The following is a 144179-nucleotide window of genomic DNA, read 5'->3' on the forward strand; positions in this document are numbered from 1 at the left end:
ATGTTAGTCCAAGAGTTAGTCATTTATTTGTACAGCTCCATTTGCCGTAAGGGCAGCTGAGAGCAAACATGTAGGTTTACTACTGTATTTTAACATGTATGTTTTTTCAGTGGTATACCAATCGTCATGCAGGTGACAGAAAATCACGGCTTTATCCAAGTTAATCTCTACCCCTCTCTCAGCCATGATGTCTCTTTTGCACGAAACAAGGTTGGTATGCGAGAGTTGGTGAAAGAAACTCTCACGCTACACCCCTCACAATACATACAATCAGATAGTATTCTTAGAAGCAGTCATACTTTATTGGAAATCCCTCAGGTCCCCAAGTTATCCGTTGACAACATTGTTAAGGTATGCCTATGTGTGTTTTTTTACAATGGAGGCACCCCTGTAATGTTCAGATTAGATGTAATCTTCTCCATCCATCCAATGGGTCGAGTGCTCCCAGGCTGGAATCCCCTTTAGTCACTGTTTCTTTGGCCAATGAGTTAGTGTGACCCCCATCGGCCCCTTTTTTCATTCCTATTGTCCTTATTTGCATGACTGGTCCTCTTAGGACCCTCGAGGTAATCTAGGTGAGCTGTCACTAAACATTCTTTGGTCCAGAGCTGATGTTCCACATTAGATGCTAATGGTGTTCCATCTCCTGTTTGTCTCATTTTTTTCCCCTCTTATCTGCCCTGGTTTGGGCAGTCATTTTTGGGGAATTTCTGGGGATTCAAATATGAGTTCATCCGCTTGTTTTGTAAGGGTGCCAGATTTCCTTTGCATCCTCCTAAGTGGTGGTTACTTACTTTTCTTGAGGAATATCTGGTCCTAAATCTATTCTTCTTTTTGTTACTTGACTGTTTTATTCAGTTTTTTTATCTCAATTTAAAGTCTTAGATGTTTTACGAAGAGATCCCTCTGAATGATATTACTTTCATATTGTGAGGTATTTTGCTTATTATGTGCCTTGCTTTTATTGGAGTGTCCATCTGTTTCCCAGCCTTAGACATCATTCTTCACTAATTCATCCATCATGTGGGCCTTTTGTAATGTTTAAGCCACCTGGGTCGATTGAAATGCTTTATCTTATTGGCTCTGTTCTAGGGTTTTGTATATGCTTATCATTACTGGCAGTCCTCCTTTGGCTGGCCCTTTGGGGCATCACCCCACTCCTTCTCACACAGGTTACTTCTCTGCTTCAAATGTGGTGTATCACAAGATGCATACATAATAGCCAAAAGGATATCTAGTCCTATTCAAAGCTCTCCAGGTCTTCAGCCAAGTACATTTTCCTTGCCAACTGAGCTCTCATTCAGTCACAGTCGCAATTTGCGGCACCGTACTTAGCGCCTTTCCCATTCCCATTGAGCCCTATGGGGCAAAAATAGGAATGGGGAAGGGCCATGGAGGAAGGGGGAATTACCACCCTGCCAACCTTGTAATGGGGTGGTAATTCGCCCTTTCTCCATGGCAGAGTCGGTAATTTACCGGCATGGACCATGATGCTAATAGCACCATGGTCTTCCACCAGGGTCGTAATGAGGCCCATTGTCATGTAAGCTCCCATTGCGGAATAGTTTGATGTGTGTCTTCTCTTACTGTGCTCTTTAAACTGCCGCCTCCAGCCGGCTCCAGTCCGGTTGTTATCTCAGTCAAGTTCACAGATATCATCCAATTGTATTACACTATGCTGTCGACCACCATACTGCTCTACATATATTGACCTTATTCTGGTGTATGGTAAGCTATGATACCACCTGACTCGGTTCCATGTGATTATATCCCCGCTAAAATATCGCCATACAAGAATATTGCCATATTTATGCAGAGATATTAAGCCATGGAACCTGCAGGGGACACCCCCGCAACCCCTATAATTGTTTATAACCCCATATATTATCCCCACTAATAATATCGCCTATGTCCTTACCCCATGACCATATATATGGTGATATTATTGGTGGGGATAATATTACCTGATAACCCTGATTTCCTTTTTCAAAGCTTTGTGTGGAAGCTTATCTGGCCAGACTTCATTCTTGGCTCTTATCACCTAGGTACACATCATGTTTCACACTTCTCCGTCATCATTGTGAGGCATCCAGTTTGTGAATGCATTTAGTCTAGTACCCTAAACAATTTGGTGCAGCCTGGAGGAATGGACATACTCGGTAAATGTATCATCACCCGTATTTCAGACTTCTTCATCAGGTCTGTTTCGTTTTAGTCCCACAAAATCAAAAAACCTCTTCACTCTGGAAGAAGGTGCAACGGTTACACACCAGAGAACATGCACTAGATGATGGAAACGCAAGATTCTAATCAGAAATGTAAAAAATAAATAATCCATACATATTTGTATCAATGGATGTAAGTTTAGAAAACGTGCACAATTAACTTGTTATTACGCTTTTGGTTTTTATATAGCAAAATGCAAGTTATGCAAGTATCATACCTGAAGTAAAAAGTAATACATTACAAGCAATTGAAAAGAATCAGTAGGTTTCTTCACTGCTAATCAGTGTGTTCTTTTCAGGGAAGAAGATGAACTTTCGAAAAAGAATGATATTTAGAGCCACACTGCATGAGAGACCAGATATACAGCCTTAAACAATAGTTAATAAGTGAAAGAAGCTTACTAAAGAAAAATGTACATAGTGATATACTTGTTATAGTTCTTTCTAATGCTCAGAAGTGGTTACATTAATTTAAATGTGCGCCACATAAAATACTGTTATCTGTACGAGGCTAAACAAACACGTTTACAGGGTAATTCATAGAAATTCGCACAAAAGTGGCGCACACGGCTGGCGCACAGTGTTCCCGTGCGAATGTCTGCACCAGCCGCGTGCGCTAAAATCGATTTCCACGCACAGCGTATTCATGGATTTTAGCCTCCAAAGCAGCCGTGGCGCAGAGTGGCGCAGCGACCATGCAGCAGCGCCAGTTACGCCCCCAAGAACGCCCTCGCGCAAGGAAAAGCCATCAAAATCCCCAATCCAGTGCAAAGGGCTGCGCCAACCCAGGACCAGTTTACCGGACTGCCAAACAGCAAACGCCAAACGGGGAACGTGTATTACGGGTTTAGCAGTAACTTCCACACGCGAAAGGGCCTGTGCGAGTGGGGTATGTGTATAACTATTGTTCGCGTGAATTTTTACACCCGATTGGCCTGGGTACATGTATTCCAGGGGTGTGCGGGAAGTCTTACACACGATTGGGCCTGGGTACGTGTATTTCAGGGGCTTGCGGGTAGTTTCCGATGCGATTGGCCTGGGTACGTGTATTTCAGGGGTGCCCGGGAAGTCTCACACACGATTCCAGCGGGGTATGTGTGTTTCAGGGTGCGCGGGTAGTTTCACACGCGATTGGCCTGGGTACGTGTATTTCAGGGGTGCGTGGGTAGTTTCACACGCGATTGGCCTGGATACGTGTATTTCAGGGGTGCTCGGGAAGTTTCACACGTGATTTGGCCTGGGTATGTGTATTTCAGGGGTGCGTGGGAAGTTTCACACACGATTGGCCTGGGTATGTGTATTTCAGGGGTGCGTGGGTAGTTTCACACGCGATTGGCCTGGGTACGTGTATTTCAGGGGTGCGCGGGAAGTTTCACACGCGATTCCAGCAGGGTATGTGTATTTCAGGGGTGCGCGGGAAGTTTCACACGCGATTTCAGCAGGGTACGTGTATTTCAGGTGTGCGTGGGAAGTTTCACACGCGATTCCAGCAGGCTACGTGTATTTCACGGGTGCGTGGGAAGTTTTACACGCGATTTCAGCAGGGTACATGTATTTCAGGGGTGCGCGGGTAGTTTCACACGCGATTGGCCTGGGTACATGTATTTCAGGGGTGTGCGGGAAGTTTCACACGCCATTCCAGCAGGGTATGTGTATTTCAGGGGTGCGCGGGAAGTTTCACACGCGATTTCAGCAGGGTACGTGTATTTCAGGTGTGCGTGGGAAGTTTCACACGCGATTGGCCTGGGTACGTGTATTTCAGGGGTGCGCGGGAAGTTTCACACTCGATTCCAGCAGGGTATGTGTATTTCAGGGGTGCGCGGGAAGTTTCACACGCGATTTCAGCAGGGTACGTGTATTTCAGGGGTGCGCGGGTAGTTTCACACGCGATTGGCCTGGGTACGTGTATTTCAGGGGTGCGCGGGAAGTTTCACACGCGATTCCAGCAGGGTATGTGTATTTCAGGGGTGCGCGGGAAGTTTCACACGCGATTTCAGCAGGGTACGTGTATTTCAGGTGTGCGTGGGAAGTTTCACATGCGATTCCAGCAGGATACGTGTATTTCAGGGGTGCGCAGGAAGTTTCACATGCGATTTCAGCAGGGTACGTGTATTTCAGGGGTGCGCGGGAAGTTTCACACGTGATTGGTCTGGGTACGTGTATTTCAGGGGTGCGTGGGAAGTTTCACATGGGAATCCAGCAGGGAACGTGTATTTCAGGGGTGCGCGGGAAGTTTCGCAGGCAATTGGCCTGGGTATGTGTATTTCAGGGGTGCGCGGGAAGTTTCACACGCGATTCCAGCAGGGTACGTGTATTTCAGGGGTGCGCGGGAAGTTTCACATGCGATTTCAGCAGGGTACATGTATTTCAGGGGTGTGCGGGAAGTTTAACACGCGATTACGCTGTCAGAGCGGGGAACGCATATTTCGGGGGTGCGCGGGGAGTCCTACATGTGAATTCGCAGTGTGGGTCCTCCCAGGTGTCCCCTCTACCCCCTCCACGGCCCCTGCAGGCAGCACACACCACAGGGGACTACCCTGCAACCCTGGTCATGTCCCCCTGCACACCCACCCCCCAGCAGTGAGGGACACCTGCCAGCAGGCCCCCACTCATGTCCCCCTGCACCCCCACCATTGACAGGCACCTGCCAGCAGGCCCGACACATGTCCCCCTGCACCCCCACCCCCCAGCATTGACAGGCACCTGCCAGCAGGCAAGACACATGTCCCCCAGCACCCCCACTCCCCCAGCATTGACAGGCACCTGCCAGCAGGCCCAGACACATGTCCCCCAGCCAACACGTTATCACAATCTAGATCCCTGGCTCTTATGGCCACCCAAATCCCACCCCAAGCCACCCCAGTCCAAACACCCAACCAAGATTTACATTCACTCCAAATTGAAATCCCCATTACATGATAGATCACAAATAAGCAGTATGCGCATGAGTACAAGTCTGTCCGACCCACGCAATGGCAACACATGACCGAGAAAACCCACATTGTGACATGCATGAAACCAATGAGAGAAGACCACACATTGAAGTAAGAAACAAAAATGTATTCAACTCAAAATGAAGGAAATGAAATCAAAACACACAATAATGCCAATAATAATCAAAATGCAGCATGGCCCAAAAAATGATAAATAAATAAAATTCCAATCCAAAATAATCCAAATGAAAATGTGTCCAAAGTCACTGTCCAGGAAAGCAAATCCAAAGGGAAAGAAAAGCGAAATATCCATTGTTCCATGGTGAAGAAAAAAAAAATATGAAGGAGAAAAATCCACTGTAAAACAATGTACACATATCAAATCAAGGGTCCATGAGCCCAACGACATAAAGGAAACCTACAATGAAACCTACCTAATTACTAACTATATGCGAAAATGTGGGGCATAGTCCATGCGCCCCAAATGAAAGAAAAAAGAAATGAAACTTAACACTAATGAACTATATACAATGGTGGCGGGCAAGTCCAACGGCTCACTTGTTGATGTCATGGGCCAGGGCATCATCGAACTCCTATTCAATGTCTTGGAGGTGGGCCTGTTCTCTGGCCCCGAGGTCTCGCAGGGATAACCCCATGTCCACCTCCAACTCCCTGCGAATTCCCTCGAGGAACTCAGCCCGCCTCAGCGCCCTGCACATGGAGTTCTCCGCCCTGACCATTGTGAGCCGTGCCTCCTCCGCCTGCCGCCGCTCCGCACCTATCTGCTGGCCCAACCGCTGCCACACGGAAGACACTCCCGTTCCAGGGTCCTCCTGCCCCCGGCCGATGCCTGCCCCTCTGATGTAGATGGCCCCGAGCCATGATGCCTCCCACGTTGAGCCTGCCGCTGCCTCCGACGCAACTGCCTCTGCCATCATGACTGCATCCAGGCTGATGGAATCCACCGACGCCGTCGTGCACGTGCCCTGCCTGATGATGCCGGCACATCCTTCATCTGCTGGGGTCCAGTTGCTGTGGTGTCCACCCCTGCTGGACTACCGACTCCCGACTGTGGCAGGGATGGGATCCCCACCGAGATGGCTGCGTTGGTCAGGGCAGGTCCACAGGGGGCCCTGGTGGCATCTGGGCCGGAAGACGGCATGGAGAACGACTGGCACATAGTCGCCACAGAGGAGGAGAGGGCCGCCAGAGTGGCCGACACATGTACAAAACCCCCGACCATGGACACTCCCAACTGGGCCACGTCGGCACGCTGCTCTTCGTGATGACGTGCGTGCTCCCCCGGGAAGAACGCACGTCATCACGAATGTCATGCGTGCGCAACGCGACACCAATCAGGACCTTCTCCATACGGCCAGGGGTCCCCTCGTCCGCAGGTAGAGGAGTGTCAGATGACATGGACATCCCCCCTACCTGCGGACGGGCCTGGGATGGGGCATCCCTGCTGGTGCATGGTGGTGCAGTCACAGTGTCAGGGACAGTGACATGCACAGGCCCCTCCACGGCGACCTGTGCTGCCTCCTGCCCCTGCCCCTGGACTGCACCACTTGCACCAGTGGTACCACCCCCACCAGGCCCCATGTGCAGCTCAGTAGCGGCCGCCTCCTCCTCCTCTGTGGAAACCACCAACCTGGATGGCTCCACACCGTCTTCCGCCATTGCAAGCCCCTGTGGGGCCTCACCCACCCCGTCTGCTGCAGCCGTGGGGGCATCCCCGCTGCTTTGCTCCACAGCGCCGTCTCCGCCCTCTTCTTCACTTGCCGCTGTGTGGAGGGAGACATAGAACACCAGCACCAGGGTACTGTACAATGGTCCCCTAGACAGGAAGCAATGGCAGATGAGTGGCACTGTCAAACATCACTTCCATCATGTCCCTCCACAACACATGGGTCAGTGCAGGCAAAACACATACAGTAACAGGCATGGCGCATGCTATGGACATTAGCATACATGTCCAAGGGACTCTTGAAACATGCAATGTTGGTTTGAAACTCACATGCATCATGGGTCATGCCTATCACATGCACACACTTCACCGTAGTTTCATCCATCTGGCCTCGTACACACCAGACACAGTGGATACAAGGATGACTAGGCTGCATCAGTGAATCTGAACATTGTCACAGACATGTGTCATGCATCCATGGCATTCACAAGTCACAGACATGCAGGTCAGACACACAGACATGGACACTATACATGTACATGGCATCAGCACCCATCCCTCACCCCCACCCATGTCCAGGAACAGAGACTGGCATGCTTTCATGTGTCCATTCCGCATAGAGCTCCCCATGTTGCATTTAAACACATGCACCAACCATGTGGTTCACACATTACTGGTCTCATATGCATGACCATGATGTCCCTGCACACACACATACGTACATGTCCTATGTCACACGTACAGGCAAGTATCAGACAACCAGCACACTGCAACATGCCCTGTCTCACACAGCAATGCTTGGCCACTTACCGCTCAACTCCAGACGGGTCTGCCTCTCAAGGATCTGGGCGTGGAGCGCTGGTCGTACGCGTTCCAGGACCCTCAGCTGGATGGTACTCATGCAGCCCTGGCCCCCCTCCACGAGGCGCCGGGCCTTTAAGAGGGTCCTGGACCTCAAGTCCTCCCAGCGCTTCTTGACTTGCTTGATGTTGCGGGTTGCCACCCCCTCCGCGTTGATGGCAACCACAAAGTCGTCCCAGATCCTGTCCCGTCCTTCCTTGTTGGCGCGTGATGATCCAAAGAGGGCATCATAATGCCCCAGGACAAGCTCCACCAGGACACCAACTTCCTTCTGACTGAAGCTGGTGGCCCTCCGCCCCTCTGGCTGGGGGTCGCCAGTGGTCTCAGATGGTGTTTGCCCCAACATGGCGACCCCCGAGGCAGGCGTGGGTGGGCAACTGGGTCCTGAGGCTGGGCTGTGGAGCGATGGTATACCAGTCGGGAGTCTTCTGTTCCAGCAGGGGTGGACACAGTAACTGGACCCCTGCAGATGGCAGATGTGCAGGCTCAAAATAGCAGGGCACGATGGCAGCAGGCAGGCAGGCAGCAGCAGATGGCTCGTGGGAGGCTGGTCGGGGTTCTGGGGGGCAGTAATTCGGCCTTTTGGGCAGGAGCGTGGTCTTCCGTGTGTTTTCGCGTGGCCAGCTTGATACGGAGTGAATTGGCACGTGAAATTGTTGCACGTCAGCGTGTAATTTGAGGAAAGTCCCTTAGCGCGTAGGCGTGTCAGCACGCATACGCGATTTCATTGGACCAAAGGCCCTCAGCCCGTAAGCGCGTCTGTGATGTATCGCGCACGGGCTTGTACGTGCTTTTCGTGGGGTGCGGTGTGTGTGTTTTCCAGGTGTTGGGGTTCACACGCTGTTACTTCACAGCGGGTGGGTGTTGGTTACGCCAGACGGTGAGTGGTACCCCGCTCGCCCAGGCCCAATCACATGTGAAAATTCACGCCCGCCCCTGAAATACACGTACCCAGGCCAATCGCGTGTGAAACTTCACGCGCACCCCTGAAATACACATACCCAGGTCAATCGCGTGTGAAAATTCACGCGCACCCCTGAAATACACGTACGCAGGCCAATCGCGTGTGAAACTTCACGCGCACCCCTGAAATACACGTACCCAGGCCAATCGTGTGTGAAAATTCACACGCACCCCCGAAATACACGCACACGCTATCTTTCACACAGCGGGTGTCCGTGTTTGTCGCGTACCCCTTTGCACGTCATTTGTCCTAGAGGCCCACAGTATGGGACATTCTACAAAGCTGTATATACCTGCTTTTTGTGGGTGCACATTTTGGCGCACATTTTTTTCATGCGCAGGGACGCGAACGCCTGCCTTCGTGTGGCGGACGTGTTTAGGCCTGTGCACGTCTTTGCCCGTGCGCTGTTTTGCCCTATTCGATTCCATGAATACGTGTTGTAGGTGAGCGTGTGGGTGTTCCGCGCACTTGCCTCCTGTACTTCCCCTGTGACGCCCACATTTTCACGAGTTGTTCCCCATTCCGCGTGTCACGCCCCGTGTTCCGCCTACTTTTGTTATGTGCGCCGCGCTATGTGCGCTTTCGCTGTGGCTTTAGCGCACGCCGTTAGATGACCTGTGTGCCAGCATGCGCCGCACACTTTTTCAGCGCACATCCCAGATTTTACTCGCGCACGGACTTCCATGAATAGATGTGCGCTGGTTTCCCTGCGATATTCGCACTTGCACTGCGATTTTCGCTCTTTCACTGCAAATCGCACGTTTTCGCATGCTTGCGCCGATATTTTCAGCGCACATTAATTCCATGAATCGGCCTGTTAATGTTAACTGGAACAATGCATGTACAGTCAACAAATATAAATGGAGATGCCCTTCCACATTCCTCGCAAGATCCATAATTATTCTCATATATAATATAGATGATCTGAACACGCTTCTATGCATTTCTCTAACCTTGTTGTGGTAGAAAGATTGGCCCACCGACCAAGCAGCTCTTGCCAGGGTCCCATACTTCATGGCAGTGACTTGCCCCAACTCTCTCATGGCACCCCGTGCTGCCATGATGCATGAGGTTCATTAGTAAAATGGTGAAAATAGTACTCACACAGGACACATTCTTTTTCAATCCTTTAGACTTATTTTAATCTTTACACAGCCAATCCTGAACAAACACAATGTAAGCAATGCATGTTGTTTATATTCAGTTTCAATAAGCACAACTTTCTTTCCACGAGAGTTTCCTCATTACCCAACCATGATATATCTCTTTCTCCATAGATGTATATAATTTTGTTTTTCATCAGTGTCAGTTATGGAATTTATATTGTTCTTTGAATAATCAGTTCTGAAATTCTGCAGCACGTGTTGCACAGACTTTAAACATATTAAACAGAGAATACTTTGAAATTGTGCATGTTCTCTATGACTACAATGATCTATGTAGTACGATATAATGGATTTATTGTTGCTAGATAAGTATCTGGAAAGAAATATTAGACACTTATGGTGTCTGGAATTTCAGGAAACTGAGATGCACAATGTTTGAAAGTAATCTAACTGCAAATTAAATGTACTGTGTGCTTGACAAACGTATCTGGCAATAGCTGAAGGTAGAGAAATGCGTTCCTGCATTGCTGCTACTCTAATGCTGAAAAGATAAGCAGCAATGGCTTCATTTCTATACAGGCTACCGATGAGTATGATTCATGTGTAAGGCCATCACACATGCATTGGATTTTTGCAAATTGCAAATACAGCGGTAACCAGTCACTGTTCAGAGCTGGCTTAATCAGCAGCATGTCAGCAAAAACCTTGCCATTCTGTACGACACCAAAGTAAGATAGGAACTGATTCTCTGTAAAGAGCTGGGAAAACATCCTCAAATAAGTGAAATGGTAGCTCACATACATCAGAGGGTATCGAGGGCCTTAAGTGACAGCTTGCAAGCTGGTGTGAAATTTAGGCAATACAATGTGTGGAAGTGAGGGGCCAGTAGGCCCCCCGTCCCGCCTCTCTTCAGTACAAACTTCGACCATGTGCCTCCAATGGTGGGGAGTGCCCCGTTGCCCTTATGTGATGCCAGAATCGGCTGGCTCTTGCATAGATGTGACTGTTGCACAGGACGCTAGGCATCCATTTTGTGCCCCCTTGACTCCATCTTGGTAACTAGGCCTCACTGTGATAATACGAAAAGGCTTCTCTCTCTTTTTCAGCACCACGCACACAGCGCACATGGCCCCCACCTTTTCTCTCACTGTGTCTGGAAAACTCTGCAGCCCCATTATCACGCTGAAGCCAGAAGTAACTGCAACAAAGAACAAATGTAACATCTCACTCTTCCTCTGAGATCATTTTCCCGCGTGTGAACCGGCCTGAGCAAAGCGCTGTAGCTCATCCATCTTCATACATCTGTCCATGCCCACTGACCCTCGCTATTGGAAAATTAGTGCCAGTGTAACCCTGTGTCCCTCCAAGGTATTCTCTTGATGTACCAGATATGCAACCTCGCCATGGTGCCCACCTAAGCGGGCCCCCAACTAACATTAAACCTCTGTGCAGTATATTGTATCTCACCACTAACAAATGCCAACGTGCCTTAGATTCTTTACGTGTCCAGACCCTCGCTTCAATCAATGTTATCATGATGGTCAAAACCCTTAACCTGATGCTCCATATAAGCCCCAGTTATTAATGATGTAAATACATGAATGAAGTTTATAGGTTTACAATGATTTATTCAAAAGAATTGCAATGATCATTATTTAGTGCATGCTTCACAAAGATGTATTATGTTAGCTTAGTTAGTGGACATCCCGCTTCACAGCAACCTGACCTTCACCCCTTCCTGGACGCTGACAGCTGAACCACGTGATGTCCACCCTCCCGCCAAAGGAGCAACCAGTCCCGATGAAACAGTGCCTCTACAACTACATAGAGCTATAATGACTGTTCAATCCTGCGCCGATTTAGTACCCTATGTTAATTGCGTCATCTATGACGATTTTTCTCTTTATATTGTGATGTAATTGAAACATTTGCCAGAGCGCTCTCGGGCAGCAGAGTTCTTTGGATGCCAATTCTATAAAACGTTTTTTGAACTCTTGCAACCTGTTCTCTTAACCTTATTCCCCTTCAGGGGTGTGTCTTATTTATTCTTTTTACACGTCTAAGACTGGGAGGGCTCTTACAACAACTCGTACTTAGCAAGGTGTAAGGTAGGTTTACAATACAGATAACAATGGTTGCTGGTTCCCGGTCCAGCTTTCCATACAGAAATGTCAGGGCACTCTTTCTCCTGTGGTTGTTTTATCCTGTAATGACTATGGCAGGGTTCTTTTGCGGATCTTCTATGCTTTCTGCACAACCCCAAACATGGTATCTGCTTACTGCTACTCATATGTTGTGTTGTGAGCTGTGCCTTGTGCTGCACTGTTTCATCGCCATCTAGGGTCGGAGCACCAAATCCTTGTCCATGAAAAGTATTTTGATAAGTGCTTCGCTTCCGTTCTATTGTACCCCATTCTCAAACTCACTTTGACTTGTCACCTTCATGACAAGTTGCATTTATGAAGATGAATGCCTCGTTCTATTTGTTAAAGCCCTTGGTTTCTGGCACACTAAACGTGTATGAGCAGTGGTCCTCATTGCACCTTGTAGTGTTTGCTTCTGACTTTCAGTTCTACCTGAAAAGAGTGTTGATTCAGGGAGAAGGTGTTGCCATATCGGACCTGGTACTTCAAGGCACAGTGATATGCCACAACTCAGATGTGTCAATATAAATATTGTCGGTGCTGTTTCTAGGCTATGCCTAGGGTTAGACAGATTATCTACATCCATGTGATTTTTAATGCCTGCCCCAGGTTCAAGTTATCCCTGTTAACTAATGTGGCATTTCTCTTTTCTCATGCTAAATGGCTTCTGCAACTAATTATATGGAAGGTTTGTGAGCTATCACAGGATGGCAAATGTATCATATCCATTGCTGGTTTCATACTGTCTTATTAATAATAATTGTCAAGAATCACATAGGGGTGTATCCTTTCTCAATGTGTTGCTTTGATGAATAATGTCCGCCCCAAAAATGCATAAGCATTTGGTAAGTTACTCTTTCGGCTTGATTGTCCAGAAAGTGATCCCCCTCTCAATTGAGGAATTTAATTACAGCCGTGGGGGACTGGATGGCCAAGAATTGGCTGAAGTTGAACAGTTCAAAGACCAAGTTTATTGTAACAGATGCTGCTGAATCGCAGGCAGTCTGGACCACTGTGTTTTGTCCAGATTCTCTCAGCCCATGTCTGGGCCCTGTCAATTCTGTCAAATGTCTGGGTGTTAAAGTTCAACCTCAGGCTTCCTGGAGTTGCAGATTTCATCAGTATGCAACTGCGGGTTCTGAAAGCTTAACATTCTGAAGAAGACTTTGCCATTTTTGCCCTCTGAGTCTCGAGCAAAGGTGGTTGCAGCTTCAATAGCTTCAATTCTTGAGTCTATTGATTACTGCAATGGAATCTATCTTGGTCAACCAGCTTTCTTGGTTCAAAGACTGCAGCTCCTTCAGAATGCTACATCCCGGCTGTTACTTGGAGTTGGTTGAATGTCCCACTCCCAGGATCTTCTTTGTCAATTGCATTGGCTACCTGTGCATAGTCGCATCAAGTTTAAGACTCTCTATATTTCTCATTGAGCCTTCTATCAGTTGGGTGCTGAATATCTGCAGACAAACAGACAAAACCTTTCCTACACTCCCTCAAATTGGCTCCGTTCGGAATCTCAGAAACGTTTGATTTCTTCTTTTTTCTGAAAGAAACTGAATATTACCATTGTATAGAAATATTGACTGTTTCTACAGTATAAAGGGTGTGCAGGGGACGGGAGAGTTCCACAATCTTGTGGACAATCTGTTGGATTTACATAGGTTAAAACAACCCAGTGTCAAGGTTGTTATTCTCCCCGGCACCCCGTAAATTTTCAACAAATCCTGTAAGAAAACCTTAAACCTAGGTGTGCGCTAGGCAACACAAATATTGGATTCTTGCTCTCTGCCCCCCTAAAAAATGCTTAGAGAGTGACACAACAGCCATAGCAGCACCCAATAGAAACACTAACAATCACCTCTGCCTCCCTAAGGGATGTCTTTTTCAAAGATCAATGCAATTACACAAAAACACGCCACAACTTTGGCATTTAACGAAGAGGAAGCCACACGAATTTTAGGGCTTTTGAAGGAAATCGAAACAACCACACCAACAACGACTAGTCCAGAGAAACTTATTACACAATTGGAGAGGGTCATCAGAAGGGAGATATCGCAAAAACTACACGCTACTACATTAGCACAATACTACCGAGCACAAAGAATCCCAAGAGGACTAAGGGTATATTTAAGACCCACACTGTGCAAGGACAACCCAGATTTTGTGAAGAAATGGGAGCAGATCTTAAATAAATGCTCTTTGGATCTTATATTATTGACAATCGAGGAATTAGCAAAATCTGTCAGCAAACTCGACAGTGAAATCGAAGACCTGACAGAACAACTGTCGAAATTTAAAAACAAAGAGGAATTAACAACCATCATAGAGGAAGTGAACAGAACATTGGACAACTACAAAAAGGACATAGAACAACGCAAAGTCCGAAAATTCAGAAGAGATACGTTGGATTATCTTCAGGATATAGTATACTCCTGGCAAGAATACTACACACAAAACAAAACTGCACCAGGTAGAAGACCACAAAACCACAAAACACCAATACCGGGACAAGAACCAAGTGGATCCAGCAGCGAAATACCTACAAGTGGGGACGAAGTTATCAATAGGGAGAACGCGGAAAGTGGACCGATTATACATACATCACAAGAAGCGACTACCTCTAACGCACAAACCACTCCCTCGGTTTTTTTAGACAAAAGACTACGCGAAGAGGCAATAAGAAATCTAAGATCGCGGAACAAACCAAACAACTAGTTGTTAATATTTCATCAAAACCACTATCCAAAGACCAAACGGACACATTGAACCTAGGTTTAACATTTATACCAACCCAGAATTCCAATTTGCTGGAAGAAAAAATCAATCTTCACAGACTGGCACGGAAAATGAGACTCAAAGTCTTTTTTGATTCACAAATGGGAATCAACACTACACAAGAGCCACATCAATACTTAGAAATGAAACCCAAGAGTCATTTCGACCCTCAAGTCAATAACATAACCATCAGAATGTTTGAAGAACAGATGATAAAAGATCTCAAAAGGGTTAATTTCACCAGAACAAGGAACTATAATACCAGGAGAAGGCAGAATGAAATCATCAAGAACCTTGCGGATGACAGAAGCCTGACCCTAAAACCGGCAGACAAAGGAGGGGCCATAGTTATTATGGACACAACATACTATGAGGAGAAGATTTTAGAGCTCCTAACAGATGAGAACACGTACATAAAAATTGAACAAGATCCGGTCAGAGAAATATCAAGCATTATTGAAACTACGCTTGAGGAAGCTGAGGACCAAGGATGGATTTCCAACAAGACTAAATTGTTTTTGATTAATGAACATCCTATTACTCCAATCTTCTATGGACTGCCAAAAATACATAAGAACTTGACAAAACCCCCCCTCAGACCGATTGTTGCGGGAACTGATAGTATCTTCAACCCACTAGCAGTTTATGTGGACAAGGCATTACAACCCATAGTCCAAGCAACCACAACATATCTCAAAGATACCACAGATTTTCTCAATCACCTAGACACCTTAACAGATATTAACAGAAATGATCTACTGGTTTCGTTTGATGTACAGAGTCTATATACATGCATCCCACATCAAGACGGTTTGGAAGCACTCGAATGGTGTCTACTAAGAAATGAATGTGAAGCAAACAAAACTTTCCTAATGAAATTAAGCAAAATTATACTCATTAACAACTATTTCAGATACAGGACGCAGTACTATTTACAAGCATCAGGAACTTCAATGGGGTCAGCAATGGCCCCAGCCTATGCCAATCTATTCATGTACCATTTGGAGATGAAATGGATTTTGATACCAACAAAATTTAGCAAAAAAATCATCACCTGGAAAAGATACATTGACGATGTTTTCGTCATCTGGAGAGGACAACATCACAAATTAGAGGAATTCCTAAAATACATCAATTCAGGCCACGACAGAATCAAATTCACGATGGAAATTGGAACCCCTAAACTACATTTTTTGGACGTTGAACTAGAGATTGGGGAAGATGGGATAATCACCAATATTTATCACAAACCCACCGATGTTAACAACACGTTACACTTCAGGAGCCATCATCCGACGCATTTAAAGAATAATTTGCCCTACAGTCAATTCCTTAGACTAAAGAGAATTATCTCAACAACTGACACCCTGAGGAATGAAAATCTATTGATGACACAAAGATACAAGGAAAGAGGTTATCCAGAGTCTATCATCAAGAAAGCAGAAGAAAAAACACTCACATTGGAGAGGAAAGACCTCCGTATATCAAGAAATAGATCTAAGGAGATCCCATTTCTCTACGCTTTAAGATATTCAGCACAGAGTCATCACATAACAAGGATGATCAAGAAGAACTGGGGTATAATCAAATTGGATCCACAACTAAAGAGACTATTTCCTGAACCACCCATAATCGCCTACAAGAGGGGTCGGAACTTCAGGGATAGCCTAGTTAAAGCAGAAAGACCAAGAGTGGACAATCAAAGAACCCTCACCAAGAGGAAAATAGGTACGTTTGCTTGTCTCAGTTGTGGCAATTGTAACAACATAATGAAGGGAAGCTATGTAAGACACCCATCAAATGGCCAAAAAATCCCACTAAAGGATTTTGCCACTTGTGACACAAAATCAATCATTTATGGTTTAAGCTGCCCATGCGGCATCTACTATGTTGGACAGACACAAAGGAAAGCCAAGGAGCGCTGGAATGAACACAAAAGTAACATACGTACCAACAGTGTTAACTCACCTGTAGCAAGACATTTTTCCATAAAGAAACATAATATTTCTCAACTAAAGGTTGTGATTTTGGAAATTGTGAACAGAGCCCCAAGAGGTGGCAATCATGCCAGACGTATGAACCAGAGGGAAATCTTCTGGATAGAGAGACTAAACAGTCTAGCTCCCAATGGGATGAACGAAGATTACAGTTTAGCCTCATTTTTGTAACTAAATACTGTTTCCCCTGACCCAATCAGAAACCCAGTGTGGATACAATATCAATTGCTGTTAAATACATTTTTGAATTTGTTCAGTTCACTTAGGATGATTTTTTACTGACATAGGATGTATTAAGTTACAGACCATAGAATGTGAGCATGCTTCTCTTGAAATAGTAAACACACGGATGTCCAATATTCGATTAACTTTTGTCCGTGGTAAACAATAGATTTCCCAGAAGTACTCCTCACATTTATCTTTCGACTCTTTTCACCTTTATTTCATTTGACTCAAACTCCCTGCACCAGTATAGATATACACCTATATACTATTGGTTAATCACACATTGTTTTCTAAAATATGTCCGTATGACGTCTGTTTTCCCGTCACACGTTGACGTTCTAAACATAGTGACGTCGTCACGCTTCGACGTGATGACGTCATAATGTAAATAGTGGCCATCTTTAGCGAAAACCGTGTAGAACGGTTCGAGCTACAGCACCGGCCATCATCTCAGGAAGGAGGTAAGAGAATCCTTTGTAAACAGCTCCCCAATTGCACATCATGAGCCTAGAGGCCTTCACAGAATACTCTCCACAGAATGATCCCACCCCATTGTTTTCGTGTATCTAATATAGTATATATACATGTTTTTACAGACACGAGTGGAGGAATCGCCCATTACTGCACTACCTCCGTACCTGAGGACTCTCTACATACCACAGCGACCCATTCCATGGATGTAGTAGCTTTTTACAGAAATACCGAAAGGTAATATTTTTTCTTAGATATTACATGACTAGATTTTCCTTCATGAATTAAGATTCCTTTTTAATTGAGCTTTCCCTATTGTCTTTTTATCACATCTACAGGTTGAATAACCGCTATTGATAATAAATCCAGTTAGGATATTCCACATTGAACATCCAGGTGATTATTATTAAAAATTTCTCCCAAGAGTTAAATGACAGTTATCAGTGAGAAATTTAAAAACTGATCATTGTATCATACATTATAGACGAAACAAAGATTAACGGCAATGAAGAGGGCTATCAATTCCTGAAGAAGGGGACACCCCGAAACGCGTCGAGAAAATATTCATCATTACTTTCTTTGGATATACCATGTGAAAAGCCTATTGTATAGAAAGTGTGATGAGTACCTTGTATGCCCTTGTATTATAATATTGAATGTAACCTCAAAATGAACACATTTATGTTATTATGTTTACAAAGACTGGATGATGAATGAATTGAAATTCATATCTACAACAATTAATTTAAAATTCAATTAAAACCGATGGTCCCCATCATTCTGTTTTATTATAATAGTGTCATGAATTAGCTTCTCTCATTAATTTCTTCTTTTTTCTGAAAGAAACTGAATATTACCATTGTATAGAAATATTGACTGTTTCTACAGTATAAAGGGTGTGCAGGGGACGGGAGAGTTCCACAATCTTGTGGACAATCTGTTGGATTTACTCAGGGAGAAGGTGTTGCCATATCGGACCTGGTACTTCAAGGCACAGTGATATGCCACAACTCAGATGTGTCAATATAAATATTGTCGGTGCTGTTTCTAGGCTATGCCTAGGGTTAGACAGATTATCTACATCCATGTGATTTTTAATGCCTGCCCCAGGTTCAAGTTATCCCTGTTAACTAATGTGGCATTTCTCTTTTCTCATGCTAAATGGCTTCTGCAACTAATTATATGGAAGGTTTGTGAGCTATCACAGGATGGCAAATGTATCATATCCATTGCTGGTTTCATACTGTCTTATTAATAATAATTGTCAAGAATCACATAGGGGTGTATCCTTTCTCAATGTGTTGCTTTGATGAATAATGTCCGCCCCAAAAATGCATAAGCATTTGGTAAGTTACTCTTTCGGCTTCATTGTCCAGAAAGTGATCCCCCTCTCAATTGAGGAATTTAATTACAGCCGTGGGGGACTGGATGGCCAAGAATTGGCTGAAGTTGAACAGTTCAAAGACCAAGTTTATTGTAACAGATGCTGCTGAATCGCAGGCAGTCTGGACCACTGTGTTTTGTCCAGATTCTCTCAGCCCATGTCTGGGCCCTGTCAATTCTGTCAAATGTCTGGGTGTTAAAGTTCAACCTCAGGCTTCCTGGAGTTGCAGATTTCATCAGTATGCAACTGCGGGTTCTGAAAGCTTAACATTCTGAAGAAGACTTTGCCATTTTTGCCCTCTGAGTCTCGAGCAAAGGTGGTTGCAGCTTCAATAGCTTCAATTCTTGAGTCTATTGATTACTGCAATGGAATCTATCTTGGTCAACCAGCTTTCTTGGTTCAAAGACTGCAGCTCCTTCAGAATGCTACATCCCGGCTGTTACTTGGAGTTGGTTGAATGTCCCACTCCCAGGATCTTCTTTGTCAATTGCATTGGCTACCTGTGCATAGTCGCATCAAGTTTAAGACTCTCTATATTTCTCATTGAGCCTTCTATCAGTTGGGTGCTGAATATCTGCAGACAAACAGACAAAACCTTTCCTACACTCCCTCAAATTGGCTCCGTTCGGAATCTCAGAAACGTTTGATGGTCCTTCGCTTTCAAAGAGCACGGCTGGGTCATCGTGCTTTCCCCACCCTCGCACCTGGTCTGTGGAACGAACTACCAAATCATTTAAGAAGCATTCATGATCAATTATCATTTCAGAAAGCTCTCAAGATCTCAAGACATACCTTTGCTCGTTTCTGCCCATTCTCTGTAGACCTCCGTAGTGGACTCTCCCACAGGCTGTTTCTTAGCGCCTAGATGCCTTGTGGCCACAGTGTAGCACTTTGTAAATGCCATTACATTATATTACATTTCATTACATGTCAACTGCCAGGGGTAAACACTGACTTTAGGTTTTGTCTCAGAGCATCGCGTTCTCAGGTTGATGGTGTGGACGGTCCTGGACACCCATTGCTTCAATGGGCAATGCATATCATTGAATGGTATGTTATACCCCAATTATCACCAGTGAAACAGTTGATCAGTGTGTAGCTTTCCTCAGCAGCCCCTCATAAGGATATGTTGTTGCCGGCATCTACTAGATTACTTTCTACCCTTAGCATCAACCTTAAAAAGTGCTGGGTTCATTTTAAGGCAGTCTATGTTGTCATGTTTAAGGGCATTGGTTGAATTAATATCTCTTTATCATCCTAAGAGGGTTGCATCTGCAGCCATTCCACTGCACACTCGCTTGCCACATGTAGGCTACCTCCTGGGCGATGTTCATTGCTTACTTACAGACACGTCTACCAGTATGCATGGGTAAATCCACGAATATTCATACAGTAGTGGAGCTATCTCTTACGGGCTCCATCTCAAATGCTGGAGTCACTCAGTCATCGTACATACCCTTCATACGGTGCTTTCTTTTAAATATTCCTTCCTTCTAGCACTTCTGGCATGTGTATCTCTAGTTTACTCAGCAACCATATATAATATACTGATACCTATTTCGAAGGACTGTGATGAGACGAAGGTGGTAAAAAGGTAATAGCTGATCATGTATGTTAATCCATATGACTCCTAGTCCTGTCATCTCATAATTATTGTTACCTCCCTCTCACCTCTCCCTGCAGAGTTCTGCCTCCTTCTCTAGGAATAGTAAAAACCAAGGCAGAGGACAAAGGGGGCAAGTCTTTATATTCTCCTAAGTGAGTGAGGGAACATTTGAGATCATTTTTTTTTCAACCTTGTTGGTTTCTGTCCTGAAAGACAGGGAGCCTTCAAGACTGTGATGAGATGGGTGGACTAGGAGTAATCAGGGTTAGCATTTGTAATATTCCATTCTTCAGCATTGTGTTACCTTTTTTTGCAGAATTTCCCATGCTGAAAATTCAGCCTACCCATTCAGGTCTTGTAAGCTTCTGCCATACATATCTAAGCCATGGGAGTGCATGGGATCCTCCTAGACAACTGAATGCATCCCGAAACTATGGGTCAGATGTAACTGGCCATTTCTAAAAAGATGTACTCAGGGCATAAGGGGTTATAGATTTAGTCTATTTAAATGCATTGGTGTTCCCAGCTCCGTGTGCATTGTGTAAATGAGGGTGTCAGAAGTTCCCCCCAAAGCACGACGAAGAAAATAATTCTGCTGGGGCTGGAGAGATGATACGTCCACACTGAGGCAAGATTCAAAAATCTCCATGTCTCCGCATTTATCTGAGCTGTTCAGCCTACCTGAATTTTTGTAAGGGGCTTCAGAAATAAGTTGCTTTCAAAACTGATAGCTAGCTCGATGAATTCCTTCACTGATTCCAACATGGTCACTTACATCACCAGTGATCATACTTTCATGCTTTTGTAGACCAAGGTCATTACTTGAGATTTAGCCTCATTGACTATAAAAGCCTTACCTTGCATACACTCTGCAAAGATAGTGATCAGTTTCTAGAGTGCACACAGTGCCCTTTCCTGTTGCATCACAAGAGGAATGCAATAGTTTGTTACACACTGGAACTTCTCCACTATGCTGGTAATCTATAATATATAATAAGGTTGAAGATGCAAGAGATTTTTATTTCCCATTAACATATTGTAGTTTCTGGCTATTCACTTATTTCTGACTTTTTGTTCGACATATTTAAATGTTTACTTATCTGTAAGTTTGAGTTTAAGCACTGTGTCAATGCGTGTTTACGCTCCCTGAACTCATATTGGGCAATCTGTAAGATTGCCTTTATACCCTGCACAGCTGTGGAGCCATGTTCACACCAACCACCCAAATAGCTTGGCTGATGGATCAAGAAGTGATTTGGGTCCGTAGCATGCTTGGGTCACCCTATCCAATTTTTTTGTGATTGGAATAAAGATGCCCTCTTCTGGCTGTACAAGCGCCCCGTAGGCTGGAGCACAGCACACATGATGTTAGAAATCAAAGGGACACCAAGATCAGTGGGGTCTGGCTCAGCCTTTCCAGCCTCCTCCTTGTTCCGTGGAGTGGCTGAGTACCTTCTGTCTGCATGCAGTGCTCTTCCTGGTTGGGCTTCCAGTAGGCCGATGCAGCATTTCTCCTCAGGGTTCCATCCATTGTTCCTCATTTTAAAGAGCTGATGCTCCCTTCACGCTGTCTTCCGGCTGTGCTTCAGCACCGGTTCCTCTTTACTTGCTCACTCATCGCTAAGGCATTCTCCATTGCTATGGTTTCTCGTGAGCCATGCTTCTCTGGTCGTTGTCTTGGCAGGGTTGCTGAGTATTCAACAGGTTTGACCACAGTTCGACCCACCACCGTGGTCGTGCACTTGATTCTCCTCACCACACCTCTCAGGAGCCGGTCTCCCCTCCTATGCAGGTTACCTTTTTTTGCAGGTAAACATGCTGATTGGGTCTTTATCTTCCACACAACCAGGGGGTAGGTCTATTTTTTGGTTCATCATATGAGGTGTTTGGCCGGTCCCCTATAAGGGTCGGAATCCATACCAGCAATTAAAGTAGGAAGTTGCAAGTTATTAGACCATTCAACTCCCACATAAAAAACACTATTTGTTTCTTGAGACAAGGGAGAGTAACACATATCCCTGTTTAGGGATTGCCTGTCCTTAAAGGGGGTGTCACACAAAGTAGTATCCTGCTTGCCCTGTCCCCTAGTGGGTGTTAAGCTTAGCAGGCTCACCTCCTTAGTCCCAACAGGGGATGGCTCCCCCTTGGGAGGTGGGGATGAATTCCAAGGATTTGTCACATACCCCCATTGTTGGCTGCAAGTGCCCCTCTAGCCAACTAAGGGGATAGCAGCTGAGAATGTATACATCCTCTTTTCTATGTTCATCCCTCATAGCTGAGTGAAGAGGATTCTGGGGTCTTGGACAGATCTTCTATTGGGTTAAACTCATCCATAATCCTCCTCTACATGGGTAACAGGACAAAACTTGGTGTTGTGATCACTGTCCCTATAATAAACCTTAACAATGTTTTTTCACTGAATTGAAAAGATTTTTATTTGTGCAACTTAATCATAACGTCCCTTTAAGTGTTTTTCACTGAATTTCATAGGCTTTATTAGTGCAACTTCACCATAATGTCCGTTTAACAATGTTTTTTCACTGAATATTATATAAAGAAAAGACCTGGACCACACCTGTGTCTTGTAATGTTGATGTATGTATTTTGTGGTAAGTCAGAATCAGGAAACAGACAATCAAGCATTTATTTTCAAAAAAGGTCAATTTCCTTTTATGATTCAACACTGAATTAATGGACTTTCCGCAAAGCTCTAAAAACTCAACTATTTACCTTATCCTAAATTCCTGCCATCTAGCCTCTTGCTAGGAATTATTCTGTCCCACCACCCAAATGCCTGCTCTGAGGATAACTGCCACCTGGTGGTACCTACGTAATGTATGATTCTGTATTTCTATGATTACTGCCACTTGGCTTTGCCTCTTAGCATGTGCTTGTATGTAACTATGCCTGTTTCACAATAAACATGACTATTATTCTGTACCTGCAACAGCGCCTCAATGCCTACGGGTTGTATGCACGCTTTACAAGTAAGTAAATATATAAATAAATAAATACATAAATACATTCAAAAGACCTAATCTTTCCCTAAATCTGTCGTACTAAGTCCTACTTTATACAAGCATTGGCAATGCCAACAGTTTGGGCTTTTGAGTAGGGTTCGGAAAAGCACTTGCCAGCCACTGCTGTAGTGGTATTAAATGGCCATTGATGGAAACAGATGCAAAATGGTGAAAGAACCTGGGCATCTAATAGCATTGTCCGGGAAAATGCCTAATACTTATACACAAGCCAAGACGTATGACAGTAGTGTGTTTATAGCTCCAATTACGTCATTAACTCTCAGAAGACTGCTTTGAAAAAACACTGGCAGGGACTTCGAGTGCAACATTTGATGGTAGGGTTTGATTAAAGTGAGCTCAAAGAGTTCCCATGAGGAAGTGTTTTGGGTGTAGAGGGGTAGGACCTGGGTGGGAATGGCCATAGGGATTAGCATGGCCTTGCAGAAGTCAATGGGTGGGAAAATAACCAAACAACACCTACACACTAATAGTCAATTTAAAAAGAAACAAAGAACATAACACAGCACTGCCCATAACTTCAGCAAAATAGTATTGGTCCACGTTTGGGAGAAATCAGTTCACTTATGCAAAGAGTTCAGGGTGTGCAATGTGCCAGATTGAAACGTGTGGTTATGTTGTCCCTCTTCTCCCCTGTATGCCCCCTGGAATGTCTGTGCTGGAGGGTGTGATGTCACGTGTTGATCAGATATCTCATAGCATGTTCGTCACCCAGGGTTTTATGGGTGTGTGCCACTTAGAGTTGGCTACCTGGGTGCTGGGAGACAGTGTGTCTCCATCTTTCTATTAATATCTACTTGTAACAATTAATTTAAATAAGGAACTTACATTGAAGACTTACTTGAAGACTCCTACTTGCTTCCTGTGTACTGCATACCACAAACTATTGAAAAACAACTCCCTGCAGTCAGGGAGGTAAGCGAACACCACCTGAGTGCACCAGGCCCATATGCCACACAGTTTCCCTCCAGGCTACATTCCTTGTTGCTCCGACCACCACCTCCCGCCCCTCAAATTCAATTCACTTGACAGCAGCATGACATCACGCTGTGCCTCACATCCACTTAGCCATGCAAACTAGTGCTAGCATTTCACCAGAGTGTTTGTGTACGTGGGTGATGTTCCAGGTGTGCTTGTATTGCCTCTGCAGAAAGGTTGTACATTATAGCTAAAAGTTTAACATAGGACCAGCGGTAATTATCTTTACCATGATGGTAATCTGCTGCCCTTTTACAGCAATATTACTCCACTGGTTTCCTGGGTGGTAGAACGTGTTTGGCTATTTACATCCTTGTGGGATCTATGAAGTGTGACTGGATTAATGTAACTGGTCAAATCGAATTTTGAAGTTTTCTTAAACTGATTGTCGTACTGAAAACATCAGGCGGAGGACCCACCCCCTCACTTATTCCCTCACTCCTACTTTCTAAATACCTAACTTCAAACCAACATGGATTGAATTTGATGTAAAAAAAGAGGTAAACAAATGTGGCATAATGTGAGACCAGTTTGGAAGTCGAACAGAGTGGGGAATACGAACACCCTTTACTCATCTTCTTACTTAGAGGCTCATAGTTATATAGAACGATGAGGCACTACATGTCCTAGCATGCTGTTGGCTAATTTGCCAGGATGCCGTAGAGGTGTTTCTCATGGTGGTGAATGGGCAAGTTGTAAAACTACACATAATAATTCAATTTTTATATTGCACTTCACAGCGGATTGTTTGAGCATTTAACTGACAGAGTGAAAGGATTGTTTCATTTAAGAGTTTGCATTATGCAAGGTATGGGTAAACCCTGTTGGCGCACTTACCCTGAACAGCGATGGAGCAGAGCAGTGTGGCTAGGTTGAGGCACGTGGTGGGCTTCAGGGCGGACATGCCGCTCTCTATCCTTGCACCCACAGCCTACAGTCTCTGGGCTCAGCTGTCTTTACTGCAGGCTGGAGGGCAGTCTCACGGCTGTGCTCACGATTGCTGCAATCATGTAATAAGGATCATGTGTCTTACCAAGTATAAGCGGCACAATGAAAAAAGTGCAGAAAAAAAGGAAACCCTTGCGTGTTCCAAGCACGATCCAATTAATGTCAATAAACTCCTCCTAATTAAGTACCCTAAGTGAAGCGCTAGGTGTTATGAAATGAAGCAAGGCCAATATGTTGAAAAACCTTTCATGATTAGAAATCGCCCTGAAATAAATCCTAAATGTTAAGTCCAAAAGTGGCAGTTTACCAAAACTAGCCCTCATTTCATTGCAAATCAAAACAAGCTCCCATAATGCAAACTACTTTAGCTCTTTTAAAAAAGATGATACTCACATGATTCAATGTATCATTTTATTTGGAAGATGCATGGTATCTTTCCCATTCAAAGATGGCCGCTAGTTTTAGCTTGTTTCCAGAGAGCTTCCTTAGAGACAGTCATCGAAGATGGCTGCCTCCATGGAACTGCTCAGAGCTCAAAGTATTCCGAGAGGGGCAGGAATTGGTTTGACTAGCCATGGGGGTTAGCATGACTAGGGGCAGCGAATGGGAGGGGAGCCACAACCAAACAATACCAAATACACTGTGTATCCCTCCTTAAATGTCATTTCCATTCAAAAGCATTACAGACCCTCATTCAAAGCCCACATTTGAAGCTCTTATTTTAATTGCAATAGGTTTGGCTTGCAAGTGGCACTTTCAGTGCCACCTAATAGACCAAACTAACAAATAAAAGTAAAAAGGGGAGCTTGTCAGAGAGTCAAGATGGTGAAACATAAATCCTATTCTAACCTACTTTCTCTCCCTACTGCTCAAAAGAAAATATAAAGCAATAAAGACATACTTTTGGGCCTTGCCCAATGGAAAGGGATGGGTGCTGTCTTCTGACCCCACCACTCTTGCATCTCTTTATCAAAGCACCTTGCCTATGTTTACAGTCCAAAATGTATAGTTGGTGTGCAGCTGGAGTGTCATCCCAGTGTTCCAGCCGGATCTCTATGTTTCTCATTGAAACTCACAGTCCTTCTGCCCTTCAGGGAGCCTTTTGTTTATGTATTTATTTATGTATTCATACTTATATAGCACGCAAACATCCCGGGGGCATTGAGGCGTTGTATTTGTATTTCACCTTCCTCCAGGTTTAGGTTCTTTCAGTACCTTCCTCTCCCACTCTTGGGCTCACTCTTGCTCATTTCCCACTCTGGACTCCACAGTTAGTTCACATGAGCCATCTTTCTCTCTGTCTCATTTCCCCACGCTAGGGTTTCTTGCTGTTTCTCTCCCCAATATAGTGTGGGAGGCTTGGGAGGCTATGCAGCATGTGAAGGCACCTGGTACAATAGTATGAAAAATGGTGCTGCTGCGTGAGCCCACACGTAGCACACACTCGTTGTGAGTCCCTAACTGAGTTCATGAGCACTGCCACCTGTCACAGCTGTCTTTTCGCAAGCACATGAGCAAAGCCGCGTGCTGCCTGAGGAAAAAAATGACTAGGCATGGAGTGGCTCCTGTCTTTATCAAGCAGAAACACTTAAAGCCCAGCAGAGGATACAATAACACAATGCCACAATGTAATGCACAGTACATTATTAATGACATATATCATCCAAATCTGATATACTTCAGCATAAAGCTCGAACAGTAGAAAATAACTTATCTGATGCATTGTGCATCAAAGAAGAGGGATGAGGGACTAGCTGCAGAGGGTTCTATAGGGGGAGTCAGACCCTCATTGGCTGATGGATGCAGAGATACCTTCTTAGACTGGGGTCTTCCCCTACCTTTCAAATGTTTTGTTTGGAGTGTTAACATGTCTTATGATGATGGAAAACATGTTTAAATCTTTGCTGCTAATTGAGGAGTAAAGAAGTTAAATGCATAATAGGAAGCACGGTCTCGACATAGAATTGCGTATCACCTTCTAAAAATAAAAAAGTACCCCATTTCAGTACAGAGCCAGACATCAAACATAGCGTTGGGAAAATAAAGATATTATTTAAAAGTATGGAAGGGGCCTCACCCACACACATATTTTTACGTTATGTTTGTGTTTAAATTCACAAATTGACAGAATGGGAAAAGAAAGGACAGAACTGGTGTGGTTCTCGTCCTGCGTCCCCTCCCAAAAAGAAATTATAACAATAGCAACCAGAAATGATCAATTTGTACAGCTCTTCTTAAAATGAAATGAAAAATCCATCATCGGAAGTGATCATTCACATTTACAACCGGCTCAATAACTGCCACATTCACGATCACAAGAACATTTTATTTCGCTATAATTTATCCTACTGTAAATGTGTTGTTCCTGCCTCTTTTCACCCTAATTGGCCCATTTTGTTATTCACATTTTCTACTTTACCTTGGAGGAAGTAATAAAACAAAATGGTCAGAACATACCCTTTAGGTTGTATTTTTTTGGTGAGTGATATATTTGCTGGTGAGTAGAAAGGGAAATAGAGAAATGACTCTTTAGGTAACAGCACATGCTCCCTTTGCTAATGTGAACAGGGCAAGACGTTATAGAATGGACGTTTTGCAAGGGTGTCCCTTTGATTTTCTAATTCTTCCAGCTGGTTCCATTCAGGCTCTCGTGGAGTCGACAAATATAGTTGGAGATAGATGTCCTAAAAGGCACATGGAGTCCAGGTGATAATTGAATTCAGTGCATCAAGTGGTGGTATTGGTGCCAAACAGGGACCTAATTACAGAAACTTTGCTCTAGTGCAGTGCTATTTTACATGCTAATAACACTGGGAAAATGTGCCTCGGTTAAACAAATGCACTAAAATAGTACTACTTTGCATTGGGGCGCGCAAAATGGCACTTGCAGTGGAGCATTTATTTTATTAGAAGGCCCCAGGAAGAGATAATTCAGGTTTAGGAGACATATGTAACTTAACTACGATAGTGCACACATCCCAGGAGCCCTCACCTGTTCATTTAGTGGCCTGAATGGCCCACGCAAATATTGGCCATAGCACAGAACTCTTAATAAAATCCACTACAGCAAAGACGAGAGTTGGTTCTAGACATATGCACATGTTTTAGCACATGTAAATTAACATAAGCACCAGTACACCAAATGTGCAGATGGCATTTGAGCAGATGTAATGTTTGCACATGTGCATTTGTTTCATAATACATAAAGAACGTGCAGGTGTACCCGTGCTTCGCAATGCAATTCCTACTTCAGTCCTGGTTTGAAGTTCACTCAATGAACTAATATAGACGATTCATGGTTGTTTGTGTTCCCCAAATAATAACGCAATCAATTCCAGCTACTTTGAGATGGAACATACCGATTGCGCAGCAACATTACTGGTGTCCCGATCTACAGCCGAGGCAGCAGCGACCTCAACATAAATGCCATATGTGTAGGGCTGAAGCGTGGAAGCTTGAAGTGCCGTACCTGTACGTGGCTGAAGCATGTAAGCTTTGTACTGTTGCTATGGAAATACATTCATCAACTCCTGTGGGAAATGAAGGTCCTGTAATAATCATGAGAGATTTGCCACAATGTGCCGGGCAAAGTCATTGCGGACACTATTGAAGAGATATGCACCGTTTCCTGTCACCCGAATGACTACAAAAGCACAGTTTTGTGTCACCAGCATCACTTCAGAAGCGAGTGCCGGTAATGTCAGCTAGAATGCTGATAGTGTGGAAAGTTTAGGAACAAAGAACTACTGAAGTTTACGTAGAACTAAAGCAGAACTATGGCGTGGAGAGGCATATGGCAGGGGTAAACATTGCAGACTGCTTAAAAAAACAAAAGAATTTGAAAAATGTATATTTTATACATTGTACATTGTCTACAACATAAAACGATAAAACCTACCCATATGCCAAATTTCTGATTCGTAGCATGGTGCGAAGTATGTTGAACATTTCGAACAGACACAGACGCATATCCACAAATTTCTCTTATCTATAGAGAGAGAGATAATCACATGCATGCATCCAAAGGCAAGTGTCTGCACTACATGGACCATCAAGTGAACATGAAATACCACAAATTAAATATGTTTTGTGAATAAACCGGACAAACATTTCTACAAACCAGATATGGTCTTAGTCTTTGCTCAAGCCACCCTCGGATTGGAAGCGCAAGCCGAGAACATGCATGACAAAGGAGTGAGGGTGTCATCAGTAGGCTCGGACTGGCCTATAGGAGAATGCCTGAACCACAATCGCAAAATGCTATTATGGGCCCGTTTTTTTATTGGTCAAAGTGGCCCATTTTTTTTGGGCCATGTGGGCCAGTTTGATAAGTTAGTCTACCATGCGGCTAGTAGTTTTGATAGTTACTGATTAAGAATTCTTTAAAATGCACAATTTGCACCACATGTGATCAAAAACCTCCCCTTTGGGTACTTCTCAAACATTCTGTCACCAAAGGAATGAATTGTTTTTTTTTTCAACCGAAGGCCACTTTTTCACTGGTGCCATTGATGGGAATTAGGCATACACCATCGAGATAACCCCTCGCTAGTGTGGAAGAAACTGTGCCCACTCAACATATTTTCTATTGGAGTAGCAAGGAAGCGAGACAGATTACTACATTGAAGTGTAATCATTAAAAATCCAAAGGCAAGCACCTTCTAACCTTCCAGAAGCAACCTGATTTCACCTATAACATCTTCCAGTATGCCACAGTACGACCCTGGTCATCAGATAACATGAATGGCCACATACTTGTGTCACGTTGAATCTTTGCTTGTTTTTAGATGTCGTAGGAAGTGTTATATTTGAGTATTTTTTAGAACTGTGTGCTTTTGATAGAATTTAACTGAACTTTTAGAATTGTACTAGCGAAAAAACTAAGATAATCCGAGCCTTACTAAATTGTGAATTTAAGTGTAGTACCTCCTAGCTTTCTTCTGTCTGAGGATTCCATCAAGAATGTTCCCTTCTTGATTTAGTTTTCCGCCCCAGAACACTAACGCGATTTGCTTAGTGCACTGAGAGCCCGTGCTACAAACTACATTTCCCACAATTACTGTAGTTCGTGTGCGTATTTGAATCCACGTCAGGCGCGTAAGTGCTGGCGCATTGGGGCCGGTTTGCTCCGGATATTTAAGGACATTCTCCTTCGTTCCTCTCATCTTTGCTTGTTTTTAGATGTAGTAGGAAGTGTTATATGAGTATTTTTTAGAACTGTGTGCTTTTAATTGAATTTAACTGAACTTTTAGAATTGTACTAGCGAAAATACTAAGATACTCCGAGCTTTACTAAATTGTGAATTTAAGTATAGTACCTCCTAGCTTTCTTCTGTCTGAGGATTCCATCAAGAATATTCCCTTCTTGATTTAGTTTTCTGCCCCAGAACACTATGCAATTTGCTTAGTGCACTGAGAGCGCGCGCTACGAACTACATTTCCCAGCATTACTGTAGTTCATGTGCGTATTTCAATCCACGTCAGGCGCGTAAGCACCGGCGCATAGGGTCCGGTTTGCTCCGGTTCGCCACAGGTGAGTGCTTAGCTTGGCTGTCCTCTCCTTTTTCACCATCTTTTTGTGTGCTATTTTATTGTGTCTGAATAGGGTAATACTCAATTTGATCTTGTTACCTCGATTCAAAGGAACCGTAGACTATGTCTGCGGTCAGAAGCTAGTTATATTAATAAAAGGAAAGATTCCTCCCAAACTATGACACATGGTGTGGGCGACCTTATTGCTAAGGCTCCCCCCAGCATAATACAAGAGTATAACACTGATTTAGCTGGCTGTCCTAACACAGTCACAATACAAGACAAGCACACACAAACAAGGGTAAATAACCAAAATACACTAACATATGGAAACGACACTACTCTTAAATGTGGTCTCCTAAACACATGCTCCATGGTGATGCATGCAATAAAGATCGCTGACAGCATCGTGGACAATAATTTTGATCTCTTTGTTCTAACTGAGACCTGGCTCCATGAGGCTGCACTGCATGATATAGCTCTCGCTACACCTGTAGGATATAAATGTCTACATACCAACCGTAAGTCTGGTCATGGAGGAGGGGTTGCAATTATTTTTAAATCTACCCTTTATTTTTATATTTCTACCTCTCCTCAACTAGACTCATGTGAAGCAATACAACTTAAACTGATACAACTCATACATTGAGTCTAATAATTATCTATAGACCTCCAAGAGAAACCGCTCTGTTTGAACAGCAATTGTTAGCACTCATAGGAGGCATATGTAAAACCAACACGGCCGTTGCCATTTTAGGAGATTTTAATCTCTGGGCGAACAATCTTCAGGACATGGAAGTCCAATCTTTTCTTCACACACTATCTTCTCTTGGTTTCGTACAATCAGTGGATAGACCAACACATGAAGCTGGTAATATACTTGATTGGATTCTTACTAAAAATGTTATACCTATTGTAACTAATGTAGACCCATGCCCATGGTCCGACCATTTCTTGGTGCACTATGCACTACCATTAAAATTCAACTCTATCCCTATGAAAACAAACATTATAACTAAATCACGTAATGTAAAAAATATCACAGCTGATATATTTAAATCCACCATACAACCTCTTCTACCCCCTCTAGGAGGAAAATTATCTTTGGAAGAATTTACCATTGCTTTTAGAAATGCTACCAATAATGCTTTTGACACTCTTGCTCCTCTCCGCCAGGAAAAAAAAGCAAGAAGAAGAAAGGCTCTAAACCTCGGTTCTCCCCTGATATAATGTCCGCTCATAAAAACAAAAGGAAATGTGAACGTCAGTGGCGAAATCACCCTTCTCCTACCACTCTACTGACCTATAAAATTGTGGTAAAAGAATATAAACATCTTACGTTAGAGGCTAAACAACTGTCTCTTAATGACGGAATTGAAAGGGCTTCAATAAAATCTAAAGAACTTTTTACAGTCCTCAATAAACTTAAAAGCCCCAACACTGAATATAGTCTGACTATAAATGATGAATGGTGTCAAGATATACTCGATAGCTTCTGTCACAAGACTAAACTTCACCAAGAACACATTAGGGAGAAAATTGAGTCCCAATGTTTAACCAAAACATCATTACCCCCTCCTTTAGAGCCACTGCACCAAGGGATAAAACCCTTCTCATTCACTAGAATGACAGAGGCAGAGGTTCTAGTAATTATCGAAGGCCTTAATCCCACATCATGTAAGGGGGATATTTCTCCCACTACACTCTTTAAGGACTTTGAAAATACCCTTACAATGTGGGTAACAGAACTTGTTACCGCTCTTTTGATGAGGCTGTCATTCCTATTAACATAAAGGAGGCATGGATTACCCCTCTGTTAAAGAAGGGCAATCTTGACCCTCTGATGCCTGAGAACTACCGTCCTATCACAAATGTTCCTTTTATACTTAACATATTGGACACGATAGCCTGCATACAGCTAGACAAATTTGTCGAAACTAATAACAGTCCAGTTTCAGAACTAATCATGGAACTGAGACAGCACTTCTAGATCTTAAGGCCAACATAACAGAAATAATCGAGGAAGTCAACTCTGCTCTTCTGCTTTTGTTGGATCTTTCCTCTGCATTCGACTTGGTCAACCTAGCTGAAAGACTTCAAAACATCGGTCTATGCTCCCCTGAAGCAGTTCTTTGACTTAAATCATTCCTGGGTCCTAGAAATGCCTGTTTTGCTAAGGGATTCTCAAAGTCTTTGAAAATTCCGGTTACATGTGGCGTCCCTCAGGGATCCTGCCTATCCCCACTACTTTTTAACATTTATGTTAAATGTCAAAGCGACTTGTTAAAGTCTATGGGCATACAATTTGCCAACTATGCCGACGAAACCCAGATAGTGATTAAACTATCTGGGGTCTATAAAAACGATCTGGCTACCATAAATGAAATTTATGATGCAATCCAAAAATGGATGGCTCTCAACTCTCTTGCCCTAAATGATAAACAAAAGGAGCTGTTGATCATCACCACACCTCATAGGCTAAAAAACATGGATGCAGACTTTAAAGCCTTTGTAATTGGTGGTAATAATATCCTGGTATCTGAATATGTGAAGACCTTGGGAGTTTACATTGACACCCACCTGACATTCCAGAAACATGTATCTTATCTAACTGTGTTTTTTTTCTTCTTCTTCTTTTTTTTCAATTCTTTTCTTTTCTTTTTACCTCCACAATGCATTTAAAGTTTCCTTTGGTAACTAATTGATGCAATAAAATAAAAAAAAATAAAAAAAAGTATCTTATCTTAAGTCATCATGCAGCTTCTTCACTCATCTTTTATAGCAAATTCGTCCGTATCTGTCAGAAGTCAATTGAGCATCTATTGCAGCAGCCATAGTTAACACCAAATTAGACTACTGCAATAGTCTCCTGATAGGTACCTCTAAGATCAGGAATCTCCAAACTATACAAAATGGAGCAGTTCGACAATCCCACATTACAGAACATCGGAAAAAACTACACTGGCTCTCTATTGAGCAGTGGCTGAAATTTAAAGGGCTAGTAATAGTCTTTAAATGCCTTTCAGGTGAGGCCCCAGAATATTTGAAATCTAGGCTCCATATGGCCATACCCAAGCATACGTTACGCTCTAACAGTCTTATGTTATTGGTACAACCACGTACCTTTCTGAGGAAATTAGGTGGAGCAAGCTTTGCTGCCTGGGCCCCGAAAAGTTGGAATATGATTCCACTCTATCTCAAACAATCTACCACACTGCAGCAGTTTAGAAAACGTCTTAAGACATTTCTCTTTGATGTCTGACGGTTATACACTAGTGTAGGATAATTGGCTATTCCTCAGGACCCTGCTAGTCGCCATGAGAATGACATCTATCTCTTTGCTCTATACCTGAATGTATTTGTTACTTGTCTGTATATGTCTCTGTGAGCGCCCTGAGACCTTTGGGTGAGTGATTGCACTATACAAAAAATCCTTTAGTTAGTTAGTTAGTAGTTAGTATGTATTGCATGAGTTCATATCAGTTTAAGGTAGGTATATCAGTAAGGTATGTACCAGCAAGGTAGGGTAATTTGGCTTTTGAAAGTGGATAATTTAGCGTTTACACAATAGTTCATTGAAATGATTGACTGAGAGACCATTGTGTGAAAGTGGTGTGAGAGGTATGTAGATATTTCTTTTGTAGGCAGAGACGTTTTTCAGTCTTCTGTGTTGCACTTGTCCAGAATTTTTTGTGCAACATGTCCGCATCTATTATCGATTTTATCTGAAACCATTTACTTCTTTTCTAAATGTGCATCACCATTTTGTTTCCATATGCAATGATTGCCTTCACATCCATTAGAGAATAGAACTACACCTGGCAACACTGTGTCTGTGGTTCTTACTCTGATTCTAGTTGGTTGCATCTTATGCCTTGATGTACTTCTATGCTTTCCTGTATGCTGTGCACAGCGGCAATCTTGTGTGACCTTAGAGTTGTCTGCCCGTGCCAAGTGGCCTTCCTCCATGCTTTTCATCGTTTTTTTTTTATTTATTTTTTATGTATGTTTCCTGTTACTGGCTTTGTACATGTAATCTATACAAGGTGCCACTCATGTTATCTTATGACCAGGGTCGTACTGTGGCATACTGGAAGAGTGTTATAGGTGGAATCAGGTTGCTTCTGGAAGGTTAGAAGGTGCCTGCCTTCGGATTTTTACTGATGTTACTGCAATGTAGTAAACTGTCCGTCTTTCTTGCTATGCAATAGAACATATGTTGTGTGGCACAGATTCCTCCAAACTAGCGAGAGGTTATCTCGATGGTGTATGCCTAATTCCCGTAGGTTCATCCTCCACTCTTTGCCTTGAAATGGACACCTATTTATTTGGTGATTGCTATGATCTTCTCCAATTTGGGCAGCACAATGTTAGCTGCCAGAGAGGACACTGCCACCAACCCTGGATATCTAGAGCATAGAATTCAGCAGTCAGGGAAAGCATAGAAGTTAGCCTAGATACCAGGGTGATGTTCTAAATGGCTCAGACATTATGGGTAGTGGTTTATCGATGCTCAAAGTGATTTGGCGAAGAAAACACTGTATTATTTTAGCTCACAATCAAGGATCAAGTCGTGGAATTGTGTCTTGCACCTTGATCGTGCTTTGGTGTAAAACATGAGTCTGTTGGATTGCCGTTAATGGGACTGTTGGGCAACACAATCCTGTTGTCATGGTAGAGGATGTTGAAAATCATTAAATGTTGGCAGTCCCCTTAAGCCATAGACACTGGTGAAAACTCTAACAAATACAAAAATAAACATTTGACAAATGGGCTTAATCAATATTAAATACGTGTATTTCTAATTCAAATATCTAGCCTTTTGCTGCACAAGTTGGCCATGCAGAACTGTCCTGCACAGTGTCCATTGGGTGTTTTGTGTCTCTCTTTCATCAGTTTCTCTCACTATTGTGACCATCCTTTCATGACTTAGTCAACCGATGCCTATTACATGACATGATGGTTCATCTCCATGTGAGTCACTTACATATGCATCACCTAAGGTGATCTGCCCAACATTATTATGTTGTTTAGTGATATGCTGGTTTCTCTCAAAACAAGATGGTTTAGTTGTGTGGGGTAGCACGTTCACGCTTGAATTACCTGGGCTCTTGGCACTTCATCCAGATCATTCATGGTGCTGGTGCTAAATAGTTCTCTCAGTCCCTTATGGGAGGCATCAATCAACTCCTCTGGCCTTTGTGGGGCGTGCCTCATGATGAACCTCTCATAGTCAGAGTTCACTTGTGGTTGAAATGATGCACATTTCCTCTTTAGAGCCATTACCTCTCCATATAATCATTGTAATTCCCTGTGTTGGTTAAAGTGAAGAAAATCTTGTGCACCTCATGTTCTGCTAGAAGTAAGAGCATGGAGTTCTTTCAGATAATTGGTCAATCTGGCCAAACATAATTTCCAACTGGGTCCATTTGATGATCACAGGGCATATGGCACGAAGGCAGTCCATGGATAGGGCCTTTATTGATCCGATCACAACTTCTGCTGGAGCCTCTTTATCTCACATAATATGTTTTTGTTTCTTTCTATGTATTCTTTTTTTCTTTACTTGTGGGTAATGTATGCCATGCACTCATCGCCAGTGTTGTATGTCACCTTCTGGGCACTGAGCAGACCACTTGGGAATGATGCACAGGAGTTCAGGGCTACAATGATGAGGCTCATCTCATGTTTGGGTAGTTTGATAGATCACAGGCTTAAGCTTGTATTATTCATGTCAGTGCATCTTGAATCAAACACCCTGTGAATGCATGTAAGTTAGCGTGGTGACGTCACTCTGGGCTGCAGAGCAGTAGAGCACTACCTAACAACACGCGTCATTACACTTTGGATTCTCTGGGTGTTAGGAGTTACAATATAATTCAACTAGCCAGAAATGGTTGTCTTTGAACATGCCACACACTGCAGATATTAGCGATGAATGTGCCAAATGGAACTTGGACATGGAGCCTCATTATGAGTTGGCCGGTCTGGAAATAAAGTGCCGGTAATAACATGTACCAGCATTTTTCCAGACCGGCCAACTATAAGTTGGCTGGAACGGTGGATGATTTACCTCCAGCTAAGAGCTGGAGGTATATCCACCACTCTACTTGCAAAAAACTGCCTGTATTATCGGCCCGGTAATACTTGTGCCGGTTATAGAGGTAAATCCCTCCCATGGAGTTATATGGGTCTCCATGGAATCAGGATTTACCAGCGTTTCTGCCACTTTTCAATCTGGCAGTAATTCTGGCAGACCAAGTGGTGGAAACAGTAGTACAGTTTGCCGGTATCCCACCGGTAACACCGGCGGGATACATGCAATCCTATAATGAGGGCCTATAGAGTCATGTCCTGGGTTTTCAGGACTGGCACACCACAGTGTGGAAACCTATAGAGTATCTTTGGACAGACACTTTAGCAAGTATATATTGTAATTATCTATTTTTGTATGGTGTGTTGCTACCTAAACAGTTCTACACTTACACAAGTGAAGGTGTCACGCAATAATTGTGTACTACAATATTGTTTGTCATCTTGTCTGTCCTACAGCAACATGTTATGGAGACCAAACATATGAATGCACTAACCCAACACATCAGATTGACAATAGCCTGAAAACAGGATCCAATTGCCTACATGAGCTGGCCCACACATACTAGAAATAAAAACAAGCATTTTGCAAAGCCAAAGGTTATGACTCTTGTGCAAGCATTCGATCCGCTTTTTCCCTGCAGTACCGTAAAAGTACTTCCATGCCAAAAGATGGCGAAATCTGGAAAATAATGGTAGTAGCTGGGCACATTACAGCAGTGCCTGGCAAATACCTATCTAATGCATACAGGAGAGCCCCAACTGTTGTCTTTGCCAATGCATATAACCGGAATTCAGTCTAATAGTTACATCAGGAGCTAGTTTAGCTAGTTTGTAGCTCCAATTTAGCCATTACCTATCAGCAGTCTGCTGATAGGTAATGGCTATATTGGAGCTAAAAACTCGAAAGCATACAGCTAGATTTAAAGAGTTTCCAGGTGTGTTTTGGAAGGTAAGAGGCAGGTGGTGTATGGTATTTGCCATGGGAACTACCATGGCCATGGGTGGACAAGGGCTTGATAATTAATCAAACAACACAAACAGGCAGAGTCCATCCTCATAACTCATCTCCCTCCTTCTTCATTTTCCATGACAATAGTTGTGGTTTATAGGAAGTACTTTCAGTGCCACATAATAGCCAAAACTAAAAACTGGCTTCCCCAATGGATTTCTGGCAGACAAGCATGCTGTAGACACGTGTATTCATAGAAGCACAGGATGCAGTGCACAATTTCCAACAGGGGGAATATAAATGAAGTCAGAAGTTATGATGGAGGAAGTTTGGGCCTACCTGCCATGACGGTGCTCCAGTCATGCAAATGGGGTTTGTACCGGTTTTTCTGCCCCTCAATTAACCTATGAATCAGTTAAGGAAACTCCACATTTTATAAATTGTGGCCCTTGAAATTTGGCAGGTTGTATGGGGTGCAGTTCTGGAAACACTTGCGCTCATTTAATGAGCATTTGATTCTGAAACATAGCCACAATTCATGCTACTGGTGAGTTTCACATCCCAGGGACTTTTAGGGTAAAAATGTGGGGGTGAATTTGAACCCGAGTGTCTGTTATTTACCCTATCTGTATATGGCTGGTCCATTATGTTTGCTGGGCATTGACATGCAAATTAGATTTTATCTGATTTTTTTTTCCAGTGTCTTTTGGAAATGTGATCATGTTTTTTTTTTTTTTTTTTAATGAATACAGCCATCTGAACTGTAGTTTGTTCAACATCTTTTAACCATTTCCATTTTTTAATTCTGCAGGGTCAACTGTGGGACCACTTTAACATTGCATATCATTCATTTAAAAAATACCTAATCAAACTCTGATTTTTAAAAAGAAATTGTAGTAGTGGGAAGTGTGGCACGTAAGAAGGCAACTACATTTGTTTTTTTTTTAAATGGCAAATGTAAAACATAAAAGTATTATCTTGGGCGTTCTGCTGATGACATCTACAGCCTTTGACACGCCTATTGATTGCTTGCACTGTCAGTATGTTCACATTAAGTTTTCATGCTGATCAGCCTTGTCTCAAATTAGCAAATCAATGAAAAAATCATTCTGAGACCTCAATCATTAGCAGTGCCCATCAATACTGCATGTCCTCTTCAAATGGCTCTGAAAACTCACATAAAGCTCTAATTAGATAACACTTAAGGGCAAGCCAAGCGCTGTTTGCAAATACTCAGTAAAGCTAATTATTTATTAATATTTTGTACTTTTTGCTTGGATAGTCATTCACAATGTTAAAGTTGCATTACAACGTTTGTGTAGACCACATTTGGCTTTATTCGTTTAAATATTGTGGGTTGTGCAATGCAATTAATTAGTGCGGGCCGCAGACACTACATTAGCCTCTTAAAAAAAGATATCCATATGTCTCTTTTGTCTGGGACTGTAATATTTGTCAATTCCTAATGATCCTAATGATCTGAGGACCTCACAACTGTAGTGAAGATGAAATTAAAACTATTGCAAAGGTTTGGTAATAATAATGTTTACTGGGCTCGTATTACATAACCAATTTGTAGAGGGTGTACGTTTCCACTCTGCTGTACCTTAACTACCACGGGCTGTAGCATAATACAGCGGAGTAACAGTGGTTTCCCCCAGGCCAAAATCTCTGTCTATTACAAACTGGTCAGTGGAGCTGAGGAGATGTCACTGATATCAGGGACAGTCTCATCAGCCACATGTGCATGGGAGCACAGCTTATGCAAACGTGGCCAAACCCTGTACCACTGCTGTTGCTGCAAACTCTTTTAGAATATCAGTGTTGTCTATAATAGAACACCATCCCAAAATATCCTGCTTCAAACAGGCGTATTTGTACTGTGTCATAGCAGAGGGCCACCGGGACTCCCTGATAATCCCAGGGTAGGAAAAAACTTCAGGAATCACATATCCTCAATGCTGCGAGCATGGGAAGAAATAGTACCTAGCACCGTCAAGTGTAAAATACACGACTTTACCTATGTTTCTGTTTTACAAGTGGGATGGAGAGGTTTTACACCTTTTTAAATCAATTTCTCAATGTGGTTTTGCCACAAGGTTCTAAAAAGAACAGGTGAGTGGGTAGGGACACGATCGACCTTAGCAGAATGTATCATCTTTATTGAGGGCTCTGGGTCAAAATTGTTGACCTGGACAATAGATGGTGCAGTTTATTGCACAGCAATACATTTGTAGTCCAATTTCAATTCAATTAATGGAGATAGGCACAACTACCATAAATAGATTCTCAGGGAGTCCCTTTGTTTGGCCCACGAGGTCCGTGGGGTGACTTGGAGATGTACATTCACAGACACATCAGATTAGTGTTTTTTTTCAATCTCCTTATGAACTGCATCACATCAGAGATGTACCTGATATCCTTAGGTAGATTGTTCCAATATATGTTCCCAATTACTGTGCAAGACCTTCCACAGGCGAGTATCTGGGAACTGAGAGAGTGAAGAGAAGTGAAGATCTGAGGGGTCGATTAGAGTTCTACCAAGAGCATCACTCAATTGTGTCATGTGGAGCAGGGCCATACAGCCACTTTTTAATTATTGTCAAGAGTTTGAATTTGATTCTTACCTGGATGGGAAGTCAGTGAAGTGTGCTGGGATTATATGATCTTGTTTCCTACTGTTTGCTACAATATGAGCTGGCTTGTTTTGAAGTATCGGTATGTGCTGTATAGGGCGTTTTGTTCAACCTGCAACTATCAACTATGGTGAGGTTTGTGAGATGTGCATCAGGATGTACCTCCTGCAAAAATCCAAGAGTCCCCACTTCCCAGCATGTTGAGGACCACTGCCTGTATGAAGCCTACCTGCTACATGTGGTATTTGTGTCATTGTTCTTGGAGCCACCATTTGCGACCCCGATGTACACTGGGTTGTGAATCTACCCTAGGCATCATAATGCAATCAATTTGAGGGGTAAAATTGGTAATGGGGGCTGGAGGTGGTCCACTGCTGTCATTTCTTCTCTATTCTAAGAGAAGAAAAAGAGACTCTGAGCATCAAGTAGGCCTGGATGAAATTTACTGCAAGGGACCTGAATCACCCAAACGTTGGGCTATTCAATAAGGACAAATCACAGACCAAATTCTGGAAAAGTCTTCCATCCATTCACATGACTTCAGGGGAACACATGGATGGTGCTCCTATTTAGTTTCAGGCAGCTTTTAGAGAGGCAGGAATTGGTTTCTGGAGGCAGGCATAGGCAATTTAGGGTGGGCCTAATAAACTGTAGTGCATTAAGGATAGTTTTGCAATAAGGATAGGGGAGGTAGTGAGTGATTGGGATCAATCCAGAGAGTGGTATTTAGGGTTGGATTTGCTTAGACAGTGTTTTTTGACACTTTGATTTGGAGGGGGTAGACAGCACATGTGCCATCACCAGAGATTTCTGAAGGGTGGTGTCACATCAGTCATGTCCCTCTGCAGAACCAAGTATATGAGGCATGTGCCATCAGGTGAAACCTGGTTGAGAAGTGAAAGGAAATGATCAAAGTTCCCAAGATAAATTAACTCCCGTCCCCTGCACACTATCATAGGCCTATCAAAAGTCAAGTACTTAGAAGTCAATTTTCAACACATTTTGCATTAGTTAAATAACTTTGGTACAACCTTGGTATACATTCCATGTAAAGAGGCATGTTCTTATGTATTTATCAATATTAAGGTATATATCAAAATGGACATTAGTATTCAATTAAAACATAGGCCTTTATTCATATTGTGACCCAGCACGTTTCGAGAAATCTTTTCTTCATCTGGGGTCTTGAAGCAATCTTATAATCTACAAGTGATCAAAAGACAGAATAATTCCTCTATCAGTGTCGTTGTAAGCATACAATGCAAACCAAAGTAATCATAGATATAGCTAATTGTTAAAAAAAACTACTTGCATAAGGTTAATTTTTCTCACAATAAGAATTTAAACGGAATTTCATTTCTTACTTTAAATGAATATGGGGTTACACAGTGCCCCATTTCAGGGCATTCTGCAAATTAACATATAAAAATATGTACCTTTAAGAGGTCCACGATCCGGATGGACTCAATTTTCTACATAATACAAAGTAAAATGTCTTTTCAGCGTACCATTCTGGCAACCTAAAGAGATGGTGTTGATATCATATGGTGTAAGGACACTCAATTAAGCCTGTGCTTGCCCTACCTAATTAGTTATACAAACCAATCCTTCTGTACTGTATCTTAATCCACCAACAACACCCACCCACATGTCTGACCTCGGGGCTGCTTACTGGGGCCCAGCCAACACTCCTAAGTCCTAACCTGGCAGAATGCACACACGCATCTCAAACCTAACTCTTAGAATCTCCCATACATGGATTCCGGTCCATGAGGCCGATCCAACCACAAAGCGCATTGAGGCCATGCAAATGGGGAAATGGTGCTATATAAATGATAATTACAATCACAATTGCAAAATGCAGTACTTCAATTTCTTCTTCCTGGTTCACTAACCTGCCAGGACTACCACTAACAATCCCTCAATCTTTTAACACTACTACAAGTACGCTGCAGTGTGGTTTACTCCAAAACTTCAAGTCTTTGACTTTCAATAACAGTATAATTCACAACTTCTTCCATCAGGATATAACACCCATTGATGCTATGTGTTCCACTGATTGATTGCCCACATGCAATGCAGGTAATACTCCTCTCTCCCCTACCACACTTGACAAGGAAGGCTACTTTCCTGTCATGTTTGGGTTTTCACTATCACACTAGGTAATTGGTGGTAATGTCTTTTGTTCAAGTTTCTCTCGGTTTTCACTTTTTCTTTCAATTAACTTTCTTTGGCTTAGGCAATGCCGGTTGTTATCTGTTTCACATATTGCCCCATCTTTACTTTGCCAATGGTGGCTACCCTTTGGGTTTAATACTTCCCACCTCTTTCCTGGTGTAATTGTAGTGACAGCATTTCTTAAATATTGTTCTCTTTTTACTTGGGTAGTGACAATTATAAAGTTTCTCCTCTTGTTTCCTCTTCACATACATTTTGGGGCAAAAACACTTTCTTTCAGTGGTTCAGTATTCAAAAGTGGTCTGTGGTTTCTAATGGAGTGCCCCTGGGGTCACCTGTCAGTGGCCAACTAGCCGGTCTTTCCGGGCGCATCCGCGTATCCTACTGCCACTTCTCTGTTTGTGGGATTTGGAGTTTTGACAGCTCTGGTTGTGGTCCTGTGACTAGGGCCTTGCAGAACAGGAGCTCACATTGCTCCTTTCACTCCCTTGTGCTCGCCAGCCACCGGAGCCAGGTTTAAGTAGTTGCAGAGAGCCCTTCTCTCCCACTGGATAACTTCCAACAGCAGTGCTTCCTGCTGCGCAACCTCCGCAGCTCAGACTTCTCCTTCTCACAACTCTCTCAGCACCATCAACCATCACAATCACAGCAGTGGTCCGGTCACCCTCGGCTCTCTACCCCTGCTGCATACATGGACGCTGATAACTTCTCCCGCTAATAATACTGCTCCTCCTCCTGATCTGCACATAAGGGGAATTTAAATAATAGATACGACATTCATCCATCGCTCGTTTTATTTTTGCTTCACTTTTTGATGAAAATGTTTTGCCGAAAAAAACATTGAAAAAGATGGAGGGTGCGGGGTAGCGTGAGGTGGAGTATAGGGAATACATATTAGGGGAGGAGGGTTTGAGGAAGCCCTCCCCCAAATAATAAAAATAAAAAATTCAATGCATTTTTTCAGAAAAAAATGTTCGGCAAAAAAGACAGGAAAAAAAACAGGGTTGAATGAACATCAAACTAAATAATCATGATTCCCACTCAAGTATAGGTGGTCAGGAACACTAGACTGCATACTCCAGTTATGTGCCTCTAAGTCCCTCTTCCTCGTCCCAGTACCTATTGCATTATGGGACTTGAAGTCATTACATTCTAATTCTTCTTTTTACCACATATTTCAATTTAACCTTTACCCAGCTCACTCTGTTTATAGAAAACACCTCTAGATAAACGTTCCAAAGATAGTAATGGTTGGTTTGTAATTTCACACTCAACCCAAAGGGAACATTCCATTTTTTAGAAGCAATGGTATTGATGTTCCGTTCTTTACATACTCTATTCTTATGCAGAACATAGGGGTTTTCATTACTAACATTTTGGGTACCTTTGGAAAGGGGAAACCTTACTGCGATACCAAGCCATTAGGTATTCTGGCATCATGGATATCTCACCCTCCGAAGGAGATGAGTACTGCATCTCTCCTAGCAGAACCCTCCTGTTCCCTTCGGGGCCTTCTCCTCTCATGTGATCCACCCGACTACTTCCACCCACAGGGGTCAGGATCAGGTAGCTGCTGCCTTCCGCTGGCCACCTGGGAGGAGACAATAGGCAGGGATTCTGTAGGATTCTGCAGGATTCATCACATTGCAGACTCCTGTTTTTTAGGATCTGTGTATGCAGAAGGTGCCTCTACATCTGTTTTAATTAACTTAACACAGGAGGACAACTCTTCTACCACTTAGACTCCCCTTAACCTTTGCTCTCCTTTACTAACTCTATTATTAGTTTTTTGAAAGATCACCCACTGCGTTTATTAATAGGTTTTATTTTATTTTTTTTACATACATTTTTTTGGTGACAATTTGCCATTAAAAAGAGCATATCATACAGTCACATTGTGAAGCAATACATATTCAACAATCACACTCGACTCTATAGAAAACAGATAAAACACATAATTTCCAATAAAATAGACAGTGACAAAGGAGCCTTTTGTTATGTACAATGTGCCGTAAAACAACATATAAAATCCCGTTACAGATTATTTTAAAAGAATCCTTCTTTCCTTAAAAGCAAATTTAAAAAAAGGTTACCACTGCTACAAAACCTGCATGGTTAGGTCATTGTTTCAAAACATCAAGTGCAGCACAAATGGGTGTTTCATTAGACTGGATCCACATTGGTTTAAGCCATTGGGATCTCTCAGCAAGATATGTGGGAGAATCTAAAAATGTACGTTTGTTCAAAATCTTAAATCTCCGAAAGTTCTTCACTGATTGCTTTGGAATTTTAACACAAAGTTTCATTGTAATATGTGCGTGTTTTTATATTTCTACTATACATAGATGTCACACCTGTGACAGGTAAAAACATGCTTTTTCCGACAAACAGCACCATCTGGTGAACGTAAAAGCAACACATGCTATACCAACTGCCTGATTCATGGAATTATTTGCGTGAAAAACGCAGATTTGGGCAACTTTCTGCCCGAAAATCCCCATACTTCAAACAAGGATTTTCGGGCAGAGAGGCGCACAAATCTGTGTTTTTCACACGAATAATTCAATGAATCAGGCTGCAAATATTTTACGATTCCATTTTAATGTTTCCGATTTCGAATGGCTCAAATACATGCAGAGAAAGCAGCAGAGCGACGTGCAGCCAGACTTCATGATGCACGGTTGCAAGCACGGCAATCGCGTTCTGCAGCTTCAGATCTGCTTCGTTCTCAACAGAATGAACGCGACCGGCTGAGAATGGCTAAAAGATGTCAACGAGAAACAGCGGATCAGCATAAAACATGACTCTGTGCTCAGCAATCATGCAATTACAAACACCTTGCATTCCAGTACACCCCAGCTTATGATTATAGGTTGAGCCGGCATGTTCTCATCAGCACTATGACTGAAGTGTGTCCTTATTGCAAGGCTCTGAAATTTAATGGAGAAACGAAAGGAATGTGTTGCGCCGCTGGGAAAATTAAACTGCCTCAACTTGGAGAACCGCCAGAGCCATTAAAAACTTTGCTTGCCGGATATACCGCCGAATCAAAGCATTTCCTATCTAACATCAAGAAATACAACTCATGCTTCCAAATGATGTCGTTCGGCGCAGAAATCGTAACAGCTCAATTCATGCCAACTTGCTTTTGCAATCACCAACAACAAAGCTCAATGCCAATCTTTAGAAGTGTGCTGTTTAGGTCTAGACACCGATTGTTTCTCACATAGACAATTATATTTTGCGTGTTCTAGAGTCGGCAAACCAGGCAATCTCTATATCTGCACAGACAATGGAACAACAAAAAATATTGTATACCCACAAGCATTGTGAAATTAAACATATTAAAAATGTGCGCTTTTTCTTTTCTTTCTTTTCCATTTAACCAGACTGAGCCACAGCAACATGTGGCCGGGTACAGCTAGTGAAAAATAAAACGCAATTCATAGTCAATCTTAATAGGACAAAAAGGATGGAAAGTTCTTGTCCCATTTGGCAGTAAAATGAGCAAGTGGAAAGATTCCTTGGTGAAGTGCTTTTCGACTTGGAACTTGAGTGATAGTCAAGATATGGTTCCAGGACCCATTTTGTGTTAACATGCAAATAGTTGCCATTTTTCCTTCATAACAAGTATCAATCATCACTCCCCATACCCAACTATTAAAATGATTCTTAATACTACATTTATACATGATGCAAAACTTAAATCTTCAAGCCCAATGTTTACCAACATGTTTTTCTCATGCCTAAATCACAGAAATTGCTTTCTACCCGATCTATCCAACACCCCCTCCATTCCTTCACTATAGAATGCAAGCACATTTAAAGCAAGTACATCACTGGTTGGAACATGATGGCATATTTTATTTTGGTTACTCCAATCTCACAAACCACCGGAACAGAGGGTGCACTTGATGGTATACCAATGAGGCGCTTTATAAATGTGTTCTCCACTATTTGGATAGAGGTAGCCCCACAATTCAGCACCACATACAACAGCTGGAATCGTCTGGGCCCTATAGATACTTAGCGGGACTGAAGCTTCATTGCCTTCCTGGTGATTTCTTTTTGCGTCCCTTCCATGTATCTTAGCTTTCCTGTTTCATGATCCATAGCTATAAAGAGTAAACACTACTAATGAAAAAATCGATTTGTTTGTTTTAGTAACACCACTCTGCGGGAAATGTTGAAATCTTAAAGTGCAATATACTAGAACACATACAAACTACAGTACCAACGTCCAAATGCAAACTGCTAAATATGAATCACACTCTAAGGTCTCAAATAACCCAGGAAATAATGGATAGAATTCACATATTAAAAATCAAGTGTAAATGGTAAAAAAAAGGGTCTTCCTCAAGTCCCCCTCCCTATCACCGGTGTCACGCAAATGCTTGGTCCTGTTGATGGTCCACTTTATGGGACTATGAAATGAACTCCTTAGGATTTAGAGAGGCCTCTATCATGCCAGTGCCAGAAAGCTGCCATGCAGTAATCAAGCCCATATGGGCTCAATGCTTGATAGATCTTTTGGAAATCTGGAAATTGTGCAATTCTCCAAAGAAAGTCACCAGAGATTCCCAAAAATCACAACAACAAAAAAACAAATGCAGGGGGTATGCATCCAGTTCTTATCCTGGGTGTCCAAAGACAATAGAGAAATAGAGAGTCCTCAAGTGCCAAACAACGAGCCATGAACCAATAGCCAATAAGCCAATAGCTCAATCTATTCCAGCCATAGGGGTACCAGCAGCAGTTAGATAAGAACAGCATGATACATTGAGGTAAGAACAGCTAAACCGAATGGGAGGTAAGTTGTTAAAACAGAGTTAATGGAGCACTTGCAGAGATAAATGGGGAGCTTGCTGGTTACTGCACCCTCCTGTGCACTCCCAATTCAGAACAGTCCCCAAGTTAGCAATAGATGGTACTCTCAGCATGAATGTGAGCTGCCTTTTAAGCTTATGTTTCTGGGTAGCTTCCACTATCTCGCTCTCGTGGGTGATTGTTGTAAACAGATGATGATGAGCAGAAACAAGACGCAGGTTTCCTCACAATATACAGAATGTCATGTGCAGTCTCCCACAACTACAATCTCCTGTCAATGTGCAGGCATGGTCCCCTGCAATCCTTTGGTAGTTTCCTTGAAGTCACCTGTTAGATTGCAGTGCAAGGCTTAATGAAGTTCCCACACTGCCTCTCCGATATTGCCATTTACACTGACGCATGGCAGTGGATTCTATCTCTCTCATTCTGATTTGTGTAATGGACCTCTGAGGTTGTAATGCTAGCCCGCACTGCCTCCCTTCTACTGCTCTGTGTGCTGATGGGCAGCTGTGGGTGTTACATAGGGAGCACCATGCATCCTTCAGGATTGGTGTAACAGACCTCCATTGTCCCGATGCTTGCCCAAACTGCCTAGTGCTGCTGATGCCTGATAGTATATGTTAGGACAGGGAACCCCCTTCCAGATCAGGGTAACCGATCTCTGTGGTCCTGATGCTTGCCCAAACTGCCTAGTGCTACTGATGCCAGACAGTGCATGTTAAACAGCGAACCTCATTCCAGATCAGGGTAACAGACCTCCATGATCCTGATGCTTGCCCAAACTGCCTAGTGCTGCTGATGCCTGACAGTGCATGTTAGACAGGGAACCTCCTTGCAGATAAGTGTAACAGATCTCAGTGGTCCTGATGCTTGCCCAAACTGCCTTGTGCTGCTGATGCCAGACAGTGCTTGTTAGACAGGGAACCCCCTTCCAGATCAGGGTAACAGATCTCTGTGGTCCTGATGCTTACCCAAACTGTTCAGTGCTGCTGATGCCAGACAGTGCATTTTAGACAGGCAACCTCCTTCCAGATCAGGGTAACAGATCTAAGTGGTCCTGATGCTTGCCCAAACTGCCCAGTGCTACTGATGCCAGACAGTGCATGTTAGACAGGAAACCTCCTTCCTGATCAGGGTAACATATCTCTGTGGTCCTGATGCTTGCCCAAACTGTCCAGTGCTGCTGATGCCAGGCAGTGCATGTTATACAGGGAACCTTCTTCCAGATCAGGGTAATGGATCTCTGTGGTCCTGATGCTTTTCCAAACTGCCCAGCGCTGCTGATGCCAGACAGGGCATGTTAGACTGGGAACCTCCGTCCAGATCAGTGTAAAAGATCTCAGTGGTCCTGATGCTTGCCCAAACTGCCCAGTGCGGCTGATGCCAGACAGTGCATGTTAGACAGGGAACCTCCCTCCAGATCAGGGTAACATATCTCTGTGGTCCTGATGCTTGCCCAAACTGCCCAGTGCTGCTGATGCCAGACAGTGCATGTTAGACAGGGAACCTCCTTCCAGGTCAGGGTGAAAGATCTCTGTGGTCCTGATGCTTGCCCAAACTGCCCAAAGCTGCTGATGCCAGACAGTGCATGTTAGACAGGGAACCTCCTTCCAGATCAGGGAAACCAATCTCAGTGGTCCTGATGCTTGCCCAAACTGCCCAGTGCTGCTGATGCCAGAAAGTGCATGTTAGACAGGGAACCTCCTTCCAGATCAGGGCAACAGATCTCTGTGGTCCTGATGTTTGCCCAAACTGCCCAGTGCTGCTGATGCCAGACAGTGCACGTTAGACACGGAACCTCCTTCCAGATCAGGGTAACAGATCACTGTGGTCCTGAAGCTTGCCCAAACTGCCCAGTGCTGCTGATGCCAGACAGTGCACGTTAGACAGGGAACCTCCTTCCAGATCAGGGTAACATATCTCTGTGGTCCTGATGCTTGCCCCAAACTGCCCAGTGCTGCTGATGCCAGACAGTGCACGTTAGACAGGGAACCTTCTTCCAGATCAGGGTAACTGATCTCTGTGGTCCTGATGCTTGCCCAAACTGCCCAGTGCTGCTGATGCCAGACAGTGCACGTTAGACAGGGAACCTCCTTCCAGGTCAGGGTGAAAGATCTCTGTGGTCCTGATGCTTGCCCAAACTGCCCAAAGCTGCTGATGCCAGACAGTGCATGTTAGACAGGGAAACTCCTTCCAGATCAGGGAAACCAATCTCAGTGGTCCTGATGCTTGCCCAAACTGCCCAGTGCTGCTGATGCCAGACAGTGCATGTTAGACAGGGAACCCCCTTCCAGATCAGGGTAACAGATCTCTGTGGTCCTGATGCTTGCCCAAACTGTTCAGTGCTGCTGATGCCTGTGAGTGCATCTTAGACAGGGAACTTCCTTGCAGATCAGTGTAACAGATCTCAGTGGTCCTGATGCTTGCCCAAACTGCTCAGTGCTGCTGATGCCAGATAGTGCATTTTAGACAGGCAACCTCCTTCCAGATCAGGGTAACAGATCTAAGTGGTCCTGAAGCTTGCTCAAACTGCCCAGTGATGCTGATGCCAGACAGTGCATGTTAGACAGGGAACCTCCTTCCAGATCAGGGTAACATATCTCTGTGGTCCTGATGCTTGCCCCAAACTGCCCAGTGCTGCTGATGCCAGACAGTGCATGTTAGACTGGGAACCTCCTTCCAGATCAGTGTAAAAGATCTCAGTGGTCTTGATGCTTGCCCAAACTGCCCAGTGCTGCTGATGCCAGACAGTGCATTTTAGACAGGCAACCTCCTTCCAAATCAGGGTAACAGATCTACGTGGTCCTGATGCGTGCCAAAACTGCCCAGTGCTGCTGATGCCAGACAGTGCATGTTAGACAGGGAACCTCCTTCCAGATCAGGGTAAAATATCTCTGTGGCCCTGATGCTTGCCCATCTGCCCAGTGCTGCTGATGCCAGGCAGTGCATGTTAGACAGGGAACCTCCTTCCAGATCAGGGAAACCAATCTCAGTGGTCCTGATGCTTGCCCAAACTGCCCACTGCTGCTGATGCCAGAAAGTGCATGTTAGACAGGGAACCTCCTTCCAGATCAGGGCAACAGATCTCTGTGGTCCTGATGCTTGCCCAAACTGCCCAGTGCTGCTGATGCCAGACAGTGCATGTTAGACAGGGAACCCCCTTCCAGATCAGGGTAACAGATCTCTGTGGTCCTGATGCTTGCCCAAACTGTTCAGTGCTGCTGATGCCTGTGAGTGCATCTTAGACAGGGAACTTCCTTGCAGATCAGTATAACAGAACTCAGTGGTCCTGATGCTTGCCCAAACTGCTCAGTGCTGCTGATGCCAGATATTGCATTTTAGACAGGCAACCTCCTTCCAGATCAGGGTAACATATCTCTGTGGTCCTGATGCTTGCCCCAAACTGCCCAGTGCTGCTGATGCCAGACAGTGCATGTTAGACTGGGAACCTCCTTCCAGATCAGTGTAAAAGATCTCAGTGGTCTTGATGCTTGCCCAAACTGCCCAGTGCTGCTGATGCCAGACAGTGCATTTTAGACAGGCAACCTCCTTCCAAATCAGGGTAACAGATCTACGTGGTCCTGATGCGTGCCAAAACTGCCCAGTGCTGCTGATGCCAGACAGTGCATGTTAGACAGGGAACCTCCTTCCAGATCAGGGTAAAATATCTCTGTGGCCCTGATGCTTGCCCAAACTGCCCAGTGCTGCTGATGCCAGGCAGTGCATGTTAGACAGGGAACCTCCTTCCAGATCAGGGAAACCAATCTCAGTGGTCCTGATGCTTGCCCAAACTGCCCACTGCTGCTGATGCCAGAAAGTGCATGTTAGACAGGGAACCTCCTTCCAGATCAGGGCAACAGATCTCTGTGGTCCTGATGTTTGCCCAAACTGCCCAGTGCTGCTGATGCCAGGCAGTGCACGTTAGACACGGAACCTCCTTCCAGATCAGGGTAACAGATCACTGTGGTCCTGATACTTACCCAAACTGCCCAGTGCTGCTGATGCCTGACAGTGCATGTTAAACAGGGAACCTCCTTCCAGATCAGAGTAACAGATCTCCACGGTCCTAATATACCGCTAAACTTGCAAACCTCGGCCCTGAGCCTCCTAAAGAAATTGGTCATCTAACATTAGCATCCACTAGCTGTTTTTCTTTTTTTTTAGATGTATATATTCCTGATTCTTCATAAAGCACACATCACTTTATTCAGAAAGGTGGCTTGTGCATTTTATGGGGCCATTTGCCAATGCAAATGATGACCTGGCCGGCCCTATGAAAAAATTAGTTTCAGACATGCGTGCCTGATACTAATATTTTCCTCTCCTGCCAACACTCTCGGGTGTTGGCACTATATGCAACCAATGTGGGCCTTAAAATGACTGACATTATCTTATGTTTTTGAGTGGAAAACATGGACCCTTTTCCTTTTTTGAGGGCTACAAATGCAAGCAGGTCCGTACCGCTGCTATGCGGGGAAGAGGAAATGCAAAGAGATAGAAACGAGCCTTCTCTGCATATCCCCAGCTCCTGTTCCAGACGGGCGCAGTGTATCTATAGCAATTCTTCGCCCGTTTATGAATCAAGAGATGCTTTTCTCTCTGTTGGGTCGCCCCCTCGTATCTCTGATTTTGTGCAGCGAATTCACAAAATGGATCCGAATGTTCACATTGCAGATGAATCACTTTAGGGCGAAAAGGGCTTTTGTGATTCTGGGCCTTTATGTAAAAGCTGACAGAATGTGAAATTACTTTCCGAGTAGCATTAACTGGTGCATTTGTATTTCTAGAGCTGTATATTGATATTATTCATAACATTTAATGTACTGATTTTGCCCTTCTATAGTTTAGATTGATACATGTTTTATCTGTACTTTAATGTGCACTTATTTTACTGCGATATATGTGGTCCATTTGTGAGACATGCATAAAATAAAAACATGAAAAAAGAATACTGCTTAGTCAAAATAAAGAAATACAATTCCTAATTCTGCCTTAATATACACGCATAACAAAAAATAAATAACATTACAATAAAAGATCCTCTATCCATATGATACGTTTATATCCTCTCATCTACTCTGATGTGTGTGAACATCACTATAACAGTAATTTCCACTGGTGCTCAAATGTATTTGTAGTATCTTTGACACATTCAGATTTCTCTCTGTTTTGGTGAAAATCCATCCAGCAAAATGTATTTTTGAAATACTCTGCAGCACAATGAAAGATGAGGCACATGTTCCTGTAGCCCCCCCTTGGGGTATAGTGAGCAGAAGACCCCAAATGCCCTATGTCCATGCATTGCACAATGAATGATTGAGCCTAATGTGGCTTCATTTTTCACACAAACCAGTAAATATACAAAATATGAACAAAACATGTAAAGTGCGCCATTACCATAGACAGTAGTGTCACTGCCACTATGACAAGGGCATGCAGTGAAAATGAAGGTGGTGCCCAATAATATTCCCCTATCTAGTAAAACACAATTCACCCTTTTACAAAGCTCAGAAGATAGTTTCTTATTTAACAGAAGCTTATTTGCACAATTAGAACTTGGTTTATTATTCAACCAGATTAGTGTTCACTGCTTATAGCCCTTTGCCTGAGTTTAGGGTGTTGGCTTCAAATTCAACAGCAGCTGTAACCCATTGTGGTTAGAAGCGGTTCTTCTTCATGCTGCTTAAATCGCATAGGGTGCTTTTTAAAAAAAAAAAAAAAATAGCTCAAGTAAACTAAATTAATGCCACTTTGGGTTGCTGTGTTCTCTTTCAGCAGCAGTTTTAACCCATCATGGGGAGAAATAATCCTGCTACAGGCTGCTAATATCACATAGGTTTTTTTTTTGTTTTTTAAATAGCTCAAGAAAATCTAATTTGTGTCATTTTTGTGTGAAAGCTTCTTATTCAACCACAGTTCTCACCCAACGCAGGGAGAAACAGTCCTACTTCGTGTTGTTTAACAATTATATTTTTTTCAAAATAGATAAAGTAAATTCAGATTGTGCCACTTGGTGCATTTCTATTTAAAAATGACACTCTCTTATTTCAGTATTTTTTCCAAGGCCACATGTTTTTCAATCAAATTGCAATGAAACCGAATACCTATTCATGCCTATGGAGAAATATTTGAATAGGTAACTGACTTTTTAGTATCGGAAAAACATGTTAGACCACGGATGTCAGCATTTTTATTTGTGTGTAGCCTACTGTTCCACCTTGTCCCACAATCTTTTTCCTGGTCCCAATGTTTTTTCTCCAAGAAAATGGGAATGATGTGGTCTACCAATTCTTTCCTATGGAGAAATATTTGAAAAAGTAAGTCGCCATTTCAGGTCATGAAATCCAGTCAGACCACAAAAGAGGGGCTCTTTTTTAGCGTCCAAACTCTCTCTTTATGCTTCGATTGGTATGTTTTGGTGCATGTTTGCTCCATTAAATAACAGATCGTTCTACCCATGTATTCTTTTGGGTAAAGATTTACATAGCTACAATTTTTTTTATTCAGTTCAATTCCCATCATCTCATAGTTGTTTTTCCCTTGGCAAAAAATAAATCCTTAGTTATTTTTTTCTAATGACTGCCAACACAAGAAAATCGAGTTTGACTAGGGATATTGTCATCTGTATTTCTGAATTAAAACTACAGTGCCTTGTTTCACTATTCTTTACCTGGACAGACAATGGGGCCTCATTACGAGTCTGGCGGTAACCGAAGCAGTAAAACCGCCTGGTTACCGCTGTACTCGAATTACCATTCCGCCTCTGGATTCCCGGAATTACCGGGGCATTACAACCCCGGTTTTCCGGGAATCACGGAGGCGGAATGGTGTTAATCCCCATTCCCATTGGGAATGGGGATCATGGAAACACCAGCAGCATCTCGTAATGCTGCCGGTGTTTCCTCGTCTGCCTGCAGGCGGGCGGTGTTAAACCCGCCAGGTCAAACCTGGCGGGAACATCACCTCCTGCCTGCAGGAGTCAGGATCAGGCGGTCCAGAAACAACGGTGGCGGCGGGTTTACCGCCACCGTTATTTCCGGACCGCCTGATTTGTAATGAGGCCCAATGTTTTCCAATCAATTGGAAATTAAATCTACTACCAATGCATTCCTATAGAGAAATGTTTGAATATGCAACACACATTTTAAAATGAGAAAACCATGCCGGGCCACGGATGCCAGCATGTTAATTTGTGGATAACCCAGCACTCTACAGTATTCAAATGTACTTTGCAAGGCCTGAATCTTTTTTTTTTCAAGAAAATGGCAGGCATTCAGTCTACCCATCCATTCCTATGGAAAATTATTTCAATAAGCAATTCACCATTTCCGATCATAACATCGTGTCAGACAACAGAGCGTAGCCTCTTTGTGTGTGTACAATGTCTCACTTCATCTTTCCATTAGTATGGTTTGCTGCAATTGATATATTATTTTTGATGAAATGGCAACACAGCTTACTACCCATGCATTTCTATGGACAAGGATTTGATTAGCTAACTGACATTTTAATGCAATTAAATCTTTTTTGTGAACAAGTTTATATTTGTAAAAGCCATATCTCCATCATACCATAGTTGTATTGCCATGACAAAAGAAAACAAATAAACACTCCCTTGGCTATTTTTTTCTATTGACTGTCTTGGAAGCAGCACCACTACCATAAAGCAGTGCATGCTTCCCTGGAGGAAACAGAACTTTCATAGGGCACCACATTCTTCCCTGGACAAAGCACTATTACCATCGGACAGAAGAGGCTATCCTAGATGCAGCCCACTTGACCAATGGCAGGATCAGCTGCAGTGGTGGCAGCACCACTGTCATAGGTCACAATATGCTGCCTGGAACCAGCACCACTACCATAGGGCACTGTATTCTGCCCTGGAGCCAGCGCTCTCTACGAATGGACAGTATCTGCTTCCCTTGAGGCAGAACTACTTTTAATGGAAAATACCTTCTGCCCTTGGTAATGGCTACACCCAGGGCAACACCCTTTCCCATTAGGTAGTTAACACTTCCGCCCGGGCAGCACCTTCTTTCGATGGTCAGTATGCACTGCCCACAACGTAGCACTACTAACAAGTCTAATTGTGCGATGTCCTTGCTGCAGCACATAATACTTCTGAGCAGTATCTGCAGCCCTGGATCCTCTACCAATGGTCAATATGCACTGCCTCCAAGCAACACCACTATGAATATAATTTGTACAAGTTAGAATTGATATGCTGCCCTGAGTGCATTATGTTATGTCCAGAAAGCAGCACCACTACAATAGAGCATTATGTGCTGCCCCACAGTCAGCACCACTATCATAGGGTACTATATGCTGTCATGGAGGTAGCATTCTCGACCATTGGGCAGCTTCTGCTGTCTTGGAGGCAGCACTACCAATAATGGACAGTATCCATTGCCATTGGTAATGCTAACTGCTGCAAAGCACCGTCTACCAATTGTCAGCATATGCTGCCCCAAGCCTGGGCATCATTTTAGGGGGGGTGGGTAATAGTGTTTGTCCCCCCAACTTTTGTGCCACACCGTTTTGTCCCACTCATTTGGCAGGGGCCCCTTTCATTTAGATGTAACGTCCCCCAACATTTTCAGCAAAGTAACTCTACTGACCCCCAGGGCACATCTATTAACACTTGGTAATGTATGCTGCCCTGGTGATAGCACATAACCCCACTGAGCAGTTTCTGCTGCCCCAGATTCAGCACCACTGCCATAGGCCCTATATGTGGATCTGAAGCCAGAACCACTTCCATGAGACATTACATGGTTCCCTTGAGACAGCAACACAAAGCTAGGACTAGTGTCCTGTCCCCGTGGGCATCACCAATACCACAGCACTACATGCTCCTCTAGAGGCAGCGCCCTGGACCAATGGGCAGAATCTGCTGTCCTGGAGAGAGCACCACTGTTTTAGGACACTGTATATTGCCTTGGTATTATCACCCTCTACCAGTTTACAGTATCGAGTGCTCTTGTGGCAACACTTCTATTACTTGACAATATCTTCTGCTCTTGGTAGCCACTTAACCCAGGGCTGCGCACTTCACCATTGAGCAGTTTATGCTTCCTCCAGGGCACCACCCTACCAATATGAATTGAATGCTGGTTGTTATCCAAGTGGTGCCTACCGGCACAGTGACTTTGTCATAAGGTCAGTTACGATTCTACAAAACCAAGAACGGAATTGCCTAGGTAAGGCCTGCCATTGATACATTACTATAGAACAATGGTATTCAGAATTGTTTAGGCCGAACCCTCCTTTGATTAAAAATGTTGTTGCTGGGCTCCCCTTAGAGTGAAAATATTGTTCTGCGCACTCATCCAGATGCAATACCTGCTAATATTTTCTATTAAAAGCAGTCAAACAAATTTCCTTTTGAAATAGCCTTGCACCCCACCTGGGCATTGTCCAAATCCCCAATGGGGGCCGCCCCAAGTTTTGTAGCCCACTGCTATGGAAAAACAGAATAACAGACTAGTTTAATGAAAGTCAGGGTGAGGAGGCTGCCCAAGAAGAATCAAGAATGTAAAATGACTCCCTGTTCGCCAACAAAAGAAAATAAACATGGAAAGAATTAGACAGGTTAGCATGAGGTTCCCATTTTGAGGCCGCCCCTGTTTGAATTTACAGAGGCAGAACGTGCAGAAGATACCATGTTATCAGGGGAAGAAGTTCAAGAAAGAAAGGGCCGAGATATATCTGAGGAGGAGATAGGACGACATCCATCACTTTAAAACATCTCTGAAGAGAACGATCAGATGGGCCCTACAATCACCAGAAAATACTGGCATGGACACTAGATTCCCAGGTCCAGGAAAGGGGCAGGGTACACCAAAAAGTAGGACAAAGCAACAAGAAGTGGTTCTCACCATCTCTTTCCATTATCATGATGCCCTATGGAGCCACTGCCTTTTTATTCCTGGATCATGAACATTACCTGAAACCTTTAGGCTATCCAACCTGAAACCATGAGGAAAACAAAGAACAACAACCAGCACCCTTTTCAGATGGAAGAGGCATCTGGTTATGATCTCACCCAGTGGGGGTGGGGGATGTATCTCCTGTGACAGAGATAGGAGGCACCTTTAGTAGAGGTTCTGACTCAGTTGGGAAACCCAAATAGAATATCCCAGTGCAGATGGGAAATGCTCCAACAACTACATTTCTATATTTCAGCTCGCCATCAAATGACAGTGTGATCTGACCTGGTCCTACACTATCAAATTCTTCTTTGAAATGTTGCCCAACTCATGTTTGAGTCTGGAAACAAATGGATGCATCCTAAGAATAAGAAAGTTCTCACCATGGGGATAGAGTGCACTACCATTACGATAGAGGATGCTATGATGCCTAGGCTCAGGGATTCAGTGAACCTAGTGACCACATGAAACATGCTTTATGATGGTTGAAGTAACTTCAGGAGCAAAAGTGAGACCCCTTCTTAGCCGAAGAAATTTACCAAGCGCCCCTGTAACTTTGTCTATCATGCATGAGAAAAGGGAGGAATACAGACCAAGGTAGAGGGCCTGTTGAGTAACTGGCAACCTCGGCTGGTAGGGACCAGTCAGAGAGTACTAGGAAGACTTCAGAAGCAAGTCAGGGGTGCTACATTACCTTTATCAGCAGTACCAGGAAGACAGGATAGGATTCAGACTAGCACAACACTGAGCAGGCCAAAAGCATGCTCGAGAAATCCATCACCTCCCACGTCTGGAGGGGGAATCTTAAAATATGATTTTAGAAGCAAGAGGCCATTTGGAAGTGAAACCTTACAAAAGGTCAATGGACATTAATTAATTACTTAGAAGATAGTCCTTTCATTTTAAATGTTGAATAGAACATCTGTCTGTGGGGCACGTTTTCTGATTAAGAAGTGTAGAGAAGTCTAACCCATAAGAAAAGATGCAGAGCCAGGCATCATTTTAAAAACAAAATATAAGCGGTGGCCTGTGCACAGCAGATGTGAAACACACAAGAAAACACATTGTGAAATGTTGTACAGCCACTCAAATAAAAGGCATGAGAGGAACATTTCAAGTAACAGAAAATATTCTGCAACTTTAGTTAAAGTGTGGAACTGCTTGACATGACCAGCCGGTACTGAACTCTTGATAATTAACTAAATGTGGGGTCAGCATGACCAGATGGTCTGTTTTGCCTAATCTGATCTCCGATGCCCTCATGAAGAAAGAAAAAGAAAATAACTGGAAATACAAAGGTTAAACTTAAAAATCTATATAACTGGGAAATGTCCAAGGCGGCAACGACAAAAGTCATTAAGCCCTGAAGAACCAAACTTCAAAGACCTTATCACCACCAGGCATCTGAATTGTAAGGATTAGCCCTGAAACTAAAAGATAAATAACTGAAGTCTGACATTTGTGTAAGGCCATTTTCAGTATGCAAATGAGACACATTTGATTTATTGCCACAAAGGAATGGTGTATGCTAGTGCGTCATATTTCATAGACTCCACAGGGACTGTCACTTTAAGATGATAAAATTATTTGCACAGAAAAGTATCAATAAGTTATCAGCCAAAACCTGTGAGTAATTAACCATTGGTCCTGTCATGATAGAAATTGCATCAATTGATTTGTGACAGAGAGAGGAATATGGTCATAAGATTAGTAAAGTCTTCATATGTGTGGAAATTATAAATTTACGATGTGACAATATTTAATGCAAGAAATCCCTGAGATGAAATCACATTATTGTGGGAGGAAAACTGGGTGTAGAAGTTACCCCCATCATACTGCTTCCATCATTAATATGCCCAATGACTGAGGAGGGGTGTGTCTACTATTATGTCTTTCTTGGAACACTGTCCAATTACATACATTGACCAATTAGATTTGGGAAAGTATACACACCTCAGAAATATGAGGTTACTATTCTATATAAGATTCAACACACACTCACCCAGGCAGAGACACTGACAGACTCACTATCTCACTCACTGACTATTGAACGTGAGAGAGGTACGCTTTTACATGATAATTAAATAGAAACAACACGCAAGGTATCTAACCTCCATACATGTTGAACATACATTTTTTTACAAGCCATTTACAACCCTGGAGGTCCAGTAGTTTGTTGCAATATAGTCTAAAATGCTGTTGAAATTATGACCTGTCTACTGAGTAAGAGGGATGGTATTTTGAATAAAGCAGAAGTGGCGAGAATTGAATAGGCAGGAATATTTTAAACTAATGTATTGTTTTTCACAAATGAAAGATTCCTCCTGGACTCCCATGCATTCAATCTAGGCTGCCTGAGTACTTGGGGTGGATAAAATGCATAGATTATGGCGATGTGTGGGTTACAAAAGTTTCTGTTTCCATAACTGTAGCATAGAAAACTGAAGTGAGTATTTCTTATCACTGGCCTTTTATGAAGAAACAATTTGTTCATCTTTAATCTGATTTAATTATTTCTATTTTGTAATAAATAGATCTTCTGTGCAGCCTTGTGTGTTTTCTGTCCCAAAAGTGGATGGAAGCTCTAAGAAATAAATGTTATTAAATTAGGGGTCCAAGATCCATATAAACAAACTTGATTAAATAAAAGAAAACTGTGTCCACCTGATTTGGGGTGTGTGTAAAGTACCCCTAAGTTAGATGTTGCCTGATTAAAACAACCTACACAAGGAACAGTACCAATAGACAAGGTAAGGAATACACTGATTTGTCTGTGAAGCTATAACCAAGAGGATATCCTAAAAAAAAGACAGACCAGCATGGGAAAAAGGTAAGCAATTTTCATAGAGAATCCCAAACGGAGCACAACATTAGACTCAAAATCTATTTACAGGATGATCATTGTTAACCTTCTCCAATGTAACGTTTAAAATGTAAAAAATGTGTTCTTGAAAGATTGGAACATTTTACAAGAAGGACCATACCACCATGATCTTCCATACCACCATGATCTTCCCCTTTTTGCTTAAAGGAAGAGTAAAAATATCTTTTGCTCACTGCGCTTAGAGAGGCACAGCTTCTTCTCACTGATGAGGCCCAACAAGGCTGAAATGCGTGTCTGAGGTTGCTGATGGTACTCTTGTTCTAAGCAGAATTGCCTAGCATTTCGGCGCTGGACTGCACAAGTAGGTGGGATCACACTGATATGCACATGGATATTTCTCCTCTATGAAAGCTACTGTGAGCTAAAACGTGGTTGTAGACCCTCCTGAGTGGGCACCTTCCCATGGAACATGTCATTTGGCCATGTTCGTTCTTGGTAGATTGGATCCCCAATGGTATCTGAATAAAAAATACTGAATATGATATTTATTCGAATTTCAGCTGTAAGAAAATTATGAACATCCGAAAATGTCAAATAAATATCAAATTCTGTGCCATTATAGTGAACAAGGGAACAAGGGGTTGCAAGTGTGTCCCCTGCACCCTTGTTCACTACAATCACATCAGGTGTTGTGGGGATGTCCCCTGTGACCTGAACAGTAATCTTTAAAAAAAAATGCAATTATTTTAAAAAGGAACCTACAGTACCAGGTTCCTATGCACGTAAGTGAAGGGAACCGATGTTCCAGAGGAATGGAGGAGTCAGCGGCACACAGTGAAGTGTGCCATCAAAAGGTAAGTAAGGGGGTTGAAGGGTGCAGGATACCAGAAATGTCAGCCAGAGAAAAAAACGAAAGTAATTTTCATTTAAATGATTTTCGTTTTTTTCTCACTCAGACATTTCAGATTCAAACAAATCATGGACAATCCTCCCAGACCTCTTTATATATGTTTAAGAACTTGGGATTTCACCCTAAGGTACCCGTTTGTAGAAGCAGAGCTTCACCTCACTGACAAGGCCCATCAAGGCTGAAACACAGGTATGGGTTTGCTGTTGGCACTCTTGTTCAGAGAATTGCCTAGTATTTCATGCTGGACCGCCCAAGGGGGTGGGATTAGACCAGTGGTCTTCAAACTTTTTGACCCCGAGCCCCCCCTAAGAAAAATTTCTCCGGCCCAGGCCCCCCCTATACACATGTACTCCAAAATGTTACTCGGTTGCGAACGGTTATCGCGCGATGGAGTATAATGGTGCCCCCAACGAAGGAGTGCATGCCACACACCACGTTGTTTCAAAATAAGGTGGCAAACAGACGGGCTCTTGTGGGGTGCATCTTAATAAAATTTACGATCTTTACAACAGAAGTCAAAACTTGTGTCAGTTCATGCCCCATATTGCGCACAGCCAAAGCTTCTCGGTGTATCATGCAGTGTGTCCACACAATATGTGGAGCTACTGCCAATACTTTTGCTTTTAGCCCAGCTCTAGCTTGGATAAAATACATTGGTACAAGTCTCAGAAGAATTACTATTCAGATCATGCAGGCCCAGTTCTAATTTCTTTTTGCAGTATGGCCCCGGACTAGGTTGCAGGTGATAATGTGCCCCCCCCCTGGGTTGCCCTTGATGATGCGTATGTCCCGTCCCCCCGGTCACCCGTGATGTGGCATCAAGCAATGCAGCGCCATACAGTGATAGAAATCAGATGGGCAGTTAGTAGTGCAAGAGGACAGCTTTGTGGGGAGGTCAGGCAACTAAAAGCAGATTGGAGCTTTACCCACAAATACAGGATATGAGAATCCAAAGGAGATGGGTTTGCAGTGAGAGGTGGCATACGGCATGAAGAAAATGGGGCCTTGTGAAATCCATACCGGCAAGGGGTGGTGGTGGTGGATGGCGGAGCTCTCAGTTTTGGGAAAAATGGAACGGTAGCGCAATCTGAGCAGGAACGAGGAGGGCAAGCATTGACTAGGGGTCCATAGATAGCTTGCGTTTAGGGGAGGAGAAAGGAAATGAGCTTAGTGTAGTAGTTGAATTTGCAGTAGTGACAGATGTGGTATTACATACCATTTGGGGATTTTCCCTAGAGCCAAGAACCTTAGTTATGGCCAAGTGCCATCAGTTTGTAGGAGAGGCTTTGCCGAAAGGAGTATCAACCTCAGAATTGGGAAAGAAAAAAGGTACCACCAAAAGTTGAAAAACATTCTCCAAAAGTCAGTAAATCATCTGTCAAACAGGACCAACACTGAAAACGAACCTGACTTCATATCCAGAGAAATAAATTTCAAGCTGCAAGTTACTACCAGGCATGAGAAGTCACTCACCACTTCAATTCGCCAAATGCACACCATATATATACTCCCCATGATCACTCGCTATTGGCGGGTGAAGGTTGAGAGCCCTGGTTTAACCAACACATTTTTTCCAGAACGAGGAGCATTGCGCAAGCTAGGGATCCAATGGATGACTGGAAACACAGCCATGGCAAATGAAGCAGGACCGGTGCTGCATTAACAACGCGGCTCCCCCATGGCAGATTGCTGGGCTCCAGCAATCTGCCATGGGGGAGCCGCGTTGTAAAAAAAACACCAGCAGAGCAGTTCCGGTCCCCCGCTCGCCTCCTCTCGTCCATGAATGCCCCCCAATGTGGGGGATGCAGGGAGAGAGGGGCGCAGGGGGACCGGTGCTGCATTAACAACGCGGCTCCCCCATGGCAGATTGCTGGGCTCCAGCAATCTGCCATGGGGGAGCCGCGTTGTAAAAAAAAAACACCAACAGAGCAGTTCCGGTCCCCCGCTCGCCTCCTCTCCCCCATGCATGCCCCCCAATGTGGGGGATGCAGGGAGAGAGGGGCGCAGGGGGACCGGTGCTGCATTAATAATGCGGCTCCCCCATGGCAGATTGCCACGGGGGAGCCGTGTTAAACATAAAGCGGAACGAGTCACTTACCTCGGACTCGTCGGCGGCGGCGGCAGCAGCAGCAACAACAACAGGGAACACAGGACACCACAACGCAGCCTGGACGCGCGATCCAAATGCAGGAAAGCGCGCGTCCAGGCTGCGTTTATTTCCTGTTTCCATGGTCACGCCCCCACCACATCGCACTGGCTGAGCATGTGCATGGGAGCCAGTGGCTCCCCATTGCACATGCTCAGTTCAGTGCGGCCAAAAAAAAAAAAAAGCGTTACTCGTTTTCTTTTCTTTTGGAAGGCATCACGCGCCCCCCCAGGCATGGTGGCGCGCCGCCCAAGGGGGGCGCGCCCCACAGATTGAAGACCTCTGGATTAGACTGATATGCACATGGATATTTCTCCAATGAGCTAAAACTTTATTGTAGGCCCTCCCGAGTGGGCACCTTCCCATAGAACAGATTCCCAGTAGAGAGGATCCCAGGCCTCTTTGTGGATATTAATTCAGTTCTTTGTTCACAGTGAACTTCATTTATTTTATTTTCAAATTTGTTTATTGGCATTTATTATCATACAACTACACATGTCAAATTGAATGTGCCTTTAGAAGCAGGATTAACAACATTACACAATAAACAGTAACGTTTTACTTATATAAAGTTAAGTTAACATCATTGTGAACTTCATGTAGTTAAATATACAATCGGAATATGTTCAGACTAGTACATTGAAACAGACCCAAGAATGAGTGAGGCCATAGGCCTGCACTCATATTGCAGTGATTGCATGCTATCTTGCATAAGGGAGTGGGTTCATGGCAATGATTACCATTTTGGAATTTAGTCCATTGTCATTGCTGTTTATAGTAAATGCTTGAGGAACCCTTTTCCTGGCACATATGTCAGCCCTATTTTTGGTTCATAAGTGAGGTATTTTGCGACATGTTAAGATTGTTTTCACTTTTGGCACAAAAGGTGAACAATTACTATTTTACAGTTGTTGAGCTCTTTTCTCTGTGGATTCATTTAGTGAATGAATATTTGCATTCTCTTTTTCAAAGGTCTCTCCTATTCATATGGTTGTGGAAACCTTTTCAAAAACACTTGTTAAGACAGTACAGAGCAGTACTGCACCATTAAGGTAACCTGTAAAGTGGACAAAGTGCGTTTTTACAAAGATTTTTCAATGTATCACTGCCGTTTAGTAATTACGCGACAATATTAGTAGTTAGGTGACACTGACACCCTTTTTTCGTTTATTTTTTAGGACTCGCCAAGCTTCACTTTACTGTGCACCTCCTAATAAATGTCCAACTAAGGAAACAGACACATGTAGGGCATTGTCGTTTTCTCCTGTTCGATATTTATGTAGCCATTAGAGGAGAATAATTTGTTCTTTATACTATTGTTTTGCAAATGGTTGTATTGTATTTATGCATATGCTGACATTAATGCTGACAATTTGCATATGGCTGTACACTTCTTTATAAATGTTGATGCTCTTTATATCATGTTGCACTGGTCATGCAATGCATGTAAAATAATAGAAAATAGTTTAAGATCCTATTTACACATGTTGGGTTCTATTCAATACCACCAATCACTAAGACTATGTTTAACACCAGGTGATAATTACAGGGGTCTTTTTGTGATTTAATATAGCAAACACCACGTTTTGACCCTGTTAGCAATATGTGGGACGGTCCCAATAGCGTTTGTTAATGCTATCCAGAATAACCCAAGAATGGGGGAATACCTACCTAAGTTGTCCCAGACAGGGAAAGCCAATTTTAGTAGACACCCTGGGCAGGAGGGAGAACTAAAGACTTGCCAGTTACTCAAATTGTCTCAGGTGGCACATGCAACCCTAAAAGAGACCTCTAGGGCTGGTTGGGATGGTTCCTTCAATCAGAGAAAGTGATGTGGTCAAAGCATAGACATCTACCCACAACCAGTGTATTAGAGAGCCAGACCCACCACCACAAAAGAAGTGCATCAGGGTCCTACTACTTCTAAAGACTAGAAATTACTTTTATGGACTCTGTCCTGTGGTGTTTCCTAAGAACACTGCTGTCTAGAGTTGGTCCTAGTATTGTTTTACTTGTGACACACAGCTCTTCTAGAATAGGAAAGGCACTGTTTTGTGTGACCAATCCTAACACACTGTTGATTACAGTAAACCCCTCTTTTTTGTTTAAAGACAATTCGCAAGCCATACTTGAGTTCCATGTGTTCTGTGTCTCCAGCTGGTGGGCTGTCAGTAGTTTGAAACTTGGCCAGGAGATGATGAAGTGGAAGGAGCCATCACAGTTTTGTTGGCTATCATTCTTTTACCTAGAGTGCCAAATGTAATTGATATACTCCTGAACTTTTTAAAAGTCAAACCACTAATTGAAGTTGAAAAAAGGAATATACATCTCATTATGCTGGAGAATCTGACATTTTGTAACCCAGTAAACTGGGTACATACAAACAAGCCATAAAACAAGCTTTGCCTATTGAAAATGCAATAGTTCTACACATTATTTATTTAGCATCAATGTATACCAGTAAACAGCTAAAGTGAAGGTGCTGACACACATTAAATAAAACAACACATACACAAAATACTAAAACAAAAAATAACAGTTATGCTTAAATATCAATCATGGCATTGAGGATGGGAATAGTTAGACCACAATGCACTTTATTCTTCAAATAAATGGAGCGGACTTTTTTCTTGGGTCAATCAACTGACAGGACAGGCTATGTATGCCTCCTCTGTATCTAATTCTTAACTTCTTTGTGAACAACTGTCCAGTTCATTCAACTATTAAGCTGAAGATATTAATAATTTCCTACAGTTAAGCATCATGGTCCACTTCAATTATTGATTTCTCATTCTTCCAAATCAGATGCCTTATCTTATTAAAGCCACCAACCCTGACTCTATCCGGGACCTCTGTCTGAGATTATAACTTGGGTACTTCTTCAACTTCTTTTTCATCTCTCCTCAACCAGGGGCAGTCTGATTTTAAATAAGCCATTTTGAAATGAAAGCCTTGTCCTGAAGAAGCTGCGCCTTCACCCCTAATTTTCTTCTAACTTTCATCGCATCTCTCTTCTTCTGGCTCCTGCAAAAATGCTAGCGACATGGGACAGCTTCAGAAATGTGCTGAAAATAACCAGTTACTCTATCGTTTTTAATCCAACTTTTGCCCTGGCCATAGCAGGTTGTCCCCTTGATGGCAGCGGTCAATAGCCTGAGACAACTGATTGATGTTGATATTGTTGCTGCAATGATGACACTAGAAATGTCTCTTGCCTTTGACCATATTATCTTTGTTGAACACTTGTGTTCTGCTGGCTTGGCCCCTTTCCTTTTTATTAAATGAATGCAAGCTGTGTCTCTTCCCCCTTTCGCATCGCACTCTCAGCCCCATCTGTGTGGTGTCTGAAAGGATTCATCCCTTTCATTCTGTCTTTGTCAGCTTTATGTCTGCCCTTTGGGTGAGTTCATTCCATCCTTCAGGCTTAGTTTCTATACAAGTGATGGCGATACACAAACAGGTCCTTATAAATTTGGACAGGAGGTTTGAAGCTTAACAGTAACCAGTCTGATGTTATCTTACTCAGAGACAGCTTTAAGATCTGGGGCCTAGAACAGAGTCCTGCTTATGAGTCCCAAAGTGGGATGGGAGGAGCTCTTGGCATCAAGGAATGCCAGTAGTTCTGTGATGTATAACTTGGAGGGGAATTCAGAGGATACCGCAAGAACTTTACCCAATTCTCAACCTCATCTACAAGGCTGATATGTTATGCCAATCTGCATGCAGTGAATTTAGCATAAACAGTACAGAGAAACACAGAAATAAGTGGCTTACACATGAAGATCTCATGTGTGGCCTCTAGTGTATTTCCGGAAGAAAAGGAAAGGTTCACACACATTATGTGAGCTGTACCATATCCATGAGCATGTCCCAAAAACAGACTCACCTTGTTATGATAGTAAACGAGAATAACCAACCACTTTCCAAATACACACAGTGGAAACAAGAGACACCCACACCTCGAGGAGCCGTGGTAGAGTCAGACTGTTGCCATACCTGTCCAAGATTGTGGGATGTCTATTTAAGTTTTGGTCTTCAAATCCATGGCAAAAAACAAGAAACCCATCAAAAATGTACGTTTACACAAGGAGAGGGGCAAGATAAGCAGCCCTCGCCCAGTCAAACAAACCAGCATGCAAAGAGGTATCCCCTCTACCACAAATTGGGTCATGATTACCATGAAGTTCCAGGTATAAAAGTGGGAGGTGTGGGAATTTGGATACTAGAAAATAGCAGAGCTTTGTGCAGAAAATTGAAGAGGTGAGCAGAAATAAATAGATGAGAGGGCAAGGAAGATGTTGAAAGAGGGAAAGATTAAGAAAACGGGAGGAAGAAGGATAAGAAAGAGCAAGCGATGCACTGGAGGAGAATTTCAAGATGGAGGTGGAAAGAGGAGTGAAGAGGGTCATGGAGGCAGTGAAGGAGAGAGAGAGATTAGGAGAAATGGTAAGGATTTAGAAAGAGGAGGTTGTGGATGTGATAGAAAGAAACAGTTAAGAGTGAAGAACACGTTCTATATCAATAATTCTTTTAAGCAGAAGGGGAACGAAAAGAGGGATGGCTGAGTCTGAGGGCCAAAACTGGGCATCAGCTAGGGGTTCAAAGCTTATAATAGGAGCCGAACCCGAAGATTGACTGGGAGAAACCGCAAATCAGACACAAGTTAGACTTAGACAAACAGACCAGCTGGTAGAGTTGTGCAGTGGTAGACTAATTAAACATGTTAGGTCTTTAACAAAAGAGTTGCAGAACTGGAATGTGATGCTCTCAAGGTGAGAAGTATAATATTACCCTCACTGAAATATCATGCACTGATACCCAAACAGGATGGTCCTGTTTCTGTTATAACTAAGAGTAAGACTGCGGACTAACTGTTACACCCAGGGTGCCGCGGGTCCCTCATGCTTCTAGGTGTGTTTTTCTGTCACGTTGCATGGCTGCCCTTGTATGGCAGCGTTGGAGGTTGCCCTGGTGACGTGCACCTGCTATGGCTTCCGTGGGGCAAGCGCATATGCAGCATCACCTGACGGGTCAGCTGACCTCACCCGCGATATGACCCCACAGGCTCCGCCTCCTACACAGTGCATAAAGACTGTCGCCCAATGCGAGACACTGCTTCTATTTGTAGCGTTACTTCTGTACTATTTCCGGCAAGCCTTTGTGATTCCTGTCTTGTCCTTGGCCCATTTCACTGATCTTCTATTGCAATCTTCCTAACTGAATGCATGTTTGCCGACTCCGAACACTCACACGGACTGCCTTCGTCTCATGTTCTGCCATCTTCCTGCTCAGCTGTTGCCGACCCGGAATACTCACATGGATTGCCTCCGTCTAACGTTCTGCCACATTCCTGCTCAGCCGGTGCCAACCTCAGTTTCAGTTTGGATTCCATTCCGCCTAGCATTTTGGTTTTCCTCACTCTCCCTGTTATCTGCCACGGACACACACGAGGTGAGCGTACCTTGGGGCCTTGCGCATTGTTCACTGTAATCCGGATAGCTCAGAACGCTATTCCTTAACAGGGGTTTATGCACTCCTGGTTTCCTTTGCTTTCCCTGCTCTTCAGTGCCCTAACTACAAAACATTATTCTTTATCAGTGTGTCACGTCTTCCTGGTTTTCTTTGTTCACTGCCATCCAGTACTACATACATAAATCAACTGACTATTCATCCTTTCTGATCTCTCTGGACTACAAAGGAGACATTCGCAAGAGACTTTCCGGGACCCCAACTACCATCACGTGCATGTACGAACGCTCTGCAGATATTGTACACCAACTCAGCACTAGCACAAACCTCATGCCGTTCGGGTGAGTCCCCCATACTAACTACCTGTTTATTATTTTCTCCATGCCGTTGTGTCCCTGACTGTTGTGTTCCTCAGTTCTCTGCTCTGCTCAAATCCCGCAGTGGTAAGCCTTTTTCTTTCTGTTCCCTGTTTCTACTATATCAATCCCAGAATTAGGGGGGCTAATACTCATCCTTGGTTTTCCAAAGTCCACATTCCATACACCACGTCCATCTGTATTCAAGGTATTATTTGGGAGGTTCTGGCAACACGCTATGCTTGTTCTTTTCCACGCACATTAACCTATTGATGTGTTTTCTTACAGCTTGGTTTGGCGGTGCAAGTGTTCCCCTCTCTTTTGTGTGATTTACTCCTCTGTCTGTTGACATCTACCAGCAGAGGGGTGTAGCATAAAAAAGAGTTCCCTCAAGTTGAAGAGGCCTACGTTCTGGGTGAACCCCGGCTGGCGAGAGGAGTCCTGAGGGTTTGCTGTTATGCCTCTTCCATCTGGTCGACCTAAGGCCCGACTTCCCAGAGACACGGCCAGAGCAGCGGACAGTAAAACTGACATAGATACAGCCTAATGGCCATGTCAAATGTGCTTCCGCTTAGAACAAGGGCACCATGGTTGGGTTTGGATAAGGTCTGCCCGTGTGATTTGGGATGTGGAGAAGCTGTCCTGCATTTCTTAACGGACTCTAAACTCCTGATTAAATTAAGAAAAGAGTGGCTAAGACCTCATTTTATCAAGAATCAATTATGGACACACAGGGATGCTATGCTATTTTTTGTGCACAATGAAGAAGAGAAATTTCTGATGCAGCTTTTTCTTTTAAGGAGGTTTTAGATGTTGGTTATATAGGCCGCTGGTGAAATAAGATACCTGCCTCATATTTTTAAGTTGTTCATTGTATATAAGGTTGTATTCTTTGTCCTGTTGTGAATAGATGTGGTTGGGAGTTTTTAATGTTGTTTTTGATTGTTTGTTAATGGATTCTAATACCGAATACAATTATTCTCTCTCTTAGTCCCTATTGGTACCAAATAGTTTTGAAGCATTTATTTTTATAATCCTTATCAAAGATGTTCAGGATGGAAGGTGTTTTAAAATTCTACATCTCAAAAACATGTATTAATATATATATCTAATAGTTGTATCTATATGCTGAACATCCCTATGCAGAATTAGAACCTTAGAAAAAAGTATTAGTGAGAAAGCACATTTGGGATCTTATAGATGCTCTGGCCATGGATAACTTACTCTCATCTCTTTATAGAATGATTACATGACTAGTAAATTATTTGATGGGTTTGTAGAGAACTTGTAAGATATATCTCGAAACCTATTTAGAGTACTTTAGTATCATTTACAGGCCCTTTAAGTGCTTTCTTTAAAGGGAACATTGAAAAAAAATGTGACACAACATTTGCTTTATGTTATTGTGAATTCCGTAAAGTAGAATCACCTATGCCCATTATATTTTTGTGGCCACATGATTGTGACTTTAGACACAAATTGGCTAGAACCTATGGTATGAACGTATGCAATTAACTCAGTTAGGTTAGCATATGATTGTTAACACCAAACTGAGATTCTATCAGTTAGCTTTGTGATCAGTCCATTACTTTTTAGGCCTTACATTCGTAGGACAATAGTTGAATTTGATCTTCTCAAATATTAGTTATTAATCATGAACATTTGTGTTAATTCTATTTGATTGAATGGATTCATTTACCTATGGGTACTACAGTGTCATAGAGATATTTGACAACCAATCTGCAACAGGCCACAAGCGGCCCTAGCTTCAGACAATGCCATGGGCATACAATATGGTGAACACCAACAAGTCAAGTTTATACCGAATTTTCATGCGGTCTGTGCATTGGGTGTTTGTATGTGCGGGCTCTACCATAAAAGGGCGTTGCTACAATTGATTGTTTTTTTTTTAAATTCTGATCGAGGTGGGATCACTGGATGAGGAGTGTATCGTTTTAGCTGGTAGAATCAGGCTGGTGATTTAAACTGATTCAAACTATTTCAAGTGAGCTAAACTATTTCTAGTAATTTACGTTTGTTGATTTCTCAAATGAAGCTGAAATTACAATTGCATACTGAATGTCGCACTGGCCGGCAAGACAGTTTCCCTATACCTAGTGAACGGCACGGCCACTTCAACAATATGAAGGTTCCATGGTGAGCATATGACATGCTAGGCGCCTTAGATGATGCAGAGAGCACTTTTAAATATGGACGACATTCCTGGGCAAAGGTAAGGTGAAGCTTGCAATTAGTTGAATCTGCGAGCTACAGATTCTCTGACATTTGAGGAGTGTTTGACTTAACCAGGTAGGAATTTCGCATGCCGCCCCAACTTTATCTAATCTTGACGAAACATTGAACCATTTAGTTGCAGTGTCTACAACTAGTTTACCATGCTAGGCCAACATTATATTATCTCGTTCATGATTAGACTCTTGTATGTGAAACACGGATTATGCGCAGGACTGGTTTTCATTGGAAAGAGGAAGAGAAGTGCATCTCCCATCCATCATGAAACCATAAATGTGAGGTGAGTCTCCCTCACTCACGTATGGCTATTTTCCATCTATGTAAACATTAGATTTCACTAATCATCAAGTTGACAAAGAGAATGTTGTCGCTTTTTTTCTCTTCGCTTAGATATGTTTTGAAATGTGCACATTTTGAAATATGGCACTGGAGTTACTTTCACTGCAGGGAGGAGTACATGTGTGACTCTATTTGAGGTGAGTATTCTGCCACAAATGGCCTAAACTAGAAGCTACTGAGAATAGAGGATGTCTTGGAAGCAATAAGAAAAGCTTGAGCCCCCATGGCATAAATATATTAAGTCGCTGGGCAGCACGCCTGTGGGCAGACCTCCAGCAAGATACCTTTGGTGCCGGGCTGTGTGTTAGGGGCAGCCCAGCTGCCCACGGGGACATTGCAGAAGTCGTCTTGTCCGGGGGCCAGACTGGAAGGGCCTAAATGTGTGAAGGACCCAAGCAGCGTGTGCAGGGCTGCCCAGGCCGAAAATTAAATTGCCGGCGATGGCCGCATGAAGGGGTCGACCCGACACTCCCAAGTCGACAAGACTCATGGGCAGTGGGACGGGCCCTGTGAGAAAGTCCTCCCTGGCTGTGTCTGTCAGGTGACCTGAAAGGTGAAGCGCTAGAAGCCAGCTCCACCTTGGAGGATGAAGCGGCAAAGATCCTGGAAACTGCAGGCTGCTCTATCAAGCAGCCTGGGTGATGAAAATTCCCGGGCTGCCACTGCGGAGCGGCCCAGGTGAAGACTGGAGTTCCGGCATGCCGGTTGATGCACCTAAATCTCCTGAAGAATTACTGCCTGCCCCGTGCATCTCAGTGATGCAACGCAGAGGGGGCAGGGCCACCAGGTTGGAAGAAGGCCACCAGGTTGGAAGAAGGCTACAGGCATGGTGGGGAGAAGTGGCAGCATCCCCGTTGACATGGGGCTACCACCTGACCATAACATGGCACAGTGGGTAAGGCGGTGTAAGCAGAAGCGTCCCCATGTCATAATGGACATGGCCTGAATTAAAAAATGGCCTGAATTAAAAAAAATGGTGCACAGGGTGCGGTGGTGACACTGGTGGCCCCCCACACCAAAGGGGCTATTCGGAAGAGTTTAAAGTGGCTGCAGGGTACTGCAGTGATTGTGGGTGGACCCCTAGCCTATGGGGCCCTCCCTTAAAATTTGGAAGGGTCATGGTGTGGTAGTGATGGGTGGTCCCCCAAGTGTGCAGGTGGCCACCCAAAGAGATAAAAAAATAGCACAGGCAATGCAGTGATCGTGGAAGGCCCCACATGGTGGACTGGGTCACCCAGAAGAAATCGCAGAAGTTCGGCCAGGCCCCATAAACCACCAGGGGAAAGGCCCCATCCGGCCCCATTGCCACAGCCCCAGAGACAGCCCTAAAAGGTAATGAAAAGGGTCACACCCACTGTGCAAGAATGCATTATACCATTTATATCATTTATGTTATATGGCATTGTCTGTTATGTATAGTTCTGCATATATGTAGTTAAGGGTACTGTGAATGTTAAGTAGTGTAATGTAAATATGTACATTTGTTAACACTGTTAAGTAGGTGAGAGTATAGTTGAGAAAGGTATTCGAGGGAATGTTACGTAGGATGTGAAGTAGGGAAAGGATTATAGGAATGTATGAAAGGGGGTTGAGTGGTGGTACCAGGGCATGAGTTAGCAGAAGGAAGCAACCTGCCTGAGGCCTCTCAGATATGGGGAATCACCCACAAAGGCCATCCTCTAGCCTCACACACCATGTGCTTTCTGCCTAAGTTAGGGAAGGCGCCTGCGGCATTGGACTCATCCTTTGGGTCCCCGAGACCCCTCCAAGAGAGGGTGGACGGGTGTAGCAGATATCCATTTAGATGGTATTCATGCTAGGAGAATATTAGGAAGGGGATTTGACATTTTTAAGGTAGTTTAATTGTTGTTTATAAAAAAAAGGTGTCCCCTTTGTGATCCCTATACAATAATTTGGTGTCTGTGTCCATTAGCAAGTTAAGAGCTCAGGGTGTAGCCCATCTCTTGTTAACATCAGTTTTATTCTTGGTGTTGCTGTGCCACTCTCTATTCAGTGGACCTGAGTGGTGGGGGGGGGGGGTTCCCATGGGGACTCTCCCTGGGGGTGAGGGAGCTGGACACCCTTGCTTGGACCAGGGCAAGAGAACAAGGGGTAACACATTTACTTAACATTTCAATACTACTTAATTTGTAGGATTTATTAGGAAGAGTTAATAGTGTTAGAATAGGAGGATCTGGACAGTCAACAATTAGTTATGTAGAAGCAGTTCAGAGGCAACCCTGGTGGAATTACAGATCTGGCCGGCAGGAGACATGACCCTTTAAGGAGAAACACAGGCTGGGAACAATACAACGTATTCCACAATGGAACAGATCACGAGAGAATAGCAGCAAGCCACTCAGAGTTCCTGTAAGGGAGTAGGGTGTTCCACGTCTGGTCCAGCAAGAAGGGGAACTCCTCTGTGAGAGCAAATGGACAGCAAGCATGCAGATTCCAGCACAGGAGACTAGTGGTTCCAGCAATCGAGGGAATCAGCAGATGAGTCCACAATTTAGAAAGGGGGAGCAGAGTTGTAGATTTTAGGGACATATTGCAAACTTATGTCCGTGACCATATGCCCTGTCTTTGGCATTGTGTGCAACCAGTGTTGACCTGTATGAGGGCTAAGCGCGTAGACATACCTAATCTGACTGATCAGCCTCACGCTGCCGACCCGCACAATCTACACCTGTAACATACCTGACCTGGTAGCCTGCACTGCACACCTGCCTAATCTATGCCTGTAACATACCTGACTTGACCTGGTAGCCTGCGCTGCCACCTGCCTAATCTATTCCTGTAGCATACCTGATCTGACCTGGTAGCCTGTGCTGCCCACCTACCTAATCTATTCCTGTAACATACCTGACCTGACCTCGTAGCCTGCGCTGCCCACCTGCCTAATCTCTGCCTGTAACAAACTTGACTTAACCTGGTAGCCTGTGCTGCCCACCGACCTAATCTATTCCTGTAACATACCTGACCTGACCTGGTAGCCTGCGCTGCCCACCTACCTAATCTATGCCCATAACACACCTGACTTGACCTGGTAGCCTGAGCTGCCCACATGGCTAATCTATGCCTGTAACACGCCTGATTGGACGTGGTAGCCTCGTCCGATCTTCTCGCCTCTCAAAGCCATGTATTTACCTGACTTGGCAGTCTGCACTGCACTTTCTCTACCTACCTGCTTTTAAGCACTTGGCTGTTACAACTACTATTGTAAATATGTTATGGTAGCAATATGTAAGAATGTTTTAACTACTGTAACTATACAATGTAATCACCACTTAGGCATCCCCTGTAACCAACCATTTTAAGATAAGTGCCCAGTTGCCTCCTGGTTTGGCGCGCTATATAAGTGTCAAAATAAATAAATAAATAAATATGATATTGTATTCTAAGTACCACCCTAAGAGGTTGCCCAGGAGACATCCTTTAAAAGTGGAATGTGGTGACCACCACTGATTGGCTGGCTGGCTGATGGAATATTTGAATGAAGGATACCATGTGATTGAGGTTTGGGGCATCTCCTCTGATGTTCTCCATGTAGACAAGGTTTGCTCTGTGTTTGCTTAGCCATATGGAAGAAAAGCCCTGTCCTAAAAATGGATTGTGTAACACTTGCAGTGGGATCACCAAGAACCTTCTGACTGCAAACCTCATCTGGGTTCCTTGAGGGGTTAGACGTAATCCTTCCAGATTGAGATCAGTATTGGTACCCACTTCCCTTGTCTTGGATGAAACAGCTGTGAAAAAAGGCCCATACTTCTCTGCTTTCCAAGCCTTGCCAGACTGGTGCAAACACATGACCCCGCTTCTAAACAATACCATGCAAATAAGGGTACTGTCAAATGACAGTGCCAGAGACTTGCATTTACCCAGGCCATGCATTCTGGATGCTGCACATATATAGGAGTGCTTTCTGATGAATTCTCAATGGTCAATTGCCCAGACTCTATCCTCCACCGATGGAAACATTGTTGTACCTCTATCATCCCTTGAACACTCTGCTATGCATCCCAGACACCCCTCTCCTGTTTCGTGACTGACAGAACTTGCCAGCAGGTGAGACTGATGCAACTGAAGACTCAGTGTCACTGGGCATACGTGTCAGTCACTGGATTTAGTAAAAGCTATGTTGTTCTAAAGAGTGCTGGACTACAGTTATCAACAGGTGGGCCATGGGAACATTGAGGTGCCCTTTTAGCCTATTTCGGGAACCATACCAAGAACTAACCATAGACACAGGAGAAACCTCCATACAACTTAATGACACAATACTTGTAAACGTGGCACAGATCTTGTGAAATCCAAATTGGCGACGATTTGAATGGAAAACAGACATGGGAAATTTGAGTCATGGACAGTGGCGGCTGCTTATTCAGGGTGTGGGGGCGCCACCCCCTCACCCCCCTACCAAGGGAGTAGTAGAATTTAGAATGCAGTATGTTCACTTAATGATTTATTTTGCGCAGCATGTCGACAATATGTTAGCTAAATAAATAAATAAACATGTTGCATCGCGGCTGGGCTTTATCTGATCACACACAAACTTACAGAGGGGCGCATCCCATTTTACGCTGTTTTCCACATTATTACTGCACGGAGCTCGTAGGCTCTGTGCAATTTACGTAATCAATGACATGGGCATCACTGTAGGAGGCTGGCGGGGCGCTAGAGCTGTGGTCCCGCCAGTATCATTTGTGCACAAACAGCGTAGAGGGAGGATCGATCATCTCTGCACAAAGTAACAGTTGTTTGGAATTGTTATTGGCTATTTGACAGTCAAAGACAATCTGTTATTATGAGTGTGGGTGGGATGGAGATGGGCGCACGTGCACCTCCACTTTCTTCTAACATGTCAATGAGTTCAGTAGCATTTGCAGGCTCTCAGCCAGGGCGTGGTCGGCCTAGCTTCCTTCCACGCAGAAGAGAAGAGCAGAGCAGGGACGTGTGGCCTTGCTTTAACAGTTGTGTGGACCGAGCAGAGGAGTCTGCTGCTGTCCACTGAAATCTGTAAGGTAAGTAGCTCCACCAGCCTGCACCACGAGCGCAAGGCTGGACTACTGGTGGTTCTGGACTGGTCCACCAGAAAGGCAGGCTGTAGGCCGCAGTACGGCCTCCTCCCATTCCATTCCCCTCCCAGCCCCAGTCAGGAGCCCTCCCACCAACTACCCAGCTGCCTGCTAGCCCAGTTTTCTATTTGAACGCTCTTTGGTCCTGACCGTCCGTCTCCCCTTAGACAAAGTCCAGGTAGGTGGGGGAAGGGGCGGGTTGGAGTAACTCCATGAGTTTGATTCCATTAATTAGTTCACTGTGAAGTGAACTAATACAAACACTTTTCCCCTTAGCCTCTCTGCGTATGTAGACCACCAAGGTCCACGCAGTGCTGTAATCACCTGGTCCTGGGCAGCCAGCAACCATTGGAGAGATAATAGATTGCGACTGTATTTCACATGAGCCAGGCCTTCCCCTGCTCAGATGACACATTTTTTGAGTGATGATGTTGAAAGGATAACAGTCCAAGTAAGTTTGATGCATGACGCGCATCGATCATTAATTGCATATGGTATATTTATTCAAATTTTGTGACTAGAAAGCCTTTGGGAGCTGAACGCTGCTTTGTGTAGTATTTTTTATTTTAAATTTGGTCATGTGTAAAAATGGGAAAGCAAGAGTCAGTGTTACAATATTCTTTAATCCAAGGGTTCCTCCCTTCTCGCCACAAGCAAGCTAGAGTGAAATGTTATAAGATCCTCCCCTCTTCCCCCAAAGCAAAGCACGATGAACTCTGGTGAACGGCAGGCACCCCGCTATTTCGGCCGTCATTCAGGATAGAAATGGGCCGTTTTGTTGGCTGGTCTAGGGCAGCGCACGTGTCTAGGGCCGACCTTGTGTATGGAGCACGCACAAACGCCATTCTTATTACAAGGAGAAGTGGGAGAGGGGCTGGCTACAGAGCCCAAGCACAGTTAGGGCCTAATTCACCTAAGTGTTTTATAAGGCAAAACCCCATTGCAAAACGCTCTGTGAATCATGCCCTTAGTAGTTCAAATGCATGAGGGCAGGCCCCCTTTACAGCTACTTTGCATATGTGGCGAACCATGCATAACCCACAGTGGAAGACCACGTTTTATTTTACTTGCAAGTGGCGCATCCTCAGACATTTTTGGGCATATTACCTCAAGTTTGCACCAGTACAAAATAAAACATATATAGCAGGATATCAACATTGGCCCAGTTATTTTTTTGTAGCAATATGGCACAGTCACTTTTCAGCCCACATTACATAAGTATTTTGGCACTATAGAAAAAACAGGTATTGCCCATGTTTGCCTGTTGCGCAATTGGGAATGGAGCAAACACAGTGGCTCCAGAGTCCAGACTTCGCTAGGGCCACATTAACTCAAATTCTCAACTAAGGAATGTCAATACAGAAATCCGATTTTTATCTCATTTTGTTATTTACTTAATGAGGAACAGAGCAAATGAATACTGTTTCACTTAATAGGGTGGATGCACAATCATTATTTCACATGACTTGAGGAGTAAACAAAGTGCCAACAGCTTTTTGCTCCATTTCAGCCAAAGTGCAATGGACCAGCACCTGTTTGCTCCATTTACTAATTCACAAGGAGCACAACTGACCTGTGATAGAAAGTATACACCAGTGTGGTGCAGTTGTGCATCGTATTTGCAGCGTAATTGGCCTTGTATAAAAATACATTGACTCAATGCAAATTTGCAGAAGGATATATTTTGCCTTACTGTGAAGGGCGGTGTAGTGAATGGTTATTGTGATATTACTCTGATGCAAAATGAATGTTTCTCCTCACTTTCTGGCACATTTTATAGATTAGTACAGCACCTAGAGAGACTGTCGATAGTGTGCACTTATTAAATGACCCCGATGGTGAGGCAGAAACTTAAATGGTGGACTTGTAAACATAGATTGTTGCTTCTGCAGTCTGCAAACCCAACCTTACCTTGCGGTATAACAGAGTAATACTACATTCTGAATGCATGTTCCTCTATATTGTTTATATTGATTACCCAATATTTAATAATATTAAATAGAAGCAATTTCAGATTATTTCACACTCTTAATTAAAACATGTGATGTTTATAAATTGATGTGCTTGTGCGACACCCAGAGAGTGGCAAAGAAAGGGCTATTCATGTCTGTGTTAAAATGTAATTAAAATAATAATGGAGTCAGACTGGTGCCCCATAGAGCCTGGCACCTCAGGCAGCCACCTGCACTGCCTGATGCAAAGATCGGCCCTGCACATGCATCAGAATTACAGTTCTCAGGGATGCGGTGAGGCAAGTTGTGCAAAATAAGAATGCATGTTGATTCTGAGAGAAGGTCACCATCTTTGAATTTTTGCTTGCGAGCTAAGGAAGCCCACGCATCGGACACACAGTATGAGATTCAATTGTTTTTGACCTTGACAGAAAGGGACCATTCCGAAAGGAATTGAATGAAAGGAGGGTTGTAATAATGTAAGATATGATAAGGTTATGCATTCCAAAACTGGACTAAGGAACATGTAAATTCAGATTATGAAAAATCGTTGGTGCAAACAGAGTCTGCGTTACGGTCTGAGTTACGCCAAGAGAATGGAAATGGTGAATATAATGTAAGTTTGATTTTCAACGATTTTATACCCGAACGAGCATCAACTTATCATTATCTGAACATTATTTCTGGGTTACATTCTACTCATTTGTTCTGTGTGGCATATTGCAATGAAACGCAAGTATTACCTTTGTGTGTAATGTTCTTTCTACCGCCCACATGGCCAGTCCAGCATTGAGATGCATGTAGACCACTACTCGGTTCTCCCAGGTTCAACACTAATATTTCATTAAAATGTCATCTACGAGCCCCTCGAATTGTAGGGACAGCTTCCGTATCCCGTTTAGAGTTGATCATACTATAGCAATGTCCTCGGAAGCAAATTGTATATAACTTTCCACGTTGTTTTCTCTCTGTTGAGATTGTTTCATGTCTGTGCTAATCGTTAGTTTAAACTCTATGCTGAATTAATAAGTCAATAGAAAAATTGTAATAAAGATCGGCTAGTGACACACATTTCTTTTATGTTTTCGAAACAGGTAAATCCTGCCATTCTGCGATCGTTATAGATTCCAGATGCCAACTGATGGGTTCTTTAACTGCACCTGCAGATACTTGTGAACAACTGGATATATTTGACCCTTTTTTGTGATGATCGCCAAGGGCCCATATGCCCTTACGCTGTGCTAGCGATTAGGAGCAACATAACATCCTTTACGGTGGTCTAGCCCCAAGTTGATGTACAAGCCCTGGAATTCACTGTGCGACCCAAACGGTTCTTTTACACAAAACAAACACCTTGTGTACACAAAAAGAACAATGTGTGACTCACGATAAACATTTTGGGTCGTGAGCGAAGAAACAAATTTCCAATTTGATTGAATATGGCAATAGTCAGATGTTCTCGGAGCTTTTATTGTGAAATAAAAGTTAATTACAAATTGTACAGTCTTGTTGTTTCCTTTTAAAGTACGGTTTAATATTCCGAATTGTTACATGCTGTGTTGTGAGACCATGTATTTATTTTCGGGTTCTGCTTCACGTCACGTAGGTGATGACTGGGCGCGTTTGGCTACGCTGCCGAGGAAAGTCAAAGAGAAAGGCGGAGAATATCACTAGGTTTGGTGATGTGAGGCTCAGGGGCCGGGCATATGATTTGGTGATGTCAGGGCAGTTCACCTTAGGCCTGCAGCAACGGATAAGATTAGCACAAGAGGGGCGTGCCCTGCTGCCAGATTTCACATGTTTACAAAAGAGGAAAACTAAAGTAAGGTGCATTGGAAATGTTTGTGCATTCAAAGTATGTATAAAAATACATGCCCGAACCCTTGGGACAATAATTTTTTGTGAGCATTGCACTTGTCAAATTTATTAAATAATCTCTGGGGAGGTGAGGGGTGATGAGGATGGGATGGGATATTTCTGATCTGATTCCGAATGAGTTTACAAAGTTTGGTGGAATTCTGTCATGAAAAGGGAAAATTAGAGGGGGGGTCCCAAAATCATGTAATGGCCTACAAATAGGGTGCCATTTGACAAATCCACACTTAATTTGGTAAACTGATAAAAGATCTAGACATAAATGTTTTTGTGAAGTTTGGAGGGATTTTGTCCAGAGGGGGCAAAATTAGAGGGGGGTGCCAAAATAATGCAAAGGCTTATAAATGAGGTGCCATTTGAAGAATCTACACTTCTTTTGGCAAACTGATAATAGATCTAGATATAAATATTTTCGTAAAGTCTGAATGGATTTTGTCAAGTGGGGGCTAGGTTATATGACGATTGTATGTGCATTCTTTTGACACTTTTGAAAAAATAAAACATGGGTGGATTTCCAACAAACTTGTGTAAGGATCATTGGCAAGGACCTACAAGCACGGTTTTGCAAATGTGCCAGTGTTTTCTTATTTGACAAGTGTCATAATGTAGTTACAAAAAATAGCGGATACCTTTAGTGACTGAGGGGTAGCCTGTGGCCATGGGCAGTGGCCAGATTGTCCGGTTCATGGAATAAGGTCATGATCCGGACAATCTGGCTACTGGCCATGACCACAAGGCACAAAACATAGGATTAAAGTAACTGGCTTTGTGGTGAAGTTATTCGAAATTAGGATAGATTTGAAAGGGAAGAAACATGTGCTTGTGGTAATATGGTCATAGGGTTCTCTTTTTGCCTTCTGCAGGCTGCCATGGAAAGCGAAGAGGGCCCTGTATGGAACCCTTGCCTTCTCTTTCCATGGTGGCTATCTTGGAAAAGGATTTTCCTTCCTACACCGGGACCCCACAGGCGTCCCGGTGTAGGAAGCAAAATCCTCTTTTTTAGCACCTTGAGTTCCCGCTTTGGGAACCTAGGTTGCTAATGGCCTTCATCCCCCATTTCAAGGGCTGGAATGGGGGGATAATGGTCCAGAGACCTCGTTATCCACCCTCGCTTTGCTTGGGCTAATAACTCGGGCTGCTGGGCCGGTATACACCGTTCCAGTCCCTGGAATGGAGGATGAACGCCACAATATGCTTTGAGTGGACCCTAAGTGAATTACTGTAAGAACATATTTGAAGTGTAAGTCTACAAATATAGTACTTTGTACTATAGTATAGTGAACATTTAGTTCCTGACTGTTACTGACTTAGATATATCAGTAAAGGAAAAAAGTTTGAGCCAGGCATGTGATGTCATCAGTGACGTCATCAATGACATTTGTGATGTCATCTTTGATGTCCTGGGTGTTAGTCTCAGCAGTGCACGGTGGTGGCGCGAGTTATGGTTGTTTAGCTTACCATAACTGGCGAATTTCAGGGTTTTTTCGGTTTTACTTGGAACCATAACATCCCTTTAACAAAGTTTTTTCACTGAATTTCTTAGGTTTTTAGTAGCACAACTTAACCATAACGTCACCTTGACAAAGTTTTTTCATTGAATATATATATATATATATATATATATATATGCTAATAGTATACTCACATGTGTACAGATGGTAGGTTTGGGTGATGGTTGTTGAGCCTATACCATAAGAACAGTTCTGCAACAGAGCTAAGCAGAAGAGAGATTGGGGTAATTTGCATTGGAGCACTGAAAATACATTTCAGCAGATAACTAATCCTAAATTGGTATGTTAGTTGGTACTGGAGACGACATGGAAAGTTCAAGTTGGTGGGACTCAGTTTAGCTAAGTGACACTGACATGTGCTTTCATGGAAACTTTTATGTGATACACATATGCAGCATAGATGAGTGGTTATCGAAGTCCGCTCCCCAAGATAGTAATCCATTGCATATTTTCAGGGATAAAATACATTGCAATACAGTATATACACATGTACATTATTTATATATTCAGTGGTAATCTTGCAAACCTGGTCGGGTTGGAGTTCTTGAAGACCAGACTTGGAGTAGACTTTTGACAAAGACCTTTATAAAACTTAAAGCCGCTTGTTTTACTTCGAAATGTCAGACGCTGTGGCATAAGGTAGTTGTTAATGTTTATAGGTCTAATGAATCCTATTCCTAATTTCCTCGCAAAACTTCTCTTGGCAATGTAATTAATTCCTCCTCATCCAATTAATACCATTACACACGTTTGGTTGTTGGTTCTGAACCTTATGTGCAACCACACATTTATTTTGGGTCTATACGAGGCACATTAACCACAAGTCGAGGTGAGGAGGGTCCATGGGCCAGAAATCTAGGTTGTGTTGTACTTAATATCGTACAGTGTTGCGCACGTCCACACACCACCTATTCTTATTTTTTCCTATATATGTTGTTTGGTTATTTGGGTTTTGGAGATGGAAGTGTATTATAAATCATGATGCTGTACCTCTAGCTTGTTTGAGTTTTATACATCATCATACTTGCACATGTAAGAATAATGTACCACCATTACATCCTAAAACCAAGTGCTTTTTAGGTCATATTTGTATGAGTTTGGACAGTAAATTGAACATTTTGGAAGCCATATTTCCAAAATGTTGACGGGGTAAAACCCTGCACCCCACTTGATGTGGGTTGGACTTGCTCGCTGCGCTTCCAAATTTGCCCTGATACATTACACCCCACCACCTTTCAAAGTCACCAGCCGCTACTAGTCATGGAGCGTAAGGTTGGATAGAAAGCTCTATTTGAACCTATACCTCAGCAGGCAAAATCAAAGAAAGGGTGGGTCTCGTAGTAATTATACTTCTGCTATCATTCTCTGTGACCCAAGCATCCATACATATATCCCATCCATACATACAACCCATCCATCTATAGAACCAAGACCTGAATAAGACAAGCAGCGCATGTAAAGGCAGAGCTTTACCCAAACCGAAACATTTGTCCTCAGCCAGGGGCCTTGAAGAAGCACCTTGTCACCTAGGAGACCTTACAAAACAAAAATACATTTGTTACATATGTGTGTTTTCTAAGGTGGTCTATGTTCTGTGTGCTGCTTTCAACAGACCATAGTAAAAAAAATGAAACATTTGTCCTCAGCCCGGGGCCTTGAAGAAGCACCCTATCACCTAGGACACCTTACAAAACAAAAATACATTTGTTACATATGTGTGTTTTCTAAGGTGTTCTATGTTCTGTGTGTTGCTTTCAACAGACCGTAGTAAACATAAACTAAGGGCATCTTATGAGTCAGCAGCTTGGATATATATTTTTCGGAAAATAGGAGTTGTACACGCAGTGTTCATTCACGCTGAGGAGAAAATAGCACGCCTGCATTATATGTTTTTTTTTCACCTTATTTGCTGTGTAGCCTGAAGCCCTTTCCTAGCGCTGCCACTTGGATCTCAGAAAACAAAAGAGACAGCGCGCTGCAGCAGCACGGCGATTACGCGCCATCACAAGTCGCCGGCTTCTGCATACCACAGCGGCCAATCAATGCAGGTTTACATTTTATGAGACAAGGAGTTAACTTGTTCAATTACGGTGCAGACAGCTCTAGTCTTTTGTAACAAGTAATCTAGGTTGGGAAATCGATACTGACAGGCCGGCTAATTTCGTATTATGCTCAGCCAATCCGGGAGCCCCAAGTAATAGAGTTGTTGTTACAGTTCATTATGGGCAGGCAGGATCAATATCTGTACAATGAGCGGATTGGCGATGCATCTGCTGCATAAGTTACCCTGGAGGGGAAGCGGCTCTCCCAGTGCAGTCAGCCATCTTTGATTTACATATCCAGGGAAAACAAAAAGCGCACGTAGGGGTCTCCGCTCCTTGACCTGCAATTAAAGATGAAAATGATAATTTCCCCGAATGGAGAATGGATAAACACACCACTGCTGTGTCTGAGAGGACGGGTTCAGAGGTGAACAGCAAATGTTAATGTTTGATTAAAAAAACGTGCATGAACATGTCTCATAAAATGGAAATACATTCTCGCACAAGAAATGAAGCAGGAACGGGGCCATTTATTTTGGAGGCATTGCAATAAATCAAGGGTGCACATATAACGACTGTGCCGCAGCACCGATCCCATTGATTGGGGCTTCCCATGTTCGTTTCCCATTTGCTCTATTTGATATACGGAATGGGATTAATAATATAATGATAAACAAGTACTGAGAGGGGCCATGTTCCTTGTGTCCCGCCCTGTGCACCTTTACATGGCTATATGCATACACCACGTTGCTAGCGCCATTCTTATATGGAATGGAGCATCATATGACAAGGTAATGATGCATTCTCGTGTGCTAGGTCTAGCTAGATACGACATCATTTCACAATTGTATAACGAGTCCAACAGGGACAGAGAGTATCAGAAACCTATAATTAGGAGTGAAATGTGCGATCACATAACATAACAAGTTGTTGCCAAAGGTTATCGGGTTGTGAGGACCGAGGACAGAGGCTCAGCTCCCCAGCCAGGCAAGCTGTGCAGAACCTAGCAGCAACTAGGGTCTACCCGGGTTGCATGGGAGAAGAGTGCAGAATTGCTCCCCTCTGTGGCCAGTGAGGTTGCTTGCCAAAAGCAGGCCAACAGCGTTACTGAGGGATTTCCGCTAATGGCTGATCGTTAGAGGAAGGGACCTCTGCAACACCGCTTTGGCATGAGTGTGAATCATGGGGAACATGCCCAAAGCAGGGTGCATGTGTACCCATCCGCAAATGCCATCATTCCCTTTGCATATTCTACACCATTCTTTTTTGGATGACACACTCAAAAGGGAAACGAGCACATTCCAGCTAGAAAGTGATATCAGTGTAGATGCCTATAGTGTGCCTATTAGGTGTAGATGGAAAATACACAAATAAAAATAAAATATAAAAATGTTAAGTAGTATAGCTTGCAAATGGGATCATTATGCAGCTTACAGCATTGATGCACAGTCTCTCCTAGAACTGTGGCATTGGGCATAATGCTGAAGAAATGCTGTGGGCAGGGAGAGGTTTAGGGAGAGGATTATACGGCAGATCTGATGCCAGACAAGTCATAGTGGGGTTTTGGGTGTGGGGGGATCTGGTGAGATAGAATCTAAAACCAGGGTGCATCATGTTCCAGGGAGGTAGTGGATAGAAACCCCCACGGGAGATTAGACTAAATGTGAATGATGCAGGCAATGGTTTGGGAAAAATCCATCAACACACAAGGGAAGGAAGTGGTGCACTAGGCACTAAAGGTTTAGGATTTAGTCCACTGGTATTGGAAGGGCACAAAAGGTGTGGTTGGTTGGGCCTGGGCCATTTGGGCCTGTGGAGAAATAGCATCCAATGGATTGGAGACCCAGTTTCCAAGGTGACTATGGCAAACTACACCACAAGATGTTGCAGTGAATGGCGGATCCGGAATGGTATTTTAGACTTACTCATGAAGTGTGTGATGTATTTCTTGAAAAGTATGGGCTTGACCTCATTGCTTCAAATCATAAGGACCAGGGCTCACCATTGTTCAAGGAGTAGGGCGCTCTAGATATTCACAGAGAATTATTGGGTCAACGTTTTTCTTTTTTTGTTAGCAATTTCCAGGATTAGCTCTTTTTCTGCAGAGATGCCTAGAGTCTCCTGAAAGTAATAGTTTCTCAACAAATATTTCTGTGGGTTTCAATGTATGCTCTTGTAGCTCATGCAGACCATCTTAAGGGTACACTGGACCTCTTTGGAAATCTGACTGAAGGTAGAGCGCGATGGGTATGTTGTTCAAAAGGATGTGCGTCTTAGATTAATTGAACAGGGAACTTTTGCATGAATTCCAACAGTGACAAGTATTTCTTTTGTGGCCTGTTATGAAAGTGTTCTCATAATGTAACCTGGAGATGTCCATTTTAATTGTTTTTATGTATTTATTTTATTGCTCATTTATAATGGGCTTAATTCCAGCAAGTGGTTTCTAAGCGCTAGATCAGAATTCAAACCTGTGTTTCACTGCCTTGTCTTGCAGTGAAACGCACTGCCCCAGAGCTATGCTTCCTCCCCTTCCTCCATGACCTGAACAAAAGGGCAAACGCCTGAGTCTTGTATGTAATATAATTGTCATTTGTATAGCACCTTTTCTATTTGGCAAAGCACTGTAGGCAAATGCCCTCAGGGGACCGAAGACCATGGGTAATTCATCAGAGAAGTTCAAAATGCATGTGTGCATTTTAGCCAATACGAAGGTAGGTAGGTGTGGCCAACTCCCTGCCTGCTACCCATGTCAAGTTGGCATGTGGATGGGTTCTGTGAGGTAGTCTGGAGATTATGGAACTGCAGGAGACTCATCATGTGTCCAGCTCGATCACATTTTTGCTCTGGGGGATAGCTGCATTTTTATGGCAGATCTGTTGTGCAATGTGTCTTAAAGTAGTGCATGATAGCAGATGCGTGAAGGTGGGTGACTATTCCTTCAACCATCATCCATAAGATGTGTGTCCTGGCTGGTTTCTTGGTGTTGTAGATGCAGCTGAATTTAGAAGAGGACGAAATCTAAGCGCAGCTCAATTCTACACAGTGCCTTTGCTCAAAATGCAGCTGCATTTAACTCAGTGTCTATACTCAAATGCAGTTAAATATAACACAGTGGCTATACTCAAGAATGCAGCTGAATTTAAAACAATGCTATAATCACAATGCAGCTAGTGTTCGAAGGGGCGAGTTCAAAGTGCTGCTAAGCTCTATACAGTGGCTATACTCAAAAGGCAACTAAATATAACAAATTGGCTATACTCAAAATGCTGCTGAGTTGAACACAGGTGCTTTGAGGGTTTCTTTATGTTTCTCAGCATTTAGACTGGCATGCATTAATAAAATTTTGTTTTTTTTAAATCAACAATCAAGCGATTTGAGGATTACTAAACTAAGCACATTAAACAAGAATTGAAGTGACTATGATCTTTTGAGTATACCATTTTTCAGTGATGAACTAGCCAGCTACTTATGTATTTATCTAGTTGTACTCTCACTTCCCATTGCGTTGCAAGGAATTTATAAATTGAACATTGAAATAGATCCCAGAGAACATGATTTAGACTTTTTTGAACTACTGATTGCCACTGGCAATATCCCGAGTGTGCAGGTGACGCGAGTGTTCCACAGCCCGTGGACACTTTTCTTCTTTTTGTTATGTACCAATACCTAGTGTCAAGGCAGTGTTTTTCTCCTCTGCACCTCACTAAATCCCGATCAGCATCACAAGCATTTCCTGGTTAAAGTGGGTGTGCATACTGTGTCTTTTCTTTAATCATAATTTTATGGCATGGCAAGGAAGTTCCTATTTTGCAAGTTTGAAAGCTGTGATACCACCACAGTTGAAACATGTATAACAGTTTTGCAATACAATCTACAGGAAACAGAAGTGTTAGACTAAACAGCAGTCTTACTGATGCCCTCTAACCTGGTCCCATCATAGAAAGTCAGGATACCATAGCACCCCAAGAAGAAGGGGCCCTAAAGGCCCAAACATCTCCCGACTTCTTTCATAATCCACGTGACCCATCTAACCAGTGTATGAGAGGTAACTGGTTTAAAGGCTTTTGGAAAATGAATAACTAAATCTATCTTAAACCTCATTGTGTCAGGCACTACTAATTCATATTGCTTTTAACATTTAACCTCACATAACTGGTGTGCATGAGGAAATGCAGGGAAGTTAAAAACATCGGAAGCAGTAATAGCTTGTTTAGACAAATGAAAAGATATTCCGCGCTGATAAAAACACTACTTTTTATATCAAATGACCGTTTCCCCCGGAAACCTTTCTAAAGGCAATAGTTCACGTTAATGTGACCAATTTAGATGATAATGCTTTTACGATTCGTCACTGATTAGATGGCCAATCCTGGAACAAATATAGGAAAAAATCTACGTCCCACATAATTGGATACCTTTGATATTGTGTACCCTTCAAAAGTTTACAAACAAATGGATGTTCCCCAACTGAAAGCCCTGCTACCAACACCTGATGAGTGGAGATGGACGATAAATACATATTAACTATGTAATATGAACATTTTGATGCCAAGTTTGTAAAGAAATGTATGACATCTACTCCATCTTCCTTAAATTGACCTCTATTATTTCACCAACACCAGCCAATCCAGGTATTCCAGGCAGAGCTCTAGGAATGAAAGGAGTGTGGGGCCACAGACTTTCTGATGAATGAGGCAGCTGTTTGTAAAATGTTTATGGGTGTGCTTCTGTTCCCAAAAGTATCCATGCCATGAGAAAATGCTTGTTGGACTTTACCAATGGGTGTGTTCCCATTGTGGCTTGCTAGGAATTGTGGGAAAGATGGTAATAATATTGGTTAGTCAAAAGTCTCCATGCTTGGACTTACCACAATGGTGATACGAGCACCATGTTTACCTTCTACATTGCATGCACAGTTAGTCTAGGTATCATTGTAAATAGTGGGAGCGCTTAATTCAACCTTGATGAATAAAACCTTTGAAAAATGCATCTGCTGCCACAGCTGCTGACTAAGCCTGCGGATCCATCCTCAACCTGAACAAATCAGGTAGATGCTTGTTCAGAGATGGCGCAAAAAAATCTATCTTAATAGGACCCTCAAAATTCCCAGATGTGAAGAAAAACACCACTGAAATTACACCAATCTGCTAAGACCTCCAAAAGCATGGAGCACTAGTCCACTATCTTGTTTTGCAGGTGTGGTAAACATTCTCCTTTGCTCTACCGTCTAGACAGACACAATTCCCAAAAAGGGTATGGCTAGGTCAATCCATGTCTTGAATTCTGTACCCCCAGTTTTTTTTATATGCTTCACTGTGGAAGAGTTGTCCATCGTCAACCAGATCATACACCATAATCTATTCTTTGTGAAACGCTGCACTGTAGAGGAGCCTACCATATTCTCTAACCAATGTATGCGCAATCAAGACTTCTGTTTTGACCATTGCCTTTCAGTTGATTGTAGGACACACCTTGCTCCACAGCCTGTGAGGCTGGCATCTGACTATAAGGGAAGACCTGAAGGTAACCACAAATTACTCTTCTGGTCCAAGCTTCCATATGCTTTACTCACCATAGCAAATATTATGTACACTGAAGAAAGTAAGACCCAGTATGAAAAGTCTTACCTAGCATGTATGTGCAGTATTTTCAGCCACTGCAGAGACCTGTAATGCAATGCCCTGGAAAGATCCCAAACATGGATTGTGATAAGAAACCCTTTAACTTAAGGTAATTGTCTCACCGTCACCCTCTTGACCTTCAAAACCTGAGAAACCTCTTCCTAGAGTGCTACAATGTTGAGTCTTGGAAGTGTAAATGCAGTGGAGACATAATTGATACAAAACCTGGGAATGCATTCTTCTGGGTTGGACCTAATTCAGCAGTAGAAATAACACTGTCTGAGTGTCCCTCCTTATCTAGGACTCGTCCTGTGTTATTATAACAATATAATTTAATATATAAGCAAGCTTTGTTGCTCTCAAATGTGCTAGTACTGAGCATAACAATTTCAGAAAAAAATAAGCAGCTGAGCACTGACAGCAAAGTAAAGAAATACACTGAAAATGTGTAAGATTCCACTGAAAACTTAAAATGTGACATTGTTCTGGAGAAATCAGTATCATTGTATAAGCACTCTTGAGATCTATTAACCAATCTCTGGGCCACAAAATGTCTCATAAAAAGGCAATTGCCTCCATCTTGATGTGTCTTTGCAGCACATCGTTATTCAAAGACCTCAAGTTGAAGACAATAAGAAACATTTTGTCTCCCTTCCTTACCAAAAAGATGGTGCATTAGGCATTATGAATTAGCTGAGTGCTTCGTTATGTGACCCTTTTGTTCCATAATTGCTATACTTCGTTCTGAATCAGTTGCTGCTGTGTCAGAGACCAGATAGGGAGGAGGTTGATTTATTTGTGTGGGTATACTTGTTAATTCTAGGAGGAACCCCTGCAAAGTGTCTAATACCCAATGTTCTTTTAAAAAGGCACCCAATATGCCAAGAAGAAATGTATAGGACCCCCTTCTGTGACATGTTTGACTGGAATATAAAATATACTTACATTTCGGTAAGGATGCCCCACCCTTCTCCTGGGGATGCTACCCCTCTGGCATGTTCTTCTTCTCATGAACTAAGTAATCTTGGATCAGAGACAGGAAAACTGGACTATTTGCTGCAAGCAGGATTGCTGAGCTCAAACAGACAGACAGCCCATGTAGTGCCTGTCACTGATACAAACGGTACTTGGAAATTTTTTTTACGGTGGTCTGGGCTTTGTCCTGATTTATAAAGGTGAAAACACATTTCCCTATTTCATTGACAAAGCTATATCTGAATAAGAAGGCAGAGGAACATTCAACAGCTTGGGATCCTCCTGTAGCCACTCATTTTGGGTGCATCTTCAAAAGTAAACCCTTACATTCCTGAATGAGGAAGGCATCTGTGTCACCAATGAAACATGACAACATCTGGGCCCATCTAATAATCAAATCCAAACCCAAATACTCCGTAATTTATTCTGCCAAATGTATAATTTTAAGGAGATGACCTGTGGCTTTAAGGATTCCATCCATACACTTGGCCTATACTCAATCAATTTCTTAATTTACATAATTTACAAACCTAGAACAAAGGTTCCTAAATTGGGAGTGAGCACTGATATCAAATTCTGTTTACCTTTTATTATTGGTTTAGGACATTCCACTTTTATTTTCTTTCGGTATATATTGTCCAATTTTGTTCTAAAAAATGTTGAATGAACCGTTCTATATTCAGGAACGTGAACCAGTCTGTAGATTATGGCTGAGGTAATCCAAAATGATTGTATCTGTGTCCTCTGATGTGCTCAGTAGCTTCAATGTTCTTGCTGATGCCTATGCTTCATCATATGGTTAAATTGTGTCAGAAACAGTGTCATGCAACACGACACGAAAATACTTGACAAACGGTCATCCGGAAGCCTGCATCCTGGGGGCTCGTCCCTGCGGCGGCGTGCACCGTGTTTACCTTCCGCCATCATTCATGCCCAGCAGGACACCGGAGCCCGTGCGCCGCGGCACCCCTGGTGCTGTTGGCCCCAGGTGTATTGGGGGTTGCCATGGTGCCTGCATTCACGGAGACTCCGCCTCGCTTCCCGACCTCTAGCACAGCATTGCGGACCGAGAAGGTGATCACGTGTCCCTCACAATCACGCTCACGTGATATCAACATGGAAGTCACGTGATGAGGAAGTGCTGGTATAAATTCAGTCTACTTCAGTCACCTGACGCTTCTCAGCTGTTCTGACAGCGTTTGGCTACCTCCTGATAACGGACCTTGCTTCTTTTGGATTTTTGACCTTGGATCTCGTTTTTGTACTCACTGAGCTTTGGTTTGCCCTTGTTGGATCTGGTGTATGATTTTTTCGGACTGTCAACCTGAATTGCTGCTCCTTTGGACTCTGCTTTCTGAATTAGTTATTCTCAACCCTGGATTTGTTGTTTTGGACTTACAACTCAAGTACTTTGTGAACCCTAGCATCATTGCTTTCACGACCCAGGTGGGCCCTGTTATACAGATATTTCTTACCATCTCCTCCATCTCTAAACAACCAGAGGGAACAGTTAGGTCAAGAGCTGACATCGGCCATTCCCACAGGTAGGTATCCTTGTGTATGATTATTCCTTATAGTACAGTCTGTATACTTGCATATCTAACACTGTATTTCCATTGCAGCCTTCTGGGACCCGGTGTTCTCTCTTCCGGCCACCTTTGCCCCCAATAACCGGTCAGCGAGTTACTTGCTCTTCTCTGACTGGTACTTGGGGACGGAGGTATTCTAATCCACGTGGACTCAGATCTTGACAGACAGCCAACAAAAGTTGGGGATCAATGAACACATATTCCCTGTGATATGATCAGGACCAGAACAAACCTCAAACAAATGACCAGAAAGTCTGCTTGCTCTCTTTTACCAGGGTCCGGTTCTGAACTAAAAACACTTTCTAAGAGTGATCCTTGCAGAGACACAGTCATGGGACAGCTGGAATCTAGATGGTGGTTTTCTTGACACTAATTTGAAAATGGTAAATTTGGAGGACCTACATTTGCTTGTGGAGTTAACATATAGTTGTGGGAGAGGTCTGAGGGTGTGTACAGATGGGATTATGGTGGAGAACAGTCAGTATTTCATCAACAAAAGGAAGGTCTCAAAAGGAACAGCTCTTCTTCCTGCGCCACATCTTCTTGGTATCTCGGATTAAAGCGATGCGTTCGGGATCCTATCATGTGTGGAAGAACATCCAAGGCCTTTTTCTTAGAGTTGGTGTGCATCCCAATGTTCTACACATCTATAGCCATTAAAGACCCATGCATGAAATGCCTAATAACAGAACTAAATCCAGTGCTTGATCCATGGAAGGGTGATTTAGGACTCATTTATCCCAACCTTCATCCACCAAGAAGGCGAGGCACAGGAAGAAGAGCTGTGACTTGTGAAACAGGTAAAGCAACACCGAAGGTTGCAGTTTGGTGAAAAATGTTAAGCAGCAAAACCACACAGGCATCGTCAGAAAAACACACAGAAAAGAATAGTGAAATTCATCTCAAGCCACTTTAAAAAACAGTGGATGCCAGTAGGAGTCACTTAAAGATACACATATGCAGCCTCTGATGAATGTTTGACATAGAACAGCCATTGAGGACAGAAACATATAAGTAGGGCAACGAGAAACATACTGAACAATGATCATCATAGGACAAACACTATGAGCAATCAAGTGATAGAGACTTGATTTTCTAACGTGCAAAGGACATACATAGTGTATCATCATTGTATTGATTGAATTATCTATGTTTTGCAACATCATATGTTTAATACTGATGTAAATGTTTTTAACAATTGTGTTTATTAAAGTGAAAAATGATTGAATTGCTGTATTGCATAATACAATGATGTGTGTTTTAAGAAACATTAGTTGGGATGTGTAGGAGGCCTTTATTTACTTTAAGGCTTTCCTCTTATTGTCATGAGGATTAGATATGGTACGCTGTTTTATCATTGTCTGAGACCTTCCTTTTGTTGATAAAGTAGTTGTCTTCCCAATGAGTAGGAAGGTTTAACACCCCATAGTGGTATGTGTCTGGATTAGAATAGAGGAGAACAGTCATTAACAGAGAAAAAGAAAAAACAAAATGCAAAAACCAAATTCCAAATGTAGTTTGAGCAAGTCTATCACTTTTAAATATCTGGCAATTAAATATTATAGAACCCATAAGACATACTTTGATGGTTGTCAATCACATAATCGCTTACCTTCTCTTTTAGATAGGTTTGCAATAGGTTTCTGGAGATGTCCCACATACTAAGGCTCCTGTAATTTGAGCATCAAGCAAGCTCTTTAGTAACTGACTCTGATACAAGTCACTGACAGGTGTGAAGATTTGCAGGATTCTGTCACTTCTCCCCATGGGGAAGCCTTTCCCTGTGAGGCTAGGGAGGTGAGCCCACTATGCAATACCCTGCAAAGGGGTAGAGGCAAGCAGACAAGTACTCACATTCTGGGAAGGGACTACTTAAGCCCTAACGTTCAATTACCTCTTTTGAATAAAAGGATGAAGAATCAATTAAAGTGTACTATTGTCTGTGAAATGCATTACTAACACCTACAGTAGCAAATCAATGTGGTATTGGATGGAAAAACGCAATGGAGGAATACAGAATAGGAGCTTGACAGAGAGAAAGGACTTTAACAGTCCGCAAGGGAAGTTCCCTGACAACATCATAAAATAAAAGGCAGAGACACCAGAATGAGAAGCCAGGAAGATTGAATCAGCTGTTCAAGCTACGCAGAGGGGAAACAGGATGCACAGTGTCCAACCCTTGAGAGGTGTGTATCTGTGGAGCTTAATGCCTAACGTGAAGCAACCCAGGAGATGGGGGAAATAGAAGAGGCCCCAAGGTGTCCAGAGAATGAACCGTGTAGTGGCTTGACTGCTAACAGGTAGTCGACCAAGAGGTCCGGTCACAATGTTGATACTTCCTATGGTGAAACCACGAAGAAGAATGCCAGAGCAGAAAGAACGGAGGAAACATTCATAGTGATGTGTGAGATGAGAAAAGTCAACCTGATAAGAGAAGGTCCCCAACGCCTGCAAGCCCTGGTGATGGTATCCTCCGAGCTCTAGGTAACGGGGGAAGTCGGAGGCCCGGGAGGGAGAACTATAATCATTATTGGAATACTCATGATCATCCCATTGAAGAGTAAATACTGAGAGTTTTGGAAGAAAGTAATAATCGTTACTGGAATGGTCATACTCATCTCAATTAAAAATAAAGATATTGCAAATCAACACTGGAATGCTGATACTCATCCCAGTGAAAATAAATATGTTGAGAATCATTATTGGAAATCTCATACTCATCCCAATGAAAATAAAGACAAAATGTTTCATTCTAAGTGTGCCAGGATACCTGGGATTTCCTGAATCACGGCACTGTTACTAACAGAACTGCGAGACTTGTCCTTGGCCTCAAGCCCAGGGACCGTATCTCTCCAGGACTGAAATCACTACACTGACTCCCAGTGACTGCGAGGATCAAGTTCAAAACCCTCTGCATTGTCCACAAGGCCTTCTGGGGCCTTGGGCCAAAATACCTTCCACTCTCTCTTCCTAAATATCTTCCTTCTCAAGCTCTTCACTCATCCGCCTCCAACTCCCTCAGGGTCAGCCGCTTCTCCAAACAATGAGTTGGGGGCAGATCTCTCTCCGCTGCAGGGGCATCCCTCTGGAACAGCTTTCCTGCCTCCCTGAAACTCGAGGAGAACCATCTCCGGTTCCGGAAGCACCTCAAAACCTTCCTCTTTGCCTCCGCCTTCTCTCCCCCTCTCCCCTGCTAAACTTACTGAAACTGCACTGAATCTGCAACTGGGCCACTCACCGCTCTTAGTCCATGGCCCAGCCACTCTCCCCTGCACTGCCTACCTGGCAACCCCCTGCACCGCGGGACTGTGTCTGTATCCCTACAGCCCCCCTTCCCAGCACTTATCTAGCACTTGCCACTAGCTGGCCCTTGTTATTTATCCTGTATGCTCTTAACCCTGTATTGCACACTCCCCTCTCCACCTCCCTTTTGCACTTTCCCTTCCCCTCTACCCTTGCACTTGCGCGATCTGAATGACACCTGGCCTAGTAGGATCGTTGTCTGTCTCCCCTTGTTTCCCCCCGCCTCGTCGCACCTTGAAACACTTGTGTATAGGCACGTTACAAATGCCATATCATATCATATCATATCAACAGTGCCAGTGATTCAGGAATTTGTTCACCTGTAGTGGCCTGAACTCCCAGCAGGTCAGGAATGCCAGGAGATCCGTGGCCCACATCGGAACTCTTGAAGTGTGCCAATCTGGAAATAATGCTGAAGCCAAAATTACCTGAATATTTCCCAGCATTTTTTCCAGACCGGCACACTAATAATGAGGTGATAGAGAATTATTATTGAAACAATTATACTCGTCCCAGAGGAGAGAAAATATTGAAAGTATCGGAAGAAAGTACACATTATCCTTGGAGTGTTCATACTCACCCCAGTGGAACGGGAATAGGACGAATAACAAAAGAGACTGAGAATCACTACCCGAGCTCACAAGTTAGCTCTAGTCAAGATAATCAGAAAAGAGAAAATTAAAAGAAGGAGAAGGACCAATCAAATAAAAGAGAAGGTTGAAACCTTGCCGAACTATATTATTTGATGAAAAGAATCACCAAAGACTGTTTTTGAAAAGCATCTTTTTGAACTGGAATTTGTGGAAGACCGCATAATAGGCGACACAAGTCATTTTCCTAAATTGTCGTTATTCTTAATAATGCTAGGGCCAGAGTAAGTTAGATTTGGGACAGTGCACTGCATTTTGGTTTTAGTATTTCACGGACGACTGACGAGCATCCTAGCTAGTTTTGTTAAGTAAGGAAATTCGTATATCTTAGGGAAAGTCAGGATTTTTCAGTAAATAATTTAATAAAACACCAGTGAGGTGAAAAACCAGAGTCTGGGTCCTTCTTTTGACCCGCCACATAGGGCATTCATTAAAGAGGCAATTGCCTTTGTAATGATAGGACCAAGTGTTGTAGATATAGTATGCAATACAGTTTCCCCAGTAAAATGGCCAGTTTCTGTTGCTAACAATCGTCTCCCTCTGTTTTCACAGGGATTACTCTGACTGAGACTATCCACCTCATATCCTGTTGCAACTCCTTATATTCTCCACATGGAATGTTTAATCAAGCCTTCAACAACAAAATACTGCTATTGTATTCTTCTGCCAGCAAACATATGGTGTTTTCCTTCAATTATCTATAGGCTATGTGAGGAGTCAGGTGTAAGACACAGACACAGGGTTGTCATGGTGGTTGCTATAAAGGTTATTTAATACCAAAGAAAAGGGGATTGGTGAACATCCTATCTCACACTACCACCATGAGGGGTTTCCCTGTCTCAACACAACTGACAAACGAAACTGTCAGTGTCAGACTGTCCATGTAAAGATCTCTGCCCCGTGTCCAAAATCCTATCCTGAACCTCACATGCTAAATAAAAATTGATAAGGAACAATGGGCCTCATCACGAGCTGGGCGGCATTCCCAGCAGTATTACCGCAAGGTTACCACCTGCACTGATAGCATTACCACCAACCGGTCCGGCACTATTAGCGCTGGATCAAGGTTTGGGCGGTAACTGTAATTCCCCATTCCCCATAGGGTCCTTTGTTGGTCTGCCTCCAGTTAAGTTGGTGTTGATCCCTGAAGGACAAGGCCTTCAACTAAACATTATATCCATATTCAGCACTCTTCCCATAGGGAAAGGCAATGTTCTTCGCTGAAGCTTTTACAAGAATCAGAATACTATGCCTTGTGCGCTCCCTCTTTTAAAGTGTAAAATATTCCCATATATATGTCATGATTATGGTACACTATCTGATTGTCCTGCCTCATGGGCAGACACTCCTATTGTATACACACACCCAATGTTCATTGCATGACTATAATTTCTATATGTGCGAACAGAAAAAAAGGTGGGAGACCAATGTTCTCTTAAAACATTGAAAGTTCACTTGTTTGTATTCTATAATTCATGGTAACAACATGCTACATTAATGAAATATGGATTGCTGTACTCTATCATCACAGAAGCATGCCTGCATTCATTTGTGCTTTAATTGTTCATAATATTATGAAAATATACTATTTATTCATTTCTAATAGTGATAGGGAATGCAAATATGGTGTCAGCTTCGAGAAAAGGCTCTCAGCTCCTAAACACAACAAGCCCCATGTTAATAACTGGTCTGCTTTCAGAGTTTGGAGCCAACATTTTTAAAAGTGTCATGTCAATTTTAAAAGGTGCATGATTTCCTATGGATTCCAAACCTTAGCTGCATTTATGGCGTAATAAAACTTGATGCTAGCAGGCATCTCAGGCAATTATTGATGTGAGTATTATGGCAGGTACTTGTGTTCTCATTCTATCAGAACAACCATGTGGTCTGCCTTTTAGATGTCAGTGTTAAATGGTGAACACTCTATGTGCAAAAACATATTCTTTGAAGTCCATCCAAAGCCCTCATCACTTCAGATTTTAATTTCACAATGTATTTCATTTCTGTGGGCATTTTAGTGTGCATTTATAGGATGATCTTGTCCATAAATAGACTTGTGAAAGTCGGGCTGCTCATTAACTCAGAAGGCATGTTAACAAGACCTTTTGTCCTCAGAATTGAATGGGTTATTCATGACTAAGGACACAATCCTTCCATCCAGAGGGGCCTAGGCTAGACCCGTGGGTATTTAAACCTCCAATGGGAACCTGTATGCAAGGCTGAATTGACACAGTTAGTTTATCAATTAATTCACTTGAACACTATTCAGCATTTTACTCAGCCAAATCATAACATCTTATGTTTCAGGTATGCCTAAAGGGCCTATTCACTTTCCATTTAATGGCAAGGTGTAAGACAATAGAACACACAATATTTTGCCAAGCACATAACAAGGTATTTGTAACGGTGAATACATCCAAATTTAAATAATACATTGTCTTTTAAACAGATCTTCTCTGGTGTTATTATTAGAATCTAAATGTTGGTCATTTCTTACATGTACAATAGAAAGGTGATTGTTTATAAAGCACAACAGGATCCTGTAGCAATATATTGAGAGACCACCCTTGACCTGGGGAGTACCTTCTCCCCTCCAATCAAGGAACCTCAGGACAATTAATTGACTTTTTTTTAGAGCTGACACTATTGACGGCACATATAGAGCCACATAAATACCCCTCCTGTGCCAACAGTGAGCCACAAACCAGGCTGAGGTATGTAAAGAATATATATTTGTTCAAGTTATAAGCTCTATGAATAATCATTTTGCTTAATCTCACATGCCACTTTCACTGTGGCAGAAAACAAAGCTTCAATTGCAAAACTCACTTTTTAGGATGCTACTTTTAAACACACGTCTTAATTTCCAGTTCAACCCTCTCGACCCCCAAACTCCTTTTGTCACTTTAAAGAATACTTCGTACCATGACTAGAGCATAAACATCAGCACTTCTTGATAAGGGTTTACTTTTAAATCACATACACATTTCGATTTTCCAAGCAATCTTAGAGCAACATTTGTTAGATTAATTTCCCTGCCTGCTTGAAATTTCTTGCAATTTGAAACATAGATTTGAACAAATGCATGTGGCAAATAGCACCATGTTTCCTTTTCATCCAAAAGCGGTGCAACATCCTTCTGTTATTTATCAGGGTCACTTACTCTCAGGAGAGAGTGTGTCTTCACACTAGTATAACTTTTGGAATGTTCATTATGGTATGAGGATACCTTTTACTTTGCAGACAACACTCTTTATTAATGTGGCAAATTTAAGTGAAGGGCTGCTGTTCATTTTGGTCACATCACAAGTATATTCTTAATACATCTGTTGTCCATTTCTGTGCTGGAAAGTGGGCTTTTAGTCGCCTGAAAGGAAAGATATTCACACGACTTTGAATTTCGCCTGCAAGGCCCACTTATTGATGTTTGACAGTTTTAATGACATTGCTTTGTTTAGCTCTCAGCCAAAACTGTGCTTTTGATGTTCAAATCGTTCTTATGTTATTTGCAGAAGTACATATTTTTGGATTTGTTGGGTATCTTTAGTAGTATTGCAGTTTGAAGGTAAGCTGCCAGTGTGTCTTTCCTTCGGGTGCATGTATTTTGCATATGAGGCCTAACTTGGCCTTCCCTTTCTTGTTATGTGGCTATCATTAAATCCCACAATCCTATGAAAGCACAGGATAATTTACTGGACTTTTCTCAGAATTAACTGTATTTCTGTGGTTAGTTGAATTATAATTCTGACACATTTGGGTGTTTTGCCTTGGAGTACTCATAATTTACTGTTGTCAATGTAAAAATATTCAAATTCATTTTTTGGGGCAATAACACAAGGCCTAATATTTTTCTTGGGATGGTTTTGTTTATGAAATAATCTGCACCATGTGTTCAGTGCTGTGTCCCAGGTGTGCAGGTGATTACCTGAATCCCAGAGGTTCCTCCGATTTGTAGAAATGAAAGAAATGTGATACAAGTGAAACAGGAAAAGGCACTATTCAGGTCCCTCTCACCTTGAATGCAGGCATTCTTCATTTGCCTTTAATTCTTTGATTCTCCCCGCAATGCTCCTGGGAATAAAATCAAGTTTTACAGGCGGACCTCAAAAAGCAGGCAGACACAAAAAGTCTGCTCTCCTGTCCAACTCTGCCTGCCAAATCAAAGAAAATCCCACAGATTTGTAAACATGGTAGAAAAAGTGCACTGTCAGTTTTGCCATCATTTATACCAATCCAGAGAACGCATCAATGACCTCCAGGAAGTGGTATTCTCACTTTGAAGAAATACACAGTCTTGGTATGCTTGGCTTCAGGTGGCTTCACATCCCCCTCACCCTGCCCCCTTACCTACTCATTCTTCACCCCCTTCTGCTTCATGCTTGCTCCGGAGGCTGGGTACATTATTAAGATCCTGTACTTAATACAAAAGCAGCACCACATCCTGTGAGTTTTAATATGTTTCCATTGTTGTGCAACTCTTAACGGTGTATATGCTAGCACCCTTTTCCAGTTCACTAACTTCAACCACATCTCTTTAAATAAAAACATGTATTTAACCAAAGAAGATTGTTCCAGTCTGAACCTCAGAATGGATTTATTTTCTGCCCCATATGTTCAGGCCCAGCTAACTTTAGGCCTATATAATCGCCTTGTTGTGGATTCGTAGAGAGCAATCTTGCGTATGTGTCACTGTATGTAATCTTCAGTTTTGGGCTGATCATTGATTAAGTTACTTAGGTCAATGAATTACAAAATAAATATTTTTCTTGTGTGGCTCTTTTGCAAAATGTGTGAGGCACCCAATATGTAGCACAGCCAAAAACGTTACTGTAGATCAGGATTCTGCAATCTGCAGGCTTCCTGCAATTGTTTACTACAAGCCCCATGATTACTCACCATTGAAATGCTGGATAGGGCTGATGGGAATTGTAGTCTAAATCATCTGGCGAGCCAAAGGTTGCAGACCCCTGCAGATACTTTGTACATACCTCGTTGCAACAGTTAGACATTATCTGTGTGTGGGTAGTCTTCCTTTTGAGCAAGACACTTCAATATTTTCTCTCCAGACAACCTCCATCAGTCTGAGCTAGCAGATTCAATGGTGAGTTATCATGGCAGTTGTTGTGCAAACCATATCAGCGGTGTGAGTTCTTTTTACACAACAGTCCTCTTGGTATTGAACTATGAAGGAGGAAAGGCTCTGTCCCGCAAATAGCTTTTAAGTCTTTGACTGCGGCTTACACATGAATCTACTATATTACTACATTATGGACCATCAGGCCATTGCCAGTGGAAGAACATACCTATCATTGGTTTGCACTGAGTTACAAAAGAGCAAGAAGATGAAATGTGGAGCCTGGATTAAGCAGAGCACGTGGGGTCTCTGGAGTTACGGAAGGACTTCGTTTCATGAGCAACTTTGAAATGATACTTGTTTTAAAGCTGGATTCAGGAAGGCAGAAATCGAGAAAACATTGCACAATTCCAGCGAGGGAGACATGCAAGGGTAAACTCCGAGAACGAGGAACATGGGTTCCCTGGAGCGGATGAGCCATCGCGTTTTATTGCGTGTTATTGTAACTTCTGTTTTGTGATTTATTTCACGGTAGACGGCCCTACGGGTTATGGTTTGTTTATGAAATAAATGGTTGCCAAAGTTTCACTAAAACGATGTTTTTTAAATCACATTAGGAAAAAGTTGGTGCCACCTCACCGAGGATAGAAAGGAATGTATTCATCTTACTTTTTTTTTTTTTTTACAGAGTCGGGGTTAAAAGAACATTTCGCAGTTTACTATTGTGGGAAAAGAGGTAAATGGAACCCGTAATATTAGCATCATGGAATGACATTGTGCCGTGTAGCCTGGCGTGTACAGTGACAATAGCTGTACTCTTTAGGGCATGATGTAAGTGTGGTGTATGTTGAAGTACATGCCGAATTCTGAACTCACTGGCTCTTATCATAAGTGGTTAATAAACTTTTTATTAAAAAAAGGTCAGTCTGAGACTGACTAATTTGCTAATTTTCTAAAGCTGTTCAGGTTTCAGCCAAGAGCCTCATTCATTAGGTTTTATAATGTCATAAAATCTGATGGTAAAAATCTGATGGTAAAAACGTAAAGCATTCTAACGAGATGAAAATGGGAGGAAACGTTCTTTAGTCTGTGACTCTCCACTTTCATGCATTCCCTTCAGCTCTGCATATCACGGCTTAGCACTGTTATGCAGCAAACATCCGCTTTGTCTGTGAGAGTCACATAACATAGCAACAGGTGTGGTGGAGGGGGGCACAGACATGAACCAAGATACACTCCCCATGGGGCACAGACATGAACCAAGATAAACTCCCCATGCTGCTGGAGGTAAATCCTTCAAGTCACCGCCAATCCCAGAGTTTGGCAGTGTGGGAAAATGAAAGTAAAGTGGTCGCAATTGTGCTACCCAGTAATGAGCCCCAATCTTTGCATTCTTGTGCAGCTGGGGGGAATTTGAGTGCATACAAATAGATTTCTCGGTTCCCGTTAAGAAAATGCCTGATTAGGTTTCGGAGTAAAAAGAACAGAAAGATTGGTTGTTCAGCTTGGAAACTCCAAATTTTGATTAACCAGAATCTATTATTGTCTGGTACCATTGGGTTTCTAATGTGACAGAATCATGCTTTTTACTCTATAAGTGTAGAATTATGGGGTCTTCATTTATGTTTCCGTAATTGAGGTTCCCGTTGAAATGTATTTTTGGGTGGCTTATCATTTTTGATTACATTAACCATTTCGCATGAAACGTTCAAAGTATTTTCTTAGTCAACTAACACATTTGCCACCTTTGACTCAGATTGTCATTGAAACAAAGTTATGCGAGCCTCAAATGCATGCAGGTCTTGGCCAAGGTCTAATTTTGCAGGGTTGGTTAATTTACAAGCTGTAGATTCCACAGTTTCTAAAAACAAATGCAATATATTATAGTACCCTTGTGCACTCAAACCTTCCCTTTGGTGTTTACCCACTTACCCCCTCCCTCTGCAGCAGAATCATTTCTATACTGTCGTCACATGCCTTTTTACCCTCCATCATGCACCGTCTTCACTCCTTTCTTCTTCATACTCACTCTACTCTCCCCTTCTCACATACCCTTCATCAACAACTCAATCTAACTCCCACCTCACTCTCACACTCCCCATCTAACTCCTCACCCCTGTACTGAAACTCCTCAAACCCATTATCTCCAGGATTTCCAACCTCACTGTTCAACCTTACTTACCAGACAATATCTGCTCCTCTCCCCCAACTGCTCTCACAGTTTCACTTGGCCTCTGGAATGCACAACTCCTCGGAAACAGGTCTTCCTACATCGCTGATTACTTGGACTCTTGTCAACATCAACTTTCACTTCTATCGCAGAAACCTGGATCTGCCTTCATGGCTCAGCTACGCTAGTGGCTTACCACACTGATTCTGCTAGCATTTCCCACTCACACTGACTGGTTGAAAAGGGTGGTGAGGAGAGGTCAGGTTCTTTATCAAGGCCTTCACCAATGTCCTCTTGTCCCATTTGATGTCACTGTCTCCTCTTTTGAATACGCCACTATTCAACTCCTCCCTAATATACCTCTCACTCTTTGTGCTCTCTAACTACCCTGGCACTCTAATGTCTTTCTTCCCCGACCTTCACCTGTTCCTTGAGCCACTTCCCACCAACATCTCCATTGTCACTATTGTGGATGTTAGCCTTCCCAAGCACCCCGCAGCCACCCACCTTATCTGATAACTCTCTCTACTAACTCCATGGCAGCCTATTCACTCTGATGGGAACTCCCATAATCATGTATTTCTCTTTACTTTGCTATCCGCCTCTCTGTCTTCAATGATCTAGAGGAAATTCAAACAGGACTCTCTTGTCATTTACGCTAATAACATACGGCCCTCTAACCTAGCCATGTTTCTTTGCATTCACTGTGCTTTTTTTGACTTTTAGTGTGGACTTCACTTCACTATTACATTTCATTAAGGACCGCTTCCACCAACTATCAACATATTAAGTAGTGAAAAAGTGGGGAGGGGAATCTCAAGTCTCTTTCTGGATATGCTGCGGACGCTATGGGTACACCAAAGCACCTTCTGCTTCTGCAAAACACATAAGACATTAAGGGATATATTTATCAAACAAATTCCTAGGAAACATGGCTTGCACCATGCCGCCATGGGCGTATGGCATGAGGGGGACAGGAGGGACAAATCCCCCCCACAATTTTAAGTGGGGGGATATAATGGCATGTATCCCCCCCAGAATATGTAAGTGTCGTTGTGCACAGTTCAGTGCACTGTGTCTCTGCACTGTCTGCAGCTGCCTCATGCAGCATGTAAAAATACGTCTGCAGGCTGCAGCCATCAGGTTGCAAAAGTACAAGTTATGAAGACTGTCTGCAGGCTAAAAGTTCTTCTGCTCGCACAACACAATTCCCAGAATGGCCACTGGAACTCCTGTCCATGGCTGGAAAAAATGTCTTCACCCACCCCTCTCCTTTCACATGCGGACCCCCCGTCTGATTATGAATAATAAGATGGAGGACTGAAGGGAGTCACCTGACCCCTCTCCTGTGTGTACAGTGCATGCATACTAAAAGCCCCTTGATGAAGCAATTGCTACTGCGGCCTGAAGGCAGGAACAAAGGCAAATTTGTGCGTGCCTGTCTCGGTGAGAGAAAGCGATACTGTTTATGTTCAAGTGCTATAATGGTGTATGAATGTGTGATGTGAACAGGGTCGCAATGGGCCATACAATTGTCTCGGGCACCAATTAAAAAGTGGCTCACAGTTGCAAATTGCTATTCATTCCTTTTGTGACACAGTTTGAATATTAACCAAGGAGGAGTTTTTGATAAAGTGTGATGCAAATTGTGCATTTCAAAGAATATTTATTCAGCAACACTGGTCAAAACTACTAGCTGCAGAGTGAATACACTCATCTACTGGTCCAAATTGGCCATAACAGAGGCCCATTTTGACCAACAACTGGCCGACACCAGCATTTTGTATTTTTGGTTTGGCCATGGGCCTATTGCCATATAGGCCAGTCCGGGCCTGGATGTGAGCACATGTGTGTGTTCAAGTGTGAGTTTGTGTTAGAGTATTTGTGTGTGAGCTTGTGTGATTATGAATTCTCGAGTGAGATTTAGTCTGCGTGGGGATGTGTTTGTGATGTGATGAAAAGAGATAGGGGGTTGTGGGCTGTGATGGTGATGGAAGGAGCTGGTGCATGGGCACTTTGCGAGAGGATGGTGATTGGTAAACGTGGACAAGCATTGATTTTTTTTTATGTGACATGGCAATATTATTGTCATTATGGGAAATGGCAGCATGACTGTTCTTAAGGGTGTTATCGCCAATGTTGGCATAGCTTGCATGAACATATTTGTATAGGGGTCCTGTCATTTTTTCGAACGTAAATGTTTAGAACGGCAAACTTTCAATTTTTTTTTTGTGGAAATGCCATTCTTTCGAATGACAATTTCTTTGAAAAAAATGTGAAAGTGCCGTCGACATGGGTTAGGGTTAGGGTTGGGGCTTTGGTTAGGGTTGGGGGGTGGGAGGGTGGCGTGGGGGTTGGGGAGAACCCCCCCAATTTACACTAAAACCTTGAAACGTTACATGGAGCTGTCCAGTGCTGAAATTACAGAACTGGACAGCTGCATCTAACGTTGCAAAGTTACAAACAAAAAAAGCCTTGAAATGCTACTTATAACATGTAAAAGTGCATTTCAATTGAAACCAGTCCATGACTATTGTCGACGGATTGGTTTAGAAAGAAATGCACTTTGCATGTTAAATATAGGCTGTCACAGCTTTATTTTTTCCAAACTTTATTTTCGAATCTTTTGTTGGTCGAAACTTTTTTTCGAAATTATCACTATGAACCTTTGTATACAATAGCCTGGCAATGTGGGTGGCATAATGGGCCAAGCCAACATGAGTTTGCTTACTTGTAGGTACTTATCCGTGCTGGTGCAGCCTGCATGGGCATGTTTTTATGCTGTGTCATTGCAATGTTACTGGCATTATGGGTAAAGCCAAAATGAGTGTTCTTATATGGGTAAATGTTACACAACCTACATGGACATGTTTACAGTGGCAGCAGGGGCATATTTCTTCATGTGTCATGTCAATAATACTGGCATTTTTGGCAAAGACAATGGGCCTCATTACAAGACAGCAGGTCTGGAAACAACGGTGGGGGTAAATCCGCCGCCACTGTTGTTTTCGGACTGGCTGATTCCGAGTCCTGTAGGCGGGCGTGTCACTCAAGCCAGGTCTTACCTGGCGGGAGTAACACCACCCATCTGCAGACGGACATGGAAACACCGGCTCTGTCATAGACGGAACCAGTGTTTCCATTGTCCCCATCCCCATGGAGTCCTATGGAACTACATGGGAATGGGGATTTACAGAATTCTGCCTCCAGAATTACTGGGTCGCCGGGGTTGTAATGCCCCGGTGATTCCGGCAATCACAGAGGCGAATGGTATTACGGGTCCAGCGGCAGCCTGACAGTTTTTCCAGCACGGCTACTGCCGGACTCATAATGAGTGTCATGCCTGTGCCACTGGCGCACACATTGGCAACCATCATGGACGATTTGGTACTCATTTGTCTTCATAATACTCTTTAAACAACCCCTATTCACACTTTGGTCCTTAATTTCCATTTGTACAACTTTTGTACTTTCTTATTTAATTCAGCTAACTACATGTACCATAATGCACATTGCTACAGCTATCAATTCCTGGCTATTTCCTTTCATCAGTATTGGAGCCACAATCTGCAGAAGCCCTAGCGATCAGTGCTGCTTTCACCTTCTCAGGACCAGAGTGGGAGGAGGCAGATTACCTTCAGGTGTGCTGCTTCAGGTGTTGCCAATTAGCCTGCCTCAGTACAGGGCAGGGCTGTATTTAAGCAGCTGCCTGTAGGAGCTCAGTCTCTTGCATCAAGAGTTCTCCCAGCTCCTTTTTGCCTTGAGCCTCTATCTGTTTTCTGTTCCTGTTGCTGAATCTTCCTGCTTCTGATCTAGTGCCTTGCTGCCCTGCTCCTCTGGGCTCCCTGCCTTGCAGCCTGCTACACTCCGCTGCCATCAGCCCTGGTCCTCTGGGCTCCCTGCCTCGCTGCCCTGCTCCTTTGGGCTCACTCCTTGCTGCACTGCTCCTCTGGGCTCCATGCATTGCAGCCTGCTACACTCTGCTGCCTTCAGCCCTGGTCCTCTGGGCTCCCTGCCTCGCTGCCCTGCTCCTCTGGGCTCACTCCTTGCTTCCCTGCTCCTCTGGGCTCCCTGCCTTGCAGCCTGCTACACTCCGCTGCCTTCAGCCCTGGTCCTCTGGGCTCCCTGCCTCGCTGCCCTGCTCCTCTGGGCTCACTCCTTGCTTCCCTGCCTTGCAGCCTGCTACACTCCGCTGCCTTCAGCCCTGGTCCTCTGGGCTCCCTGCCTCGCTGCCCTGCTCCTCTGGGCTCACTCCTTGCTGCCCTGCTCCTCTGGGCTTCCTGCCTTGCAGCCTGCTACACTCCACTGCCTTTAGCCCTGGTCCTTTGGGCTCCCTGCCTCGCCGCCCTGTACCTTTGGGCTCATTCCTTGCTGCTCTGTTCCTTTGGGCTCTCTGCCGCCTACTGCAGCTCTCTGTCCTGCTCCCCTGGACTCCCTGCCTTGCATCCTACTACAGTCCTCCACAGTCCACTACAGTTTGCCTGCACCTTGTGCCATCCGTTAATGCAGCCCTGCTTCCTTGTTTGCAGCCCCCCTGTTTCCTGGCTGCTGCTCCCTTGCTCTCTTCCTTGTTTACAACCCCCTGTTCTTGATCCCTGTCTTTCTCTTCCTTGAGTCCTCTGTCCTCCCCTTAGGTTAACCATTTCAGTTATACTGTTTTTCCTTCGTTTCCTTCTGCTAGTTTGCTCATTGACTTCCTTTTCCTTGTTATTTCTGATCTTGTCTTCTCTTGTGTCTTATGTAAATCCCTTTGTACAGAGCTTGACTGTTGGTTTCCGGCAGGCAACCTCTGCCCCTTCCCTTGTCGCGTTTTCAGTGTTACAGACACCCACTGCTATTGTTCCCAGCCATGAGCATACAGCGTGGGCCCCTGTAATAGTAATCTGTGCATAAGGCTGGAGTTTCCTAAGGTCCGTGGAACACTCTTTCCCATTTCTGCATACACCCCAAGAGGTAATCCAGTTTGTTTGTACCTTTGTATTTCTGCTACAGTTGCCTACTCTTCTTTCTTGTTGAGCTTCCCCCTGTGTGTGTGCTTATCTGTCACCTTACCTCCGCACAGCCACCCAAAACATACCTGAGGGCCCTGTACCACTCTTCACAAGAGTGCCATCCTTGACAATGAGGCCCAATGTGAGTGTTCCTAGGAGGGACAATGGCCTATAGTGGCATAACATGCGTGGACATGTTTAATGGCATGGTAATATTACTGGCATTATTGGCAAAGGCATCATGAGGGTTCTTCGATGGAGATACTGCCCACTATTGCCACAGACACATTTTTATCTAGTTACATGGCAGTATTGAGGTATTATGTGAAAAGGCAATTTGAGTTTTATTAGATAAGGATATTGCCCTTAATTAGCACAACTAAGATGTGGCAACAACATTATGGATCAATCCATCATAAGTATTCCTACATTGGAGTACTAACAAATGTGGGACTACTGCCATATATAAGTCCTGCCAGTGTGAACTTTTCTTCTTACAGTAGTATTCCTGGCATTATGGGCAATACCAACATGAGTGCGTTCTTATTTTTGGAATACTGGTGTATATTGAAACATGGAGATTGAAAATGTCTTTTGACACTAGCAGAATATTGGGATATATTGTGTGCAAAAGGATTCGGAAATGCACTGAACAATACTCTTGTGTACTGTTGGTAACCGAGCATTCAATTTTTGTATGGTATTCATGTGATACCCCACACAACCAATGATATGTTTTATAGGTATTTACGCATTCTTTCAAAAAAGCTCTGCCACAAAATGCACAATTGTAATCTTTTATTTAAAAAAAAAAATCTAAGGGCGGCGGGGGGTTATCCCTCCGATCTCCCATTATTTGGTTTTGAAAGCCCTCACAATGGTTGCTTGTTCACACACATCCATGAGAAATATGCATTCCCGTCCAATTAATACATTGACCACCGGCTCCTGGTTCTGCCACTGCTTTGAAGCCAACTGCCTCCTTCTCTTCCAACCATCTACTTACTAGGCACAACTCTCCCAACACTCCGTGCCTGGTAACACCCTGCCCCTGCAGGTGTTTTTTAGGAGCGAGAGAGCGCCATTTGTTCGAGGAGGCTGAGCCCTCGTTGCCAACCCCAGACGCCCCTGCCGTTTTTAGGCTCCCAAGAGGCGCTGGTCCGACTCCGTTTCTTGCATTATCCAACCATCTCCTTCATAGGCACAACTCTCTCAACCCTCCGTGCCTGATACCTCCCTGCCCTTGCAGGTGTTTTCGGGCTGAGAGAAAGCCATTTGTTCGAGGAAGCGGAGCCCTCGCTGCCACCACCAGACGCCCCTGCCGTGTTAGGCTCCCAAGAGGCGCTGGTCCGACTCCCGAGTAGTGGAGTCTATACACGAAGCTACTGTACATACTGACTTGTCTTTTGGTTCAACTTATCCCACCTTTTGCCACATACTAGTGGTGTTATATTGATTCCACCGAACTGACCCATGTGCGCAAGCCCAATATATTGCGTTGTGTATTAGTAACTTTCCTGACCACTTCTGCGGCCCAATGGCTAGCCTGAGCCCTCACCCCCGCATCAATGCCCTTGCAACTACCAGGCCCTGCGGTGATAAGGTACCCCACCATGGCCCAGCCTGGACAACCTGTTTTATAGGGTATGCCCTCCTGTGCATTGACCTCGGTGGATCGGCCACTGACCTGAGTGCCCCAGCAACCTTCACCCCCTGGCCAATTCAGATATGTCCCATCCCATGCCCACTAGAATCTGCCCAGATATGGTTGCCTACAAGGGTATCCATCTACCTCCGTGCCCTTATTGCCTCCCCGGCCTATTCTCCCATCCTCTCCTAACCTGCTTTATATCATTTGGAACGTTGGTGGGAGGATAGGTTTTTTCTAATGCGCTTAATACCCAGAGGTTCCCAAGCGCTAACCTGGGATCAAACTTTTGTTGCTCTGTGTCATCTTGCTTCCAAGTCCAGCCTGCTCCCCCTGAGCTGACCTCACCTGAAAAATTATCACTTGATGTAAAGATTGTGCCTGGCTCTCGTTTTCCCCGCATCAAACCCATTGAATTTCCAAAGACCAAGAGGACGCTGAACCTAAAAATAAAAATTAAATTAATTTAGCATTTCTACAGCGCTACAAACCCTCCGGTGTCTGATCGCTGCTTATATTGACCCGTGTGTGGTGCTCATTTATCAACCTCGGAAGGATAAAAAGGCTGAGTTTGCCTCTGCCGGGCTCCATTGTCTTTCAGCCTTGAAGCCTGAAACCGTATTATCCCACAAAAAGGTTCCTAATCTTAGACCTTAAACTTATGCTTATGGCGGCAGCTCTGAGTCATTCTGAGTGTAATTACCCTTAATTGTCACATTAAACTGGCACGGCGGCCGGGAAGCGTGCAAGTGTTGACCGCAATAACCTACGCCAAATAAATGAATCCACTTTAAAAACTCTTTATCCTTCATAATGGTGCGGCATTGCATGGAAAAGGTCCACCTCTTAGCTACACCGAGGCCCAACCTGCAGGCTTTTTCAATGCTTGTTGATGCATTCGGGGATTCAGACCTATAAAGCGAGGCAATGGGGAGAACTCTGCCCACCATTAAAATCAATTCAAATGTGCAGCGCCCGAAGCCCATTGGGACATAGACTATGGGTACTCAGCACCGCATTAATTACCTTATCCTTTCTGCTGTGCCTGTCCTCTTGGTACGCCGCCAAGAAAGCAGTGCACAGCCACAGCACCCTGTCTACCCTTCCGTGCTACGTAAAACGCAGATGTAGTGCTCAAAGAAACATGTCAACCCTGCCCCTCGAATATTTTCAGCTTTTTCTGTCCTGGAAAATGAACTGAAGTGTGCTTCAAATCGAGGCGATGAAGCATTGCCCCTTGTATTTCCTCCACCCATTCCCCGCACCCCGTTTCAAATGACCCCACGGGATTTGTCCAAGATCACACCATTCCGGTCACGAGGGAATGCTCACTCCAAAGTAATCACTTTCGTCTAGAACTGAAAAGATAAAGGAACTGGCGTTCCTGGGCGGGTGGCTGGGGTGGGGCATTGTGACTTTGTCATTCCAGTTGAGAGAAAGAGATTGCAATCTAATCGTAATGCATCCAAAATGTCCCGTTTGAAAGTGGGGACACTCACTAGGTCGACCTAGCCTGCGTTCCCCACGCGGGACACTAATAAAGCGCATAAGCCGTGACACTGAAGCTCACACCAGAGCGCCGAATATCTCTAGGCCACCCCTTACTTTGCACTGCCAACGTTGAACCACATAATTCCAATTCACCCATCATGCCGACCGCTCCCCATTAGTAATAAACGGCAAATACCTTCAATATGTAACTTGCAGGCAATGAGACAATACAACTCGCACGACCGCATTGCGTTCGCCTGTAGACTTGCATTCCCTTGGGGGGCCCGCGGGAACCGCAATCTGTGCATGTAGACAGGGCTCTGGGGTCGCCTCGCGCCTCTCTATTAAACCCCTTGCTATTCATGAAAACCCCTGCAAGAACGGTTTGCCCCACACCGTGGAATTTGTCAAACCTTAGGTAATAAGTAACGTTGCTATACTTAAGCCCCCGTCACGCGTGCCCCCAGTGCTGATTCCTGAACAAACTAGAGAGAGCCCAATACGCTATACATTTCAGACAAAACATCCACTTCTTCAGATATTCACCTCGTTTTAAGACGCCCCTTGCCTGATTACAGTGACTGCACACGCGTCCAGCACCATAACTCCCTAGCAGTGGTATTTACCTTTCTCTTTGCAACACTCTGGTGAGTTCCGCTCCCTCCTCACTGCAACTGGCCATCTCCTTCCCTGGAACGCTTCCTCCTAACCCTCAATATTGCCTGTAACAGCAATTCCCACTGCCGGTCAAGTGGCACAGCGAGTAGAGCGCTCGCTTTGACATCGGTGCAGAGCTTGCTAACACAGGTTCGAATCCCGGCAGGGCCAAACTCAGCCTTTCATCCTTCCGAGGTCGATAAATGAGCACCACACACCGTGGGTAATAATAAGCAGCGCTCAGATACCTGAGGGTTCGTAGCGCTATATAAATGCCAAATTATTATTCACCTGCAGATTCATGTGTTATGATTTATTAGCACTATTGATGGATGCTACAGCCAAAGAGTGTGCTTGGACATGGGATTTATCCATTTTAACCAGCCCACTTTCTTAGTTGGCTAACAGCATTTGCTCACTGTCCATCTCTCCTGCTTTCCCCTGTTTTTCCATTTCCTTCTAGATCTGGAATTAATGGAACTAAATGAATTAATCAAAATGCATATGTCTGCTTGCTTACTACACCCTTGCTCCCTACCCACATTAACTCAAGCACTGTGAGTGCCATTGAAACAGAAAGGGGGATATTTATTAAGCTTCCATTGGATTCTCCAAGATGGCCACCTTTGTGTAGTTGTATTTGTTTTTGAAAAACAAGTTTGCACTTCAGCTTGCATCTGCTTGCCACAAACAAATTGGGTGATAGTGGTGATAAATCATGCTTTGAAAGGCCATATTGGCGATAAAGAGTTCTGTGCAGCACCTGCCAAAAGCCTTTGCGCCTTAATTCAGGTGGTGGGCCATTACTGGTTGGGACACACTGGCTAGTAATGCTATATTATGCCACCACTTTCTGCATCAGTTGAACAATACAAACAGAAATATGAGCTAGAACATAGAGTTGGATCAGCATAGGTACAAATATATTTTAGGACCCTTTCCAGTATGTTTATGGTAGCCCACCCAATCAGAGTTTCCCAGAATTATCCTCTGATGGGCGGCTTTCTCCAATGTTAGTTCCATTCCCTCTGTGACTGTTTATTCTGTTTGTCCCCTCCAATTACATAATCCTGGCTCCAACTCCTCTTCAGTCCTTGCATACAGCTCTCATTCTCTACCCTGCCCCCTTCCCTCACACCCTGCCTGAACTATTTTCTTTCCCATCACCGAGCTCTTGGGCTATATGATCTCTGCGCTGTTACCGGCACCATTCCGACCTCAAGCCATTTCACACGGCCTGCGTTTAACCCAAATGACTCTAGTCTTCTTCCTTGACCCACTGCCATTGCCTCTCACTTTACATGCACCATTCAAGGGGGGGTAGGCAGCTCAACCTACTGCCATGCTCTCTGGTTGAATGCTGTTGGAGTGCCCTGGTCATGCTGTCATACGCAGGCTCCTCTTGTTTCAGAATCCCAGTGCTCCCAGTTGCCATAGCAACACTGCAGAGGTGGAACATACGGGCTCATAAAAAACACTTTTGTTTCTTTTTGGGCCAACACAACCACTTGGTAAGTACTTTGACACCCTTGGGAAGAAGCAATGGCAACCATTACGTGGCTTTAGTTACTGGCCCATTTACATGCATGCAACACACAGGGCCATATTGTACTCGCTCCAACTGCCATCAGGCAGTGGGCACAGCCCGCCAAACCTTTTGCTAGGGAATTGTGGCTTTTACAGGCAGGGGGAGACCCGGGGCAACTTCCTGAACCCGGTTTCTATGTAATGGGATGGAGACACACGTAACAACCCATATAGCAGTAGGGCAGCACACAGCAGGGTGCACAACATGGACTGTCTGGCTGCTGGCCTGGCCTGATGGATCGTGTCATCTTACCATGCAAAGTCCCCACGATATCCCCTGCCCCCCCCAGATTGCATGTGTCTCCTACACCCCTGCATGCCACCCCTGATTCTTGTGCATTTTGAGCAGGAAATGTCAGGAGTTAACCAGCACGGTGAGAACAATTTTGCATAGGGTAATGGAAAAAAGATCAGGTATATGCATCCCTGTATGGAGTAATATCTATCATCAGTAAACTTATAGAGAAGTTGTTACTTTAATGTGCACGTGTGCTTTATGCTGTTGATGTATTATATTTAGATTGTATTTGTCAGACCCTTTGTTGATTCAATGATATATGTACCACATTAAAATAAATGTGTTTTTGCCGTAATGTATTGCTTTTATGGCACTGCGCTGAATAAAGTCTATATTGATTGATAGATATATCATAAAGTATGTATACGTGCTGACCCCCACCTTAGTAGTTATAATAAAGTGGAATTATGTCATTGCAGGTATATGACTGGGTGTGGAGCGGGTGATGAAACTGGTGTGGAGGCTTCATCCATTTTTTTTCTATATGAAACTGTTCCTGCCCCTTGTGATAACTTCACCATGACCATATGCTACAGATCCTAGTATTTATTATTTTACTTTAAATCATACCGTCCCTCTGTTTCATTTACTGAAGGCAGCGCTTGTAAGTGATTTGAAGGACTGAGTATACGTGCCCTGGAACTGCTAACTTTAGGACTTTTCAATATGGTGGGTGTTAGTGTGCCAAAGCAATTGTCCCAGCAATTTGTGGACTACACCGTTTCTAACCGGATTGACCAATGCACCCCTCATCGGAGACAGTAAACACATCAGGTGTGGAGGACATAACCTCTTCACCCAAGGATATGGAAACAAGAAGATGACTACCACATGATAGTTGGACTCATTTATTATACACGAGGTGGCAATAGAGTGCCAGAAGGCCTAAGTAGGCCCTGGCCTTCTCAACGAGTATGGGTCGAGCTTCCTGAGAACTATGATAAAAGGAGAGCATGCGGATGGATTGGCTTATATGGGTTTGGGTTATTATGGAATGCTGTTTCGCCAGTTTTATTGCAGTGGTTCTAGTAAGTGTCTATTATTTTGTCCTTGAGTGGATCTGGCAAAATATTGGGATTGGTGTCTTAGTTAGGCTGTTTGTATGAAATGTGTAGGTCAGGAAATTATGACTGGTATTTTGTTCTATTGTATTATATTAAAATTTCTAGTGTGTATACTTCATATTCTCCAGAGGCTGTGAATACCTATACATTTACATAGTTATACTTCTGAGGCCCAGAGCTGGCCTTCATACTGAACGTGCTACTTATTGTACTGTCAGGGTGTTACTTGTGGAATTATGGAAGACTGCCAATGCAGGGTTGATTTGTTGCTCAGGCTTCTCCCAAAGGCAGCTATGTGTCCACCAGACATTGCTCCTTACCCATGTGAAACACTTCCAAATTGGATGCCAGATGAGGAATATTATTATGCTTAAAATGCTCAGACCCAGATCTCAGCAGTAACCGCTTTTATTTTGTATCATTTGTATTGTTTAAAACACAGACCTAGCTCGAGAGCAGCAGCGTGATGTTCAGAGTGTGGGTAGCCCACATGTGGGCTGCCATCTTTTAACACTAGTGCAGTACTGTGAGGTCTGTGCATCGGTATATGCGTCCACTGGAATTAGTCCTTGGTTGAAAGAGCCATGCTCTGAGATAGTTGTGAAACTGGAGAATTGTTGGAGCATTCCAAGTCGACATTGAGATCGAGTTCCAGACGGTGGGTGCATGACAAGAGAAGGATTGTTTGCAGGTCCTCTCTTTGAGGACGAGTTGTGATTCAAACCGGTTGGTCAATTTGCTGCGTGAGGAGCATGTGTCACAAATATGTGGAGATTAGCTCAACATATCTCAAGGAATGTTTACTAAAACTGATGCTGTTGTTACTAAATCCACAGCAGCACTGGAAACATCTTAGCCATCCAATGTTTCCAATTTAATTCATTATTGTTATTCTGTTTTGTATACGAGGAGAAGAAAGAAGGTGAGTTTGAATACAATTTCTTGGTACACTCAAGTGCCAGGTAGTGATAAGGCAGAAGACACAAGGACAAGACTTCTGCTTTAGTAAACTTGCCTCTGGGAATGCACAGGGTGATTGTGCCAGGATAAAGCATTACAGTGGAACCAAGTGTGCTGTTAGGGAAAGAGTCTAAAGGCAATATACAGTTATATTGAGGCGATAAACCCTGAGGTGGCAGGCCGACCCTGTAGGTAATGGCCCGCCAACCAAGTTAAGAGCTGAGAGCAGCAAGGGTCCCTTAATGATGGTGGTGGTGCCATTACCGAAAGGGTCGGGCTGCCCCTGAGGGGCATATCGCCATTAGCACCCATGTAGCTCCCTACACGGGTGCAAATGTTTTTCTTTTAAAGAAAACAAAAGAAACGTATCCTTCTTACACGTCCTGCTTCCGGTAGTACTGCTGTTCATGTGAAGTCCATTTTTCATGTTGATGACTGTGATGTCATCAACATGAAAATGTACTTCAGGATCAACGGTTCTGACAGCGCCGGGCCGCACAACAAAGGTATGTTTGCCTGTTTGTTCTTTAAAAAAAATAAAAGACACCATTAGCACCTCTGTATGATACTACATAGGTGCAAATTAGTGAAGGGGGAGTGGGGAAGAGATAGGAATGGGGCACTGGCTGCCCGGGCAGCTCGGAACGTTTGCTTACACAATACAGTACAGCCCACATTCCAAGCCACCTGATTGGCCAGCACCCTCAACAAGGGTACTAATGTTATTTCTTGAATGTTCTAGATCCCAGGAATAACAACTGGATGACAAAGGTGTGCCCTAACTCATCTGTTGCTTTATGCCTGTTCCTTAGAGATTTGGATAACATAACATTTACACAACACACCATCTAATATGCCGAAGGAATAAGATTATGGGGTTTATGAAGAACTCTCAGATATCTAGTAAGTTTTTCTGGTATGATACACGTCAGGGTACAGATATCTTGTCTTTAATGCGACGCTGGCAACCATGATGTTTACTGTAACATTACCTGCCTTTTAGGTCACCACACAGAAAACAGACAGTTTAATGTTTTTTTGGGCAAGCAGTAGAAAGTACATCAGTGATTATCTACATACAATTTCTAAAATTGCATAAGGGTTAGCATCAGAAGTTGGGAAAATTACAGACATAGGGAAGAGTTTGTGGGGGCTGGAGGTAGTATTTAATGAGCAGTAGAGATAATTTGAAGTAGTGCATTGTAAAGCAACTCTGTGCACTCCAGGAGACATTGTGTGCAAAGAAGTGTCTTATCAACCTAACCTCACCACCACCATGTGTATACCTGTCTTTTTATAATTCTTGGTAGGCATTGTTTTCTGTTCTCACACATGCTGTAACCGAAAAGGATCTGTGATTATAAACACTTACCCCCACAGGGCTCCTCCCTTAGACTTGACCCTGGAAATGTTTGCTTCTTTGCACTCTTGGAGGCGCAAAGGCTACCACATGCTCGTCGACATGAACTAGGCTTACTAATGACAAACAGAAAAATGTGTCTATTAATAAAGGTTATATTTCATTAGAATGCAGGGTAATGGAATATTAAAGGCTGAGAGGTGATGGATCTTCTGATAATTCACAATTTCATTACAAGGGAGATGGAAATAATGATACTGGTTTTCTTGTATGTGTTGTGTTAGTTGCAGAAGAAGTGCAAAAGGGGTCTATGAACCTGTGGACTCCCACCTTAGAAGTTATAATAAAGTGGAATTATGTAATTGTGGGAATATGAGTGGGGTGGATGATGAAACTGGTGTGGATTATTCATACATTTTTTCTGTATGAAAACTTTCCTTCCCTTTATGATGCCTTTGCCACACCTATTTGCTACAGGCCATAGTAGTTTAATTGTTTTATTTAAAATCATAGCGAACTCTGTCAAGGGGTCCCCCTTGTTATGTTGGCTGAAGGTAGAGCTTTTATGTAAAATGAAGGACTGGGAATGCATGCCCTAGAACTGCTGGGTTTAGGATTTTTTGATGTGTTTGTGTTTAATGTGCCAAAGCCATTAGCTTGCCATTTTGTTCTAGCCATATGCAACAATGAGCCCCTCATTGGGGACAAGAACCATGTCAAGGGGTGGAGGCATATGCCCCTCACCTGAGGGGGTGGAGACTGGAAGTTAACATATTCGTCATCATGACTCGAAAGGTGACTAACACGTGAAACCTGGAACCATGGAAAGGGAAGACAGACACTCACAATAATACAATGAACTCATTTGTTATACGAGAGGTGGGAATAGGGTGCTGGAAGGCCTTCTCGAAGATTCAGAGGGGAGTGGGTTGTGTGGGTTAGGATGGGATGCTGTCAATTTGTCTTCCAATAACAAGCTGCTGGTAATAAATATTTGCCTGTTACTTTACTGAAAACTAAACTGCTGCATTTTTCATCATGTCTACAAGTGTATACCATAACTTAATGCCCCCTGATGTACAATACCACCCCACAATTCTGGGACAAGGAATAGACTGTTTTAGGAATAAACATTTTGTTTTATTAAAATAAAATCTCAATAACATCGGAGCGTTCATTACGAACTATGCAGACGACCCACAGCTAGTGATGGAGCTGAGTGGTTGCTATGACACAGACACTAGTAAGATCACAACTATCTACAACATCATTGAGTCCTGGATGAAAGACAACTAGATGTGCTTGACCAAATTGATTATCTTTGGATCACAACAAGCATAGCCCAAACTAAGCAAGGACTACGAGACATTCCAGATCAAAAACCCCCCCATACGAGTCCTGGGAAAAGTAAAAACCCTAGGGATCTACCTGGAAGTGTCATTAAGCACATAATCTCATGCTAATGACTTGAACAGACATTGTCAATACTATCTGCGACTATTAATGCATACCAGACACTATCTGAATGAAAAGAATAGTGCCACTAGAGCAAAGGACACAATATTACCTAGGCTGGACTATGGAAATGCTTTGATGATTGGAGCAAATAATGGGTGCATTGCTCGATGCCAAACCATAAGGAACAGCGCTGTAAGAATAGTAAACAAGAAAGCCAGAAGAGAACATGTTACAGCAGAGAGAAAAGCCCTTCACTGGCTAACACTCAGGGACAGGATCACTTTCAAGGCCATGTCTATAGTACATCGATGTCCTTTCAGACAGTCTCCGATCTATCTAAAGGAACAGATATCCCACCATAACCATGTCCGCTCATTGAGATCCAAAGCATTGGTACAGATTGTCTGTCCACTCTTGAAGCAGTCAAATGGATTAGGTAGATATTTTCCAGTAAGAGATGCTCAAATATGGAATGGACTACCTAAAGTAGTGAGGCGGGAAAGCGACTACTTATCTTTCAGGAAAGCACTGAAGATGGTTATCTTTAAATAATAGAACTGATACTTATGATGTAGAATTAGCACCTAACTGTCAATTGTCTCGTTCACAATATGTATCTCCTGGTCTAAATATATTCGTCCTGATGCCTGCGGGCTACGGTGCAATATAAATAAATAAAATAAATAAATGGAATATAGTTATATGATTTTCTAATAAAGTAATAAATGCCCTTCCATTTTACTCCACAGATCAGGTCTGATTGGTACAGAGTGCTTCCTCTACTGTGCGATGTTATGAAAGAGGATTAACTGCAATTTGCTTCGCCATCATTTTCTATGGAACTGGATGTGATATATTAAAAGGTTTTTCCAATTGGGCATCTATGGTAAACCTAAAGGCCTCATAGGTTATAGGAGGATATAGATTGACCAGAGAGAACCAATTGAAAAACATTTTATATACCTTTTTTATTGATTGTGATCTTGGTTGCTCTAAGTCAACCTTACACAAAACATAAAAATAAGAGAACAAAAAACATTTAAAAAATACATAATACATACACCCAAATAATATCATTATACATATTAAAACAGTTCCTCATAACAATCCATAAAAGAATAAATTAAGTCCACTATCATAATTAGCAATACCACAAAATTGAAAAGAACAATAAGGAGATACACTGCATCAACCCACGGCCGGAGGAGATAAGTAAATTCCAATTACAGCAATGCGTTTACAATTTCAGTTTTATCAGACAGCTCTATTGAAGATTTATAGACTGCTATTGTAGCTTTTTTTTCTTCTCCACTGGATAGACAGGCAAAATAAAGCTGTACATCTAGCACTTTATAGTTATAAGCCACATGTTCCAAGACGAATGATCTAATGGTTGAAAGTGCCTGGCAGTGCAGAACCACATGTCCTCTATTCTGAATTACACTCATATAGCCACAAAGTGCACAACCCACCCCCACCACTCTATTTGGAGGGAGCAGGTTCAGCCTGTATCTTAAGAATTGTAGAGCCCAATATGCATTGGGGTATACTCCTCAGTGGTTTATCCAAAAAGATAATGTATAGTACATTTTAGATTGCCTTGTACTTGCAATTGTAGCTATCCAGTCTCCCCTTAATAGGGCACTTTTCACCACATTGGAATAAAACTTCAGGTCTTCCACTGATACTTCCAACCTAGATAGTATTCCATTAGCTCTCTCCCTGAAGTTACTCACCGCCTGATGCTCAGACTGTAGGATGTCTGTCAAATCCCCATATAGGGAATCCTTCAGAGGAAGCAAAAGATTTTTCTATATAATGACAGAATCCTCCAGTCCAACATCGCGCTCAGTGCTGTGAGACCCAACACAAATCGTAAGGAGGGCATGGGTATACAATCCATAAGCCCCAACACCCTCTACCAAATTATGGCCTCAAACCTCTCATACTGTAGGGAGTGTAGTGAATGACTAATCTCTGTTCCATATAGCATAGCCAGCAACACCGTCATCCTGCAAAGGACACATAGTGAATCTGCAATACCTAGATCTAATTGTCCTCATCTGAGCTCTGGCCTGAGTGGCCTTGGCAAGCATACTCGAGAGGGCAACATCTTTATTGTCCGTTACATCCAGCTTGAAACCCAAATAAGTGATTGAGGCTGATGATTTTATTAACTGAGTGTCCATATGCCAGCTAAATGCCCTTTTATCTTTTATTTTGCTGTGAACCTAATTATAGTTGTTTTCTTATCATTAATCACCATCTCCTTTCCCATGGCATATACTTTAACAGCATCCAATAATCTTTGGAGCTCGCACTGGGTCCTATCCATCAGAATTACATCTTCAGCATACACTAGTAGAGGTATGCTTAATGACAGCAGACTTGGGAGTGCGAAGGAGGACTTAATCAGTGTATTTAACATGTCGGCTATATAGAGGTTGAATAAACAGGATGCCAAACTGCAACCTTGCCAAAGTCCCCTTTGAGCAGAGAAGGCCTCTGCCAATTCTCCCTGTCCATTCAGCCTCATGCACAACAGATTATGAATCTGTCAATCTCTCAATTTGAGCCATAGCAGGTTACGATTCACACAGTCAAAAGCCTGAGAGAAATCCACAGCTGGCAAAAATAGCAGTAAATCGCCTCCTCTGAGAGATTCCTCTCTCAACCAACCAACCACTAAGCCATTCAGGTTGGTTCCCATCCCCTTGTGAACCCCAGTCTGATACTTTCCTAGAATGCCCCTTTTATTTATCCAACACTCAAGATCCTTCAGGACTAAACCTGAGAAAACATTGCTCTCTGTATCAAGAAGGGAGTTCAGACGATAGCTCCCCAGATTCACTTTGTCTCCCTTCTTATATAAGGGCACTATAATGGCCGAACATCAAGAAGTCAGGATCGCCCCTTCTTGAAGAATGTATCTAAACAACATCAATAATACCCTTGACCATAGCGCCGGATTGGACTTTAGTAGGGCATTCGAAAGGCCATTTGGACCACCTGTCTTCGAGTTTAATGTTCTTTTTATCATCACATTTTATATATGGAATTGCTTTGTCTCAAATATGTATTTGTAAGTATTGTATTACATTGCAAGTTGTTTTATTTTAGTAGCACAGCGAGAATAGATTTAAGATTAAAGAAACTTTTGATGTCAATATATGGGTATATTACTATTTAAACTGCTGTCTTTTTTGTAACAAAAAAAGTGGATGCAATAGGAAAATATGAAAAAGTGAAAATGTATAGCTTGTTCATTAATGTTTGATTAATGCAGATGTGTTCATGGAAAGTAGTTCAATGTTTATTTTTTGGTTGTTCAAATGCACAAATTGTCCCTTCCATGCAGAATCGAGTCCCTATATTTTGTTTTTTGCAAACAACTAAAACCACCCATTATCCCTGTCATCATCCCCACAATAATCAATCATTGGATCTCTGCTTTTCACCGCCTATACCTTTGCACTAGGTAGACTTACCTTGACCTTTTGCTTTCACTACCACTTGTTGGCTGATAACTCTCATATTCGTTTTTCATTTTCCTCCTTCAGTTAGCCATCTCAGAATGGATTACAACCTGTCTCTCTGCAATCCTCCCTGGGATTAGTTGACTCTGTTTCATGCTGAATTCTTGGGAATTTAAGTCATCTTTCTTCCAGCTTCCAGCGCCATCCCTTACTTCCTCTCTCATTGTTCATTCATGAAATCTTTATTTTGGCAAAAAAGCCATAAAAATGTTACAGTCAAAAAGAAATAATGTACACACTAGTGTTACAAATAATACATTAAGCTGGGGTAATACATACTTAGAATATGAAAGATGATCAGAAAATATCCCTAATCAAGAATCTTCATGTTATTCATGTATTCCTCAAACTCATAGCCCTTGAAGTATATTCATTAGGTACCCAAGCAATCGGCTGTACGTTGACCAGTATCAGAAACACAAGCACTCATTATCATTGCTTTACATGGAACAGGTTTCAATACCAGCAATTATAAACATTTCTTCAACGTTTTATATTTGCGACAGAAAAAGAAACAAGTTTATATTATTTTCCACAATTCCAAGATAAAACAGCCAAAAGGTCAATGATCAATTACTTTTGACCAACCAGCCATAAATGAATATTAATAAAGACACTGAAGGCAAATTCTAGTGTTTTAAATAAGGTGCCTGCTTTATCAATACCAACCAAGATAAGGTTTGAAACTTGTATTCACAGTTATGGCATCATGGAACATTATTTGACTATTCTTTAATTTAACTCTTTCCCTTGTCTTAAAATATATAGAAAGGAGTGCCATTCTAATCACTTTAATCACTCTTTTCATAAACTTACCTAATGCTTGCCCTTTGTTAATTCCTTTCAACGTGGTTGAACCAAGGTTTATTAAAACTTCCTGTAAAAGTCCATGTACCATTAATAATTATTTGGGTTACATTTTAATGCAGATTAACAAGACATTTAAAAATAAATTATAAGATGGGTTCCAGATAAAATGTATCTTTTTATAAAAAAAATAAGTCCTAACTCAATGGAATGCAAAGGTAGGGGCAGAATTCAGGAGTTCCAACAATCCTCTACAAAGATTATTCTGCATATTTTGCAAACGATCACCGTTTTGTGAATACCTCATACAGATGCACCATACAAACCCACAATTTTGGCCTTTCTTTTATAGTCTACATGCATGTTTGTAAATATCTGACAATTTAAATGTGATGCCATTATAGAAATACCTGCAATTGGTTGGCTCACTTGCACCACTGCTTTGTAACATAAATGATATTGGAAAGAGTAGAAACACATCTTTTACTTAAATAGTCAAATGTAAAAATCATTGGAATCTAATTGTTCTAAGTTAGTCATATAGACAGTTTCCTTCCATCTCCAATCTTCTTCTTTCCACCTGAACCTCTTGCTCCATGCCCATAGCTCATAATCTTGGGGTCCTCTTTTAAAGTAATCCTCAAGTGCGACAATGTGTTACTACTGATACTTGTATTAATCTTCTAAGCAGGTGGAAAATGCATCCACATATCCGCCATCATGCTCAGCAACCTCGACTGATGGTCATCTCTACTGCTTCTTCCCTCAAATTAGTTATCCAAATTCTCTGTAACCTACCCCTATCCTCCCCCACTTCTACTTATTGACATCGTGTGGTATGACTATACATAAACAGCCACTCCATTATCACATTCCATAACCTACAAAACAATCAATAGTCTGGTATTCTCCTGCATTTTTTCGCAAGAATGGAATTACATTTGTATACATGTGAAACGAGCTTAGCTGCTATCCCAAAGCGCAAATGCAGAAAGTGTAAAAAGGTTCACCTCAGTTCCAGAAATGGGCTTCTGTCAAGCCTCTATGTTGAACAAGCAATAGCAAAGCCAATCATGTTGCCGTCTTTTGTAGGACTTTGTTAGGTACTGCCATAATGGTACTACTTGGCAACAATATGGCCACAGCTTGCAAAAGGTCTGACTACATGGGCCTATGATGGCAGTGACTGGAAAATGCATATGCATTGCCTAATCTGGAGACAGAACTGGTGGCTTTTCCAATGCTTATTATTAACAGCACTGCAGTGCAAGCAACAGATGTGAAACCACATATTATAGCCCCAAGTGCAGCATACAATCAAGCTACTTGTGCATATTGATTTTTATCCACAAATTGGGGTTGCCTATAGTCCAATTGTGTGTATTTCACTACTATTCAAATAATCTAATTTACTGTATTTTACATGCATAGGACACAGAAGTATAACCTCTCTGCTCCAGGTGCATTAGGACACAATAGGCACGTACTACTTATTAGGAGGAAAACTACCAGTGCCAGAATTCAAAGAGATGTTACATGAAAAGCCAGAAATGCGTTAAGGTAGGCCAGTTTGCAGCTACACTTTACAGTATTTCCTTTACAAAAGGAGGCTGTTTCACATTGTTGCAAAGTAAACATACCCAGATATTTAGAATTCTGCAAAATGAGAAAAGGAAATAGGACCTCAGCAAAAAGAGAAAAATAGAAAAATGCATATTTGTTTCATAGAACATTTTGGAGCAAAGCTTTAAAAAGACGTCTTCATACATACAGCAAGTACACATATAGCCAGGAACCCACAAGCACTCATGTAGAAGCGTGCATGAGAGAGGGTTTGCAAGAAGTGAACATCACTGTTTATTAAAGAACTGCTTCCATTCTTCTCAGTATTCTAGGAAAAACGGAAACACAAAATTCTCAGTGAACGAGGGAGGGTTAAATTGTATAGGCCAGCGAATTGCACATAACGCCCACACCCAGCTTGGCTCTGCAGAAGAGAACTAGTGTAAACATTGTGAATATGTGTGAAAAGCAAATTCAAGAAGTGAAATATTGGAAATCTTGGTGCATACAAGGTGTTTTAGCCGTCATTACCCGCCAACAGCCAAACAACATATTGTGGGTTGTTTTCCAGTCCACAAATCAGCACAACAATGTGTAAAGCCATGTGAAAAATGTTGCCACATAGTTTAACCCCTTCTTTACCACTTTGGGGGTTTGTAATTTTTGGCAGGCAGGGTGGGGGCACAAAGTGAAATTTTCATTTTCACCTACCCCCATCCACACAGTCTGCCAAAATGGAAAGCATTATATTGTATTGCTGGTGTAGACCGGCGAGTGCATAAAAACAGGAGAGCACTATATAGCTCATATTATCTTTAGTGAATAATGTGCCTATTTTTACAAGTGCATGGTCAAATAAGGAAACGTGTTAATGTGTGGGGAAGTTTCTGAGTTGTATGAACTTGGTCACATTTGACAATGGAAAACTGGATGTCATCTTAATGTGGAAATAGATATAAACCAACAACCTAACACATTGCTCCATCCACAACACCTAGTCGACGTTCAGGTTGTGTCTTAGAAATACTCTGCTATTGAGACACAAAATGAAACATTTTCTGCTCTGATAGTATTTGATAACGGTTAAGTTGGTTTAGGTTTGCATTGTTTTTTTAGTCAATAGGGAGTGTCATGCCACGTACTTCAATGTGTATATTCAATTTTTCCCAATTTAATAAACACATTCTTCAAACTGAGAATCAGCTGTGTGGGGTCAGAACAAGGACACTGACACTTTATAGACATGGGTCACAAGGTTTTTATTAAAGGGCTTAACTTTCCCCGTTTCTATGGGTGGTCCTTACCTATTTCTAACTAAGGTGCTTGTCTGTCAGTCGTGAATGTCCAAAAGGAAAATGTCTGCTGTCCAAAAACGACCCCAACTAACCCTACCACTATGAAAACTAACTTATAGGTGGAGAATGACTCCCTTCTCCTTAGTATGAGCTGTAATTTACAAGTCATTCAAATCGTCAAGTCCTTTTATTTTCAACTGAAACTCCTTAAACCCTTACTCTCGTTCATTTCCGAGAAGGATCGTCAAATTGTGGTGGGAACCCTTATAAACACCAAACTGGACTATTGCAATGCCCTTTTATCTGCTATACCGAAAAATATGAACTCCAGCGGCTTCAATTTACCCAGAATGTAGCGGTGTGACTGATTTTTTTCACAACTAAGAAAACCATCGCTCAGAGTTTTGAAGGGGTCTTCACTGGCTTCCGGTGCAGCAGCGCATACAGTTCAAGATTGTGTCTTCTTTTTAAGTGTATTCATTGCCTCGCTCCAACTTACTTGACATCTAAGATTGTAACCCACCGTCCCACTCGTAGGAAAACAGCTTGTTGGTGATCCCTCTCTCTACAACTACCTTGTGGGGAGACAGCCATTTTTCTCTTGTGGGCCGCCGTGTATGGAATTCTCTTCCACCACTGCTACGGCAAATACATTCTCTAGCCATCACCGTTTGAATTGCTCATTTTTAAATACAAGTGAGTAGCGTATCTGCAGTTACGCGAACCCCAGCTGGGGCAAAAGTTACATGACAGTCAGGTAGGTGTAAATTAGAGGTGGAGCCAGATCACGTTGGCAAATGGAATTTTTGAATTGACATATTGCCTTATTTTCTTTTAGATGTTTGCATATTATATATGTACTGCTATATATACTGCTACTGGGAAGCCGTTTTTTAATGTAAAGATTATCGAATTAAAATTTGAACTTTTAAAAAAAAGCAAACTGTTGCAATGCAGTCGTTCGCTGTTGGCTTTCCCTGGTTGGATCTTAGGACAAGCTACTGTTGCAGGATATTTCTGGATTTTGTTGGTGATGGGAGTGCAGCTCCCTAAGAGACAGGACCATGCGGTCCGTGTTTGCTTTCTTTTTCATATATATATATATATATATATATATATTTTTTTTTTTTTTTTAATTTTATTTTTATTTTTTTTTAAGTGTCAATTGTCTTTCTTCATTTCCATATGTTGGAATGTTTGCGATTTTGGCGAACTTTATAGCATCAACTCATGAATGGTAAATGTGTCTCATTATTTGATTTGATATATGTTTCCACAGCCACTTGCCTCAAATCTTTGTGTTTTGGTGAATCACATTGTGCCAAACAGATTGGTATGTACAATATTTACAATGTAGTATAACTTCAATAGCCCAGAAAAAGACTGTGTGGTCGAAAAACGTGTTGGCTGTTCCTCATTGCATGAAATACTTTATGGAAATTGTTATTGACTTATGTGAATGTGCAGAGTGGTTGAGAAACAAGCTTACCTTAATTCACTGCCAGTCACCCTTGGCATAGGGTCTAAACCCTCACCACCACCCTCAGCAGCCACACCAGAGCTAATGAGCCTACCCTTCCTTATAGGCTGTTTAGCCCTTTCCCATTTAGAATATTGTCCAGCGCTCCGGGTATCCAGTCTTAAGCCATATTTTGTTTTACTTCTAATACCAGTCTATTGGATTCTTCACTAATATATAATCCTCAAATAGTTGCTTGTGATGTCTTGCATCAGTCCCTATATCTCTTCAAGTGTGATTTGGAGTTTTCCATTCCCCTTTGGATTCACTTTTGGGCCTCTTATATCAGCTACGAAATTCTTGGTTGTTGTCTCCAGCATATCTGAGGAAGATATTCCTATTTGAAAAGTCGTTCTCTCTTGGCCAATTGTTACTCAACTTACTTTGGCCTACTTGATTTTGGACTGGCTTCACTTGCGTAGCTTCTCTAAACACGAGTTCAGAATAATCTCTCCCTTTGATATTCTCTTGTTCTTGTACAAGCTGCCTTGTGACTCTCCCTTTTTCCAGGATTTTGTTATCCAAGATGTCTTTCTCTGTATATTATTAATTTCTCTTATATCCCCACAGTTTAAGTACATTTCCTTCAAGGAGAACTTTATGTTGGGATTTCTATTGAGATTGGTTATTTGATTAATATATTGATCCCTTCTCAGCCGCCCATTAGCCTTTGTTTTGGTGACCATCTCTCAGGTCTCAGACCTCCTTTTGCATACTTCTCAGTGCGTTCATTCTCCTCTCACCCATGTCCTTGTCTTTTGATGAGCCGTTGGACACCATGCGTCCTTCTATGCACATTAGTATCAGTGATGTTGGGAGGGACCGGCTGTCCACCACAGGGATTTCGTTGTCTTGCCACCACCTTTCTCCGAGCTCCTGCTCTGTGGATTTCTCATGTGGGGGCCGCGCTGTGGCTCTGACATCCCTGTCTGTGCCTTCAGGCTTTCATCCTGCTGGTTTCTCATACTGGGTTTGCACCATGACTCTGGCATCCCAGTCTCTCTCCCTCCAGGTTTCTTCTCTGCAAGTTTCTCGTGTCTGGTTGGCGCTGTTACTCTTGCGTCCCAGTTTCTGTCTCAGCACTCCCATCCCATGCTTCAGGCGAGTTTCAAACTAGCGGGCTTGTTGGCATGTGCTGACTCTGCCTCTGCCTCTTTAGTCTTGGTGCCTCAAGTGTCCATTATTTAATCTACTCGTCCCAGTGGATTGAACACTGGGATTGAAAGCTACATATTCTTTCTCTGTAAAATGTTGGTATCCACCAGGAGTTTCTTCATGCCATTTGCGATATTGAAATGTTTCTGATGTTGTGGAACATGTAATGTAAGCCATAAGGTAGACAGACATCTTTGGGGAGTTCCTCACAGGTGGGATAATCCCACTTGGGGAGCAGGGACATATTCCTTTGATTCATCACACAGTCCATAATTCAAATCTGTCTACAAGGGAGTACATTAAGCACAGGCATTGTTGATTTTTGGTTGTTAACTGGTCCATCAAATGACAAACACATGCTTGTTTTCCATGTACTTCATTTAAAATATCCCTTTGTAAGGTTATCAGTATTATTATTATTATTTATATTAGCATTTTGGTTCCACGCTGGCCCTACCCAGAGAGTCTTGTAGTGCCTTGCATCAGAAGTTATAAAAATTTTCCGGATAGGAAAGAAAGTTTAAGATAGTCAAGTGGTAGAAGGGGATATGGAGGGACAGGGCTGTGTATGGGATAATAGGTATATTTTGGGATGCTTTCTGAAAGAACAGATGGAGGGTGTAGTGTGGATGTGAAGAGGTAGGGTGTTCCATGCTCTGGATGCCTAGGTGATAAATGCTTGCTTTTGCATGCATGTTAGTTTGCAGAGCAGAATGTGTCGGACATGCTGACTTGCTTGTCTGATGTTTGCGTGGGTGATGTGTTTGAGTTTGTCATGAAGGTAAGATGGGGTTTTGTGGTTGATGGCTTTGAAAACAATGCAGAGTCCATTGACAGCAATTGTTTGGTGTGTGGGGAGCCAGCGGAGCTGGGGTGATATGTTAATGATTTGATAGGTGAAAGATGAGTCTGCCTGCTGTGATTTGTATGGCTTGCAGGTGGGAAAGGGTGCTCCTCTGGAGAGCATTTTTGTAAAACAGCTTGGAGAGAATTAGTACTTGGACTGCAGTGAGTAAGTCATTAGTAGGAAGACTATGGCCCTCATTACGACCCTGGCGGAAATCGCGGTGCTAAATGCACCGCGGAGCACGGCGGAAAGCTGCCGATAGCGCCATGGAGGTTGGCGGATTTTCCGCCCCCTGCCGACCTTGGCGGGGCGGTAAATCCCCAATCCCCATTTTACCCTTCCCCATTCCCATTTTTGCCCCATAGGGTATAATGGGAGTGGGGAAGGCGTTAATTGCGCCACCGCAAAATACGGTGGCGTAATTAACATCAAGGTCCCGTAGCGCCATGGATTTCTCCGCCCGGGAAAACCAGGCGGAAAACGTTCCATGGCGCTACGGGAACTCGTAGTAGGGCGGACGGGTCCGCCGCGAATAACGCTGGCGTAAACCCACTCCGCCAGGGTCGTAATGAGGGCCTATGTCTTATCTTTCATAGAAGGAGTAGTTTAGACTGCATGTTTTGGTGACAGCAGTTATTTGGTGCATGAAGGAAAGGTGGTGCTTGATGGTGAAGCCAAGGGAATTGACAGGGATGGAGTGGTATATGTATGGGTTATCGGTGGAGAGGTCTTTGATCCAGGGTGTTTGTTTGGGTTTGTGTCAGAGGGACAGATGAGGAGGTATTACATCTAGGAAGGGGTGAGCTTGAGGAAGTGTTTGACCATCCAGGTGGTGATGGTGGAGAGACAGATTTTGAGGATGTGGAATTTTGAAGGAATGAGTTTTGTAAGTTTATTTGTGTGTCATCTGTATACTAATGGAATGCATCTTTTGTTTGCTCAAATCAGTTGAAGAGGAGTGGAGCTTTGCAGGACTCTGTACTTGATCAGGGTGGGGCCAGATCAAAAATGGGGCATGAAGACAAAGGGGCTCATTACGAGTATGCCGGTAAAATGGCGGTAATATTGGTTCAGCGGGGTGATCGGTGGAAGTATCGCCATATTATGACCATATGATGGAATGTGCACCACTCCATCAGTAACGGTAATACTGCCAAACTGGTATTACCAGCAAAAAGCAGCATTTCCCAGTAACACTGTCAAATAAACAGTAGTATAACTGATACCGCCGACACAACGGGAAGTGCAGAAGTGACTATATTTATAAACTTAATCAATTTCAATTTCAAATCCCCAATTTCCTATTGCCATCCAGTCCAGATACTTTTGGCAGCATCATGGCATAACAGAAGAAGGCACGCCTCCCAGAACTGCGGCTGCGGAAACCAAAGTTCACAGAGGCAGAGCTGACTGTACTCACTGATGCAGTCATGGAGAATGCTGAGGAGCTCTTGCGCGCAGGCAGCACAAGACCTCTGGACAGATGAAGATGGCTATAGGCACCAAAATCATGTCATCAGTGGGCACCGTACCCTGCACTGCCAGGGACTGCCACAAGTGGTGGGATGATTTAAAGGCGGGGGTGTGCAGCATCATAGCCTCATAGACCAACACAAGAGGGAGAGTGCTAACATAGAAGGTGGCACGGTGAAGCCCCTCAAGCTCATGCCATGGAAGGAGATGGTCAGCTGAATCTTCTGCATGGAGTGATTTGAGAGGATTGGCAGTGTGGAGGCTGGGGATGGATCGCACGGTAATGCAGGTGAGTCCATCTGACCCCATGCACATGTGAATGCTGTGACCATTACAATGCGTTCCCCAGCAGAGACATACAATGGCCATCACAGCAAATACACACATGTGCCAGGATAGGCAGGGAAAAACAGCCATGTGCATGCATTGTAGTTGCATACATAGATTGTACATCCATATTACCAAATGATGCCCCACCCACACACAACAATATGCCACCTTGGCGGGCCAACAGACAGCAAGCACGTGCATTCACTGTGTACATCCTCATTAGGCACTACCACCATGCAGATGTGGAAGCACCAATTTTCCTAATACCACCCGTGTCAATCACACAAAATGCGTGTACGTGGAGCACACACAATGTCATACAAGTATGCCTGGTTTGAGAGCAACTCTACATGGGTACAGTCCAGGGCAACTAGCACATTAGGTATGTGTGCCAAGGCATCAAATCATGCCTTCGTGGCAATAACCTGTGCAGGGTGTTGGGTAGGACGATATGCCATGACACATGGTGCAGGAGTGCTTCCAGCACCTGAATGAGCACATTCGAGAATGTGGGCTGGGAGATGCCATGCAGTGTGCTGGAATGTGCCCATCGCAATGAAGTGCAGGAGCAACACCAGCGTCACCAGGGCACATATGGCGTTCCTAATGTTGATGTTGCTTCCAATTTCCTCCTGGATCAGGGTCAGCAGCTCAGCGATTGTCTCAATTGTTCAGCCGGTACAGGGTGAGTATCTGGCTGGCTGTGAGGGCCATGGTAAGGCCCTGATACTGGTTATGGGTGCTTGCCTTGCATGGCATCTCCTCCTCACCATTCCTCTCCTTCTAAACCTCCTCCTCATCTCCTCGGCTGCATGTACCCTGTGTTCATCCTCTAGCCCCTGCAGCTCAATGTTCAGCTGGAGCAGCTACATGTTTATGCGCACACACACCAGTGGGAACATGGTTGTTTTAGGATGTGTGTTTGGGGAAGGTGTGGCCCTTTTGAACCCTTCATGTGTGCATTGGGTGCACCTGGGCGTATTGGGTGCACCTGTGGTTTAATTTGCATCACCTGTATGCATTTACCTGCTTCTTACAGGTGCATGCATCTCCGCCCTGCTTCTGATGGTATAACCAGTAAAAACCAGTTGTATTAGCATCATTTCGCAGCTCGTAATGTGCCAGTAATACCGTTGTGCCATTATACCATCTTTGGTTATATAATTGCCACAGTTTCCGGTGCCGGTATTAGCAATGCCAGAAAGACCAGCAATGGTATTGCTGCTGACTCGTGATTCGCTGGTACGGTAATAGTGGTGGTAACTGGAATTACTGCCACTTTTACTTTATAACAGCATACTTGTCATGAGCCCCAATGTCTTTTTAGTGTGGTCAGAGGTAAATGATGGTCAATGGTGTGGAAGTCTGCAGAGAGGTTGAGGCACATGAGGAGGGCCATCGGTCCTTTGTCAGTGATTTGTTGAGGTCATCCAGGATGTGAAGTGTAGCAGTCTCAGTGCTATGTCCAAGTCGAAAGCTAGATTGGATGGGGTTTATTAGGTTGTTTGTGGTAATGTGTTGTTGCAGTTGGGTATGGAAGAGTAATCCATTTTTCTGGCGAGGTATGGCAGAATAGAGATAAGGCAATCATTTTCGCGGCCATGGGGTCGAGAGAGTGACATTTGTGCAGTTTTGAGAGGAGAGGGCATAGTACCATGTGAGACACAGGAGCTGATGATATTGAGCCAGTGGGGAATTAGGGTAGTGATGCATTTGGATGTGGCTTGAGGTGGGTATGCAGGGACGTCATTTGGGAGTTCCCAAGGGTCGCATCTGCGACCCCTGAGGTCTCCCTTGCTACCCCTGTGGTCTCCCTTCCTACTCCTAAAAAAAATGTAAAACATTGAAAACATTTTTTTTTTTACAAATTGAAGTTCCAGGCATGTGGCTCTTTGTTTCTAGAGTGGCTGGCTTTCTTGTTCAGGCTTTGAGCAGTGACCCTAAATAAGAAAGAATAGGAATAACACATAATTAGACTTTGTGGAATGCTATACAATAATTGCTAGACTCATTAAAGGTTTATTTCAGACACACTTCAGGGGGTAAATCATTGATTTAGTGTGTTCTTAAACACTTCAAATTCACAATGCAGACAAAAACCTCCAAAAAGCATTTAGAGTAGAATAAGCATCCATTTCGGACTATCTATTTTGCTTTTCGCAAGTGGCAGTTATAACATGTTCTTTTCTGCCATTGTCTCTGTTACAATCATCACAAGACATTCCATCTTGGTGTCCTCATTCACTTGACAAACTCCTTGTGCCTAAAAGCTTATGTACAGTGTAGAAATATTTGACCATAGCACATAAAGTGGCCCTTGATTTCATTGTGCCACAATGAATGCTTTGTTTAATAAGTCTTTCTTTGCTGGCATGATTTTCAGGACGTTTGTTTGCATTTATGAGGTAAGAGTTACCAGAGTACAGGATGCCGTGTGAGTGCACTGCTTTCCCTGTGCTACTCTACATTATTTAATGCACAGTTATAAACCCTCCCAATGGTATGCATTTTGCCAACCTGTGAAGCCTGAAAAGTGGGTCCACGCAGGCTTGACATTTGGTCAACTTTGCACCAGACATGCAGGTGACGAGGATCATCCTGCACCGGGACCGTCTGAGTTGGTTGATGGGTCGCAGCAGCAATGGCAACGGTGGGAATGCATAGAGGAACAGGCCGTCCCAGGGGAATGAGAAGGCATCGTCCATGCTCTCCGGCTGGGGAAACCTGCTGGCGAACCTCCGACACTTGGTGTTCATCGCCGTCGCGAATAAGTTGATCTGGGGATTGCCCCATCGTTGTAATAGCTGATCCACTTGATCCTGTCGCAGCTCCCACTCATGGCACGAGCTCAGCTCCCTGCTGAGTGAGTCGGCGATGGTGTTCTTTGTTCCTGCCAGGTGGAAGGTTACCAGAAACATCCCTTGGGCGACGGCCCAGTGCCACAGATCCTGGGCCTCCTTGGATAGGCCTGAGGATCTGGTGCCTCCCTGCTTCCGGATGTAGAACATCATGGTGGTGTTGTCGGTGAAGATCCTCACCACCTTGCCCTTGAGGCACAGAAGGAACTACCTGAGGGCACAGAACACGGCTTGGAGCTCCAGGACATTGATGTGTAGTGACCACTCCTCCGGGAGCCAAAGGCCTCTTGCATGGAGATCTCCGGTGTGTGCTCCCCATCCCTCCAGGGAGGCATCCGTCGTCACCGTCTCCTGATGTGCCAGGGTCTGGAAGTCCATACCTGCCGCGAGGTGCGCGTGGGTGCCCCACCACTGGATCGCTTGGCGGAAAGTCTCGTTGAGCGAGATCCTGTCTTCGAAGCTGCCTGCCGTTTGCATCCAACGGGCGTTGAGGAACTCTTGCAGTGGACGCATCCGCAGCCTGCACAGGCGAACGAGGTAGATGCACGAGGACATCATGCCGAGAAGGGACTTGATGGACCTCACCCTGGCCACGTCCATGGTTGACAGCCGTTGCACCTTGCCCAGGATGGCCTTCGTACTTTCCTCCAACGGAGAGGCCAATCGCGCCACTGTGCTGAGCCTGGCTCCCAGGAACAGTGTGACTTGCGACGAGACCAAGTGGGATTTTGCAGAGTTGATGGAAAATTCCAGATCTGTGAGCAGCTGGACGGTCTTCGCTGTGTGCTCGACGGCGAGTTCTCTTGTCCTTGCTCGGATGAGCCAATCGTCCAGGTAGGGGTAGACGTGGATACCCTGCAGGTGCAGCCGCGCCTCCACTAGTGATAGGCACTTGGTGAATACCCTGGGCGCCGACTTCATCCAGGTGGGAGGGCCTTGAACTGGTAGTGCTGCCCTTGGACTACAAATCTGAGAAACTTTCGATGTCCTTTTAGAATGGGGATGTGAAAGTAGGCATCCTCCAGGTCCAGCGATGATAGAAAGTCGCCCTCCTCCAGCTGCCCCAGCACGTGCTGGAGAGTGACCATCCGGAACTTCTGGGACTTGATGTACTTGTTCAAACGACGAAGGTCCAGGAGGGGTCACCAGCCGCCGGTCTTCTTTCTTATGAGGAAGTAACGCGAGTACGCCCCAGAGCCTCTTTGGGAAGAGCTTGATGGCTCCTTTCTTCATCATCGCCCTTACTTCCAGCAGAAGTTGAGGGACGTGGTTTTCCTTCCTGGCCATGGGTGGAATGCAGGGGCACCTCTTTAGAAACTCGAGAGTGTGCCCACGGGCCAGGGCATCCAGCACCCGTCGGTTGGTGGAGATGGACTCCCACACGCTGACGAACTTTGCCAGCCGACCTCCCACCGAGGTGCTCAGCTGGGGGCCCGACGCAACGGCCAGTTCAGTCCTGCTTGGTAGCTTGCCGCCTTGGCCTCCTTGACGACGACGACAAGATCCTCCTGACTTACCGCGTCCTCTGCAGGCCTCCTGCGATGAGGAGCGGGCCGCCTAGCAGTACGTCAAGGAGCCGCCGCCAAATCCTTTGGAGGCATCTTGCTTGCCTCCGGAGTTCCGAAAGGGCGGCCGTCTTTGCTGAAAAACTCCCAAGGCCCGTGCCGTATCCATGTCAGCATTGATGGCCTGCAGAGACTTGTCCACTGTTTTTCCAAACAGGTTGTTCCCGTCGAAAGGCATGTCCAAAACTCTGGTTTGCACGTCCTGGCGGAAAATGGTTGCCTTGAGCCAACCACACCAGCGAAGGCAAACACCATTGCCCATCTGGCAGAAGTCGGTGTCAGCAATGTCTGTGGCCACCGTTATGGCATGGTCCGACGCCACCTCGCCTTCCTGCAGGATCTCCAGGGCCTCAGCCCTCTTGTTGTCCGGGAGGAAGTCCAGCAGAGGAGCGATCTTAAACCACAACTCTCTGTCGTAGCAGGCCACAATCGCGAGGGCGTTGGCCGCTTTAATCTTCATCACCGTTGACGAGATGACCCATCGCCCCATGGCGTCCAATTTCTTCCCTTCGCCGTCTGGCGGGGATGTCGAAGTTGAAGCCATCGCCCCTGCCGCTTTGTTCTTGGCAGCCGCTGAGACGACTGAATCCGGGTTTGGCTGCGCCCTAAGGCTCATGGGGGCGGAATCTGGGACCCGGTACTTCTTCTTGTACCGGTCTCTCTTGGCAGGGGTCGTGGATGGGTTCTTCATGAACTCCAGCCCCTCGTCTCAGATGTCGTCTAGTAACGGGACCGAGAGGATCATCTTCCTTTTGGCCTCACGCCGTTGATAGAGGAAATCTTCCTTCTTCTGTTCCTCGGCGCAGAGCTGGAAGAGCTTGGATGCCCTGGTGATCATGGTGGGGAAGGAGCCAATTTCGTCGGCCGGAGATGCCCGATGGGAGGTGGTGATGGAAGGCCCAACCCGTTGTCACCATCATCGTCATCCGTCCCCGTCGTGGCCGTCTCTTTTCCCGTGTCATCCCTTGGATCCAGGGAAGGAGATGAAGGCTGTGGGGGCTGCGCCGGCTGGAAGGGCTGTGGGGGATGAGTTCTCCTCCGCTTGCTTGGAGGGCTTCCCGACGGTCCAGGCTCCGCTGGGTCGTACGTTGTGGGTAAGGGCAACCTTGTCCTTATCTCTGTACACAAGGCCTGGATCGCCATCAAGATTGCTCCTGAGTTGTCCTGTGGCCCAGGTAACGGCTGTGACGGGCCCAACGGTTGGGGAGTGGAATCCTCCCCCTCCTCGGGAACCTCATCGGCACCACCGTCGCTTTCTTTGTCCGCCTCATCAGGGTCCCTCCCGTGGGACCGGACTTCCTTGAACCTCTTGTCCAGGATCTTCATGACTTCAGCCAGCTCCTCTTCAGAGGCTGTATACCTGTCTGTGATGGCCACCAGTCGCTCCCCCTCTTTTTCCACTGGGGTTTTCACGGGGGTCTTATCAATGGGTTGAAAAGAGGATTCCCTCTGCGGTGGCAGGGAAACTCTGGGCCCCAAGGTCACCTCCACTGGGGTAGCCTCCACAGGCTTCACCAGGGCCGCCACGACTCCCTCGATAAAGGCCTTAGCTGGGTGAATCAAGGCCTTCACGACTTTGGACACGCTTGAGGCCTTCACCTTGGGGGGATGGTCGCCGCCTCGCTCCCCCTCGGCTGTCTCTGTCGGGATCGACCGGGATTTATCCCGAAGCTTACCCGGGTTCTCCAACTTCCTTTTCCCCGAGCCAGAGCATTGGCTCGTGTTTGATGGCGCCGGTGAAAGTGCGCCCTGCCTGGTAGCCGAGGAGCCTGACCGTTCGGCGCTCCCGGTGCCCGCGGAATCGTGGTGCTTTGCCTTTTGTTGGGCCCCCGTCGTCGGAGCGCCCTCAAAGGTCTTAGAAGACCGCTCGGACCTCTTCTTCTGCTCACCTGCTGCTGGGCTCTTCCCCTCCAGCCAGTTGGTGAGGCGGATACGCCGATCCTTCATGGTCCGCTCCGACATGTTCTTGCAAAACGCACAGTCCTTCTCCACATGCGTTTTGTCTTCGTGAAGGCAGTAGAGGCATCTAGAATTCTCATCCTCCTTGAAGACATTCTGCAATCCGCATCCAGGGCAGCTCCTGAACAGCTTGAATCTTGGCGTCATGCTCCCTTTGTCCTGGGTCATGTCCACGCGGGGTAGGCCTCAAAAATCTTTTGGAATCCTCCAAGAAGCGGAACTCGTCAAAAACTTTGCCCTTGAGGGGCGTAGAAAATTCCGAAAAGGGTCCCCATTGATCAGAAGTAGAAACGGTGGAGCTTGAGGCTCGATTGACTGAAAAAATGAGATTAAACTCCTTGGAAAATCGCAAAATGCAGTAAAAGCTCGAGAGCTATGGCACCAGGACTCTCAACACTTGAACGTGCGGTAAAAATCTGAAGGTGGCACCAGAGGAGGGGCTTAGGTAGAGGGCAGTCATTGGCTGGGGGCAGTATGACCCAGAGACCAGTGATTGGTTACTAGGAGAAAGACAGTTCAGAAACGAAACTGAAACTGATTTTTTCTTTACCGAGGATTCCTAGCCTGATTGCAATGTAAAGCATCGGAAAACATGCATTTCATGTAGATCGATTGGCTGTTGGCTTCTCAAAATTTCTAACTCATCATATCCCTCTTTCTGTGTATACGTATCACAGAGTCGGCTCCTGTTATGGGCGCCACACCATCCGAAACTTAATAACACAATGTAATAATCTGTATCACACCAGCAAAGCGTCATGCAACAACAGGTGTGGTTTGCTCATTTTCATGTTGCATTTATTATCTGATATTCCCTTAGCCATTCCCTTAGAATGAGTTGTTTCTCACACATTCTTTTTTTCTCTTGGAAATCTAATTACATACTCATTGGCACTTTCAGGAAAGTTGGTTTACTTGCTTTTTCTTCACATATACGTAGGTGCATTCTATCTTCACTTCTAACCACGTTAGGAAACTGCACACATGAAGGATGGGGACCTGTCCCTTTTGTTTCCTCAGAAACATTGTTTTATTTAGTTCTGTTTTAGAATCTATTATTAAATGTCCATGTTCTTTTATGTGCACAGGTTATGTATTTGAGAAACAACTTTGTTTGTCCTGTACCCATTTATTTATTTATTGTTCGCTTGTTAGGCGTTTATACAGGAAGTAAACACTGTTTCAAAGCACCCACAGGGCACCAGGGAGGGACATGGGAAAGAAAACAGAATTCAATACAAAGAAATATAATACAGTGAAGGGAAATAATGGACGAAACTTCTATGCCTTGTGTGTATTCAGATTGTGCAAGTGCAGCAAGAAAGAGGGCTGTGGGGGTAGGTGCTGGGGTGTCCATTCTCATGGGTGAGACACAGATGAAGTGCAAGGTATGGTAAGTGCTACCCAGCCAGGAGCCGCGTTGGGTGGAGAAGTGAGATCCTCTAGGGCGTAGGGGTATGCTGATGGCAGACAAAAGCTAGAGCGATTAGGTGTGGGAGGTCAAGGGACCCAAAGATGCATAAGGGCCCCATACACCAATCACAACAACTGTGAGATTAGCAGAGGAGAGAGGAAGGGAAAGAGGAGGTAAAGAGCAAAGTCTTGAGGAGCTTCCAGAATTTAAGCAAGTCCAGCTCAAAACACAGAGGGAGGGGAGGCTATTCCATAGGCAGGAGCCAGCTGAGGAAAGTGATCGTCCTTCGCCCTCTGTTTAGCAAAGCGCTTTATACACAGAGATTTGGTGCCAGAGGAATGTAGAAGTATAGAGGGAGAGTATTTAGTTAGAGAGAGTTCAGAGAATGTGGTCGCTGGCCCCAGACAGCCTTGTGGATGATGCAGAGAGATTTGAATTTAATCAAAGCAGCAACCGGGAGCCAGTTGAGACTTTTTTGTCAGGAAAGATGCTGTCCCTCAGTTTAAGGTCAAGGATAAGTCTTACCGTCCTATTTTGGATTAGCTGGAGGGGTCGCAGAGTGGAAGAATGTAGATTAAGTACAAGGCTATTGCAATAGTCAAGCCTATAGAGAACCAGTGCTCAGGTAGCATTGAGCTTCTGGGTGAAAGTGAGAAAAGGGAGAATTCCTTTAAAAAGGAAGAGCTGAAAGTGGGACTTCTTGGCAATGTTCTGAGTGTGAAGGAGGAAGGAGAGAGAGGGGTTGAAGATGACTCCAAGGTTTCTGGCTTCAGAAGAGGGGGTGAGGGGACAGCCCATGGAGGAAGGCCAGAGTGAAGGGAAGAAGGAGGGATCAGGGGTCCCAATGGGAAGGATCTCAGTTTTGCTGGAATTGAGGCAGAGACTGTTGGAAGTGCACCAGGACTGGATGGCAGATAGGTAGTCACGGATGAAAGAAGGTGCTAGAGTGTCCGCGGGAAGTTTGAAAAAGAGTTGAATGTCGTCTGCATAACACTGGAAGCTGAGGGATGGGGAGTGCCAGTTGAGCAAGGTAGATGTTAAAGGGCCAAGGGGATAGGATGGAACCCTGGACGACACAACAGGTGGAGAAGGAGGTAGGAGAGAAGGAGCCCAGGATGACTTGGTGGTCAGTTAGGGAGGAGGTCAGCCAATCCAGTGCATGTTGATTTTTAGACAAGTGGCAATGAATCTATACATTCACGGGTGCCACTATGAATATTCATTCATAAAGGTTAAGATTTCATTAGCATGGTAATTTTTTAGTGTTCATCTTTATTTCTTGTTATTTTTATCTATCCTTAAAATAATACATCATTACAAATATCTTTGTTTAAATACTGCAATGCTAAAAAGACAAGATTACAAAATAACACAATTCCAAGTATAAAAAGGAAACAATCGGCCTCATTTATGACGTATTTATGAAGCGTTTGCGGACAGTAAATTGCAAGTCACCAGCCATAAACCAGTTCTTATTGAATGTGTTTAAGTCAGTGTATGAGTTTGTGCCAAAAATGTTAATGTGACATCAGAGAAAGAATGCTACACTTGAACAGAGCAAATTATTATGTATTCCATTTTACAAAATTATGAGTAGAACACCTGTATAGAAACTCACATGCATGTTTTCTGCACTTGAAATCACTGTGACATTGCCAGCCCTGTCATACCAATAACAAGTTTGCGTCTTGTCCCATTGGTTTGTGCTGAACGCATATAATGCTCCCTATACATTTAAAAAGTAAGACACAAAAAAGGAAGAGCATAATTCATTAAACAGAACCTACTCCAAAGCACACGTTGTGCTTGCCAAAAGCATAGGTAGCCCATTAAAAAAGTCACTAGAGAAGTTATCACAGAGGCTGCATTGCTTGCCCTCACCTCCATTCACAGTATTAAAATGATAAGGAAATGCTACATATCACATCAGGTCCCTCTTCCTCATCCCAGTACTTAATTTCTGAGGTGGCCTCCTTTGTTGCAGGAACATTTTACTGAAGCTTTTTCCCCCTTTACTCCTGCCCCTTGCATGAGGACGTATAAAAGCTCCTCTTTCCCATCATTCTGAGTTAGATCATTTCCTGTCTGCTGAACTGGAGCAACATGAAGAGAGCACGGACAGCTCGTGGATATTTCCAAGCCAGCTCCTCCACTACAGGGCTCTGAGGGACAACGGTTAGCTGTCCTCCTCCGGGACGACCTCCTGTGAAGTTGTGGGTCAGGAGTGCACTGGGGGCGGGGGGTGGAAGCTTCCCAGGTTCTCTGCAGGACAAAGGGGCTTGTTTGAGTAGTGCATGAAGTAAAGTGCTGGGTCCAGGTAGGCAGACAGGGCTAATGGTTGTCCCACTGACCAACGCATCTGGAGCAGGAACAACCCACTCTAAGAGGAAAGGAATGAAGGACCGAAATGGCAGGGCTCAGTCATGTCTGGGTTGAGAACAGTTGGAGGTCCTGTAGAGAGATGCATTCCGGTTCATACTGGGCAATAGGGAAATGCCAAAAGATAAATGCTGAATGCAAAATGCTAGTGTTGGCCTGTTTTATTTGGTCAAAGTGGGCCACATTTTTGGCCCATGTGGGCCGGTTTGATAAGTGACTTCACCATGCGGCTAGTAGTTTTGACCAGTGTTACTGAATAAATATTCTTTAAAATGCACAATTTGCATCACATTTGATCAAAAACCTCCCCCCTTGTGTACTAATCAAACAGTCTGTCACAAAAGGAATGAATTGCCATTTGCAACTGTGGCCCACTTTTTCACTGGTGCAAGAGACTACTGTATGCCATAGTCCAACCTTGGATGTACTGGAGTTACTACACCAGAAGAAGGTAAGGTATTTGGCACCCAACTCCAACGGAAGTGCAACATGAGTGACAGCGATCTTGGTTAGGGATGGGCAGCAATCTCCCTGTAAGAACTGAATAGAGAAAGAAAGTATTAGAATTACCAGGCAGCAATCCCCAATAAAAGCACAGCATAACTGGTGGAAGCAGGATGAGTTAAAAATGAAGGTGAATAGAAAGCATACAGAGGGCATGGAAACAGAGCACTCACCAAAAAGTGCACCAAGTACGAAAAAGAGCAAGAACAGTCACAAAAACAAATCACCAGTTCTACAGAATATCTAAAAAAAGAAGTGGACAACATAGTGAAACAAGCCGTGGGGACCAGCAGGGGATACATAAGAAGAAAACAATCAAAATGACACCATCATCTTCATCTACCACATCTTTCACCTAATCAAGTCCCAGCTGATTTTCCTTTTCTTCATCAACTTGCTCACCTAGCTTGAAGGAATATGGGAAGACCACAGGGAAATACCTAGTTAGAGGAGAATCAGAGAGCTTACTGGAAAATGTATGAGTAGAAAGGGAGTTTTCAAATGTGCCTAACCCAGACCCATAACAAGATCCAAAGATAAGGGAATACAAGCAGTCACAAAAAGGGGGCTTCCAGATGATATCAGATATTAAGGATAACATATTAAGGGAATGGAAAGACCACAATCTCATACCAACAGCATTATTTATGTAGACTTTATATCCATAGAAGGGGAGGAGACAAACTACGAGAGATAATGGACATTGTCACAATCTTATCCAGCATGTTGAGCACATCTACAATGGTAGCAGAGGGAGCCAACTTGATGGATTGAGTTGACAAGAGGTTGGATACTGCACTAATAAGATCATGTGCAGGAGCCTACTCGGTGTTCAGAGACAAAACCTATGTTCTTATACAGTGGAAACTGTCCTCTTGGATTTACAAAAAATCAAGAAAGGCAATAGATGATAGTTTGTACTGTTTTCAGACCCTAATTGACAAGCAGAAGCAAGTTTAACCCTTATCTGATTTATTCTTTTATGGAGTAAGGGGTACAGTCATGGCCTTGGAAGCCTCAATATCAGGACATCACCAGATTCAACTAAGAGACTGACACACTCAGGGTTCTCAATAATCAAGCATTTGAGATGCTATTTGAGGCCAACAAACTTTGTGGGGATAATTTGGAGGACAAGGTCGACAGGGTGTTTAAAACTGGCAAACATGCAGATAAGACACAAAAGAGAACCTGTGCATCGAGAAAGAGGAGACCAACAGATAAAAGGGTACATAGTAACACCTAATCCTCTTTCAGAATTATAGGAAACCAGAAGACAAGGAAATTACAGCAGGGCAAGGAAAGCAAAGTCTCCAAAGAAAAATATGAAATCCAGACAAATTAAAAATGGCTAGTTGGTGACAGATTCAAGTACATTTCCAAGGTGTGGGAGAAGTATGCTTCCCACACATGGGCTAAGAACACAGGATATGATGTTGTAAAAAGACAAAGCAACAGCCAGAGAAATGATAAGAGTCCAGGGGCACATGATCTAGACATTTTCATGGTGTCTTGGGCCAGACACAATGATGATGCGCGTTCAAAAGTTCTGGGAGCTGTTATCCTAGGAATTCAAGACCATGATCCCTTTATCAAAGAAACTAAGGGATCATATACAGTTATGGCAATCCATATCCATCCTTCGAAGGGATGTAGGTCTAGAGCGGCCTCAGAGGATCATACCAACTATAGACATGTGCAGGTTAGGATGGAGGCAACACTAGGAAGAACCTTGTGTCATCTAGAAAAATAGTCACAGGAAGAAAGCTCACAGTCATCAAACTGGAAGTAATTAGCAGCAATTAGTAGGGCTGTAAAGATATTCAAGAGGA

Source organism: Ambystoma mexicanum, chromosome 1q, assembly GCF_040938575.1.
Source record: "Ambystoma mexicanum isolate Mex_15411 chromosome 1q, UKY_AmexF1_1, whole genome shotgun sequence".
In the NCBI taxonomy this organism is placed as follows: Eukaryota; Metazoa; Chordata; class Amphibia; order Caudata; family Ambystomatidae; genus Ambystoma; species Ambystoma mexicanum.